The sequence below is a fragment of the Rattus norvegicus genome, chromosome 19, assembly GCF_036323735.1.
Source record: "Rattus norvegicus strain BN/NHsdMcwi chromosome 19, GRCr8, whole genome shotgun sequence".
NCBI lineage: Eukaryota > Metazoa > Chordata > Mammalia > Rodentia > Muridae > Rattus > Rattus norvegicus.
The window spans coordinates 32,815,574-32,959,752 of record NC_086037.1 but is presented as its reverse complement, the minus strand read 5'-3'; the positions used below and the strand labels follow the sequence as shown (position 1 = coordinate 32,959,752).

Below are 144,179 nucleotides of genomic sequence, written 5' to 3'. Positions count from 1 at the left end.
GTCTAGTTCACTGGGGGTTCAGTCTTAGCAGGACCCAGGGCTTCTCCTTCCACTGGTGCTCTTACTAGGATATTAATTGCTACCTATGAGGTCAGAGTCCAGGGTCAGTCCATGTATAGTCTTTAGGTAGTGGCTTAGTCCCTGGAAGCTCTGGTTGCTTAGCATTGTTGTACATATGGGGTCTCGAGCCCCTTCAAGATCTTCCAGTTCTTTCTCTGATTCCTTCAACGGGGGTCCTATTCTCAGTTCAGTGGTTTGCTGCTGGCATTCGCCTCTGTATTTGCTGTATTCTGGCTGTGTCTCTCAGGAGCGATCTATATCTGGCTCCTGTCGGCCTGCACTTCTTTGCTTCATCCATCTTGTCTAATTGGGTGGCTGTATATGTATGGGCCACATGTGGGGCAGGCTCTGAATGGGAGTTCCTTCAGTCTCTGTTGTAATCTTTGCCTCTCTCTTCCCTGCCCAGGGTATTCTTGTTCCCCTTTTAAAGAAGGAGTGAAGCATTCACATTTTGATCATCCGTCTTGATTTTCATTTGTTCTAGGCATCTAGGGTAATTCAAGCATTTGGGCTAATAGCCACTTATCAATGAGTGCATACCATGTATGTCTTTCTGTGATTGGGTTAGCTCACTCAGGATGATATTTTCCAGTTCCAACCATTTGCCTACGAATTTCATAAAGTCGTTGTTTTTGATAGCTGAGTAATATTCCATTGTGTAGATGTACCACATTTTCTGTATCCATTCCTCTGTTGAAGGGCATCTGGGTTCTTTCCAGCTTCTGGCTATTATAAATAAGGCTGCAATGAACATAGTGGAGCACGTGTCTTTTTTATATGTTGGGGCATCTTTTGGGTATATGCCCAAAAGAGGTATAGCTGGATCCTCAGGCAGTTCAATGTCCAATTTTCTGAGGATCCTCCAGACTGATTTCCAGAATGGTTGTACCAGTTTGCAATCCCACCAACAATGGAGGAGTGTTCCTCTTTCTCCACATCCTCGCCAGCATCCGTTGTCCCCTGAGTTTTTGATCATAGCCATTCTCACTGGTGTGAGGTGAAATCTCAGGGTTGTTTTGATTTGCATTTCCCTTATGACTAAAGATGTTGAACATTTCTTTAGGTGTTTCTCAGCCATTTGGCATTCCTCAGCTGTGAATTCTTTGTTTAGCTCTGAACCCCATTTTTTAATAGGGTTATTTGTTTCCCTGCGGTCTAACTTCTTGAGTTCTTTGTATATTTTGGATATAAGGCCTCTATCTGTTGTAGGATTGGTAAAGATCTTTTCCCAATCTGTTGGTTGCCGTTTTGTCCTAACCACAGTGTCCTTTGCCTTACAGAAGCTTTGCAGTTTTATGAGATCCCATTTGTCGATTCTTGATCTTAGAGCGTAAGCCATTGGTGTTTTGTTTAGGAAATTTTTTCCAGTGCCCATGTGTTCCAGATGCTTCCCTAGTTTTTCTTCTATTAGTTTGAGTGTGTCTGGTTTGATGTGGAGGTCCTTGATCCACTTGGACTTAAGCTTTGTACAGGGTGATAAGCATGGATCGATCTGCATTCTTCTACATGTTGACCTCCAGTTGAACCAGCACCATTTGCTGAAAATGCTATCTTTTTTCCATTTGATGGTTTTGGCTCCTTTGTCAAAAATCAAGTGACCATAGGTGTGTGGGTTCATTTCTGGGTCTTCAATTCTATTCCATTGGTCTATCTGTCTGTCTCTGTACCAATACCATGCAGTTTTTATCACTATTGCTCTGTAATACTGCTTGAGTTCAGGGATAGTGACTCCCCCTGAAGTCCTTTTATTGTTGAGGATAGCTTTAGCTATCCTGGGTTTTTTGTTATTCCAGATGAATTTGCAAATTGTTCTGTCTAACTCTTTGAAGAATTGGATTGGTATTTTGATGGGGATTGCATTGAATCTGTAGATCGCTTTTGGTAAAATGGCCATTTTTACTATATTAATCCTGCCAATCCATGAGCATGGGAGATCTTTCCATCTTCTGAGGTCTTCTTCAATTTCCTTCTTCAGTGTCTTGAAGTTCTTATTGTACAGATCTTTTACTTGCTTTGTTAAAGTCACACCGAGGTACTTTACATTATTTGGGTCTATTATGAAGGGTGTCGTTTCCCTAATTTCTTTCTCGGCTTGTTTCTCTTTTGTATAGAGGAAGGCAACTGATTTATTTGAGTTAATTTTATACCCAGCCACTTTGCTGAAGTTGTTTATCAGCTTTAGTAGTTCTCTGGTGGAACTTTTGGGATCACTTAAATATACTATCATATCATCTGCAAATAGTGATATTTTGACTTCTTCTTTTCTGATCTGTATTCCCTTGACCTCCTTTTGTTGTCTGATTGCTTTGGTTAGAACTTCAAGAACTATATTGAATAAGTAGGGAGAGAGTGGGCAGCCTTGTCTAGTCCCTGATTTTAGTGGGATTGCTTCAAGTTTCTCTCCATTTAGTTTAATGTTAGCAACTGGTTTCTGTATATGGCTTTTACTATGTTCAGGTATGGGCCTTGAATTCCTATTCTTTCCAGGACTTTTACCATGAAGGGGTGTTGAATTTTGTCAAATGCTTTCTCACCGTCTAATGAAATGATCATGTGGTTTTGTTCTTTCAGTTTGTTTATATAATGGATCATGTTGATGGTTTTCCGTATATTAAACCATCCCTGCATGCCTGGGATGAAGCCTACTTGGTCATGGTGGATGATTGTTTTGATGTGCTCTTGGATTTGGTTTGCCAGAATTTTGTTGAGTATTTTTGCATCGATATTCATAAGGGAAATTGGTCTGAAGTTCTCTTTCTTTGTTGTGTCTTTGTGTGGTTTAGGTTTAAGAGTAATTGTGGCTTCGTAGAAGGTATTCGGTAGTGATCTATCTGTTTCAATTTTGTGGAATAGTTTGGATAATATTGGTATGAGGTCTTCTATGAAGGTTTGATAGAATTCTGCACTAAACCCGTCTGGACCTGGGCTCTTTTTGGTTGGGAGACCTTTAATGACTGCTTCTATTTCCTTAGGAGTTATGGGGTTGTTTAACTGGTTTATCTGTTCCTGATTTAACTTTGGTACCTGGTATCTGTCTAGGAAATTGTCCATTTCCAAGATTTTCAAGTTTTGTTGAATATAGGTTTTTATAGTAAGATCTGATGATTTTTTGAATTTCCTCTGGATCTGTTGTTATGTCTCCCTTTTCATTCCTGATTTTGTTAATTAGGACGCACTCTCTGTGTCCTCTCGTTAGTCTGGCTAAGGGTTTATCTATCTTGTTGATTTTCTCAAAGAACCAACTTTTGGTTCTGTTGATTCTTTCTATGGTCCTTTTTGTTTCTACTTGGTTGATTTCAGCTCTGAGTTTGATTATTTCCTGCCTTCTACTCCTCCTGGGTGTATTTGCTTCTTTTTGTTCTAGAGCTTTTAGGTGTGCTGTCAAGCTGCTGCCGTATGCTCTTTCCTGTTTCTTTCTGCAGGCACTCAGCGCTATGAGTTTTCCTCTTAGCACAGCTTTCATTGTGTCCCATAAGTTTGGGTATGTTGTACCTTTATTTTCATTAAATTCTAAAAAGTTTTTAATTTCTTTCTTTATTTCTTCCTTGACCAGGTTATCATTGAGTAGAGCATTGTTCAATTTCCAAGTATATGTGGGCATTCTTCCTTGATTGTTATTGAAGACCAGTTTTAGGCCGTGGTGGTCCGATAGCACGCATGGGATTATTTCTATCTTTCTGTACCTGTTGAGGCCCGTTTTTTGACCAATTATATGGTCAATTTTGGAGAAAGTACCATGAGGAGCTGAGAAGAAGGTATATCCTTTTGCTTTAGGATAGAATGTTCTATAAATATCCATTAAGTCCATTTGGCTCATGACTTCTCTTAGTCTGTCTACATCTCTGTTTAATTTCTGTTACCATGATCTGTCCATTGATGAGAGTGGGGTGTTGAAATCTCCCACTATTATTGTGTGAGGTGCAATGTGTGTTTTGAGCTTTAGTAAGGTTTCTTTTACATATGTAGGTGCCCTTGTATTTGGGGCATAGATATTTAGGATTGAGAGTTCATCTTGATGGATTTTTCCTTTGATGAATATGAAGTGTCCTTCCTTATCTTTTTTGATGACTTTTAGTTGAAAATTGATTTTATTTGATATTAGAATGGCTACTCCAGCTTGCTTCTTCTGACCATTTGCTTGGAAAATTGTTTTCCAGCCTTTCACTCTGAGGTAATGTCTGTCTTCGTCTCTGAGGTGTGTTTCCTGTAGGCAGCAGAATGCAGGGTCCTCGTTGCGTATCCAGTTTGTTAATCTATGTCTTTTTATTGGGGAGTTGAGGCCATTGATGTTGAGAGATATTAAGGAATAGTGATTATTGCTTCCCGTTATATTCATATTTGGATGTGAGGTTATGTTTGTGTGCTTTCATTCTCTTTGTTTTGTTGCCAAGACAATTAGTTTCTTGCTTCTTCTAGGGTATAGCTTGCCTCCTTATGTTGGGCTTTACCATTTATTAGCCTTTGTAGTGCTGGATTTGTAGAAAGATATTGTGTAAATTTGGTTTTGTCATGGAATATCTTGGTTTCTCCATCTATGTTAATTGAGAGTTTTGCAGGATACAGTAACCTGGGCTGGCATTTGTGTTCTCTTAGGGTCTGTATGACATCAGTCCAGGATCTTCTGGCCTTCATAGTTTCTGGCGAGAAGTCTGGTGTGATTCTGATAGGTCTGCCTTTATATGTTACTTGACCTTTTTCCCTTACTGCTTTTAATATTCTTTCTTTATTTTGTGCGTTTGGTGTTTTGACTATTATGTGACGGGATGTGTTTCTTTTCTGGTCCAATCTATTTGGAGTTCTGTAGGCTTCTTGTATGCCTATGGGTATCTCTTTTTTTAGGTTAGGGAAATTTTCTTCTATGATTTTGTTGAAGATATTTACTGGTCCTTTGAGCTGGGAGTCTTTACTCTCTTCTATACCTATTATCCTTAGGTTTGATCTTCTCATTGAGTCCTGGATTTCCTGTATGTTTTGGACCAGTAGCTTTTTCCGCTTTACATTATCTTTGACAGTTGAGTCAATGATTTCTATGGAATCTTCTGCTCCTGAGATTCTCTCTTCCATCTCCTGTATTCTGTTGGTGAAGCTTGTATCTCCAGCTCCTTGTCTCTTCTTTTGGTTTTCTATATCCAGGGTTGTTTCCATGTGTTCTTTCTTGATTGCTTCTATTTCCATTTTTAATTCCTTCAACTGTTTGATTGTGTTTTCCTGGAATTCTTTCAGGGATTTTTGCGATTCCTCTCTGTAGGCTTCTACTTGTTCTCTAAGGGAGTTCTTCACGTCTTTCTTGAAGTCCTCCAGCATCATGATCAAATATGATTTTGAAACTAGATCTTGCTTTTCTGGTGTGTTTGGATATTCCATGTTTGTTTTGGTGGGAGAATTGGGCTCCTATGATGCCATGTAGTCTTGGTTTCTGTTGCTTGGGTTCCTGCGCTTGCCTCTCGCCATCAGCTTATCTCTAGTGTTACTTTGTTCTGCTATTTCTGACAGTGGCTAGACTGTCCTATAAGCCTGTGTGTCAGGAGTGCTGTAAACCTGTTTTCCTCTCTTTCAGTCAGTTATGGGAACAGAGTGTTCTGCTTTCGGGCGTGTAGTTTTTCCTCTCTACAGGTCTTCAGCTGTTCCTGTGGGCCTGTGTCTTGAGTTCAACAGGCAGCTTTCTTGCAGCAGACAAGTTGGTCTTACCTGTGGTCCCGAGGCTCAAGTTTGCTCGCGGGGTGCTGCCCACGGGCTCTCTGCGGCGGCAGCAACCAGGAAGACCTGTGCCGCCCCTTCTGGGTGCTTCAGTGCACCAGGGTTCCAGATGGCCTTTGGTGTTTTCCTCTGGCGTCCGAGATGTATGTACAGAGAGCAGTCTCTTCTGGTTTCCCAGGCTTGTCTGCCTCTCTGAAGGTTCAGCTCTCCCTCCCACGGGATTTGGGTGCAGAGAACTGTTTATCCGGTCTGTTTCCCTCAGGTTCTGGCGGTGTCTCAGGCAGGGGTCCTGCCGCTCCTGGGCCCTCCCCCACGGGAGCCCAGAGGCCTTATACAGTTTCCTCTTGGGCCAGGGATGTGGGCAGGGGTGGGCAGTGTTGGTGGTCTCTTCCGCTCTGCAGCCTCAGGAGTGCCCACCTGACCAGGCGGTGAGGCCTCTTTCCCAAGGGGTCTGGGAGCAGAGAGCTGCTGCAGGCCGGGATCCGCGGGCGTGGGACCTCCAGCAAACACAGGACGTGCCCGGTCCTAGATGAACTCTGCCTCTGTGTCGAGAATCATTTCATGTCGGGCGTTCTGAGCTCCTCTCACAGCACCCTGAAGAGTGACTCAGAAAGTACCACACGGAAGCACTCAGAGAGGCTGATTTCCCCCAGACCCTAAATCTTAACCAACTTCTATACACACATAGTTAAGAAACAAGATGAAGGCCAAAATAGTACTCATTAAAGTAATGAAAGCCAGGATAGAAGTTCCATTGGGATTATACTCATGTGTACCTACAAGCACAGCCTCAAACTAGGAAAACTTAACTGTCTAGCCTTGGCCAAGCTGTACCACAGAGGCTTTCTCTGAGGAGTAAAGGGCAAATGCATATGAATTTAGTTCACTTCCAAGAGGAATGTAGACAGAACTACACTGAATAGCTTCCCCTCTTATTTGGTCAAACATTGTTACCCTACTTTCTCAATCAATAGACAGAGATGGGAAGATTTTAAGCAACACCACTGAATAATTCCCTCTGCCTCAATGGAAACAGCTGAGGCTTTTGGGATGAAGCCTCAGACACACTCCGAGCCCCTCACTTCAGTCACGTCTTAGAAACCTGTTACTTCTTCAAGTCCTAGCAATAAAAAGGTTCCCAGAAATCCTGTGGACCTGGTCTAAGTTTGGGTGATACTGTCCAAGAGAAACGGACATGTGGCTGTTTCACAGGATACATTTCTGCCATTATTTCAGTCTTAGCCTTTTCTCCTCCAAAGTTTTCTTTCCAGAGCTTTCATTTTGTATATTTTGGGGACTATGCTGAAGTGGGATTTTATGCTTCAAGAAGAGAGAGTTGATGAATCATGGAAAGTGTAATTGATAAAGAATTGGCATATTTTTCACTTTTCTTTTTTTTTCTGCATCAACTGAATAAGATTAGTGTCTTACATGGATTATTTTTTCTATAAGAGAGAAGGCTGTGTTGGCAACAAAAATTGCAAAACAGCAGCATCATAAGCTTACCTAACCATCCAGTGGAAGGGAATTTTCAACTTGAGAAACACTCTTGGTTCAGCAAAGCAAAGACCAAAGTAACAATTACAACCAAAATCATTAAACACCCACATTTTCTCCTATGGAGAAATTGGATCCTCTAGGGTTCTTAGAGGGAAAAGGCAGAAGCATTAGAGGAGACCTCACATAATAACCTTTCTGTAAAGCTTGGATGGTACAAATGATTTTTGAAGACATTCAAGTCACATGTCATTAATCAGAAATGACAGTCTTTATTCACATATATTTGACTGAGCTGCATAATTTTAGACTCCACTAGGTCTAGATAAATGACCCTAAGTATTGTACTTTTTCAAATTGACAATGATTGATGATAGAGTAAAAAAAAAAAAAACGAATGCTGAAAAGGAGCCTGAGGTAAACACCGAAAATCAGTTTGCACAGTTTTGGGGGAGGGAGTTAGCAGACTTTTATCTTTGATGCATCTCCATCTTCACATTTCTGATTCCCGAATTTGCTGTTTTATCAATTATTCATTTCCAAACCCTTTATATTATAATTCACATTTTATTTAAAAAAAACTAAGGTATCTTTAGCTATGTTTCTTCAAAAAACAAGAAGAGCTGTCTGCCAATCTAGGTGATCTTAGTGCAATCCCTGGGACATGGCAGATATTCCCATCCCCCTCGTCATAAATATATGATAGATAGATAGATGAGATTAACTATCTGGGGATTATCACAAGAAGAAATGTGATATAAATGTCTCATTTATGGCGAGCACTCTACAGAGATTTCATCTCTACACTATGACCAGTTGTGAGAGTGTGTATCAACTGTTATTTACTGCAAAAAGACACTTCTCTGATGAGGACTGAGGGCAGAACTAATCTATGGTATAGAGGTACATACTTAGAAGGCAACTGGATACCAGGTCCATTTAGCAAACTAGTAATAGCAGGCTCTCTTCTAGAGCCCATGAGCTTTTCAGCTATGGGCCTTGACCAGATTTATAGTGTTAGGCCTGAGTTTCTTCCTGTGGAGCAAGCCTTAGATCCAATTTTAAAGAGGTTGGTTACATCTTTAACCTTTCATGCCACTATTGTACTCATAGGCATAGTTTGCAAAGCTGGTCATCATTGCAGCTAGCAGGATTCACAGCTGGGTAAGATGACTTCCTTCCATAATAGCCTCCTTGGCACTTTCTAGTATTAGGGAAGCTAGCCAGTAGATCGGAATTGTTCAAATCAGTATAAGCTTATTTTCTCCATGTCCTCTGATCAGAGTATATGGTATCTTTATAGACAGGGTCTTAACAAATTTCTGGGCAACCCAAAGCACTAGCAATAGGATGATCTGTTTTCAGGCTCTCTGGGACAAACAACTCAAAGAAAAATGTCCTGTTCCTGGCCCTGAGGTTTTGTTTGATTCCATTTAAATTCTTTACATGTATTCATATTTTCAGAACGCTCCTAAAATAATAGGTTTCCATCCATATAAATGTTTGAAACAGCCTTAGAGTTTGTCACCACTCCTATGTCCTGCCATCCCACCCCCTTCTCATTTAAACCTCCTCCCATTATTCTCTTTTCTCCTTTTTCACAAACTTATGTTCTTCCATCCTCTTTCTATAATCTCCCCCATGACCAATGCCCTTTATCAGCTTTCTGGCTTTCCCTAGGACTTTAAGTCAAACACAAATGTAAAGGCTTTTGCTGTAGGTGACTTTTACATTTCTGTGATGAGGCCATGATCAAGTCAACTTACAAAACGAAGAGTTTATTGGGGCTTCATTTCATGAGTTTATGACCATCACGGTAGGAAACATTTCAGGGGGGCAAATGGACATGATAGTTGAGCAGTAGCTGAGAATTTACATCCCTGCCCAGAAGTAATGGGCAGAAAGAACTGTCTGGTAAATAACGTGGGCATTTGAGACCTCAAAGCTCATCCTTAGTAACACATCTCCTCCAACAAGGCCATATTTCCTATTCTTCCCCAAACAGTTCTAATAACTGGGGACCAAGAATTCAAATATATGAGCCTCTCTGAAGACCATTCCATTCATACCAGCATAACTTCTATCATCCCTTTTCTCCCCAGAGCTTAAGGAATCTCACAGGACTAGCAGCTGGATGATTGTAAGAGCCAGAGATGGGAGCAGGTTGCTTCAAGCCAGTGCCTTTTTAGCATGACAGGGCTATGGTACTCGTGACCTCACAGCAGCTGAGTTTGGCTGCAGAAAACCTAAAGAAGATCTGCCCAGTCAATGTTCCAGCAGCAACGTAGGGAAGAGCTTCCCAACCATAGCTGAGGACTATTGGAAATTGATGCCTGTGATAGGAAGATAGGTCATAGCCAAGTAAGTGAATAATCATCGAAAGAGTGCACACACACAGACACACACACACACACACACGCACGCACGCACACACACACACGTACACGCACACACACACGTACACACACATGTGCACACACACATGCACACACACATACACATGTGCACACACACACATGCACACACACAAAATCAGGCATATTAATAAAAAATGATGGGGAGTAAATTTTACTTGAGAAGTCAAGGAAGGCCCAAACCTGATGGGCAGTAAACTATTTGGAACAGAGAGAGCAAACATCCCGGATTCCACATCAGAACGTTGATACTTGTCATTGACCCAAGCCTGCTGTAACAAACTGTGGAGATGATTACCTGAAAAATTGTTGAATTTCCTGAACTGAAAATTTCCAATTTTCACAAAATGTGACAATTTGCAGTAATATTTTTAATCAGTTTTCTGCAAATATTTTCCCTGCTCCTTCTGTTCTTCTGGAATGTTACTAGCTCATATACTGAGGATTTGTTTACTTCGGTTTTCAGTATTTTATAGTCTGTGTTTAAGTTTAGTCCTATTGGGCTGTCTTCAAGACCACTGGATATTTTTCTTCCATCAGTTACCTATTAGTTATTACTTCCAATTATATTAGTCACCTTTCTTATTGCTGGGATAAAATAGCACTAGACCTTTACTGAGTTGACAATATAAGCCATCACTCTAGTATTGTATTTCTTTCTCATGAACATTCATTTTTTATTCCTGATTTTTTTCTCATTGCATGCATGTTTTAGTGAACATTTTTGGCTATATTTAATAGCTGCATAAAAAAATAGTGTCTGTCAGTGCTACCAATGCTGTCAATTCTGAGCCTGTTTATGTTGATTGATTTCCCCTTTATACAGGTCCCTTTACCTTTTAAGTCATGTCTGTCTCTTAAAAGTTAGATTTGTTTGGACATCATAAATGCTACAATGAGTTAAAATAATGAGTTTTAACTGGTCACCCACATACCACCAAGGCAACCAAAATATTGGCACATGCTCCCATGACAACTCTGTAACAGGGAGCTACTGGATTTTGACAACAGCAACAGAATTTTTAAATCCAGATATAGGAATTAATCATAGGCAAGAAGTGAAATGTCTGGTTGGGTAAGTCCTACAACTCCTAGTAGAGTGAACTATTTCAAATGGAATTTTCTGTGAGCCCCTGAAGAATTTATTCAAAGCAGAAGATAAATGCTATCGACGAGCGCACATAGGTCTAGGGGTGTGGCTCCATAGCAGAGTTTGTGCCAACCTTGCATGTGTGTGGTCCATGTATCAAAGTAAATGGATAAAGTACAAACTATGTGGATAATGTAAACTGTACTGACCGTCTTTGAAGCATTATGGGACATAAAGGAAAAACGAGATAGGTTCTGCTCCCCCAGGCTTAAAGACTTTGTTTTCTACACGTTTCTTTCAAGATATTTGTTGGTTTGTTTTGTTTTTACATCCTTGAGACAGAGTCTCTCAGTCCAGCTTAGGCTGGACCTGAGTTTTTCATCCTTCTTCCTCAGCCTCTCCTGGGCTGAGGTTATAGACTTAAAGTCTTTCAAGTGTATCCCACTTGCTACTGACCACCCCCATGCACCCTGGGATATCTATGAACATTGTCCAATACAAAATTAGGAGAATTCCGATGATTCTCCTATCCTATCAATCATGTGACTCTTGAGCAGGAACTTTGTAGTGACAACAGTGTGTCACACTGCTGAAAGTTTAGATGGGTCTGTTGCTGCTTTATTACCAGGACTTGTAGTGAAGGAAAAATAAATACTGTGGACCTTCATTGCAAAATGCTGACTTCCTTTCCTTTGAGAGAGAAGTTTAGTAGCACCTATGGGTTTCCAGGAAAGTTGTATCACATTAGCCAGTGACTACTTACCAACCCCTTTGGGCTTAGGTGGCTCTGTGCCATATCTTTCTCTCCAGTGACTTAGAACCCCATCCTCTGCAAGGAAGTGAATCTCAGTATTGAGGAGTCAACTCCCAAGTATATTGTCAGTTCCCATTATCCCTTGTTATCCAGTCCCCTGAAACAGGCTAATAGTCTTTTTTTATTTGTTTATTTTTTGAAACACAGTTTCCTACAGTACAGTCCTTGTTGGCCTTGAATGTACTATGTAATCAAGGATGACCTTGAACTCCTGCTCCTTCTGACTCAGCTTCCCAAGTGCTGGGATTATAGGGGTATGCTGTCACACCCAGCTTCACGATCATTTTCGAGTTTCTAAATGGCTTCAGACCCTCAACTGGCTCTGACTGATGCTCATATCATTGAACATGGCCTCGCCCCTGTTCTACCTGGAGCATCATGTAGTTTGTGCTGCAGCAGGGCTCTGAGGATCACCAGCTCAGTGTTAATTAAGATTTCCCAAAGGATCCTTTGACTACAAGCTGGTAACTTTTTCATATCTGAATGCATGTTATGAAAGTACACCGATATTCTACTCTCCCACTTAGGAAATGCTTTGAAGACACATGGGCAATTCCACTCTTCCTTAAGAAGGCGGAAGTGCTCATCGCCTCCAAAAGCATCCAAACAATCCAGGACAGTTTAAAAACATGTGTAGCATCCAAGACACAGATCTGCCAGGAAGCTTATGAATGGAAATGTGAGTGTGGAAAAACTGCAGCAGAGACGTTTAAGAAGAAGAATAACATTACCTGTTACTAGAGGAAGTTTGGGGAGATACTTCTGGGAGCAGAGGCCCATATCTTCACTCTTAGATGGTGAGAAATGAGCAAAATGGAGCAGGACAGAAAGGGAGGGAGGGAGGGAGGGGAGGAGGGAGGGAGGGAGGGAGGGAGGGAGGGAGGGAAGGATGTAGGGGTGCCGGTCAGAGCCACTGTCTACAAGTGGTAAAAATTCCAACCAAATGGGTTTAGTGACATGCGATTTGTTGACTTGAATAATAGAGAACTATGAGTCCTTCTTTCGGGGACCTACATCGAGCCACTACATCCGGGCTCTTCTGTCTACCACTTGACTTAATTTTCTTCATTTAATGTTGTTTCAACTCCCAAGATGTAAGGGGAAAAATGTGGGGGAAGGAAGTAGGTTTTCCTTTTTTAAGGAGAAGGACTAAAACCTCTAGAGTTCACTTCCACAGACTGAGTCACGTGCCCTTTTCTGACTCTTACCCTGTGTTCTGTCAGATTTGATGTTCTTGCTCACCTGTCTATCCACAGGCCAAAGCAGAGTCAGGAAGAACTATCACATACCCAAGGTGAGGAAACAGCAGGAAGAGTTAATAAAAACGGACTACAGATGCCTAAGTGTTCCACTAAGCTTACATATTAAAGGTTTGGCACTGGTCATAAGAATTGGTGAAACCTATGAGAACTGGGAGACATAGAGGGAGGTACTTAAGTCCTTGGGAACAAGCCTCGTCTCTCTCATTCTTCACTTTCTGACTCATAACATATGTGATCTCCTCTACAATGCACTTTCTGCCATTGCTGTCTGGTACTCTTATTAGAAGCCCAAAGCAAGTGGCCTTGAAGGCTAGGACCCGACACATCAGAACCATGAGCCAAAATCAGCTTTGTCCCTCTCTAAGTTAATTTCTAGATGCATTTTCTTAATAGTGAGGGAACTCAAAGGGTAAAACAAAAACTAAGGACTCTACTCCACTGGCAATATAAAAATTGGAGTTCTAATTTTTCAAAACTGAGCCTGATGCTAAGGCTCATAATCGCAACCACTCAGGTAAGCTTCATTCAAAGGGGAAGCCTTTATGCAGCATGCAAAACACAGAAAAGCCTTGGTTTGTTAGCTCTCACCCATATACATCAACCATGTCCAGTTGGAACCTTTGCTACAGGGGTAGAAGCGTCAGGAGGGTTTGACATTTCCACAGTTCTCAGGGACACTAGAGCATTTGTGTGTGTTAGCAGCACAGTCGTGTAACGTCTGCAACTCAGAGGCTGAGTCAGGAAGATCACAAAGTCAAGGTTGACCTGAGCTATAGAGATAGCTCAAGGGCACCTTAGGCAATTTAATGAGACCTGTGCTAGGTTAAGAGGACTGAGGATACAGCTCAAGGATAGAGCGTTTGTCTGCTAAGCAGAGGCTCTGGGATTAATCGTCAGTATTCAAGACAAATCATAGGCAGAAATGCTCTCTGGCATTTTGTGGGCAAGTCGATGACACTTTTACAAGGAAAAATTTTGCTACCAAGACGGCAATGCTTCCTGACAGTGGCTCCACATGGCTAGAATTGGTATGGAGACTTAGTGGGGAAATGACACTGAACTTGGCCCCACTGGAAATCTTCCTCAATTCCACATTCCTTGGGAGAATTAGTATGAAGCTGACAACATACAGCTGCCTTGATGCTGGTAAGCCCTGGTGAGGAAGTGCTAACAAGATGTGAGCATGCCTAATAAAAAGGGCCACCCTTGCTGATTTATAGCCAGCTAATTACCTGACAAATATCCAGGCTCGTTCACTCTGCTGGGTAGCAGTATGTCAATATGAGGGGGGACAAAACGTAATGCCTGGATGAAGGATTAAAGAGAAAGTCTGATACCTTCCAGTGGCCACTGGTACTCTGATTCAGATCATCTTGAACTGCCTGGAGTCATGCTGTCAGTAAAGCCAAAGGGCTATCTGTAAGGAAATCTGAAGTAACTCAGAATCTCATTCACATTCCAAATGTTGGGAACTTGGGAACAGAGCAGAGAGAAGGCATATCAGAGCTGCAGAAACCCTAGGATGAGACAACTCTCTACCCATAGCCTCTACTCTGGGAGCTCTAAAGCATCCTCTGTCGGGTTTCTTATCAATTTGGACACCAGCAAGTGGTAAAGCTTTAAGATACTCAACACTGAGGTCCACTGAACATCTTGAGGTGATTTAGGACCATCCAGTGGCAGGATTACTAGAGTCTTGCCATTCACTAGAGCATTTGTATGTGTTAAGAAGACTTGCTTCACTGAACTAGGCAGAAGCTATCAACTAGGGGCTGTGCATTAAGAGATTGAATAAAAACAGGTCAACTTTCTATGCTCAAGGGAAAAAAAATCTGTGACCTGCTGGATTTTCTTGACTCAGTTGTCAAATAGGGAAGCATGATGCTTCTCCCGTTGATAGCCGTGTTGCCCCTAAAAATCAGCCTTACAACCCAAGATTGACATTTACACAAAAGGGATACTGAGCAAAACATCCCAGGGCATCAGCTAAGCTCAGAAAATAGAATGGTAGAAAGCAAGGGACACCAGACATATGACAAGTCACAGAAATCTGCAAAAGTAATGGCTCCTGTTGGTTAACTTTTGTGAAGGGTCACAGCCCCACAGCGAAGCCACCCTTCTCCCTCATGCAAATGACTGTAAGACTTCTTCTCAGCCAGCTAGCGGCCTCCATTCATTTACCTCATCTAGGCCTCGAATACTCATAAAAGGCTTCTTTGTCTCTGATTTCAATGTGCAAGACTTTGGCTAGAGACTCAAAGGTGATTTTAAAGTAAGTCCTTTATTGGAAGCAACAGAAACAACTCTAGTATGCTTATGGAAGCAACTTTCCTTCCTTGTCCAGGGGGACCTCGCTGATGAACATCTGGTCTAAAGACTCACTGGTTTCCAAATGGTCAGAAATGTGACAAGCAAAGGCTTTCAAAATGGGGGTTTTGTGTGTGTGCTCTTGTGCTCATGCCTGTTTTAGAGCCCCAGAGTAGAGGGTATGGGCAAAGAAAGTAAGGTTTGTTTGTTTTCTTTTGTTTTCAGTTCTGGGACTAGAACTCAGGCCCTTTCAGATGCTACATAAGTGCTCTATCATTGAGCAATGAGCCACATGCACTCCTAGCCAACTCCAGTAAATTCTCAAAGGAATTCAGTAGGCAAATATGGAAGGAAGAATTGTCCACCATAATGGACTTGAGAAGGAAGAACTAAGCCCGCTACTAAGATGCTACAACTTGAAATTGCCAGACCATCTCTAATGAGTGTTCTCAACAATGAACATGGCGGCAGGGTCACCTAGGGATGCCTGTTAAAACACAACCTCCCGACCCAACCCACACCCCATGAACCTGAATTTAGGAGAAGAAACCTGGAATTTGTATACATAACTGGAAAGATCAGAACCACTAACAGGCAGTAATGACATTAATTTCGTTCCACTGGCAGGCAGTCTCTGCTCCAACTGGCAAACTCCAGGGTGGGCCAAACTGACTGGCTCATTTGGGACAGGTGCCTGTTTTGAGCTGGAAGAGTTACATTGAAGGATACAGTCCATGCATCAGTAGTAGAGAGAGAAAAATCGCCAAGAGCAGAAGCCCACTGCTATGTACTAATAATAAAACAAGCCAAAAACTATATAGATTCCATTGTCCAGCCCTTCAAACTCATGTGAAGCTCAGAAGTACTATATCAACATCTTTAAAAATGAGGAAACTTGGCTTTTCTGAAAAACTGGAGGAAGTTCTCTAGAGACAGATCCAACCTGGCTCTGACGTTTTGCATAGAATAAGTGTGATGTAGCCCACTGCCTCCCAGAGGCATGCTGCATGCATTCCACAGCTGCCAAGAGTTATCCCCCCCATTACCTCCCAACCCCCACTCCCCAACCTCCCACCCCCACCACAGACTGAACCCTGGAATGTCCCAAGCTTACACTATGCCCACCTCCCAACTCCCTATGCTCTTTGGAAAGCCTCAAATCACAAGCCTGGGGAAGCCCCAGCATCCACCCCTCCAGGCTAGCCTTTGGGGGATGGTTACCTTCTATGTGCTCTGCTATCCCCCCCAGGAAGCCCCAGGAGGATTGATTTTTGCCAAACGATGGCAGCTTAACAGATAGTCTTCTTTGTCCACAAGGTCTTAGTCACAGTGAACATTCAATAGATGGGTTTGCTGCAGGCGTATTTTCAAATGCCAGGAATGCATCTGACAGTGTTGGATGTTTGGAGGGCTATTGTTAGGAAGATTAAATGCTGTCCTGCGTTCATTCATTTATTGAACAGCCACACAGGGAAGCTAACGAGAGGAGGCAAGTGCAGCGGGGGCATTTGGTGCGTTTTGTAGAGAAGAATTTATCTCCTTATTTTATGCATAAAACCAAAGACAGGAACCTGAACACCAGGCAGGTCATAAAGCCTCACTGGACTCGTGGATGGACTATGGGAGTTGCCTGCAGACATCATGAAAGGCAGGTTGAGAATAAGGGAGAATGCATTGCCAAAGCCATTAAACTAATTATTTTGGCATACATCTAAAACAAGTTTCTCCTTTCCCAGGTTCCTATTAGTTACTTTGTATGAGCCATTAGTTCGAGAAGGATTTCTGTGGAAAATGGGTCACATGTATGGTTACCGCTATACTGTCGCCTTCTGACAACAATATTTCACTTTTCCCTAGAGAACAAGTTCCCAGTGAACTTCATCTACGGACCTATGTGGTCTTGAGTCAATCGTCAATCCTAGGGATGAACAGGTGATTTGAGTCTATGAGTCTATGCAATCGCACCGGTATGCTACACTAGCCAACAGGCTGACTTCTGCTTGGCACAAGACCTCATCAAAATTTAAAGTGGTGGGTTTATCGCTAAGATGGTGAAATCTTTTATGCCAGGAGTGTTAGCAAAAAAGAACACTGTGAGCTGGCCTTCTAGGAGGCATTGAATGGAACCCAAGGACGAAAATAACATTGTGGAAGTCAGAGCAAAGACAGAAATAGAGAATGAGTCCTGATGGCTTGTTTGTGCTCTTGGCACAGCTGTGCTTGAAGCTAGCCCCGTCCCTGGACTTTTCAGTTATACAAGCAAATAAATTCCCTTATTTCCCCTAAGCCAATTTGATTTGGGTTTTATCTCTGGCAATTGAGAGTCCTAATTAAAACAGGAATGGACAGAATAATGTGTTTTGCTAATTTTGTTTTCTTTTTTTAAAAAAGCATCTATTGAGTACCTGCTGTGGCTGTTAAAGAATTAGAAGATGTTGTCCTTGCAAATCGCTCAAGACAGACGAGCAGCAAAGTACAAAACCACTTCGACTTAGAGCAGAAACAGGCATTTCGATTCTCACATGACATTCTAAAGGGGCTGAAATGACACACAGAGAAAGTGGGAGGAAGGGTTTCTTCTCCCTTTAGTTAGATGAATCAGTGTGTAAGTTCAACACATCCTTGAGAGTCTTGGCCAATACTGTGATCATTTCAGGGGCCATTGGGAAACAGGAAATCTAAGCCATTCAGCTCCCCATTCTCATCCCCTTTTCATCTGGTTGGGTTTAAGGGCTGACTGGATACTTCTGAGGTTAGGTTAGACCAGTTACACTCACTTGGTTTTCCCCTAAAAGGCTGTTAAGGAATGCTTTGCTCTGAGGCTACTTGTTGCATTACTGACGTCATGTAAAAAAGGAAAGTCCATGAATCTTAAAACATCCCACGCATCCATGGTGGACCCAATGTGAGTTAAAGGGACACAAATATGGGAACTTGATTTTGTATCCCATGGATCTGTGTGTGCTTTCCACCCTATCTGTGACTAATGCAATAAATTAGATTAGATCATCTAACTTGATGGCCATTTAATGGTGCTTAATTGTGAATCCATAGAAAAACAATGACTGGCTCAAGAAGAGAGAAGATCAGGGTATATAAACCCTAAAAGCTGTTTGCATCCTTAACATTGGGTTAGCCTGAGGCCAAATGGAAGGTCAACCACCTATAGAGTTGTGGATTGAAGAAGATTTACTGAAGAAGGTATCTGGGAATGACAGTGGGAGATATAGCTCAGGAGGATGGGGAAGGCTCTTTATATTTGTAAGATTTGATCATCTGGGAGAAATGCTAGAATTATCTTTGGAAACTGGAATGTGATTAGATGGTCTAGATTTCCATAGTCTTCCAAATAGTCACAAGACATTGAAAAATGAGATGCTAAGTTTTTGTATATTACACAAAAGAATTTTTTTTCCTAACTTTCTCAGCCTTGCCTTCCTGTAGAACTCAGAAATTGGGACAGCAAGACAACTCAGCAGGCAAAAGCATTTGCCAAATGTCTTAGTTACCTTTCTATTATTAGGCTAAAACATCATGACCAAGGCAAATTACTAAAGAATGTGTTTAATTTCAATTTTGCTTGCACTTATGGTTTCCGCGAGTTAGAGTCCATAATGGCAGAGCAAAGGAAAAATTGAGAGCTCATCTTTTGATCTACAAGCATGAGGCAGAGAGAGAGTGTGTGAACAGTGTGGATTAGATGAGGTTTTTGAATCCCCAAAGCCTGTATCCAGTGAAATACCTCTTCCAACAAAGCCATACTTCCTAATTCTTCTGAAACAGTCTAAGGACAAGGTATTATGGGTACCATTCTCCTTCAAACAACCGCACATGATGACCTGAGTTTGATCTCCAGAGCTCATAATAGAAGAAAAGAACCCACTCCTGAAAGTTGTTCTCTGACTGTCACATTTGTGTGCACATGTGCACCCCCATCCAAACCCATCCCACACAGAAGACCATGAAACAAAGCAAAGCAAAACAAAACAATAACAAACACAAAAAACCAAATTGGTCATCTTTAAAAAATCAGAAATCGAGAGCTGGAGAGATGGCTCAGAGGTTAAGAGCATTGGTTTGGCTCTTCCAGAGGTCCTGAGTTGAATTCTTAGCAACCACATGGTGGCTCATAACCATCTATAATGAGATCTGGTGCCCTCTTCTGGCCTGCAGCCAGACATGCAAGCAGGACACTGTATAGATAATAAATAAATTTTTAAAAAAATCAGAAATCAAAGTAAAGACTGAGTAACTAACTATACTACTCATCCTGTTGAGTGATGGGAAGAAAAGATTTTAATGTGATTTCTCATGCTGTAGGGGATTTTCGGGGTAATATCATACTGTCACTCAAAGACCTGACTTTTAACCCTGCAGTACCAGAGCATATTTTAGAATGTCCTTCTTTACTCAGTCAGTGGCTCAGGGTGCGTATGGGCAGCCAGCCTTTCTGTGTTCAGTTCCTTTTGCAAATGTCAGGCTATATTTTAAGATGCTCTTATCTGTCATTTGCTGATTTGGCTTCAGTTGCATATGGTCTGCCATATACCCAGCATCCAAAATTATCTTTTTCAAGGCCAGGTCATGTGTCAGACCCTAGCATTCCAATGGTCACCATTTTCCCAGTGATTCTATTTCTCACCGGAGTATAATCTTATGTCCTAACGGCAGGCTATCGGAGTCTGTACAGAAAGTCTCATAGGATTGGGATTTATAGAGACTCATAAAAGTCATGCCTAAGCTGCACTCAAAACCAATCGCATCTATTCTTGGAGCTGTTACATCTTCTTAAGGCTCCTGGTCATTTATTTCTATGGTATGATCATGGAGAATTGTGAACATACACAAGCAGGATAAAATGTAATATTGTCACACAACTCCACATCTCTCAGTCATAGCCCATCCTCTTCTCCTAAAGACTATCTTCACCATGTTGTATCATTAGACAGCACATTCCGTATACAGCCCCACTCCACCCATAAAGGTTGAAGGATGGAAAGTGTAAATTAAATTAAAATTAAATTAAAAACATAAACTGAACCTGGGAGAGATAGGTGACACACACTCACAGAAACATGTGTGCACACACAAAAAGTTGAGGACTCGCTTTTAAGCTACATTTTAACAAGCACGTTCCTTTCACCCTCTCACCTGGAGCTCATACTTTTGATTCCACCACCCTCCTCCATCCACCCTGGCTGCCTTGCACAGTCTTTAGCACTGGACCCCAGGAAGGCCTATCCTCAGTTCTCATTGCCTGAGGTGTTCTACTCCAGCACACAGCGAACTTGCTCATTCTCCAACACCACCTTTTGAGTGAACCCTTCATTGATTACCCTATTCAAATTTGCCCTTGACTCTATACTCCCTATATCTCTACTTATTCCTATTGATAACATTTCACTGAGTTCTCAAATATGGAATTAATGAAACAGCATGCCCCATCAGAATATAACACTGTAAGAAAGGAAGCCATGCAAATATTTGCTGAGTGGATGGAGGAGTGAATGACTCAATTGGGTAATATTATACCTATCTATGAGCCAATGGGATGCTGGGATAAAGGGGAAGAAGTCAGCTAAATAATCTATTTCATAGAGCTTTCATAGAGGACACTCTATTTAAAGAAGTACAGAAAGATGAGAATATTAATAGCTAATGCATTCACAGTGGACTAATGGCGGAAGCTGCAGTGTTTGAAAGAAATCCCTAAATACTAAAGTTACATAAGAGGGACAACTGTTTCTTTTATTAGCAGTCTCTTGGCTGCTCATAACTACAGAATGAAGACAGGTTGGTAAAGCAGAGGGACCGCACAGTCGTAATCAAATAGTAACAATACATAGGCCAGACACAGCAGTTCCTAAATACATATGCATATGATTATGTGTGCTAGCAAGGAAAAAAAAGTCAAGAGTATCAGAGTAAAGCCTAATTGGGCAAAACCCCAAGCATCCCTACTCACTAAGTCCTTGCTCACTCCTCCTCAGGGGAAGCTGGTTCCCAAGTTCTGTACATGTTGCTCTTCTCTTTGAATTGGGAGCAATGTTGGCCCTTTACCAAGCACAGGAAATTGTGAGACAGCTGAGAATCTCAAAAAGGCCAGAGCCACACAGTCAGGCATAAAGGTACTAAAGCCATGCATCCCCACCCTCCTCCTACTGAGCCAGAAAGCCATGTGGAAACACCCCCTCTGGGAAGTCTATCTAAAACAGGTTGTTTCCTTCTGGGCTTGGGACATTAAGCACTGGTCTCCAACATAAGAAGGAAACGTACCCTCACTCTCTCACATCTAAGGCACAAGGTGTCCTGCCTTTTGAGGCCTGGCAGAGAAATATCCAAGGGTACTGTCACCTAGGAGATGAACTGGGACCAGTAATGTTCTCCAGGTTCTTGCAGTCCTCTGCTTCAGACATCATAGAAACAAGAACAATGTTTACCTATATAAACACACTTATAGCATAAATACACTTAACACCGCACAGACCTAAGAGTGAAAATCGGAATGTCAGTCACAATGTTTGCCTCTAGTTATCAAAGTCTACCAATGGTCCTAGGTCCCAAGCAAAGAGTTCAACTGAGGAAGAGGGACCAAGAGGTAGCAAGGATTCTTGTGCCCCATTTATGTGACTTTAGAGTAAAAGGCTAGGCACTGGAACGATGGCTCAGTGGTGAAGAAAATGCTTCTTGAGCAAACATGAAGACCTGTGTTTGGTTGCCCAGCACCCAGTGAGAAGGCTAAGTGTGGTAACTGTTCCTGGACAGAGACTCTCCGTGGCAAGGCGGAGCTAGGAGGTTTTAAGCGCCAGGATCAGAGACCTTGTCTCAAGAAGAAAAAGAAATAGGTGTAGATGTGACTGAGAAAGACACTTGACTTGCACCTCTGATCTACACAAGCACATCATGCCCATGTGTGGGCATTTGCGCACATACTACAAACAAATTCAAAAGGCTACCACTGAAGCCATTCTTTCCCATGTGCTGCTGTCCCCAGAACATAGGTTCAGGGACAAAGAACTGCTTATAAACACAATTAAAAGGAACTTTTACTTAACATGTAATAAGTGAGTTTCCTTTTGAGTTGTTCTGAAGCCTGGTGGGACTTGAGAAACACACCTCACCACATACTCCTATTAGAAGGTACCAGATCTTCTAAACTCACCATCTCTACCCAGAAAGATTAATGTAAGGACATGCTGATGTGACTGACATCTGTCCCAATTTAGGCCAGTCTGAGTTCCCTTTTCCAATTTGGAGCAACTAAGCACTCTCCACACAGAGTGGCCTGTAATTTTTATCTCTTATAAATGTTAAGATATTGCTATCCACATCTACCCATTCATGTGGGCAGCCTGATGAGGCCAGCTTCTGAGGTCTCACACGTGACCACAAACAGGGCTTCCTACCAAACCTGAAGGGAACTGGCTTTTGCCAGTTGAAGAAAGAGAGCCCAGACAAGGTTTGTAATTCTGCCAAACCTTAAGTAAGTTTGTAAACATCATCATAGAATATGCTACGATGTTTACATCACATCTTTTATTATTAAGGGCTACTGTGGAAGTAAGAGCAGAGCCTACTCCTTAAAATATTTTTATATAATAGCTATGGCATTCAATTATACAATACTAATTGTGCTAACTGTACCAAATCCCAGTCTGTTTTACGACTGCTTCTCACGCTGAGCTCGCAAACTCTACATAAACACCATCTGTATCAAACATAAAACTCTCAGCTACCCTAAGAACACAGGCTTACCCAATGTAGCTTATTAATTCTGTGGCTAGCCAGTTTCATGGCTGATGTTTGAGTTCTTACCAGCTACCTCACGCAGATGACCTCCCAGTACTGTGAGCTCTCTGTCGTTGACTTACCGGCTGGGTGTCAGGGTACCAAGGTTCATTGCAAGCACCATGACCCAGGTGCCCAGAATGCTGGCCCAGATTTGCACAATTCATTTTGCATTGAATGCATTTTGTTCTGCAGAGTTTGCTAATTTCCTGCTTTTCGAGAGGGAGAGAGGGAGGCAGGGAGAATTTGGGGAGATAAACTAGCCAACAGTGGTACATCCTCAGTGCCCCTTTGTGGAGTGCTGGCAAGGTTGAATCTCCAGACCTCAGATGGAGCTTGTTCCTTGCCATAAAAATTATTTTAAAAAAGGGTGGCTCCGGCGGGGGTTGGGGGAGGTGTAGCTGCTTAAAACAAAATTCCGAAGTGCTTGTCCAAAACAAGGAGAAACTTTACTGAAGAAGCGGAACCAGAGAGTATCAGCAAAATGCTTGCTTTTTCTGTCTTTTTGTTTATGTGTTTGGTCCAACAGACAACCAGTCGTCCCTGGCAGCATAGGAATGTAGACACAATCTACAAATGAACAGAAACATCTTAGCAGGAAGAAAGTCAGTTGAATCCACCAAAGATCCTCTGTACATGTTCTCCAATGCACTGTGTTGGGATTGGCTGTTTGTGTCTAGCAGTTGATGAAGCTCGGGGAACTATTTCTGGGCTTCTGATGAGCTAGACACCAATATGATCACCAAAACTTTAGCCTATTTAAATCTTGTAATGTTTCACTGACAGAAGTCCTGATCTCCCTGCCAATCAAGATCTTAGGAGCTAAGCTACTTTGGGGAGGGTGCTGGTGGCATGGTGGGAAGGGCTGGAGAGACTATAGAGCAGAGGCATGAAGTCAGGTTCTGCTGTGGAAATAACTGTGGCTGGGCTTGTGTTTATTGGCCAGACGATTTTGAACATCATTAACAAGTTGCCAGTTAGGTGTGCCAGCGCTTGGGCATGGTTTATAAAAATGTTATTATGGACAAAACAGTGCCTTTTCTTCCAGGTAACTGTCCCGACAGGCAAAGATGGATGTCTCAATTTGGCATCCAAAAGCACACAAGAGGTCAGACTGTATGTAGGTAATTTCCTCAGATGCTCTTGTTTGTCCCCAGGGCCTCCATGTGCTCAATACCAATTACAGAGGAGGATTAAGAACAGGCAGAAAGGGTTGAGGAGTAGCTCAGCAGGCCTGAGTAATTTGGACTAAGATCTTGTGTCAAATTTGCAAATTACCAATTAAGGCAGGTTTAGGACATGGCATCATTTTCGCTCCCTGTGACAAAGGGAAAATTAAGACTCTCTCTGCACTTTAGAGGGATGACAGCAGTGACATATAACAAGAAATGTTATCAAAACGCATCGTTCTTGGTAACAATATCCTTGGATGCAAGGCAAATGGATTGGAAAGAAAATGTAGGGCAGAAATCTGAAAATAAACCCAAGACCCAGATCTCAAAATAACCACTCTGGTATTGAGTCTAGATAAGTCACTCAAAGAGCCGGCAAGTAAAGTCCCGGATATTTGCTCACAAAATGCTCGTGGCCAGCCTTCCATCTAGGCCTGTTTAGAATTCTAGTCTACCCAGTCTTGGCAAGTGGCCAGTTACAAGGTACTTTTAGTCTTCTTTCTAAAATCAAGACAATAATAAAATTTGTTGACAAGGGACACAGATTGCATTTGACAAGTAGCTGAGTCGAATCCCCCATACCCAACAAGGGCATGTATTTCTCAGAGATGGAGTCATCAAGGGTGGTGCAGGATGCCTGCTACACCTTTGCCAGGGACACATACTCCCTCTACCCTCCCACATTAAGCAGATCAATTCTCTGGGCTCCTTAAATCATGCACAACAATGCACTTGGCTCTCACCCTATACCATCTTCCTCAAAACTTCCTCTTTCTTATACGTGTGAAGCAATATATACTCTGCCTTCCCATTAGCATGGCACCCAGCGTCCTAATACTTGAACACAAGTCAAAGCTATTTGCCAGAATACAAAATAATGACAGAAAGACATTATGGTAGCGAAAACAATCAGACTGGAAAGTATTCACACCAAAATAAAGTGCCATGTGGCACTGTGCCCCATTGAGAGAACATGGGTTAGGTGGCACTGCTCTGGCTTGCTGCTTGCCTAGCCATGAGGAAAACATGGATTAATTACTCTGTTTAGTGTTGTGATGGATTTCTGTCACCCATCTACACCCACGAGCATCTATTACACGTCCTACACACTGATACATAAACACACATACAAATGCCATGGCCATTCAAGCACTTGAAAGTGAATAAAATTAACAGGGCACTAGAGTGAATTCCCACCGTCCTTGTGCCTGTGCCTCTTGTAAATAATTAGGGGTAAAAGCCACAGCGTCTTTCCGTGCCTCGGTTTCCTTGTCTGTTAGGTGTTAACTCCCACCTCCCCTGGCTGACAAACGGAAGAAGTTATTCATGGTAAAAGGCTTTGTTTGGGAAGTGCAGCGCACTCTATCATGTTGGAGATAATGAGGCATTCTACAAAAGGGCATCATTCATTTGCTAAGAGGTGTTCGTCCACACGCCATCCTCTGTCTGTGAAGCTTCTTCTTTGAAACTGAATTGAGACTATAACCAACACCTCATGCAAACCCCAGGTGCTGCCTGAGGTTTGACTCAGCAAACAAAGCCAGGCTTCTTTTCATCCTGTCCTGTTGAAGTTCAAGCTCTCAGAGGGACTTTTATTTTTTTAACCAGCAGTGAAAATAGCTTTTTTCTACTTTTTTATAGCAGACGTGAAAAATAATCTCTCTTGATGCTAACGTAAGAATAAGGCCAGTCTATTATGACCACCGAGGAAAAGGAAAAGGCCTTGAGGGTGGGAGCATGGAACAACGTGGAAACCCAAATAGCGAAGAATGCACTCAAATGGGTATTTTTTCCTTCAGGTTTACATGTCAACTGGGCCACGCCCTTTTTTTTAGTCAGCCTTGCCTTTTACATATGAGCACCTTCAAAGCCCAAATCAAAGAGTTCCTCAGCAGATCATCATCAAAGTCCCTTTCCTGGACTTTCTTTCGCTCACCTCTGCATGAACAATGCGTGTCCTCATCTTTTAGCTCCTCTTCTGTTGCCTTCGATTGCCAACTTGAGTCGTCTCTTCGGCCCTCCCTTGGGCTGGAGACACCTGCTCTTCTAGGTCAAGATTTCCATCTTGGCTTCTGACAACCTCCCAGCCCCTAAGGCAGCTCCTAAACGTCGCTAATTTCACTCAGCTTTCTCTGCTACCCCTAACCTATTGCAATCTCTCCCTTCCCTAATGAGAATTTTCATTCTCTCAGATTAAAAAGGAAATCACGCACATTTGTTTCCTGTCTCCTGTTGGCACACCTCATCATTCTATGTGGTGGGACCATCCCTGCCCCAAGGGGGAGAAAGAGAAACTCTGATGAAGGATGGCCTGTTATGATTTTTTTTAAATCTTTATTAGGAAAAATTTCAAACATATACAACATAAACAGAAGGTGCTATTTATCTCTGCCTCTCCTTTGGGACCCATCACAGGGTTCTGCATGCTGCAGAAGTAAATTTAAGTAATTAGGGCCTAAGGCAAATGGAGCCGTCTGCCTGCATATCTGATTCTACATCTCCCAGGTGGCTTAGCGGCTCTTCAGTAACATACACAAGCAAACACCTGTAGGCTTGCCTTCTACACAGATGAAGCTCGGTCACCAGCTTTAGCAGTCAGGGGACACATGTATTCTTGAGGGTGAGTTTGAAGGATATAGACAAAAACTTACGTGGTTAAGAATATTTTCTAAGAGATTCGAGTCTGGTTGAGTAGAACTTGTGCAGCATTTGCAGGACAACCGATACTTCTGAGAGGTTCTCTTGGATCAGAAATGTGGGTTTCTTCTTCATTACGTATTACTGCTGACAAGAAGTCACGTTTCGACTACATTCTAGTCGCTTCCCCCACAACCTCAGACTCTTATGCCTATTATTTTAGAATATTCTTTTAACCTTGAGCCTACTTACTCATTAATTTTCATGTTTCCATTGTGTGTGTTAAAGAGCAATGAATTCCTTAAAGAGTGTGTGTGAGTGTGTGTGAGAGTGTGTGTGTGTGAGAGAGAGTTTGTGTGCAAGTGTGTGTGTGTGTGTGAGAATGTGTTTTTGAGTGTGTGTGTGAATGTGAGAGTGAGTGTGTCTGAGTGTGTATGTGTGTGTATGTATGTGTGAGTGTGTGTGTTTGTGAGAGTATGTGTGTGAGAGAGAGTGTGTTTGTGTGCAAGTGTGTGTGTGTGAGTGAGTGTGTGTGTGAGAGTGTTTGTGTGCAAGTGTGTGTGAGTGTGTGAGAATGTGTTTTTGAGTGTGTGTGTGAATGTGAGAGTGAGTGTGTCTGAGTATGTATGTGAGTGTTTGTGTGTGTTTGTGTGTGAGTGTGTGTGTGTATAAATGTTTATGTGTGAGTGTGTTAGTGTGTGAATGTGTGAGTGTTTGTGTGTGTGAGTGTGTGTATGTGAGTGTGTGTGTGCGAGTGTGTGTGTGTGTGTGTGTGTGTGTGTGTGTAGCAATGAAAGCCTTAAAGCGAACAAGAATTCCAGAGTGATGGTCTACACGTCCATGCTGTGTCATATGCCATTAACTCAAATGAACTGTACAGTCCATTATTCTGTTAGTGCATGGAAGATCAATAAGTATGGGGAAAACCCCACCCCAGCTCTCTACTTTCCCATCCGATTCTACTAGGGCTGAGCCGGATCATGCTACTGTGGTGTGTACGGCACGGCGAAGGCAGGCAGGTGGTGCATAGACACCATTCAAGCTTGGCCTATTCAGTCCCAGCTCCTCCAAGGCTCCATTCATGCATAGCAAAACACCATCTGGTCCTATTTTGCCTCCAGCAATCACAGCTGACCAAAAACGATAATAACAGCTGTTGCAAAACAAAAGCCAAACAAAGAGGGTGGGTGAGGGGGAGGAAAGGTTAGATTGAAGTCCAGAGCTGAAAATGCTCTGTGAAGTGAGGGGCCGGGAAGAGACCATTCAGACGTCAGGAGCCCGCTGAGTGGACAGCAGAGGACTCCTACTTAAACTTGAGATATTAATCCATCTGTCTCGAAAGCCTTCAGACCGCCGTCAGGTGGTAATATATTGCAGAAATTATGCTGCATGAAGGTATTTAAGCTTCTGTTCTTTGAGTCAGGAGCTAATGATCCCATGTCAGCTGAAAATGAAAAAGTCCTTATGCTTTTTCATCAGACGGCCATACAGGTGAAGGCAGAAAGAGAGCTGGGTTAGCCTGAGTAGTAAAATATCATCCCCACAGCAGGGAAGAGACAAGGTGTGTGGGGTGGAGACAGGACGCTGGCAGAGGGAGAGCCTCAATATCTGTGGAACAATTTAGGGGCCTAACTCAAGTCAGGTACCATGTTTCTCACGCAGGTTTTTCTCACCCAGATTTATTTCTGCCCTACTAAAGAAAGAGTACGGAAAACCTTACTTAAATTCAGAGATGGAAACCAGTCACTCACGTAAACGGAGGCAGGCATTTTGTGACTCCTGATTAAAACAACTGGGTGGCAAGAGTATGGTCTTCATTACAGAATTCAAATCTTTTGATGGTTTAAATATACGGTTTTTTTCCTGGGGATTAATTTTTTTTTAATTGTAGAAATTAAACTATCTCATTCTTCCCCTGGAGTTGATCAGAGGTAGCTTTATATAATTTGATGAAATGTGATTTAAAACAAAATCTAAGATTTAAAAACAAGACAAAACAAAACCCCTTCCGTAATGGCTCAGACAGCACCAGTCTGTAACTGCAAACAGTGGCAAACAGACTTCACTTGCAATTAGGGCTCATCACTAGTGACATTTTTTTCCCCAGCAATACTTCATGGGTTTTCAAAATGACAATTATAGAACTAAGACACAATTACTGTCACATGTAGTTTAGCAATTAATGTTGAAGACATTTGTCTAAAGGTCCCACAACAGAATATCAAATGGTTCTTATTGCTATGTAATGCTGGTTCCCATTCACAAAGACCCTTTGAGCGCTGGCTCTGCTCCTGACGGGTCTGCTGCAGGCCGACCACTGCTTTGGGGAGCACAATTGGCTCCTTGTAGATGTGGTTAGGCATCTTTCTAAGGCTGTTTGAACACTGATACCTGTCAACTAATACATCTTATGAAAAGCTTCAATTTAGACATAAATTTTTCTACAGCAAGAAACCTATAAATTTATAATTAGAATCTCTCGCTGTTCAATATTTGTACATAATACAGAGTATGAGAGGATTATGAAATATTGAAAGCAAAATTCATTATTCATAACCCACAACATACAGTAAATATTCTTTGAAGTACAACAACTTTTGAAGGATCCATATTCTATTACTTTTTGGACATCTTGCACACAGTAGCAATGGCCGCCGCCATGCTCGCCCGCATTCTTTCCAGATTAGGATTCTAGTCAGGCTTGACACTTGCTGTTTTTAATTTTCATTTTATCATAAGCAGTTTAAGACTGTTGCCAGTGGTAATTTGCAATTTTTATCAAGACCTCTTCATTACAGCTTCTGACAGGACAGATGCTGTAATTAATCATGCAAGACAACTGGGGATCATGGTCACGCAGCTCTCAAAGAGAAGCCACCACAGAGCAGACCAGAAGGGGGAAAGTGGGCACCAAAATTCTGATTTTGGCCTCAAAATCAGGATCCACCATTTATTTTAATAAATGAACAGGAGACAACTGTTTCTTTGCCTTATATAAATATATCTGTAGCTTATCTGCATTTTATTTGTAAATTATCTGCATCGAATTTATATCTTAACAAAAAGATAATTACAAAAGTTTTCCCATCTTTTTTTCGGGGCCCTGGAGTTTGAGTTGTAAAATCCAAATTCTTGGCCATGAATACTGTGCTTTGGATGATAATGGAGGAGAAGGATCAGCCAGGCAGGGCTGGTCAGTGCCATGTTCCCCGACTTAACGTATTCAAGGGACCAAAAGTAAAATTTGACATTCCATTTTATTTGCAAAGTGAACAATGTCCTTGCTGTAGCATCAAAATACAGTCCACGGATTTTACTGAAATGTGTTTATTCTATAGCAAGATAAAAGCATTTTTGTTTTAGTTAAGCAAAATACAAACAACTTAATTGCTGCTATCATAACTCATAAAAAAGTATAAAACAGCATAAAAACACAATGAACAAGGTAGCAATGAATGGTTCATGTCACCAGTGTTTACGTTAAAGCCTCGTTTAGGAAAACTTTACAACACATGATAGGAAAACTTACAACTTGGAAAGAAAATATTTACATTGATTATTTCAGATGTAGTGTGCCTTTTAAATATTCAATATTCTACCGGTATTACATCATAATAAAAACTCTCGCTTTTTCTTTTTTAAATCTTAACTTTTGTAATAACTGCTTTCATTTAAGTGCATTTTTCCCTTTTAAAAATACAGTGTTTTTAATTTTCCCCAAACTCATCACTCAAAACACGTAATATAGTATTCACATTTCTTCTAATCGGAATGGACATGAAGGGCTAACGGTGGCTATAGATATTGTCACAACGTATGCCGTGGTTTGATTCAGAGAAGTCATGGATACAAAGTAGAAGTATGTAAATAAATCAATCATTGAATCTAATCGCTTGCAATTTTTTTTCTGGACAGATTTAGGAAAAAAAATAAGAGCTTTGGCAAAAGTCTGTGATTTACATTATTTTTCTTCATGACAAAAAAATGCCATCAACTATTCCCATCATACAAACGTTTGTATGAAACTGGATCTGCAGATTTCAGGTAGTTATGACTGTGCTTTGTACTTATTTATCTTAGGGCTTCGGAAGTTCAAATAGCCTGGAAGTGTGGGTCGCTCACTTCTGGAGAAATAAGGCCATCTTTTTTGTTTTGTTTTTTTTTTCTATGACTCGGAAAGGCCAGTCTACAGTCATCGGTGTGTCCCAGGAGTCATTAAACAGGTTGATTCACATATTGTAGGTATAGCCTGAATAAATAAAAAAGGCAGCACATGACAGAGCGCAGCTTTCTCGTTTAAAAACAAAGTGATGGACAGTTGGCTAAAGACGCTTCCCAGCTACACTGCAGTTCTTATTGCCTATCTAATAGACACTTGAGAGGATCTTTTGATCTGTTACGCATTCCTGCATAACCAGAGTCAACTGACAACTTCCGGTCCGTATACCTTCCCTCCTGCGCCTCACTCAGATCCGCATGCCTCGTGCACCTTAAAAAATACTGACCTGCGGTAACACTTGAGTCTGTGTCTGCGACTGGATTTGAGGCTGGTGCTGCTGAGAGGCTGGCTGGGGGCTGCCAATGGCGGGGATGGGGGACGTGATCTGTGAGGTGACGGGCGAGTGCTGCCGGGGAGAAGGCTGAGACTGGTGCTGCATGTGCTGCAGCTGCTGCTGCAGCTGGAGATGCTGCTGCAGCTGCTGCTGCAGCTGCTGTTGGCTGATCTGCTGCTGGAGGTGCTGCTGTTGCTGCTGCTGCAGGTGCTGTTGCATGTGGTGCTGGAAATGCTGTTGCTGCATCTGCTGCTGAATCTGCTGATGCATCTGGTGCTGCTGCAGCTGCTGCTGTTGCATCTGCTGCATCTGCTGCTGCTGCTGCTGTTGTTGCTGCTGCTGCTGCAGCTGCAGCTGATGTTGCTGGGTTTGTACCGAAGGGCTCACCTGCGTGGAGGATACTGAGCCAACCATGGTCGTTCCCATGGAGCTGATAAGTGGAGCCCCAATGTTCGAGGGCATGTTGGCTGCAATGGTGACTGATGTGACAATCTGGCTCATGGGTAGTCTCATGGTTAAGGGTTTGGGGGCAATCGACCTAGGGAGTGACTGCGGGAGAGTCTGAGGTGAAGCCGGGACTGTCCCATGTTGAGACAGTGACGTGTTCAGAAGGAGAGAGGATGTCAGGTTGGTTGATGCCAGAGTCTGCTGGACAGAGCGGATAGTCTGGGCTTCTGCGGACTCAGCAGCAGCCTGCATGTGGAGGAATCAAGTTGCAGAATGTTACGCTCTACAAACATAAACTGACTTTAAACTGACTCAAAACCAGCCACCGCCATCCATATCCCCCCATCTCCAAGGCCTTGGCCATGAGTCTGTCTATGCACGTTCTAGAGGCAGCAGAGTCAAATCAAATCCGCTCTACTCCACTGTGAGTCTGGCCGTTCCCAGTGATACCTTCGCTTGTTCACGGGGATGGGACGACAGCGAAGCTGTCCCAAGTCCATGCTGATGTCCTCAGTGATGGCCCACCACCCTTCCACTCACGCCCTCTCTATCTAGAGCTGTCACACAGCCAACTGCAAGCATGCAGCTCCTTCAATCGGACAGAAGAGCAGGGCTCCATCGGCAGGGCTCTCTGAGATACAGCTCGCCTTTGTATGTCTCTGGGGTTTACAGTTGGTTGTTACACAGCATTAACCGGGATCAACCACAGCTGATATACATTTTAAGAGTAACAAGTTTTCACTCTCACCACTCCAACCTCCCCTGTGAAGCAACACATACTGAAAGACAATGGCTTACAGCTCTACCAATGCACATCTCCAGACCTTTGAGAATGTCTACTCGTTCACGTCTTCTGGTCTAGACCACGGCACGATGCGGTACTGAGCTTGTAGAGAGGCTATGGTATGAAGATCCATCCGGGCACTGTGCATTCACTCTGTCTCTGGTTCTTGGGGAGTACTTTGGAACTAACAAAGAGATTCCACCAGAAGCCCGAGCCACTAGAAACTGTCCAAAAACTCCATCTGCATGACTCCCTCAGTGACCACTCAAATGGTAGAAAACCCTAACCGCATTCTTCAGACACCAAATGGAAGCAACTGAGGACTTGAGAAGTTGCAGGTTTAACAACCATTTCCGAAGGCCCCTAGACTTTACCGTTGCAGTCACAGATGAAGAGAGACCATTAAAACACCATACAGTGTGATAACTCATTAAACGCTGTTGATAGATCTATTCCATTCTCTGCCCAGAACACACAATTCTGCAAAAATAATTTCTTTTACACATGCTAAAGTGGTTGGAATGTTTCACCTTAATGAAACTTTCACCCTTTATTATTCATAAAGTCATTTTTTTTTCTACTTTGTTTGCTTCGACTGTTTTTGGTGGTGCCCGTGGAACCCAGGGTCTCCCGCATGCTAGACGAGTAAACTGCCTGCTATTAAACTATCTTCCCGTCCTTTGGGATTCTTCTTTGCGTTGGGGGGCGGGATGTCACAATCAAAATCTTGAGAGATCGTTAGTGATTTTAAAATTACTTCTGGATTTTTTTGTGACTCGGATTTATAAAATTCTGCTACTCCAGGGAAACTGAAAACGGCTTCATGTAGAGTCACCCAGTGAAGCTGGTGGCTCTGTTTAGACACACCGTTGTTAAGCACCATTCTTGTAGGGAAACCCTCTCTTGTATAAAAACCCAGTGTGACTGAATGTTACTGGAGGGCCCTATTCTAAAGGTAGACAATACTGTAAGTATTAGAAATGGTTAGAGAACTCATAAAATAGAATACACACCATTTCATAATAACTTCTTATACTCTAATTTTTTTTTAATCACCAGGCTAGTTTTAAGGTGGAAACTATAATGGAAACTGTTGGCACTGGCCAATAGTACCAGGGAGCTTTAAGGTGGCATTTCAGAGGTAAACTAAGCTAAGCTGGGTTAGTGACTATGGAGGCACCTGCCAGATATACTCCCTGAAAATCTAACTGTAAGACTCTGTTAACTTCTCTGAAGATTTAAACTCAGAGGACAGTAGAGTTACAGCTTGTGGTGGGAGTTCTGAGCTCTGCACACAAAGGTGTGTATTATTGGGACTACGATGCAGATCCACTCTCTTCTCTTTCACTGTGGCCCACACAGTAGAAGACTAAGATCTCCTGCCTCCGAAGACTCATTGACCCGATTTTTTTTTAAATGACTCTACCAGGTTTTGGTTTTCATTCACCCTCATCATGAAGGTAAGTCTGGGAATCTTCGATTATCATCTTTTTAACTTGTGGCCTCACAAGCAGAGCCGTTCTTCAGAAGAATGGAAAGTAGCCACCCTGTGCCATTGGATGCTGTCCCCTGGGAGCTCTAGGTCCCGGTTGAAATTCTTCTGAATATGTGTCTCAAGCATGACTTTAGTTCCTTCCAACTATCTAAAAATAAACCCAAGTGCATAAAGTACATTTGGAAATAGGTTGGGATCCTGACTGTAGTCACAATATTGAAAATGATCCCTTCTAAGTCAAACGCAGACGAGAAGGTCCTAGTTGTGGCTGTTTTTTCCCTTTGAGATAGTGGTTCTTGGTTTAAATTCATAGGCGGTCAATTGCTGACATCGTCATGCAGAGGTCACTGTGATTGCCTCTGGGTGAACCACAGCAACCTGGTCCACCTGAGAAGTACACACTACTGTCTACCTACTGGTGCCAAGCTACTGATCAACTACACCTCTAGGTGGTTCTATGCACCGCAATGGCCATCGTCCACACAACCTGCTTTCCAGCCACTGAGCATGAGTTCAGACTCAGTGTACTTTTCAATATACATCTTCCAGAATTTCATAAAAGGGGTTTTGTTATTGACCAGATGTATTTTTTCTCTTTCTCTCTAATGAGGTAGGAAGTGTCCTAAGAACTGTCAACAAAGGCAGGAGGCCCTCTTGATCTGATGTAGTGCGGCTGCCTGTGGTGACTCATCGTACGAAGAAGAAACAGCTCAGGTGAGCAAGAGAAGAAAGGGAGGAAGGCCTTTCAACGGGGCTTTGAGGCATTATGGACTGGAGATAATGATGATAAAATAGACTTGACTCCTCAGAAAAGGTAAGTCCAGGACAAAAAAACTGCTAGTCCAAACCATTTGTCCCAAAGCCAGTCCAAATTGTAGAAAAGCAAAACCCCTCAGTAACTAAAGGTTAAAACGACAGTGTAAGACTGTACGTCTGGTGGTGGAACTCAGGGAGAGAGTGCTTGCTTAGTATGTGTGGGGCTTGGTTTAATCCCTAGGACTGCCAGTAGACAGACAGACAGACAGACAGTCAGACAGGCAGGCAGGCAGGGTCTACATTCCTTTTGGGTGGATGGAATAATGACCAAGAGCAGAGCTTCTCTGAGATATAAATGCCTTTTAGAGCACGTCACTGTATATTCTATGTATAATGCACATACTTTGTGTCTTAGTGCTTGGAACACGATTTTATTTTAAATAATCATGAGGCTTATTTATTTATACGATGTGAAACAACTGGTCAAAATGCACCACTGTCCATCACAATAAACGTAACTCCCAGAGAACGCACAGCATGTTCAAAGGAGCACCTCCAGTTTCAAACTGCAGACATTAACCCAGATCCAACTCCCCACCCAGGGAAAGAACAACAGGCTATTTAAAATTATCTCTATGGCTACAACCACAGATGGAGAGAACAGCAAGTCCCTTAGCAGTGATTCAGCGGCTTACAGGAGCCCCTCGTGTTCACATGGTCAGGTGGGTAGGGTCTTAGGAAAGCTCTCAGGAAGCCACACTGAAGGTTCCCATGCACAAGGACAACTCAGCACTCTTACCTTAGAAACGAGGCTGGCCCGGTAGGCAGCCAGGGCCTTCAAATATTCTTTCTTGGCAGCTTCTGTTTTCCTTTTATATACCTATTAAAATAAGACCACAATTAGCACCATCCGCAGGCTATAAATTCTTAGTTATAAACCTGCTGCATAAATTAGGTCACGTAAACAGAGCTCACCTCAAAGCTTCAGCTCCCACCTTTGATTTTTCACACACACACACACACACACACACACACACACACACACACAAACACTCCCTGTCTACCTACACCCAAGCCCAGTTTTGATGATATTTGATGATCAAAAGGGAGAATGATCTCAGGTTGTCACCGAGGGACTCTTGCTAGACAGCCAACAAGCACTGAGTACCAGTTTTCTGCAAATGGCTTACGAGGTTTCTCCATCAGTGTCAACTTTCCCTCACATGACCTCTTATACTGCACCAAATCAGAACTTTAATGCCAAACTCGAGGGGCTAAGGAGATGATGGTTTAGCAGGTAAAGGCGTTAGCCACTGTGCCTGAATACCAGAGTCCCTCGAGCCCACATGCTGGACCTGACTCCTGAAAGTTGGCCTCTGACCACCACATACATGATGTGGACCACACCCATGGTGGCCCCAGAATACAAAACCAACAAATAAAAAAAAAACGTGTTTTTTAATTAGACAAAAGAGAAAAGATGTAGGCCTCTCAATCTTGGGCTTCTCTTGGAGAAAAAGAAGAACGAGAAATCATAAATAATGCAAGATGGGAGAGCGCCATACTGAGATCAAGGACTTATGTAAGGACTGGTGCGTTACATAAGATTGGGGCTTCATTTTTCTTAAAGAGTCTGACGGCTGGCGGTTAGAACAAAGTTAAGATCTCCGGAATCTGTTAACTTTGTGGCAGTAATTTCCTAGCTCCTTAGAATTCCATTTGGGGACAGGCATCAGTGTAAGGTGTATGGGAATTAGCTCGTTGCAAGCAAACAGGCACATTCAATAGCTGTGCCATTCCACTGAACAAACCGAGGGAATGGGTTCTTGACGTACATTTCTCCACACCCCCTTCTGAAGCCATCATCCTGTTTCATCACGGATAGGGGTCTGTTCTCCCATTGATATATAAAACTCCTGTTAAAGGTAATTGGAGTTTTATGCAAGCAGAGAGGACAAACCCCAAAGCACCCCCATTCTTCCCTTCATTTGTGCTGAGTAGTTAAAGAGGGAGCAGGCCCCCGAGGAAATAGCTCCCACCAGCATAGCCAATCTCTGAATACCTCTCACACTACCTAGCTTTCAAATGAACTTGGAATAAAATTTCAAATGCCCGGTGACAATAATGAGACACACAGAGGCAGCTTCAAAGTTTGGAAACGCACCAGGATAGCGCAAGAGTTCAGAAAGATGATCAAGGGGAAAGCAAGCAGGACGGACCTAATCCCTTTGTAGGGTCCTTTCTGAACAAAGGGGGAGAATTCCACATTATTTAAAATGAAAAGATTATCATCAAAAGTTTATGCTTGCAGGCTGCTCGCCGGGTTTCTCCCGAGTCTCCTGTGAATGGATTCTGAACATAGACCCTTAAGTTGACTAAAATCAATACAAGGTGAGTTGTCTGGATTTATTTGTGTGTGTTTTCATTCCGTAGCTTAGACAGGCTTTCTTAATCATGTTAGACGCAAAGAATATTCTGGTAGCTTTTAAAGTCCATGCCCATGGCAGATGCTTGTCTTACCTGCTTTTGCTCCTCTCCAAGGCTGTCCCACATAGATGCTACAATTTTTGAGACTTCTCCAAAGGTCGCATTGGGGTTTTGACCTTTAATTGCAGCCTGTGTATCTCTGAAAAACAGGGCGTATGCTGACACTGGCTTCTGAGGCTCGTTGGGATCTTTCTTTTTCTTTTTCTTTGGAGTCTTGGGCTTCTTGCCAGAATCTGGGGCTGTTCTTTTCTCTCCAACGGCCTGCAAAGCAGGAAGAGAATCCGCTGCTTAGAATAAACTTGCAGCAAATGCAGCAAGACCTACTCCAGGCCACAGTTGCTCTTTGAAGGTTTTGTTAAGCATCTTCAACAGATGAATTACCGCCAAAAGCGGGGGAGGGGCACGCTTGCTTAGAGTTAACTGGACAGCAGAGATTAGCATTTAGAACACTGATTAATGAGACCAGGAAGTAGCTTCAGTATATTTGCAACATATGCTTTCCATGGCAATTATGAGTAATGAAAGCCCGAACACTCTGTACCAGGCCACGCTATCTATGTACAATGCTACACACACACACACACACCACACACACACACACACACACACACACAGAGGAGAGCAAGACAATTCACAGTGAGATGGTTTAAATGAAAACCTAATAACATTTTGGATGTGGATCATATTAGCATATTTTAAACAAGGCCCCTGACATAGTTACACGCCATCTGTATGACTGGTCGGAATTGATTTTTTTTTGTATGGCTGATTTTTCCCCCCCTTTACAAGGAGGTTGCCGTGCTAATGAGCCTCTGGAAGTGCAAACAGAAATTAGCTGTAATCACTACACTTGCACAATAAAGGAAAGGTCATCTTTATTTTCTAAAATAATAACTTTATAAAGGACACAATAACAAGAAATATAAAAATGTCAATGCCACTTTAACTAGAGTTAGGAAAGAAATGAATACTCGTCGTAACATTAACAGCCTGGGAAAGAACACAAGTTGATGCTTAAAACCACCGAGGCTAACAGGAAAGCCACGCGAAAGCTCTCTGTTGTACAAGGTAAGTCACCCCGAATGCACAGCACCGCACAGAGACACATTCATGGTGTGGACTCTCAGGTCAGAGCCCTACATACGTAACGGGTAGAGATCCCAATCTACACACAGCCAAGCTTCCTATTCACGTTCCGCTGTCACCTGCTATTTACTTACTGGTATGTTTATTTTTATTATTTTATGCGAATGTATATTTTGCCTGCATGGGTGTTAATATGCCACATACATGCACTGCACATGGAAGTCAGAGAGCGTTGGGTCCTTTGGAACTGCAGTTACAGAAGGTTGCGCATGGCCATGTGGGTGCTGGGAACCAAACCAGTCCTCTGCAGGAATAGCAAGTGCTCTTGATCGCTGGACTATCCTGTGAAGACACTATTACCTGCTTTTCACTAATCATATGATAAGGATAACCATCCAGGAAGGAAGGTAAATGACTCCCCCACCTCCGCTCTCTCTGACCTAGGTTACAGTTAAAGTACATTGAAGCTGGTTTTGCCTGTGGTAATCTTCATCAAGAATCCCCAAATGTTTGAGAATATCTTCTGAAGAGCCAGACTCAGGCCTGATGAACAATAATTGATTCAAATTTGGATCAATTTGGATTTTTATGAATGTGAATCTTGATGCAAATATTATGAGTTTTAAAACTTTCTAAATGAGGGGCATTTGGGCTTTAATCCAATTGCTAAGGGTTCTTAGGGAGGAGCTTAAGCAGTAAGCTTTCCTGCAGAAGGCTACGTTTCAGTCTTTGACGACCACCGTCTGCCTTCTAGTTCATACTGTTTGTGGAGTGACAGCCACATCTACAAAGCTTACAAATGGACATCACTTCCCTTCATTCTAAAAGACCAGTCTTTGGAACTTACACGGTTAATTTGATAAGTCCATAGGCCCTGTTGCCTTCTCTTTTTTCTCTAAATTTTCAGAGTAAGCATGACTTGTTTAATTCTACCCAATGCCTGAAACCTGGATGGGGAAGCAGACCCCTTTCAGGTAGATACTTAACAGAAGCCAGGTTTTCTTTCTGTACAGCTACAGTCACGTGTCCCTAAGTTCTGAGGCCTCTCTTGGCAAAACACAATTTGTCCTAACCACCATTATTTTTTAAGACTTAACTAGAAATGAAGAGTCTTGGAATTATACAACAGATCGGAATACATTCTGTGAAACAAATAAACAGCTAGAATAAAATGCTAGAAAAATGCCTTTGCTGAAAAGAGGTATATGATGATCATTTTAATCCTCTTTTATTGGATAATTGGTACTAAAGGTAACAAATCGGTCTTCACATAAACCTAAACCCTAGGTTAAAATGGAGTAAGGCAGGGTGGAGTCATCTGGACAGTTTCTGTTTGACAGGGGACCTGAGTGCATGAGAGTGGAGGGAAAGACTGCAGCTGGTTACAAAAGGCTGGCTACGCAGCCACGACCCATGCCTCCTTTTCTTCACCCAGTCAAGCCTCTGTGGAAAAGGATATTACTCACTGTGCATCAGTCAGCTCAGAGCCCAGCCCAGTGCTCCTTGGACACTGCGGGCCCAAACCTTAAATCCCCTCCTTCTGCTACCTCGTTTCTAGCAACCTCCTCTTCTTCCCTTTGCTGGTTACCATAACAGTGCTCAGAGTTCTGGCCATATTGGCTTACTCCTAGCATTTCTTACGCTTGGTTTCCAACCCTGAAGTTTTATCTCTGAAGTACTGAGCTCCAGTCTCAAAAGTAAGCACCTTAAAACTCGCCACCACAGGCCAACCCCATCCACACTGGCCATCAAACCGAAGTCCGGTTTATCTCTTCCACTCTATCATCGAATCTGAGTGATCCACCCTCTTTGTGAACATTGGCTAACCTGGTACTCTACAGCTAGCTGTTCCTTCTGAGGATGAAAACAAAGGAGCGAGCATAAAGCTTTCCTCTAGGCAACCTCTTTTTCTCTTGAGCCTCCCTGTGCACTGTTGTCTGCAGACACCCAGAGTGGTTCTTCTAAAGCATCCATCCAATCATGCCATCCCTGAATACACATGACCACCCTCACTTATCACTGGAAGATGCCACCTCACACCCATGTTGTTTCTTCCACCCCATACCCCCCCCCACTGTATCAAACTTCACAGCATTCATAAAGGGACACACGGTTCCCATTGCTATTCATTTTTTCCCTGAACTTGAATGTTAACCTCGCCACACAGACATTTATGCGTCCTCGCAGACTACAAAGACAACCTTCTCAGTGATGTCTTCCTCAACTCACAAGTCAAAGTGGCATCAATTATGCCACAAATCACGTCTGGAACTAGTTTTAACTAGTTCAGAAACAATGAAGAATTCCTTTGGCTCTCTCTCTCTCTCTCTCTCTCTCTCTCTCTCTCTCTCTCTCTCTGTTCCCTTCCAGTGGTGCTGGGGATTGAATTAAAGCCATTGCACATGAAGAAATGCTCCCTACCACTTAGCAACATGCCAGCTTCTTAGAAGCCTTTACACCAAGAAAACTGACAAGCACAGAACAGGTCCAAACCGCACCATCAGTAGAAACAAAATGAGTAATTGTGCACCGCCATAATGTTCATTTTCATCAAAGCTATTCACTTTGCCATTTAGGAAGGTCACATCTGCCATCTATGTACATTCCAAAGTATATTCTGCATGAGAAAAGCAAAGCGCAGAATAATTCAAATCTACCGAGTGGCCATCATTGAGATACAGCCCTACTGAAGGGTGGTCACCCAACAAGACGGGTGAAACTTGCTCATATCAAGAACAGAATGAGAGCCTTTAGAATTTCTCAAGAGTCTAGAATATTTAGAAACAGAGTATAGGCCCTTCCATTGGCAGAGTGGGATGGTTAAGTCAAAACAGACTTAATGGGTGTGCCTAAGGTCTTCCAGCTCATAGAGACCTGGTTTCTGACCCTAGTCTTCTGTTTCTTTACCCTTTCACCAAAAACTGTGAAGAAAAGTAATAAAAATTTAAAATCACCATCAACTGAAAGGTGTGTCCAAACCCATGAAGAAAAGAAGCTGATTCCTGCCAGTGCAAACTCTAGCATGAACGGGACAGGCCCAGCCATCATCTCGGCTCCATACCGAACCATCAATAACTTACAGTCAGCTCGGCTCCACACTAAACCGTCAATAACTTACTCTGTTTGTTTCATCAGCATCCTCTTCGTTGATAGAGCTGGAAGGGGAGGGAGTGGCTGATTTGCTTGCTGGAGGTGAAGGAGACGTGTGGGGCACACTGGCTCCTCCCAGATTCAAGCCCAACTGTGCACTGAGCTGAGACTGGTTGATGGTGGTCAGTTGGGCAGGAGGCATGATCCCAGAGCGAGCAGCATCTGTCATGTGGACAATTGACCTCATGACCAAAGAAGGATCCTGGCGGTACTGCGACACTTGTGTGTGGCTCTGATCCTACAAAAATAAGAATAAGGGAGAAAGGAATTGAGTTTTCCGAATACCGACAAACTTGCGAGGTCAGCAACCCTGTAGATGGGTCAGACCCATCTGCAGCTTTGCCAAGACATTTAGATGCAAGCCACCAAGATGGGAGGCCAGAGCACAAAATGAAAAGGTGCCACCCTGCCCAAAGGCAATTGTCCAGAACCCTTTGGGGGTTCAGCAATGAGGCTGTGTCCTTCTCACACTCGCTCCATGACCCACTGTGTGAGGGAGGGCCAACCTCTGCTGAACCCTTATGGAAAGGCGCATTTTCATCAGAGAGTGGTCAGAGAGACACGGGCCTGTGGTTCCACAGAGGAGAATCTGTTTGCATTAGAGAATCTTCTCCAGGTAGTCCAGTGTTAGGCAGGGTCATCATAATTCTGAACTACATTCCCAAGGGTATCTAGAAGTCACTCAATGTCTTGGCTCCCACACCAGGGCTTTCAATTAAACCCACTTTGTTTTTGTTTTCTTTGGCTGAGCCCACCATGATTTAATGTTATCATACTTCTACAAATATTCCAGAATAGCAGGTGGGGATTTCCCCATCAGCATTATTTTTCTGTGAAAATTATTTCCCTGACTTGAGAAGTAGCCTTGCCTGTTGGGGGAAGTCACATGAAGCCACCGGAAGCCATTGCTGCTTCTTTCTCTTTGCTTCCCTTTTAAATACCAAAGAGGGCAAGATAAAGGCATGCCTTTCCCGCCACTTCTTGCAGACTTGTCTTTTGGAGTGTGATTTTTACTAAAAATCTAATTCTTTTGACCCCCCAGTGACCTAGAATCTCATTTTATATACAAAGTTAAGGATTTTTTACTGTTGCTCTCTGGAGTCTTTCTGGTAAGGTTCCCCTCCCCCCCTTTAAAAACAAGTAGAAGTTTGTCAATAACGACATTGAACATTTGGTTTCTCGATTAAATATTCTCCCTATTATTCAACAAAATAAGAAGCTACATGTCAAAGAACAGTAGCTGCGTAAATGGTGACCCCAGCAGACTACAAAGTGTTAGCAAGCTTTTAAGAGCATCGAGGTAGATTGGTGTGTACTGATCTATGGCTGGGTTTCTCAATCTTAGCTCAACAAACAGCTAGACCAGGTAAGTGGAGGTGTGGACTGGGTCCTCTGGGTTCTGTGGTATTTTCGCAGCATTCTCGGCTGCTACCCGCTATCTTCTCTCCCTTCTAGAAATGGTTTCAGGGGACAAAATCACTTCCACATGGTGACTGCTAAGTTGGATGGGAAAAGGTAGACTGGACTGTAACTGCAGAACAAAGTCTGTTTTTATCTTTTAAAAAGTGACTCCACTGTTAGTAATGGTCACATTATCAGAAATGGGATTAGAACAATGAGAAGGTTCCAACCTTCTTCAAAGAAATAGAAAATAAATATATAGCTATAAGACGTAACAGACAAACAGAACAATTGAGAACTAAAACAGGACCCAGGAATAAAACAGAACAGAAGATAATACAAAATGGTTAAATTAAAGTAACCACTGAATTTAATTTGTTTGTTTTGTTTTGTTTGAAACTAGGCCTCCTGTAGCCCAGGCTGGCCTTACATTCACGACATAGTCAAGACTGACCCTGAACTCTTGATTTTGTTTGAGTCTCATTTAGTCAAGGCTCCCCTCAAAAATCACTATGTCACCAAGGCTAGTCTTGAACTCCTAATCTTTTTTAACTCAGTCTTCAAAGTGTTGGGGTGACAGGACATCTCTCCCCTTTATAAGGCCTGAGGTACTGTCCAGTCTTTCATGTTCTCCTGAGGTGCCGGCATTATTCACTTACTTGCATTTCCAAGGGTAAATGCCCTGCACATACATCTTTCTGGGATGTTTTCCAAATCTTTTCCAACTTGCCTCTGGAAGTTTTAAAGTTGTTCTCAAGCAACTTTGGGAGTACAGTTCAATACCATGAATTCCAATTGAGGACTAATGTCTTAGTTAACTGGTATAGCCATGTGAGCTAACATTAACTAAGTCTAGCTTTATCCTCCACTGAGGAGATACTTGATTCTCATTGTTCCAATGCCTGTGAAAATCAGCCCAGATATATTTTCAATAGCTTCTCATCAGCAAAGTGATGGCTAAGAACCAAGCCCTCCTGGCAGAGGTCACCCACCACTCACAGCTTTATCATGGAGCTGGCTGCTGGGGGGCTGAAAAGGAATCTTCCCTGGGTGTTTTCTGGGTACCAGGATCTGAGCTAAACTCAGCATGTGTTTCCTAACTTAACCCTTAGGACTACTGGTTATTGGTACTGTTGTATTATTGGTACGATTACTGTATCAACCCTTAGAACAGACATGAGTAAGTCCCTGACTCTTGCTTAATAGCAAAATGGTGCCCAAGGGATATATGGTACCAGCAGAAAGAGAAAAGAATGGGCCCTGGGCTCTTCACCCCCTCCATTCATTTTAACAAGATCATCTTCATGCCCATTTGTTTTCTAAACTGAGTTCTCTTATTATATTTCATTTAAAAAGACAGTGTTCTTTTGCAATTGTGGAATTATGTGAAGAATATTGGTGGAAAGGCCAAGTTTTTGCCAAAATGTTAATAACCCAAGAGGTTATTGGCCCATTTTTTAATTTCACATAGGACAAGATACCACGAACTCCCTAGGAATATATTCAAAGACATTCCAAATCACATTACCTACTCATTAGGATGTGTCAACATTCTTCATGGCCTAGAGTCATATACCACAGCTTCCTACATTGGAGAACTATTATATAAAAAGATTAATGGTCAGAGTAACTATAAATTCTATATTATACAGTCTAGAGTACATACTGCACATACTATACAGTCTAGAGTATATACTGCAATACTATATGATCTAGAGTACATACTGCACGTACTATACAGGCTAGAATATAAAGTGCACATACTATACAGTTGACAGTATATACTGCAATACTATACAGGCTAGAGTATATAGTGCACATACTATACAGTCTAGAGTATATACTGCACATACTATACAGTCTAGAGTACATATTGCACATACTATACAGTCTAGAGTATACTATACAGTCTAGAGTATATACTGCAATACTATATGGTCTAGAATATATACTGCACATACTATACAGTCTAGAGTATATACTGCACATACTATACAGTCGACAGTATATACTGCACATACTATACCGTCTAGAGTATACTACACAGTCTAGAGTATATACTGCAATATTATACAGTCTAGAGTATTACTGTACATACTATACAGTCTAGAGTATATACTGCATGTACTATACAGTCTAGAGTATATACTGCAATACTATACAGGCTAGAGTATATAGTGCACATACTATACAGTTGACAGTATATACTGCACATACTATACAGTCTAGAGTATATACTGCACATACTATACAGTTGACAGTATATACTGCAATACTATACAGGCTAGAGTATATAGTGCACATACTATACAGTCTAGAGTATATACTGCACATACTATACAGTCTAGAGTACATATTGCACATACTATACAGTCTAGAGTATACTACACAGTCAAGAGTATATACTGCAATACTATACAGTCTAGAGTATACTGTACATACTATACAGTCTAGAGTATATACTGCACATACTATACAGTCTAGAGTATATACTGCAATACTATACAGGCTAGAGTATATAGTGCACACACTATACAGTTGACAGTATATACTGCACATACTATACAGTCTAGAGTATATACTGCACATACTATACAGTCGACAGTATATACTGCACATACTATACAGTCTAGAGTATACTACACAGTCTAGAGTATATACTGCAATACTACACAGTCTAGAGTATATAGTGCACATACTATACAGTCTAGAGTATATACTGCACTTACTATACAGTCTAGAGTATACTATACATTCTAGAGTTTATACTGCAATACTACATGGTCTAGAGTTTATACTGCAATTCTATACAGGCTAGATTATATACTGCAATACTATACAGGCTAGATTATATACTGCACATACTATACAGTCTAGAGTATATACTGCACATACTATACAGTCTAGAGTATATACTGCACATACTATACAGTCTAGAGTATACTATACAGTCTAGAGTATATACTACAATACTATACAGTCTAGAGTATATACTGCACTTACTATACAGTCTAGAGTATATACTGCACATACTATACAGTCTAGAGTATACTATACAGTCTAGAGTATATACTACAATACTATACAGTCTAGAGTATATACTGCACTTACTATACAGTCTAGAGTATACTATACATTCTAGAGATTATACTGCAATACTACATGGTCTAGAGTTTATACTGCAATTCTATACAGGCTAGATTATATACTGCAATACTACACAGGCTAGATTATATACTGCAGATACTATACAGTCTAGAGTATATACTGCATGTACTATACAGTCTAGAGTATATACTGCACATACTGTACAGTCTAGAGTATACTATACAGGCTAGAGTATATACTGCAATACTATACAGGCTAGAGTATATAGTGCACATACTATACAGTTGACAGTATATACTGCATGTACTATACAGTCTAGATTATATACTGCAATACTATACAGTCTAGAGTATAGAGGTTTACGTTTCAATAGGGACACCAATTATTAACAGCTCCTCAGCAATACCTGAGCCCCAATACGTCCAGTCATTCTCTATTTAAAAAGTAATCTTTAAAAGATGTCCAAGCTGGGATGTAGCTCAGTACTAGAGTGCTTGTCTACCACAGGATGGGTACTGTTTCCAATCCCTGGTACCACAAAACAAATTGATCTTAGGACTTCCTTTTTTAATGTTAATTCTTGAGCATTTAATTCTCAATATTTTAAGATGTAGTCTTTGGAAACGAGAAAATCTTTCAGATATTTAACAGAAATAAGGTTGGTTCTTCACATCTACCGCAACAGAGCACAGGTCAGAAGAATTTCTATGTTCTTCTTCAAAACAGCTCATAGTTCTTCCCACTAGGAATGAGATAACTCCAAACAAAGCCCAAGGAAATCTAACATGTTTTTATAAACCAATTCTCTCCTATAAAATTAGGTCTTAAAAGACTTGTCAGTGATCAACTTATACAGACAAAATTAGTACTGCTTTCTAAGAGACTGCTATAAGCAATGCGATTTGAATGCCAGTAACCTTTGCAACATTATTTGTTTATATATTTGTCTGCTTAATTTTATCTTGTGGTTCTGACTTCCAACCTAGGAGCTCACTCACACTAGATAAAAGTCCCACCAGCAAACCACAGGTAATATTCATTTATCACCAGAGGAAAAAGTCATGCTTCAGGACAAGAGACCTGCATGCACAAGCTGAGGGAGACAGCACAGAGTATGCTCGCAGGTAGTCAGGGCAGGGTTAGGAGACATAGACGGGAGTGGACAGATGGCAATGGGTCAGAGTGGACAAGGTCGGGAGATGGCAAGACACTTCCCTGACAAAGCGCCCCCCAGAGCTAAGGTACAAAAGGAGGCAGAAATCAATAGCCAGGGAAAGGAGCAGCACACACCGAAAAGAGGTGACCTCTTTTGGAGGTACAAGGAACAGAGCAGGACATAGCACTACACGGCAGACTGGATGTTGCCAACACAGGGCAGAGCACCAGGATCCCTGGGCTGCAAGACAGATAATGGCTAGAAAATGATGGATCTGACGGACTTGTCTGGGACATCTGGATGACAGCATACAAGGATGCTTCTGATTGTTCAATGGATGTCCCATAGTGTGTCTTCTGCCTCCTGGATCATTCATTCTAACTAAATAGAACTGACCATTCCTCCTAGGCAGTCAATTCAAGCGATTCCGTATACATGTCTAGGTGACTACCTCGATCTGTGGTTGGAGACAACTCAAGGACTAATACTCAACTGTAGAAAGTCTTCAGGGATGGACAGACTGCTCTTAGAGGGAAGTATGGTTGGCTACCTGCTGGCCTGGACGTACCACGATATCTGCATGCCTCCCAACAAAAGGGTCACTGCTCTGAGGATTGCTTCTCCCCGTACCTGGTCAAGGGGCCTCTTCACTTTTCCAACTGGAGTCTAGGCAATGACTATTCCTGGCAGTAGTTCTGTGCTTTCTTAAATCATCTGAAACCCTGCCTATTGTTAAATATTAATCATGTAAGTGAACAGTATTTAAGACTTATTTTTATTATTTAAATCGTGGTGTGTGTGTGTGTGTGTGTGTGTGTGTGTGTGTGTGTGTGTGTGTGTATGTGTTTAAATATGCACACATGAGTGCAGGTACCTGGGAGAAGCCAGAAGAGGGAACTGGGTCCCAGGGAGCTGGAATTACAGGCTTCTGTGAGTCATCCAGTATGGGTATGGAGATCCAAACTCTAGTCCTCTATAAGAGTAGTAGACTGAGCTGTCTCTCCTGACTCTAAATCAAACTGGTAAAATGTGGATAATTTATATTAGTAGGAAGAAGAATTATTATGAGAAGTAATTAATAGAAGAAATGACTCTTTACTAAAATAAGGAAGGACTAAGCCCACTGTTTGGTGCTGACCCAAACACCGGATAACTACCAAAAGGAAGAAGTTGCAATGTGGTTCTATGAACCCTGGAACCTTCCTAAATTAATAGCACAATGTCTGCTTTCCCTTGTTACAGGCAAAAGAAAGGTATAATAGAAACATTATCCCCCAACAAAAGGTTCTCCTTGACTTACCAACTCCAAAAGACAACTGAGCAAACCTTCCTGGCTATGTAAGTCCCCATTACAGAACCATGACTGCAAATCTCACATAGAACTAAGGTGGGCTTGTGTGTGGGGAGGGGTAGGGTGGGGTGGGGATGCGGGTGGATTGATACAGTGAGCTTTCATTTCCCAAGCAAGGAAAACTGAACTCACATTCATATTTAAATCTTTTCCACACATTCATTAAAGCATTGAGCAGCAACTTACCTTGGTATAAAAAAGAAATATCTCCCCTAATGTTTTCCCCAAATGTTAGCTATATGCTTTTGAATTTTTTAACCTGAAATATTACATATTATTTTTCCATTTTAAATGCATACATTCATTAAATGGTTCTTCCTTCCATCTCCGTTGATCTCATTGTAAAAGGCGTTTTAAATTTCATATGCAAATGCATTTCTGTGCCTTCTATCTGCACTGTCGGGTCAATATTCTCTCAACAACCCAGCATCAGGTTTTCACACTGGAGGACAGCATCCAATTAAGAAGCAAATAACCCAGATATGAGACAGTGTAACTAAATAGATTTCCACTGAGCCAGTGTTTAATCAATATTTCCCGAGAAACTGGAATAATTAAACAATTGCTTGTAATAAATATTATGTTGTATTAAAAAAAATACCAGAGTAACTACAAATACAAAATTTAGGCCAGCAATTTTATGCTCAATTACTTAGTCCTATAGCAATGCTAAAATTTTATTTATAAATTAACAACAATCGAGCGAACTGTAATGCTTAGCCAGTAATGTCTCTAACTCCGTAGTCTGTGAAGCAACTGCCTTAAATAAGCAAACCAATGAGAACCACACTCCTGTCCTACGAATTTGTTTTTAAAATTTTCCCTATGTTCAATTGCAAGTCTGTGTGTGGTACAGGGTACAGGCACCTGAGTGTAGGTGTCTTATGGAGACCAGAGGCAGCCAATTCCCTGAAGTTGGCAAACTTGGAGCTTCTGCAAGAGAAGGCTAAGCTCCTGTCAGGTGCAGCATCTTTCAAGCCGCCATTCCAACTCACCATTCATCATAATGTCTACACTGTTCAGTTTTACTCGATCACCACGCTCAGCCTCATGATCACACAAGACTCAGGTTTATGACTTGCCCACACTTGAGTTTTATGCACAACAATCTAATTTTAATGGCTTCTTAGCAAAATAAAATAAAACAATGTCAACAGTTTCTTATCCAACACTGCAGGGTAGACCACTCACTCTCCTAATGGTGAAGCTACGCTGTCTTCGAAGAGTCAGGGCCATTCTTTTATTTTCCTCCATCTTTATTAAATTGGGTATTTCTTATTTACATTTCAATTGTTATTACCCTTCCCGGTTTCCAGGCAAACATCTCCCTAACCCTTCCCCCTCCCCTTCTCTATGGGTGTTCCCTTCCCCATCCTCCCCCTATTACCGCCCTCCCCCCGTTCACTGGGGGTTCAGTCTTGGCAGGACCAAGGGCTTCCCCTTCCACTGGTGTTTTTACTAGACTATTCATTGCTACCTATGAGGTTGGAGCCCAGGGTAGCCCTAGGTCAGTCCATGTATAGTCTTTGGATAGTGGTTTAGTCCCTGGAAGCTCTGGTTGGTTGGCATTGTTGTTTATATGGGGTCTCAAGCCAGTCAGGGCCATTCTTATTCCCTTCAATCCTATATTAAGTTTTTCAAGAGGAATTCCAGCTTCCCGCCTGTTTATAGGTAAATTTCCTTCCCTTTCATTCAGTGTTGCGGTCAAGAACGCCTTGTAATGAATGAGCGCTCTTCCACTGTCCTTCCGTTCACTCACGTATTGGAGAGATGAAATCGCTCTAGCCCCAAGGTCTGTCCACAGAGGCCAACAAGCAGCAGCAGTGAGGTTGCTGCCCTCCTAGAGATTCTACTCTGGAGGGTGTCAGGTAGGGCGGTACTAATACACAAAGGGCACCCCCACCAAGATGGCGGCAGGTAACAGTAAGGATCTAGGATAACCGCACAGAGTGGCTTTTGCCTCTAACACATACTATGCCATCCTGTCAAGTTGTATTCAGAAATCTGAGCATGGTAAAATGGTGCCCCCATAGTCCCCCATCGCTGCTGAGGTCTGGCAACATTCAACCACAGATGATAGATACCAGCTACCAAGAAGAGACGTGAAAAATAAACTGGCCATGTTGAAGAGTAGTGACCCTTGCAATCTGACAAACCAAGCGAGCTACCATGGACAGCACCGCCCAACAGCTAACTGTGTTTATTGGTTCCTAGCGTACGCCTGCTTCTATAGACCACACTGCCTCTGACCTTAAAGATGGTGCCTCGCCCATGGCATGAGGGCCAGTGGTATTTACAGGCCAAGCAGAGAGAATATTTTAAGCACTGGATGGTTCGAGGCTCTCTGGACCTGGCATATTTGGCAGCCGGTCCAGCACAGAGCAAGAGCTTTTATGAAAGGTGTCTTCTGTAACGGACAGCTTTAAGCCCTCAGACTGTGAGAGTTGAGATTCCATGGAGGAGTCACTTGGTTATCAAAAACAAAAAAACAAAACAGCAATAACAAAACACCACATTATAAGCAGTATGATTCAGGTAATTAATAGTCTTGAAGCGCTTAGTAGGTGCTCTGGGAGATTTTGCAAGCGGTTAGTGGGCTTCAGCGTCATAATTTGGATTTTGTACTGTTGAGGCCTTGTCTACTAAAAGTGAGGCGTTTGCTCCTTTCTCATTGTTAACTAACAATGAAAATGGATTTTGACAGCAACTCAACTTAAAATACACAGGCACGGCCATCATTCAATCTGTATGAGGACTCGCCAGTCCCCAATGGCTCAGTGGTAACCATCCTACGAACTTCAGCTGTACAGCCTCTGTTGACAAGGGGAATGAACATGTTTATAATAATAATAAGGGCTTGTTTTAATAGAACGTTCCACACATTAAACACATTAATGACCCATGAAATAACTGTTTTATCTGTAAGACATTAAGCGACATTACTAAAAACAATGTATTAATTGGTAGTGGGCTATTTCTTTGAAAGTAAGGTTTTTGGTTGGCTGTTTTTTTTTTAAGATAGTGAGAAAAATCATTTCATGACTTAGTCAAAATTAGAACCATGCCAATTGTGTGTGGAAAAAAAAGGACCTTGTAAAATATGCTTGGTAATTTTAGACATGTCATTCTGATAAACTCCCACTTTTCTGATCACAAGTGATACCTACCAGCACTGCGAGTTAGGCATGTTATTAGCATGTGAAACAAACGCTTCTACTCTGCTGCCTGAGTCCCTTCACAGCCTTGGCTCTCTCACCTGAGCAGATTTAGACACTTCACACTCAAATGCTCTCCCACCACCTCCTCTCTTTTCAATTTTCAACCACTCCCTTTGATGTGCTACGGTATCCACCAGCATTTTCCACACACACAAGTTATCACAATTAAATCCAATGCAACATCAAACAGGACGCGCGGGCCCTCCACACAGGAACATAATGTAGGCAGAAAATGTACGTGAATTATCAGTGTGTTTTATAAATTCTCGATTGGGGGGGGCATACAAAAATATCAAACTAGAGACAATTACTTCACTGTCCGTTTCTTCGATATCAAAGAGAATTTTGAAACTCATCAAAGCTAACCTCCTGTTATGTACAACAGGCTGAGCTGAAAAGAACGTTAACAAGTTCAATTTTCATTCAATCAGCAGCCCTGCTCTCTGAAATGTTTCATTGCGGCAAAGAAATAAAAATAATCTATATGGTAATTATGAGAATGAATCCCCCAGTAACTTTCAGCTACATGAAAGGTCAGTTCTATTCAAGATATTTTATCAGTCCCCTGCACATACTCCTGTCCTGTCATTTTAAATCTGAACAGCATTTTATTTTCCCATTTGCAGCTACCTGCAGAATTAAGTACTTAAGCCAAATAAGAAAAAAAAAAGAAAGAAAAAAAAAAGAAAGAAATGTTGAATGCTGGCAAAGGCTATAATAGCATGGAGATAAATCGTTCATCTGCTCTCGCTCAAGCCTCTGGGGCTGCAGATTTTTCTTCTCCTGGTGCACTGTGGGTATTCAAAACTTGTTCAACATGATTTCATTTCATTTCAGGCACTGCCTGAGAAAACTAAATTACAGAATCAATCATACAGAAGGTCAGAGTGAGACTTCATTACAAGTATTGCATGCTTGCATGAATATCTTTCATTTATGACTGACCCAATATGTCACAATAGCTGTCTAGTAAAAATAATCCACTTTCTGAAATTGATGTACTACTGATGTCGGTGCTACTCAGCAGGCTGGGCAGATTATAGAGAGGTGTTAAAAAAAAAAGAAAGAAAAGAAACCTTTGGAGCTCACATCATCGGTTCTCAGAATCGCAATCTCCTGTAGATTAAAATAATTTCTAGATGATCGGCTAACTGACAATAATGCTTAGAGGTAACAAATTTTTAAGTAAAAATCTCCTGTTGATTTCGACCTGACAACCACATCTTGTTTTAAAACCTCTGTGCCCACCCCCAGCAAATCGAGGTTGCTCTTTGAAGATGCAAACGCACAGAACCTTGGATTTTTTCGGCAGTTCCCTGGAACACCAGAGGGGTATTTGCATTTTCTGAAATGTGAATGCTAATCACTGGGCTCTTTTTAACCTCTCCCCTTTTGCTTCTGCATTCTGGTTTTTTAAAAATATAACAGCATAAATTTAAGAAAGATAAACACACTGTGCTCGTTGCCTATCATAAGGCGGCTAATCAGTCCTCTGACGAACTGTCAGTCTTGCTAAAGCAACGCTGACAGAGCTCTGAGGAAAAGCTGGTCCGCTATGACATAAACAAACTGGCTTTTCTTCTTAGATGATAGGCTTAATTCACCACAGCAATCCCTCACAGCCAGCCATGTTCATTTGGATAATAAAACTTGTTACTTGCATTAAGGTATGGACCCATGGGCCCTAGGACGCTGCATGCATGACGTACACAGTATTATTTATTTTTCTGTGTCGACCTTCCTATAGGAAATCTCAGAGGAGGCTTCTGCTGAGTATTATGATGTAGCCGCCACCTTGGTACCCACAGGGAGATAGAGAGGAGCCTTGACATAACCCATTTTTAACCATGCCTCTGGCAATTCTGAATTCAAGTTTACAGGTGAGCATGTCAGGAGTCCTCAGAACAAAGCCAACGACACACTGTATTCATCATAATTCTGCCCTGGTCCATTTTATTTTTCTCAACATTTGTGATTTAAAACCCCATGACATTTTTCAAGGTGAAATTCGACTAGAATTTCCAACAAGATTAGTTTGCTTCAAGCGCAAATAAATAGCTTTCGGGTGGAGCAGAACTTCAAACCAGGAGCCATAAACCAGGATGCGGCCCACGTAAACACAAGAGCCGGCACTTAAAGTACTTATACTTTAAAAAAAAATCAATGGAATAATTGAACTGCTTTACTGATTAGCCATACATTACAAAAGAAGCATTAAAAATTGAGTCCTTGCTTCCAACGGCAGCCCGGGAAAGCATCGTCTTTAAGTGTATGTGAATATCATAATTATTTTATGATTCCATCTTTAGCTCTTTCCAATATAGTAAATTCAATTGACCATGAAATGAAATTTCATAGTCAAAATGCCTCCTTTACACTTTTTTATAGCAGCAATAACAGTTTTATAGCTTTGAGGCAAGGTAATTCATCAGATGTTTAATTTAAAGGCAGATTCTTATATTACTAATAAATATTTACCAATTTAATAAAGTACACATTTTAGCATATATTATATGGTCTTTTAAGTATTTCTGCAACTTGAATGAGCCTTGCTGAGCATCCATAAATATGGCCGGCCCTAGTAAACTCCCTTGGTGACTAAACACCCTTTTTATCTTTATTATTTTCCAAGTATATTACAAGCTAGACTGCAGAGGAAGATGGAACTCCCCTTTCCAGTGTCAAAGGAAGAAAACTGTAAGAAAGTCCACAGGAAACAATTATTTGTGATGTCAGGGAACATTTATGAATACTTAATGACTACTTCCTGCTTGCTCACTGCATTTGCCTCTGACCAAAAAAAAAAAAAAAAAAAAAAAAAAAAAGGAAAAATGAAAACCCTTATGTTCAGCTCAAACACAAAAGATCACAGGCGGAGAAAATTATGTTGCTGCAATCCTATTTGGGAAAGTAATCTTACATTTCAGAAAGCACACTGAATCTTTGCACTGTTAATCCACTACATATTTTGCAACTGTGCGTTGTTATCTGGGGAATTAAAAATAAAACCAACAAACACCACTGGCAGGGTCCTCATGCACAGGGAAATATGTAAACAAGCAATAGGATTTGTTTTCGTTCTACCCACACATCTGTCTCGCTTTATCAGGGTTTAAAGAAGAGAGAGCCCTATAAATGATTAATCTCATTTTAAGATGCCTGGTTAGTGCTTCACCTCCGCAGACACAAGTACATTGTATACTGTGCTAGAAGGAAAAGACACAATCCCGGCAGAAGAGTTGAAAATACTTAAAACAGATTTACTCGAGTGATTGCTGACCATAATTGCACACTAAGAAAAATAGAAATAGAAATATCTCATTAGTAATCTTTGCTCTCTAGAGTGCCTTATTCAATGTTTTGACAATAAATAATGCAATTGGGTGTATTTCACACAATAACACAGGCCATGTTTTCCACTGCTGGTTATAAGCGGAGCCCCCACCCCCACCCCATTCTTCTCTATCAGTTTGATATTTGTTCGGAGATAAGAATCAACCATGTACCATACACAATGGTTATAAGAAGAGCTACCCACCCACCCCCATTCTTCTGTATCAGTTTGATTTTTGGTTGGAGATGAGAACCAACCATGTACCATACACATTATGCTCTAATTCAACAAGTTCAAAAGACTTGGACACCTAAGACGGGCTTCCATGTTCAAAGGCTCGCCTGAGTAGGCTCTCACTTCAAGCACAACTCCACACTAAAACAAAGGCCAGGAAGACACGCCTCTTTCAAAGCAGTAAGCAAGCAGCCTTCCTAAAGTTCATTTCATATTTGGAAGACTCTGGTTGGCCATCCTCTGTGACCATCAATCACCCAATACCACATATCAGTCTAGTTTGACCTACGGTTAGGGGGCGGCCATCGGAGCATTATCTAAGTGGCCACCAGTCCACGGACACGGTTATCTCTGAACAGAGCTTCGCAGATGCTTCCCCTGAAGACGAATGGCAAAGCGTAGTCCCAGGTAATGAACGGAGTGCTTACCATATGCAGCCCGTTGCTATGAAGCACACCATCTTGTTCCACCAGATTCCTTGAGATTGTGATGGAAGGAAGATCCAGGCTCTGAGGGGGAAACTGGGGTGTGAACTCATTTCCCTGGGAAGGCAACGGATCGCTGAGTGTCTGAAAGGGTAGCAGTACATCGGGCATGCCCAGGGTGGGGTCTGACTCTGGAGGAGGCGTGATCGGCGGAATTTCAAACTCTTCATCCCCAAGGCTTGGCGTGTGGAATGTCTGCTGAAAGGGAACAGAATACAGATACCCTTCCAGTCAGTTCCTGTCTTTTATCCCTCCTTGGAGGAAACAAGAAAGACTATGTATCTAGGCCAAATATTTATTTCTCAACAGGAAAACATCTTAAACACAGATTTCCATATATAAAGTTTTGCTGATCATTCTGATTAAAGATTTAAGTCTCATTATCATATGGTTTTAATGGAGTATCAGTATTAACAGTGTTTTAATGCGTACTTAATTAGCAACATCTGTCTTTGTTGTTAGTTGAGCATCGGCAACATTAAATTTGGCTATATAACAAATTGCCACTTTATTGATATGTTAGTGAAACAGCTCAAATCGCTTACACGAGCCACATGCTTCATAAAACGCTGACATTTTGGGGACACACACACACACACACACACACACAACATTAACCCTGAAGTGAACATTACAGGTGTTTACTTTCTGGCATAACAAGTAATATTAAATTTGGGTTTCGGTTTCTCCTTTATTGGCATATTCCCAAGTATAATAAATGCATCTATGGAAACTCTTACTGTGCCGGGCAACATTTTCTGTAAGACTTACTGTTGCTCCTACTAAAAGATGCCAGTGCTTTTATTGGAACTGTTAAGGAAGATTGTTTTCTTTTACGTGAGCATTTCCATATGCATTTCTCAAAACAACATCTAGCAGGTTTCTAAAGACTACCCAGAGAGCTCAAAGTCATGTTGACATAGCTTCCCTAAGCACAGGGACATCACCTAATCACCTTATTAGACAAATGTCCTGTCTTAAAACCTAAGCAAATCTTAGTGCATTGTTATCTGTGTTATCTGTGAATGCTTCTGATGCTCTTCAGGCTGGGTTTTAAAGTAGGGTCTTTGAAGAATATCAAGGCTGCCTTCTATTTTACCATGCGAGCTATGTGGGGAGAGAGAAGACACCAAGATCCAAGGTGACGAAGAAGATGATGATTATTCTATATACACATGTGCACCTACATTTTGGTGAGGCACGGGATCTGGGGGCCACCCATATTTATCTTTTATTCTTAGCTAAGAGGGTCACAGATGTAGTTCATTTATTATTAATAGTATCTGAAAGAGGGAACTGGCATGGGGTAATCGGAGCCTGTTATTATTGATAGAGAGACCTAATTAAGAATTGAAAATCATCATCTCTCAATTTTGAGGCTATATAATAACCACCTGAAAGGAAAGAGAAACAAACTCTATGGAAGCTGGGGAGGGGGCGTTCAACACAAAAACAGTTCTTGCACAGAGAACCTGACAACTGTTACTTGCAGCTCACCAGAAAGAACGAACTCGAGAACTCTGGGAATCTGTGGCAGGGTGAGTGGTGCCACCTTGAGCACCTTGGTAGACTCAATAAAAAAAACTTTTAAACCTAATAAAGCTTTTTGAGAGCCAGAGTGAAGCATCTGATACTCTGACGTGGGCGGACCTGCAAGGGTGCCCTCCTTCCGTGCCAGGTTCTTTCTGTGGTACCCTGAGTTCCTAGCAACAAAGGGATAAATTGGCCACAAACACGGGTTGGCTAATGAACATAACCCTATGGCTGCGTTCGCTGTTATCTTGGCACTAATGTGGTCCTAGTAACAGATGTAACTGTAATTTGTGAGTCATTTGCTACCCCATTACTGCTTAATGAAATCTAACATATCACATTAACAATACGGATAAACACTCATTCTTGATATGTGGCATTTGGCTGTTTTCATTACCACTGTAATTAACACTTGAAATATTATTTCAATAAATATTTAAAGGGCTTTAAAAACGGTCAGGGTAATCATGACACAGAGAGAAAACATGAAGACGACGTGTGAATTCCAAACTTAGGAGTACCCCGGTCCCTAGTGTTGTCTGCAGGACATTGTCCATTGGAAAGGAAACTGATCTCAGGCAAGATGCGGGCTTTGCCGCATGCCAACCTAAAGTCTTCCTGAATTAGTTTGCACTCATTAAGATGTTAAAGAAAAAAAGATAAATTTACTTTTAATGCCGTGATTGGGAAATTAGGCGAGAACCATAATGTGGCACGTTTGCATTCACCCTGGCTTTATTTTTGATCTTGGGAAAGACACGCAGTGAAGCTATTATGTAAGATTTTAAACTCCGGTATAAAGCACACCTCAGGCCAGGCAGTCAAAATTAAAGACGTTTTCAATTTTTATTTTTGTTAAGGAATATAGAGAGGGCAATGTTATATATAATCTGTCCCTGCGGCATAATTTTTTTAAAGACACATTAATTTTAACTTAGAAGCAATATCTGTCTGCACTGGCCTAATAAAACAGCACAATGAACTAACATTGGAATATGTAACCAAGGAGATGCTAAAACCTTAACTACCTTTAAGGAGAGGTAAAATATCACATGCGAGGCCTTCCAGGGAGGAAAGAGGTAAAATATCAAATATAATATTAAGCACCTCTGATCCAAAACATCGTTTTCTGAGAGGATAAAAAACGCCACAAATCCCATCGGCCATGAATTGGGGGGGTGCAGGCTTTGGGTCAGATTAACCATTTGGGGTTGATGTGATCAATTCTTACAGATACTGACTCCTCAGTGTTTACCTTGAACATGCTACAGTAGTGTGTACACGGCTAAATACCATCTGTGCAGAAATGTTCGAAACATTTGTTCCTTTTGATAAGAATGCAAATCTGGAGAGTTCTGTTGTACCAACACAGAGCAGCCGACGTCTGACACGGTGAATTATCACAGCTGGAATTAAATTGTTTCTGAGCAGCTGCTGGCAGTACCAGCTTTCATCAACGTTTGATTCAAATGTAGAGGAGAAAAAAAACCCCACAGAATGAAACATCATGTTGTCCTTACAGATGGGGTTTGCACTCATTATCCCAAACGGCCCAGCAGCCAGTGCCAAAGCAGTATTCCTACGTCTACCCTGTCTTCCGGTTGGAGGCATGATGCTCGCTGGAAAATGATTAATCTACAAAGACCCTCACTTCCAGTCTGAGCTTACGCTAATAATTTTTAGACATTAATTTCTTTCGTATCACTTGCTCGCCCGGACCGAGATCATTTGCAAAGCCATTATTATTTTCAATCTCTGGGGTCAAGTTAGTTCACTCTCCTATAGCTGAATGTATTTGGAAAATGAAAGAGACTTTTTTTTTTATTGCTCGAGACACAGAGGAACTGCTCCATTTGGACTGATTTCATTCTTCTGTTTGTTCTTGTTTGAAAATGTTAAATCTCGCACGATCTGTCCTTTTAGGAAAACGTTTGATTGAGCTAATCAAGTATCTTGAGGGTTTTTTTTTTTTTCAGGAGGCATGCCAATAAGACCAGACCAAGGTGGGAAGTCATATGTAAGAAATACAGTACAAACAGCAGGAATGCTTATCCCGTGTAGACCTGCAAACCAGCTAGAAGCAAGAGTTAGCGTGGCACTGCGTGCAGAGCCCCTCACCCAGAATTCCTCGCTACAATCATATCATGTACCAAGCCTATTCATTGACTCAGACACTCAATAATTTCTTATTGGATCTCTGCTACTTTGGGCATTGTGCTAGGTGGTGGGGTTCTACGAACAAAGCACTTACTGCGTGTCACTCTAGAAACCGTAACACGCTTGGCCATAGTTGCCTAAGCTTTGATGCTCAAGGAGGTTAACCGTGGAGAGCTAGGAAGCGAAACGCTTTCTATCAACATTTCCAAAATACCCAGCTATCTGCTTAGAAATTCAGATCCAGCAGAGAGAGAGAGAGAAAGATAGGTAGAGAGATAGGAGGGAGGGAGGGAGGGGGGGGGAGAGTGAGAGAGAGAGAGAGAGAGAGGTAGAGAGAGAGAGAGAGAGAGAGAGAGCACGCGCTTTGTATTGCACATTTATAATTGCTTGCGTATGTACTTTTTTTCCATCAAGAGATTCACTTCTAAGCTTTGAAATGTTAACAACAGCCTGTGGACAGTGATAAAGTCTTGTCAGGTTAGTTTCTTTTCCAGTAGGCTTTTCCCATTTTCCTCCAAAGTTGTTACCTCGTGTCACAGGAGAGAAAGAGAGAGAAATCCAATATCTTGTTTTTCCCTTCAAGCCCACTACATTATCCATACAACACAAGAAACGCGAACAGACACCCACCTCACTGGCAGCAAAGAAGGCGTTGTTTGCCTCAGCCATGTTCATGTAGTTATTATTTCCCAACTGGAAAAAAAAACATTGATTTATGTTAATGGGAGGCAGAGTAAAACCTGGAGTTGTTTAGTTAATACTCAGGAGCGACTGGGAAAGGGGGCAAGTGTAATGGGCTGCATGGGCTAACCTGGGAATGGGAAACTGTAACCTTAGTCAGCCTTCTGCAGGTACAGTAGGGAGTTACACTGTCAATAATTCTGGAATACAGTTCTGTTTCTTCCCGGCCTGGCAGTGGAAGGAGACAATCACAACCATTTGGTCACCTGGTCACTAGCGTGCTATAAACTGGCCTTTGTCAGAGGCTGGAAGGAAAAGGAGTTCCTGGAAAGCCACCTGGAAATGCTCTAAAGCATGCTGGGATTTCATACTCTACTCCTCCAGAACAGGGGTCACACGTGTGGGTGGGTTAAAAATGTGAATTAAAGATGATACAATTCAATTTCCAAGACTCCAATTCTGTTTTCTGGTGAATGGGGCGTGGCACGAATAAGTAAGACTGAGGAATATTTCTAAAATCTCCCCACAGAGCTTACAGCCATATCTGCTCCATCGGGGCTGCTGAGGGCTGTGCTATTCAATCTCTCCATGTAACATTAAGTGGAAAGAGGTTTAAAAACTAAGCAGGATCCCATGAAACGGCGATTTTTATTTTATTCCCTAACACAATGGCCCATTCATAGCATCGCAAATAAGACTGGATCAGCATTTCAGATGTAAGCTCTTTCCTTCCAGGGACCTGTTATCAAAATGGAAGACTTGGATTTGGGCAGAAATGTATTTTCAGGTTCAGACGGTCCGGTCGGCACATTCCCTCGCTTTCAGCATTCGGCTATCAGACTGGCAATAAGGGAAGCCTCTGTGGGCATAATTATCTGGGGCTGTGTTATTTCCATGGTGGTTAAATGGTAAGGGATGTCCTTGTGTAAAGCATTCTATTCATCTCCTTTGGCGCATCAAAAGCGGCACAGGTGTGGTCTCTAAGGGCTGGAATGCATATAGGTATTTTCTAATGTATATTAAAGCCAGCAATTACATTAAAGTAAAAGGTGTAATTTTTCCCAAGAGATAAATTGCTAGATCAATGACTGGGTGGATGAAGGGGTGGCTGGGTGGGTGAACAGATGGACAGTATTAGAAACAGGTACACAGATACTCAGACATGTACGTAGACTGATACCACCAATAGGGAGAAAGTACATGCACAGATATGAAAATGCAACATAATCCTCCCTTCAATATCACTGATTTCTGGGGTAGGGGTGGGGTGTCTTGGTCCAACTCTCAACCTGTAGGAAGCAGGACTGACATGTTCAATTTTTTATCATGTCACGGATCCAAGAGCTAAGGAAGATTTACAGGAAAACACTCTAATGGCTCCAGAGTGCAGTAAGTCTACAGAGGTAACATCCACACATGGCACTTCAACACACACACACACACGCAACACGCACACATGCACCCACATATATACACATACATACACACACATACACACACATACACATACATACACATACATACATACACATACACACACATACATAAACATACACACACATACACACACATATACACACATACACACACATATACACACATACACATACATACACACACATACGCACACACATACATACACACGCACACATAACACACATATGCATACACACAAACATACACACAATACACACATACACACACAGACACACAATACACACATACACACATACACACACATACACACAAACATACACACATACACATACATACACACACAAACATACACACACACATACACACAAACACATACACACAAACTCTGTCTACAGAGGTAACATCCACCACCACATGGCACTTCAACACACACACACACACACACACACAATCAGACACGCTCTCCCCCAGCACTTTGATTCATTTGGGTGAATATTTCTCTACCTGGAAGGTGTACTCATGCGCCCTTAAAGAAGACCTTTATCTGGCTTGACTGAAGGCATGTAGTTTCAAAAACATACGCCCAAGACCACAAGTACAGATACATACATGCACTCACACACAAGTCTCCATTCTTCTACAGTGTTAAAAGTATGTCAGAACAGAACCCCTATAGGCCTCTCTCTTGCTTTTTTTCCCATGTAATGTTCAAGCCTATAATCAAATGTGACCCATATTTGAATCTATATATTCCATGCTTCAATCCACTCCCCCTACACACACACACACACACACACACACACACACACACACACACACACACACACACAGCTGCCTGACAGTCAGTATCACAACTTTAACATTATTTAAATGTCGGCTTTGTTGGGGAATTAGAAATCCATTTAAGGCAAAGAGCTCATTATCAGAGAGTATTTTTTTTTAAGATTAAACTCACTTATTATCTAATAGCACCTAGAACAACAAAGGAAAATAAAATGGCCATTAAACCAAAGGCCTAAACAATTCAAAAAGAAAAAAAATTAGGCTCAGAGTGAAGTAAGAACTGGGTTAGAAATCCTCTTCAGAACAGTTAGTATGCGAATGTAATTACTGAAGAAACTACAGCTAATCAGCTGTGAATTGTATCCATTAATTAGTATTTGCCCTGGAGAAATGAGAAAAATCAGTAACGACGCTGGCACCACCACAGCGCTGATGAGCTGCGAGCCGGGGCCGAGCTGCATTTAGTCAAGCAGGTGGCTCCAGCGGTCCACATAATTTGAAAAGCTCTCACCTGGAGGGGGGGAGCTGGAGCGGACAGAACACTCTGTGCATATCTCTTGTATCTGCGTAAGGCCTTAATTAATGGCTTTTAATTTGGAGGCACTTGGTGATCGGGAGGGAGCAGTTATAAATCATTTCAAGTAGAAGCAAGGGTTTCCCCGTCTACCTGAGGTAGAAGATACCCTGTTAAAAGGTGCCTTCAGATACTGGCGGGTGGCAGGAGATTTGTTTTCCTTCTGCACATAGGGCTGTGGGGACCTAGTTACAGTAACAACATAACCAGTTCTTTAGTTGAAACCCACATTGCGTTGGATTCTGTGTAGCCCTTACCTGCTGAACCCAGCCAATCTCGTTGCCAGAGGAAAGGGGTGGCATTTAGTATTTGGTTACTTTCTCTCCCCCAATGCTTGCTTTGTTTTTCTTTTTACATTTTGTTTTTCTTTGCTTAAGACACAGTCTTGCTGTGGAGCCCAGGCTCCCCTCAGAACACATTCCTAATCCTCCTAACTCAGCTTCTTGAGTGCTCTGCCTCCAGGAGTGTGCAGCCACGTCCCCTTCTTTATTCCAGCTACAGTGTAGCCTGTGAGTGCTGCTTCACTTGTTGGCTGCTTAAGAACAGACAGGATTCTGAGAGGGAAAGTACTCCTTAGGGGTAGACTGCTAATAGAAGGACCAAAGAACAATTAACTGAGTTGTGTACAATTAAATCTAGTTTACGTTATAGAAGGCAGTGACATTGGTAAAAGCATTATATTACGCACACCCTCCGGGTCCAGGAGGAAAGGACCTTAACTGGGCTTCCCACTGCCATTCCCTGGACTAACCATGACTGGCATTTGTTGAAAGGATGACAAGCTGACTCCACTCAAACTTAGGTGACCCAGAATCACCCCTGCTACCCAAGGTCATCTGTCAAATATCTGAGTGGTGATTAATTATGAGTGATCCTCACAGAAGCCTTCTATAAATACTTCGTCATTTCATCTCCTCTCCCAAACTGGGACTAAATGCAATCCATTTTTTCCCAACAGCCAACAAGAAAGAATTATTATCCTACTCATTTGTTCTGGTCAGCAGACTGAGGGTTCCAGGAGTCACGCTGCCTGCCCTAGAGGATTTGAGCGCACATGGGTGCCATCCTCCAGCCTCACTCTGCCTCCCTTACATGCTGGGACCCACATACAATCTACTCTTTCACTTAGTGATCAGTTCAAATTTTAAACTTTATTGTCAACTCTGTTATTCCAAACTGGAGGGTATTCTAAAGGTCCCAAGTCTATTATGCTGTCCCTGGAGGAAAGGGAGGTTCCGTGGTCCAGTGTAACTGGGAAAGGATTTTGTGATGACCCTCAATGCCTTCTATGGATCTACAGGTTCTGCGATCTCGCAGTATATTCGATCTACAAATAACTAAATGCCACCTGTTTAAGGCACTGGGTTAGGCCTGGAGACATGGTAGTGACAGAAATCGGGTTCCTGTGAACTGGTGTTTGAATGGAGGCCATAGATACCTTCCCTACCCTCCAGCCCACACCACTGAAAAGGGTTCAGGGGAGCCTGTGGATCTTCCTTCTGTTTACCTCACAATAACTGAATTCTTTGGGAGGCTTTATTGGAAAAAAGCATGGGCTCCCCCCAACTTCTTCCTTCCTGTTCTCCTCCCCCCACTTCTTTATTCCTGTTCTCCTCCCCCCACTTCTTCCTTCTTTTCCTGAATCATTCACATCAAAACTAATCCTAATTTTGCACTGCAGCAAAACCTACACATTTTTTTTAAATTGGCTATTTTTTCCTAACTTTTCCATTCTATGTCACTGCCCAGCTCCAATTTTCTGAGCTGATAGCATTCAGTGACATTTTTCCAAAACAAGACCCTACTCAGTCATGTCTTCATGCATTCTCAAGACTCAAAGCAAAATACTCTGAAGGAATAAGTTGAATGAGAGAAGACACTTAATTACTGTGATGGACACATGAAGACATCATCCAAGAAAACATCTCATTCCCAAAGTCTTAAGGAGCACACGCGTGGGACTTTCAACCTTCCCAAGGAGCATGGTGGCAAGAGGAATTTACCCAGGTTGGCAAATTCTGACATATATCATTCTCAAAAATACCGTTGTAAAGGAGAACCAAATCGCCCTGCAGATGGAGCCTTAGCAGGCCATAAGAGAGCATCTCCACCGTACCACAGGCAGACCTGCTCCTGCTGTATGGTGAGGAATTATGACTTCGGCAAACATAATTTAAGGACAACAATTAAAAGGGAGAAGAGTGGGATCCCATAGAAACGCAGCCAAGAACATCATGCCCATGGTCCATGTGACTGTGTGAAATGCCTCAGTAAAGTAATGAAGATGGGAAACTCTGGCTCAACTAGCAACAGCCTTGGGACGAAGTAGAAAAGCAAAGACGAAACCCCATCTGTAAGCAAAGGCAGTTACTGGGCCTCGCTCAGCCCACAGCATCGCCTCCACTGAAACTATTTTGACACCCATGTGAAGAGTTGTATAGACTTCTAACAAAGCAACATTTACAATAGGATCTCAAACGGCTAAATGGTACAAATGTAATCACTAAAAAAAGATATTCCTTCAAAGTCTTCTCCTCCCCATTACATTTGTTAGCAGACACCATCTGATTTGATGCCTCACCCAGCTGTCTGTCGTCACTTCCATCGGCAAACTATGCCATTATAAACCTCTTGTGCCAAGCTTGGTCATGTGATAGAGAAGGCAGCAGGTAGAGTCCACTTGCTCTTGATGGCTCTGTTAAGTAGGCCCTGGGAAATGACTGATGGGTATCAAGCCGCAATTTCACTGAAGATCAGAAGCCCACGGGGAAACAAGACTGGCATGACAAACAGTGGGACTACCTTACCAAGAAACAAAGGTGGACAGGGGCACAACACTGTCACCAAAGGTTAGTGGCCCAACAGGAATCTGGAAGAAGAAAAGCTACAGGGGTTGGCCCCGCGGTGATCTGACTTGAACACAGCGTAAAAGTGGTATGAACTGCATAGACACTCCATACCCCTAGGGTTCTGAATTTTGATCCCAGGCCAGTGAAAGACAATAGGATACACTCTACTGAGCTAGACAGGGCACTAACAGCAGGTTATAGTTCCCTGTCAGCCCTGTGAGCATGATGGGACGGAAAGGAAGCCCACAGAATGCTTCCCTTTCAGTGCATTATGGGATATTACTACATTTTCTCTTCACCGGGTCTACAAAGTGTCCAGCTATGTATGCACATCAATCCCCCCATTGTCCTGTGGGCTCTGTGTGGGGGATTATTCCCAAGTGTCAATAAGGTAGATCTGTAAGCTTTCTTGCCCCTGTGACTAAAGTACCTGAAGAATAACTTGAGGAGAGATTTATTTTGACTCCTAGTTTCAGACCAGGAAGGGAAGATGTGGAGGAGCCAAGCAGATCAGCTTATCATGACCCAGAAACACAGACAGAGGCGCCTCAGGAAGCAGCTATGGACAAGGGTCTGTCCCCAGTGTCCTGCTTCCTCCTACTAAGTACTAAGTACTAAGTAGACCACACCTACTAAGTACCCAGGCCCTTCAAAGTAAACCGTCCACAGTGGGAACCAAGCATGTAAAATGTGAGCCTATTATACTCATGTATATACTCATGTATATATTCATGTATATATCATGTATATACTCATGTAATATATAATATTTAAAGAATATTACAATAATTCCTATTAAAGCATAAAACCATTTGCAATATGCTGGCTAAGTTGGGATGTTTGGTGGACTTAGTGTCTTATTACCTTTTCAACTCAGGATACTTAAGTTGTGATATTTTTTGCTTATGGTATTTTCAACACAAGGTTTATCAGTAAAGAGCATCTAAATACATGTGTGCATACACACACACACACACACACACACACATATATATATACATATACACACATAATGCTGCTAATTAAGCATACACAAGTATATGTACATATATGCAGAGAATCACACACACATATGAATTATTAAACACACACATATACATGTCCCTTTTGACAAGCTAAAATCGCTCAGATGTCTTCTACTGAACACCCAAAGGGCTCACACACTCCACACTCGAACTTGGATATTAGCAGGCATTCCAACAAATGTCCAGTGCTGAACCCCGTTTGCTCCCGCAAGCCTGCTCTATGCAGTCTTTCCCATTACCTTCAATGGGGACCTGCCTTAGACCAAGCCATTTTTGAGTCTGTGCTTTTTCTCCTTTCTCACATTAAGTTAGTCAAAGAAGATCCCGCTGGCTCACCCTTCTAGTTAATCAAGCAGATCACCTGTGTCCGCATCCTATGCTCGCCTTCACAGGACTCGGCCCTGCCTAAGCCCATTGCCTTTGGCTGCAGGAGCCTCCTAGCAGGTTACCACTACTCTTCCAAGTTTTCACCAGACTCATTAACACTGCCACAGAGGCCTTTGTCACCAACTATCCAGTGGCTTCCTGTTGGCTCAGGAAAGGGGACATATGCTTGCAATGGCCCTTGCTTCCTTCCTGACATCATGGCAACATTTTCATTGCTGATACTACTACATCCTGATGGTCTCCTTGCTGTCCCAACAACACCCAAGACCCACGCTTACCGCAGGGCCTTTGCACTAGCTGGTCCTTCCCTCCGAATGCCCCCATGTCTTGTACATCCCTCCCTTCTGAGTCTTCCCTGGATGCCACATCCAGTGACGATTACATTTCTGTACAGCCCCCATCTCCAACACTCTTGATCCTTCTTCTCCTAGTCCACTTTTTCCACTCACACTGTCAATACCACATAGGACAGTCATCATCTTTATCCTGTAACTAGAATATAAATTCAGCGAGGGGAAACCCTGTGTCTACTTGCTACACAGAAGCCCTGCTGACAAGAAGACTGGGAAAATGGTGGACGCTCAAAAGCTTTGTTCTGAAGGGACCAATGAACCAGAAGTGAAAAGCCAAATCATTCTCCAAGACCCTTGGACAACAGCATTGGCTCCTGAAATCCAAAGGACAAGAAAAAGACCCGCTCCCACTGTTGTCCCCACACAACATCTACGACATAAAAAAGCAGAAAGAGGAAAACACACATTCCAAGAAGGAACACTCAGAGACACCCACTGGCCAAGCATTGTTCCGAAAGAGCGCTACAGACTGATCTGCAGCCCAGGAGAGTCACCATGCTTAGCAACAACCGCATTTCCAAGAGGCAGCTAGCAAGGAGTATTCCAGAACATTCCCGGTGAAAAGCGCTGATGCACAACGTTAACACAGAGGTGAGATCAGAGTTATCCCTGACCCGACACACACACATGGTGTCACAAGGTGCTCATGTGTATGGACAGTTACCAAGTCCACTATAAACAAAAGATCCATATGAGAGATTCAGAGGGTTAGAAGGGTAGGGTGGGCTGTTGGGAATGGAACTATTGGTAGCAAAATACATATTGGTATTTTGGATGCACTGGCGGGCAGAATGCTGGGAGAAGAAAACCAACCATGCGGTGTCAAAGGGGAAAGGCTCAGGTATTCCATTTGATGGCTGATTTTTTTTTCCAATTTAAAATACTTTAAAGAAATGTTCTTTAGTCTGAACCAGTGCTATTCAAAGTGTATGACCAAGGACCAGAGACTAATCCAATACTTGTTCAAATATGCAAATTACCTGACCCTACCATGACTGACAGTTTCAGATCTTAAGGTTGTGGGGCTCTAGTTTAATGTTTAGTATTTTATCAGGGACTGTACATGTCAATATTTGTCTAGTTCATTTTAGACTAACATCTTGAATATTTAAAAAAGAACCCCCATTTCTATTCCTCCCCACATTTTTTTTTGTTTTGAGATAGGATGCTGATATGTAGCAGAGGCTGGCCCCAAATTGGCCAATTTCCTGCCTTAGATTCCAGAAGTGCACACAGAGGCATGCCTCACCATGCTGGCTTTAAATGAATTTTCTGAGCCTCTAGAATGAGTTAAAGGAAACACTTGGGTCCCATATTATTCTGTCGCTGTTGAGAGCAATACAGGCATCACAGAGGTTTGTTATCGCTCTCCTTTCACACCTACAGGAAAAGGGCAGTCTGTGAAGAGGCTACTCACCTAACTCTCTCACTCTCACTATCAGGATGGTCAGAAATATCCACAGCTCTATCAAGAAGGGAATACTCATTTTGCTATCAGAGTTTCAGGAAGTGATGTGGCCACACAAGTAACAACAAAACTTAAACATATGGACGGACACTCCTCAAACACAAAGGCCTTTGGATTCTCATGATCTGGATGCATTTGAGTCTGTGAATCATACAACTAGCTGGACAAGTTACTAGTGACAGAGGAAAAAAGACACGTGTTTAATATAAAACAACACACACACACACACACACACACACACACACACACACACGTGAGTAAAAAGATGAAGGAGTTTTGAGCCAAAGTGGAGTAATCATTGGCCGACACACCTTCACCAGTATTTCCAGAGCAGAAAATGGGAGACTAGTGTCCTTAAACACATGTCAACACATGTCGACAGTCACATGACACTGTGTGTGCAGCCTTTCCATAGCACATCTATGTGTCCCCCCTTCCTCTCCCAGTGCTGTTAGTAGGACTGGATGCCAGTTAGTAGGACTTCCTTAGGGGCTGTCTTACCTCTCTGAGCATGTTGCTTTTACAGGGATAAACAGTGTGGCTGAGATGATGTGCAATAATAATAATAATAATAATAATAATAATAATAATAATAATAATAGAGGCATCAATGTAAGGACCAAGTCAGGCAGCAAATAGTCACCAAAGTAAGGAAGAAAGTCAGAAAGAAACGGCCACTTCAGAAAACAAGTCCTGAACCCAGGAAGTGGGCAAGGTAGCGCAATGCAGGGGTAGGTAGGGTTGGAAAAACTGTGGAACTAACCATGCACAGGGCTTGTTTAAAGATCTAAATAGGGAAGTGAGCAGAGAGAGAGAAAGCAGGCAGGGGCCATGAAGGCCAGCCTTGGTGCTCTTAATGGGAAGTCTAAGTAAGATTCTACTGAGATCCACGCACACACACACACACACACACACACACATACACACACACACACACACACACACACACACCAATGATCTGAGGCACACAAAAGTGATAATGAAAGACACCACACACAGTGGGAACATGGCTGGACAGGAAGCATCTTCCTACCAAATGCAAAGGCCTAGATTCCATTCCTAGCACTACAAAGAAAGACAAAAGGACAACAGGAGATCTCCGAGGATGGCCCAAGGGTGCACACATGTCTACAGTGAGAGTGAAAGTGAAAACACTTTCCCAGAGCACTGTCTAGACCCTGTTTGGGCCACCAAACTAGCTAAGGGATGAAGTCCAAGACCCTAGATGAGCTGTTTTCTGTCTCAAGGCTCTGGGTACCACTCCCTCCCGTGTGTGTGTGTGTGTGTGTGTGTGTGTGTGTGTGTGTGTGTCCCAGTTCCTTCCCTGAACCAGTGTACCAGCTGCTCCTCGCCCCATCCATTCTCCCCTTTATGTAAGTTTCTGACCTCTCTTCATTCCTCAGATCAAATACTGAAGTCACCGTCACCCTGCACACCCACCTTCACTACCCTTCCCATGGCTCCGCCTTCTGTTTTGTTGGGGTCAAAGTCACTCATCACAGAGCGACTTTCTTGCACTAATGTTTGTTACCCTCTCACACTCTCATGCCAATGGAGAGTCTGTAAAAGGGTTTCCTCTGACTCTGCGATGTTTCTTTTCACCCTAGGATGATGTCTGGTCCACAATAGGTACTCCGTGTATGTACAGAGTGGATGAACAAATTGATGCACTAGAGAGATTCCAGTTCAAATCCCAACTCTGCTATATCAAGCTGGGCCTCATCAGTTGAGTCCTGTCCTGTCACCTTTATGATCTCCTCATTTCTAGAGAAGAGATGACAGAAGTCTGTGGAAATAGACCACAGACTAAGGGTAAGCAGACCAGTGCCAAACCACCAACCAAGGATCCCATGCAGAAAGAGCCATCCAGGGGAGAAACACGAGGACCAAGAAACTCAATAACGTGAGTAAAAATGAGGTCTCATTGAGGTACTTTATGTAATATTAGCAGCCCGTTATATAAGAAGCAATAGGCACTGTGCTAAAAATAAGTTCTGATTTCTGCCCAAGACTCCACTAATGGGAAAGCCAAATACAACTTTCTGTGGTGGGAACAAGAGTGGATATGTGTGAAAGATTTCTCCCTGGAAAGCCAGGGGGTTAGTGAAGTCTTGAGAGGCTTGTCAGAACTCTTCTGGGACGGAAGAGCATCCTAGGAGAGAAAGCTTACTGAGCTGAGGCCTGATGTCACGGTAGGTGGGGCATGTGAAGAGACGTGAACACGGCATTCCTGATAGAAGAAATGCTGGCACAGGAGCCTTCATACATGCACTAGTGTGGAAGGCTGAGCCTCAACATGAATGGCTAACAGGAGACACGTGTGCTTCTATAGGTGGGAAAAGCCTGAACATAGAGAGAAAGTTCCACCTGCAACAGAGAAGGAAAGACGGACTTCTGTTTCCAGATGATAGGAATTGTGCCCGATGAAGCTGAACTGTAACCTCGACTTTCAGGAGGCTAAGACTAGAGGAATTGCTAGTTCAAACCCAGCCTGGGCTATGTAGCAAGATCCTATCTCAAACGACAACAATGACAAGGACAGAATTCATAATGCATCTTCCATGGTGTTTGGCAAATAAAAAGCCATCACATGGTGACAGCAAAGGACAGACAAAACATGTCTGATCGGATTTGGGTTTTGTTAGGACCACTGAAATAACAGCAAGCATGCCATTAGTACTGAAGGGAAAGGGGGCTACTTGGTCCCAGGTTGCTTCAAGAACTAGGAAGATTCCCCCACCAGTTTGTCCAAGAGATGTGAAGTTTACACCCAAACTTCTAACAACATCGGAAACCTTGGGTTGAGAAAGCTATAACCTATGAAAACTATGGCATCACTGTGAGGAACACCTTAGCTGCCATCTGACATGTGCACTTTAGTATAAATTTGCTTTCAGTGAATGGTTCATTGATGTAGACTGCATCATCACTGAGGATGCTCAGAAAACAAGTCCTATCGTGATACCCTCCCACTCTGAGTTAGACCGGATCCTCCTCCAAGCTCCAAGGCAACCTGTGCTTCACTCTACACTGTTAAAGCAATCTGTTGCAGTGCCAGTCTATCTGTTGGAATCTTTTCGGGCAGAGGCCAAGCAGAGAAGTCCTCAACTGATAATGTCCCAGCGTTGGAGTGGTTGGGGATGTACTATTAAACTACTTCCTATTTTCCCTTTTCATCAAATGACAATGATGAGTCGGTCTGCATCAAAGTCAGATGGACCACCGCTATTATGACTGAACAAAGCCTTAAAACAAGGTACAAATGACAAGTCACAGAAGATAAAAATCCAAGTTATTTCCCTTGTACTGTCAAAGTTTGCATTTTTTCCTACCGTCAAATGATTAAGAACCCCAAAGAGTTTCTAAAATGAAATGGAGTTCTCTCAAGGCATATTTACATCAAGGGCCTTTAGCAAGTGTCTCAGACATTACTTCCTGTAGGATATGAAGTTTCAAATTAGGAAAAGAAATAACAAACTAAGTCAAAGGAACCCCTGTGTTTTTAAATGAACAGCTTTTGGCTGGTTACAAAATGTCTTTGGTTTAGTAACTCAACTCTACTAACCAATGGGAAAAGCATCTGTTCTCTCTAGTCTCAATCAATCTTTCTAATTATGATTGAGGATGAGTGCCAGACAGTCATCAATGGCTTCCTGTAAGGTCTCCTGTCTTTGCTCTCTAACGTTGACGATTTGATGTGCTGTAACCATCACCTCTTCAGCTACTTGAACCATAACCACATAGATACATAGATGTACAGACAAAATCATGCATACGAGTACAGATTAGTGACCCTCCACCAGAGGTAATTATGTTCTGCAGAGAGAGTGATCGTGTCTGCTGTTTTCACCAGTTGAAGAGCAGGCACACTACAGAACGACCTCAGTAGAGCCATTGTGTCCAGAACAAGAATGACCCCAACCCACCCCACCCCCAGCAAGCAAGAACAAAAGATGAAAAGTAAAATATTAAAAAGGTAAATACTGCAGAACTATTGTATCTACACCATCTGAACACCAATGTTCTTTTAAGAATGGGTATCAGGCTGACTTTGAATATCTTTATTCATAAGATTATTGAACACCATAGAGGTAAATGCGCTTCAAACATGTAGCAATAAGTGGGTTGTCAGCTATGAGCTTTATGTATATAAATACCCACTTGTTCTTATTTTCTTTCTGATGAGAATAAGTCAAATAACTAGAAATAGTTAACATGTTCTTTTAAGGCTAACATTTCCGAGAAGATCAATAAGCCCATAAATCCTTCATGAAATATTTTAAGTGACTCCATGTTTTTCTTCTCGAGCCTTAATCACATCTGATAAACCAAAGACCTGAGACTTCCTTAACTGAGAAAACATCAATGACAAGCTCCCAAGGTTATATAATATGGAATTATACATAACCATTGACTCCCAGCAGGATTATACCAGGTCCAGGAACGTCTGTAACTCACAGCCATGAATTCTGAGAGTGAGGCTTACGCACTCACTCAGACGTTTTCAGATGCTGAGAAAGTCCAGGTACCACTCTTTCCAGAGAGAGAGCAGGCCAGGGTTTCACTGCATACCTGAAAAGGCCCTTTGTAATCACAGCAAGAAGACCTCAGCCCCACACATCATCCTATGTTTTATGGTGACTTAAATCCTGGAAGTACAACTTTGGACCAGATGGCTGATGGCACAACCCTTCTTATCACTTCTCGATATTTGACCAGTGATGTGTGTTTGTCTAAAACCTTTTAGTGGGGAGGGCTCACGTGAGACAATAAATCCATTTCTGATGTGGTCTTAGGGTAGATGAGGGCAATCGCATTCCCCTCAACCAACCAGTCTCAAATCTTATATTTATTTTTGAAAGGCGGGCATTTTGAAAAGTACTTTGGAGTAGGAAGCTAATCATTTCTTAAACATAACTATAAAAATAAAAATCTCTTCAAAGCAGGGCCACTGCCTTTCATCTTGAAGACAAACAACGAAATTCAGCCAAGCTGTCCAATGTTAGTCTGGTACACAGCTCAAATTTATTTCAGCATTTTGTATAAACAACCATGAAATTAAGTATGACATAAAAGGCATTTTCTTCTTAGGGTCATGGGCATGGCAGCCTAATACATTCAAGATTACCTTCACATTTCCTTATAGGAGTCCAAAAGATGTGACTACCCAGGAGGTTGGAAATAGTTCTTTCTATGTCACCTACCTGATTTTCTCCCTTCAGCAAAAACTCAGTCCTATTCCAGAGTGACTTGGGTGGACAGGGGCAACCTGAAGAGGTGAGTTATGGGTGCCAAAGTGACCGAAAGAAAAAAAAAGAGCAGAAAAGAAAGCATACACCAACTATAGAAGGCTATGGGGAAATGCTACGTCTGAGCTCAAGACTATGAAGACCACCTTAAAATATTATCTCTATCCTGTTACGGCTTCACTGAAACATACTTGGGAGAAAATTCCTGATTGGTCAAAAGCAAGCTCCTGGGTTCTTAAATGAAAGCTTAGTTCTTGTTTACTGTGACTCCTCTCTAAAGTGTGTATGTTCCACTTACTCCAAACAAAGTTATTTCTCTTCTTGTGACTAGTGGGGGAAGGGAAGGAGGGAGGGAGGGTGGAGGAGAGAGAGGAAGGGGGTGGGGAGAGCGAGCTCACATAAGAAAAATTATTGCAATACTCTATGGTGCTGGTTAATAAAGTCATCTATAAAACCACACTATAAAATTCTTGGCCATAATAAAAACAAGTTGGAGGCATGATATTTTTAAGAACAGCAGCTGCCTTCCTATCAAGATTAATATTGAAAGTAAACCCCATCTAATCGGGCCTCTGGGATTGCTAACGGATTCCATGAGGGGTGTCTGTCTGGCCCTGGTCATAAGCTGCCTCCTTCTAGTCTACCACACACTCCACTCCAAAACTACACCCTTGCCGATGCCATGTCCTGGGGCGATGCTGACTGTCCACAACACTCCACTTGTATGTTTTAATGACTGAATCAAGGTTGAGGCTGAGTATCAAAACACACGACTGAAAAGCTACATCAAACAGGCATGCAACAGGGAAGCTCTTAACAAACGGCTTCAGGGTTCTCCACGGATGATGACCCCTCCTGAGGTAAGAGGGCAGACCTAAGAAGTCAAAGTTCTTCAACAGACTGTGAAGAAAGCCCTGAGAGTTGAGGTGGCCCCCCTCCAGCTCCACTGTCACTTCCTTACAGGTGCTTTTGGAAACAAGTAATAATGAAACTTCCATTTCAGTGGATGTACTCGTAGGCAAGATGTTAACTGGTGTTAAAAAATCAGACATAGGTGGGTTTTGTTTTGTCTGAAGAATTTTTTTATTTGTGTGTGTGTGTGCGTGTGTGTGGGGCGGTGTGGGGGTGTACACACTCATGTGCAAGGGAAGGTATTGGATCCAGGGGAAATAAAATGGCAGGGGGCAGTGAGCTGCCTGAAGTGGGTGCTGGAAATCAAACTTTGGTCCTCTGGAAGGACAGCAAGGCTCTTAGCTGCTGAGCCATCTCTAGCCTATGAGCTATTTTTTTTTTATAAATACAGACTGTTTTGTTTCATCAAAGAGATAGGATCTAGTTCTTAGTCCAGGATCCTAAAGCTAGCATTTTATGTGTCACATGGAACCTATCTACAGTGTGGCTCTGTGACAAAACTCAAGCAAGAATCCTCAAACTAGCCTCAAGAAAGGTGATGCAAAGTCCAGTGATAACATGGAGTTTCAGAAAGCAGCCACAGTTATCGAAGCAGAAAACTGCTTTTGACACTAAACCAAAGGTAACGTATTTTCAAATAAAACCTCAGGTTCCTGAAGCTTTGCAGACTCCAATCCTGGAAGAAGTCTCTCTTAGAGGAACTCTCACCCAAGAGTTCTCTTCCATCAGAGTTAAGCAAGCACTCTTAAGCTATCTTCGGTGTGCTAATGATATTCTGACAGAGTTTGAATGGCAGAAGGAAATGGTCGTGATGTAAGAGCCAAGACTCAAAGCCATTGACGATAATGTTTCATCCCTCCTTTGCTTTTCTGTTCTATGCCTTCTAAAATTAACACCTACCAGCTCCATCACCAGAAAAATATGCGTCTACAGTGGATGTTTCCAGAAAGGATATCCTTAATCTCCACCAGCAGGAAACAGGTACACAAACACCACTCCTGAAGACAAAAGCGACAAGCAGATTTTACTGTCCCTCTGTTTCCGCATTCTTACATCGCATATATTCTAAGGAGCTTGTTCCAGGGACAATACAATGGGAGCCAAGGAAGAGCACTGCTGACTTCCAAGAGAGGTAACCCAGTCAGTACAGAGAAATCAGACGGCAATGCATGCAGAACTCCACCTGTGAAGAGTACTATGATGAAGAGGGGAGCAGATTGGCCAAGAATACAGGAACAGAAGACTGCATGATAAAGCCTGAGTTTGGGGGGAGCAGGTAATGGGGTGCAGGGTGAAATGAGGGTAGATCAGAGATTTCTTAGAGGATCACTTTTGCCTGGGACTTCAAGGATTGGGGCTCTAAAACTTGTGTGTCAAAGCCATTCAATCAAATAGGAATGGGAACTGAGACACCCTTTGGGGAGTGGGCAAAAAGACAGGTGTACTTTAAACTCGTTAGAACTGAGGTGCTGGGAGATGTTTGCAGTTCACGGGAGAGTTTTAGATTCACTTTTTGACGTGAGACTTTTCGCAAGACTCATGGGGTCTTCAATGAAGCCTCAGACATAAATGGGGTTGAGCACTGGGATTTCCCAGAAGCTCCAGCAGATCCTTTGTGAACTCCAGTTAGTTCATGGCCTCAATGTTGAGGAGCTGAGGGAAGAGTGACTAGAGGTGTGGAACATAGCCTAAGAAGGTGGTATTCCTGCCGCCAAGAGAGACATAAGGAAGGATCAGTCGCGCTAAATGCTGCTCCAAAGAACATGGAGACTGGCATACACCTGTCACCTGCCAGACACCAGGATGTGAGGGCACTGTCAAGTCTCAGACTCAAGGAGCTGAAACATGGGGAAGCAGCTGTGATCACTGCCTTCTGGAAACTGTGAGGACAAGACAGACATACACACAAAACCAGACACACAGGAACTACACAAATACTCGACTCTAGCTTTGTTGGGACAGCAAGAGGGTCCCTTGTAGCAAAAGATGTTAAGAAAAATACGGGGGTTGGGGATTTAGCTCAGTGGTAGAGCGCTTGCCTAGCAAGCGCAAGGCCCTGGGTTCGGTCCCCGGCTCCAAAAAAAAAAAAAAAAAAGAAAAGAAAAATACGAACTTCTACCACAGAGCCCTGAGTTTGATAAGGAAAAAGATTATGAACATTATATCCCTAGGCTCTACACTATGCTCCAGGAGATAAAAACAAGCCAAAATTTTACAAAGGAAAATCCCTAAGACCAAATGTGCTACAGCAGAAAATCTATCATCTGGGATCAATGAGAGGGCTTGCTCACCAGTGATACGTGATATGGTATGGCATGACGTGACAATGTTGGTTTCTGAGAGCCAAATGCAGAGTGCAGCTCTGATTCTGCTCCTCTGTTCTATGTCTTTCCCCTCACCAACAGCTCAGAGGCCACCAGAGCAGCTGACTCACACGTGACAAAGAAAGGATGTCTACTGCATCGTGGCGTGGGCAGCACAAGCTCCCAGGTATGCCTTCAAAGCTAGGAAACGCAATGTGCTCCTAAGGGCAGTGAGGATCCATGTCCCCTCACGTAAGTTCAAAATTAAAAGTATGTCTATTTAGCAAGACACACAGCAGGTTCCTACTTTTATACATGTGCGCCCTTCAAGTACAGAGTCTTAAGTATGTATTCATAAGAAAAGGACGCTGCCTGACATGGATGGAATTGAAGGACTCCTTCAGTCACCAGGACACGGCTGTGAAAGCCAGAGACTAACACCCTCCTACAGTTCAGTATCGCTCTGAAAACAGAGAGGAAAGGGGAGAGTTTAAAATGAAAGTCAATATAAAATGTTAACTGGAAAGCTGAGGATACTCCAATAACGTGTAGAAGCATTTCTTACAAAGCAGTGGGTTTTGATGAGTGATTTCTGGCCACCATTGAATGACCAGTTTTGTCTGTGGAACAATGAGAACTCCTACAAGCCTGTGATGTTTGGAATCAAAGAGTGAACGATGACTAGTGAATGTCTTTCTCCATCCTGAAGAGTAGAGGGAGCAAATCACCCGTGTCTAATCTTATCCCCCTAGTTCTGGGAGGAAGAGAGTAAAGCATCTAGGACACAAGCTCCAAAAGTAACTCACTGTGGTCCTGTCTGTGTGTGGACTCCTCTGCATCCGTATACTTTACGCCAGCTCTGGAACACATCTCACATCTCCTCAACTTCAGCCATGTCCTCCACCTCTTCCTCTTCCCGCATCCCCACACACTTCTTCTTTCCCACCAGTGGCCTCCTCTGGAGGGCCAAGCAACCATCTTAGTTCTGTGCTAGCCAAGTCTTCCATCAGCTCAGACAGGCAATCATTCCACCTTCCTTTAGAATCTTCAAATCTCTCCTCCTCTCTCTTTTATCATACCAGACCATGTGACTAGGTAACTTCCCCCATGCCTATATCCCCTCATTATTACATCCCTTTAGAAGTTAACAGCAAGGAGTATCACAGCCCCACAGACCCTCTGCTCAATTGACAGCATATAGTGGCTTTAACTGTGGAGACAGTGTAAACGTCTGGATTTCATGTTTCATTCTTCCCTGGACTTGGGAAAACAAATTGACTGGGAAAGGAAACGACATCTCTAGGGAGAGAAAAAGGGTTCCAGAAAGAAATGAAAATCAAATGGTTTCATATCTACCACTGGCTGTATTATTCAGCAAACATGAACTGGACCTTCATGAGATAGTACACATGTAAACACACATCCATCACCACCTCCCCACATACACACTGACTAATCTCCTTGGAGATATAAGCACCCAAACCATGCATCCCCCCTCCTGAAGACTTGGTTTCCTCATCATAAGGGTTCTGGTCTCCTCAGTGCTTCTTCAGCACCCAGAATCCCCTTGTAGCTGGTCCATTTGTTCAGTCTCCAATGGTCTCCTCTATTCTTCACACAGGCTCTTGACTCTAGTTCCTACCTAAACAATTACCCAAAACAGACTCTCACAAAGACATGGAAGTCTTCTACTGTCAGCCTAACTACTTCAATTGTCTTTCTTTCCTTCACAAGAGGAAACACTGCCTTCTGCCTGGACTCACTCTACTAGGTCTACAGTCAGCCCCGCCAACTCACCTACCACTTAATTCCAGCTCTGATCTATCAAAACATTCTTATCCCACTCAACCTTAACTTACAGAAGGTATGCAGCATGGGAGCTTACATCTACAATCCCAGCACTCAGGAGGCTGAGGCAAGAGGATTCCTCTGAGTTCAAATCCAGCTTAGGCTTCACAGAAAATTTCAAACCAGCCTGGGCTGGTGTAAGAGCCAGTCTCAAAACAAAAGAAAGTTGTAGGAAAATAAAGACAGCTGAGTCTCTCTCCAGTTCATCTCACAATCCTCTTCTACCAGCCATCTCTACAATGTGACTTTCCTTCCTGCCTCACGGTTCTCCTACTTATGTTCCTCTGTGCAACAATGTGTTATCAGGGAGTTCATCATGAGTTGCTCCTTAGAAATCCCATGGGCACCTTCCCCTTGGTTTCTGTCTCAAACAATGACCGATCCTCTTCTGATCCTTCCAATTATTTATGTGTTGAAGAAATGTTTCCATTTGGAGATAGTCACTCGGAGTTCCTAAAAGGATCCCCACACTCCTTTGACTCATCCCACTGTGCCTTGTCTGTCAGCCACACTTGGCCAGTCTAAGTACCTTTCAATACACCAGGCTGGAAACCTTTGACACCTCATATCCACTACAGCCACAGACAGCTTGTTTCTTCCAGTTTTTGACATGCTTCTCTCAAGCAACCTGTCACTACCTTTTAAATAAGTCATGACTTCTCTCTGTCATCCTGCACATAAAGTCATTCCATTTTGCCACTGGCCCAAATAGGCTCTAGTCCTGGGGTTGGTTGGTGAGATAGGTCTCACTCTATAACCTAAGCTGCCCTTGAATTCCTAACTCTCTTGCCCCAGTCTCCTGGGGGCTGAGATTATGAACGTGATCCACACCCATGAGTCCTTTATTCCTCTCTAGTGAACCTGCCGATCCTAACTTACCTCCAGATTCTTGTTTCTCTTTTCCTGCTCCACTGCAAGTGGAACAGACCTTCCAGTTATCAATGAAATATCATTTTATATACACTAAGAAATGGATACTACTGAAAAGCTAAGGAGCAAAACTCAAATGTAACCACTCAATATTTTGACATTAACCTTCCCATCTGTGTGCCCCCCTTCTTGTCCCATTGGCTCCCCCATCTCTATGAGGTAGACAATCTTAAAGATGTTTATAATCTCAAAACCTATAATGTTTATACTTTCAGAGCAAACCTGGGAATGAAAGTAGAAAGCCAGTGTAAAGTTGTCCACTACTGTCCTCCTCAGCACAGTCTTCTAGACAGCCAGTTGCCATGACATGGCTGTGGAATAACATACTTAGTCTGCCTTTTGTAGGGTTAGCCTTTGTGGTGGCTTGTATGTCCTTGGCCCAGGAAGTGGAACAATATTAGGAGGTGTGGCCTTGTTGGAGGAAGTGTATCACTGTGGCAGTGAGCTTTGAGAGCCTCCTCCTAGCTGCCTAGAAGAGTCTTCTCCTAACTGCCTTTGAATCAAGATATAGAACTCTTAGCTCCTTCTCCAGCACTAGATGATGCCATGTTCCTGCCTTTATGATAATGGGCTGAACCTCTCAACCTATAAACCAGCCCCAATTAAATGTTGTCTATAAGACTTACTTTGGTCATGGTGTCTCTTCACAGCCTGTAAGACAACCTACAAAACTGGGTATCTGATCATCCCCATCCCTGACATCGTAACGCATGATCTATTGATCACAAACTCCCTTTCTCGTTGGGACAAATGTCTATTCACAGAGGACACCATGACAGCTTCCTGTCCCCAATTCTTCTCATTTATTATCAACCTTGTCACCTCTGCTCCCAGGGTCCCCCCACTGCTTGGTCCTGTGCCGTCCTTCCTTCTGACTGTGTAATACTCAGCTCTCTTTCCCACACTCCAGGATTCTCCTCCAGTGATTGGCTTTTTTTTTTTTTAATATCTATGTTAGGTGGACTAAGTGGCTCCCTGCACGGGTAAACTCATAACATGCTCTCAATTTTGTGTTATAAAAAATGAGAATTTGTTTTTAGATATGCAGTCCGAAAAGGACTTAATATGTGCTATTTTCCAACAAGTGCTTGCCTTTATGGAGAGCTGACTCTCCGAGATTACGACCTTGCTTACTATCTCCAGAGTTAGGACTTGTATGGATTTGTGGAATTTTAGCCCCGCCCACCAATTATAAAGGATGAATATCGCCAAGGAGTTGGATCTCTTTTTGTTGCCTTTTGACTTCAGTATGACACACAATGCACATGGTATGGAGTTGCTAAGTGTGTCCCTCATAAAGGAAAGCTGACCCTGTGAGTTACTAGCAGTGTCACGCCCATCCTTGGGAAAGGGAAACAGAACGTAACTACTTTGACTGGGGTTTCACATCAAAGCAGCACCTGACAAGTTTCAGTACCCCACCGTAATTTGTTCTGAAGGTTTCTCACTTGTCAGAAAAGAAGGCGCTCAAGACTATGCACCAAGCAGTGTTCAGAGCTACACACCATGCAACCAGGAGCAGAGACAAGCAGCCGGCCCGTGAGGACTCCAATCAGAAGGGCTGGTCCTTGAAGCCTGACTCAGTCAGTTCTTCCCGACCTAATAAATCATCTCTCAAAAGGAATGAGCACAATGAATTTCAAGATCAAATTACCGGGTAGCGTTTGGGGGACTTCTTGATGGTGCTGTTGTGACTTTTGAAACTACAGATTCAAAAGTATTCCTTAAAATTTGTTTTCATAGAGAACCCACATTTTATATTTATTCTAGAGCCTGTGGGCCAACAGACAATCAAAAGGAAGCCACTCCACTCCCCTTCCCAGTTCAGGCAATCTGGGCTCCACCTAGGCAGATAACAAAAGGCCTTACCTTGATTTTTTTTTTTTTTTTTGATTCGAGAGATGAGGAAAGCATCTTTATTTTTTTGCCCCTGAACACAAGTTCCTCTCAACCTCCAATTTCTTTTCATGAATCATAAGATAGACTTGGGGGGAGAGAAGAACAACAAAAAAGAGCATCCGGCTTATTTTCTGTGAACACTCAGATCAAAGGAATATTTCTGAAGGCGAAACAGGTGGGTTTCCCTCTTGATGGCCACAGGTCGAGTCCCCCCTTATATTCGCCAGTGGAGGCAGTAGAACACCCGGAAAGGGGACAGACCCCAGCCACCCTCACACACGTGGCCCACTCCAGTAGGTGTCTGAAGCCAATGACTTAAAACTGGGACAAAGATACCTGGGAACGGAAACCGTAGGAAAAAGTTGTATACGCTCATGGTGGCTAGAGGATTGTGAGTTCTAAGTCAGCCTGAGTCACATAGTGAGATTGTGTCTCAAGGCAATGAAACAACAGTTGGTGCAGAAATCGACAGAAGACAATGTACCTGTGCCCCCTCACGCACATGCATGCAGAGCCATATCCCATTCGTGCTCTCTCTCTCTCTCTCTCTCTCTCTCTCTCTCTCTCTCTCTCTCTCACACACACACACACACACACACACACACAAATACAAATGACTTCCACACTTGCACCCACCAGCTTCCTTTCCAAACTGTCACTCTATTGGGGAAAAGCTATAATTTTTACTCAAATTCCACATATCCATACATTCAACTATAAAATGAAAGTAGTTCCTAGGATAGTTTTAAAAATAAGTAAATGGGTAAAGAAATAAATTGCTGATGAGAAGCAAAAGAGCACATTTTAAGTCAAGTATCACCTGAGGAGAATTACCTACTGGCAAGGATAGAGAGACAATTGGTTATAAATATTTGACAAGCCTAAACACTTTTGTCTGACCTCCCTAAACCCTCTTCTCACAAGAAAAGGTCCTTGGTGTCACATCTTCCCGAAACCCATAGTATTTCAGAGAACAGGCCTTCTTATCCAGGCTGCCTTTGTCTCCACCTCCTGAAACCATACCTTTCCTGCCAAGTTTACTGTCTCTGGGAGAAATGAAGTGAAGGGATTCTCTCCCAACCCCTGGTCAGCATAAGCACACAGTTAGCCAGGTGGCTTCTCAGTCCCTGCCACACCCTTGATCTCAGTACTTCCCTCTTCTCTCTTCTCTCTTCTCTCTTCTCTTCTCTTCTCTTCTCTTCTCTTCTCTCTCTCTCTCTCTCTCTCTCTCTCTCTCTCTCTCTCTCTCTTCCCCTCTCCTCTCTTCCCCACTCTCTTCCTTCTCGGAGGGAAGGGAAGGAAGAAGAGGGAGACACTTTCTCGCTGGTTTTAATTCTCCACGTGAACATCAGCTGGTTAAAATTCACTTCACCGAAGACTATTTCAGGTATTAGAAGAACCCGTTTTTCTGACTAGTAATCCCACCCAACTAAACTCCATTAATCCACGACTGTAAGAATCATTTTGACTTTGCTTCTTCCATTTTCCCAAAGAAATCTTTAATTTTGACAAAGCAACAAGCTTGTTTACTTGTGGCAGGAATAGTTAATCATTTCCTGGAGGGTCACTCCTCTTGCTATGGTGCAGTGTCTGTCCCTGATGCCACCTTTTTAGCTTCTGGGCCAGACAAGCCATGCAATTAGTTCTTGCAGAATGTAAAGTGAATGGTTTGGCCCCCAGAGACTCATGTGTTTAAATGCTTGGCCCACAGGGAGTGGCACTATTAGAAGGTGTGGTCTTGTTGGAGGAACTTTGTCACTGTATAGGTGGGCTTTGAGGTCTCAAACGCTCAAGCTCTGCCCAGTGTGGAACTAAAGCCTCTTCCTGGCTGCTTGTGGAAGATAGTCTCTTTCTGACTGCCTTCAGTTCAAGATGTAGAAGTCTCAGGTCCTTCTCCAGCTCCTTGTCTGCATGGATGCTGCCGTGCTTCCTGCCATGACGATAATGGACTGAACCTCTGAAACTGTAAGCCAGCCCCAATAAAATGCTTTCTTTTATAAGACTTGCCCTGGTCATGGTGTCTCTTCACAGCAATGAAACCCTAAGACAGGGCCCAAGAAGCTGAGAAGCGGGTGCGTTCTCTCGGACTTCCAATTCCCCTTCCACTCAAGCTGGGTATAGACACCTAACAAATGATTACAGATTTAAGGCCACCACTCAGGATGCAGGGGACAGGGATAAGCAGATTTCTCTAACTTTGAGGCTAGCTGGATCCACGTGAGTTCTAGGGCCATATAGTTCGAACCTATCTTTAAGTGTAACCCTCATTCTTCATTGAGGAAACTTCTCTCTGCAACAGATGAAGACCATTTTAGAAAGTCAGGGCCCATCAAAATGCAGAACTGAAGAGCCCATCCCAACCGATACATCTACAGTAGAACTCCTGTACATAAGGCTCGGGGATCGTTGTGGAAGAGGGGTTAGGGAATTCTAAGAGCCAAAAGAACAGGGCGTTTACTCTGAGATTTTTCTCTCCTAGAAATATCAGAAGCAATATCATGATGTCTCATTGATATGACTGCTTAGCCATGACTTTAACAAGGGTGAAGACATGCTAGCATGGGGTGGGGATATCATAGGCCCTCAGAAAAAGTCTTTCCTAGGAAAGAGGGTAGCAATTGGTTAACCAATACCCAATGGCCAACCCATGAAAACATTTATATACAAATGGCGTTATGTAAACTGAGCAAGTTGTACACACACAGAGAGAGAGAGAAAGAGAGAGAGAGAGAGAGAGAGAGAGAGAGAGAGAGAGAGAGAGAGAGAGATTAAAGGAAAGAAGAAGAAATAAATTTGAAAGAAATCTCAAGTTTGGGGCAAATTGGGGGTTGGAGGGAGGAATGCAAAGAAGAAACCACGATTGTATTATAATCTAAAAGAATAAAGAAGGCAGAGTAACACTAGTCTGTGTAACACATAGCCAGAGGGATAAGCATGGCTCTAAGCAGACAACACCTACACTTGTATTACATTTCATTGCTTACACACTGTAGCTTTACTCCTCACCAGGGGTTAACCTGAACCATTGTCTCCTGCTTCTTCTTTTCCACCTCTACTTTTGCAGCCATCTCGGGAGTTTTATACATCTGAAGTCATTCAGTCTCTGCCCTTCGAATTTCCCATCAAGTCCATTTCTCTAATGAAACACCCCTCTGCAGGTCCTCCTCCTCAACTCTGCATTCGGTGCACAAGAAGCCTTATTTGTTTGCGTCTGGTTACATCACTCACCCATCTCCACCAATCCGTATTTACTCAGGGCAGTTTTCACCAGCCCGAATGGGGGACTGTGGAGGATAGTGGTTTTCACTTGGCATGTTATCCTGTAGCAAGCCAGCCACCTCAGACCTGTGCTAGTGGGGAGAAGTAAACTAGCTTCGTGGATCGAGTCACTCATCTCTTCCCCTGTTCTCAGCACCCTCCTGGAAGAGGAACTAACAGGTCTTCTGTGAAGACGTTATTCTCGTAAGTGAACAAGAAATAGACCTCTAATGCATTTCTACTGCCCCTTGGGTTCAAATCAAGCATAAGAGTTCAAATCCTGCCTAGCAGCTTCTTTTTCCCTCAAGGTGTAATGCCCTGATGCCTTATTTTTCTTCAAATTCCTTTCCTTCAAGGGTTTAAGAATGGCAATGTGATATCCCAACCACGGCCACCTAGCAGTTTGGCAGTGAACAAAAGAAAGAGAAAGAAAAGGAAAAAGAAAGCAGCTAAGTGATGTCTCTAGACCCCTGTTCCAGGTCTCAGTAGCCCTAGAGCTGGAAAGGCAATGCCACAGCAACAGCAGCCCAGAAGGACCACGCAGTTCATCTCACCTCCATGGGGACGCTAGAGGGAAAGCGTTGCCTTCCCCCTGTGTACAGGTGCAGCTTCTAAGAGAGGCCGGGTACCATCTTGTTCAAAACTCACCTAGCACGTGAACCTGTGGTAGGCCCAGGATTTGAAGCCAGTGTGTGTGGTAACAGATGGTGAGCTCATAACATCCCACTGCCTGAGCGTGTGCCCTTGCCCTTCCAGAGGACAGCTAACACACAGGTATGCTCCAAATGCTTGCAGCAGGGTACTTGATCCTGAACCAAAATTCATCTAGAAATTATCCAGTTTCAGTCATGGGGGAGCAGGCAGAAGATTGCCTTCAACCTCCATCCAGTGCACAGAAACTCGGATGCTATGTTTTCTTTCATTTACTCATTAGCGTTTTAGTAGAAGCGATTGCGAGCCATCCCTCATCAATGTTCACACGACAGCACCCCGAGGAGAGCCCCTACCCATTTCCACTGAAAGATGCTCAGGGGGGATCGGATTCTACCTATCGATTTCACTCGGTCCTCCTCTGACTAAAGACTTCTTTAAAAGCCTACATAAAATAGTAACGGGGAGCTTAAGAAACATGTGAAATACCATATAATCAAGATTGTTTAAATGTATAAAACTGTCAAGCAGATCTTCCCTTGTGCAATTCAATGAGCCTTTGGGAGACAGAATTAACTGAGGGCAAACAAGAGCTTAGCTCTAAAAGACGAAGAGTTGGTTTCTGTCAAGTTGACACTTCCAGCTAAGACACTGCATTACACCAGGTTACGCTCGCATTAATAATTTTTGATTGGCATATCATTTGCTACTAACTACTGAGCACAGGCAGCATACTATAAACTGTTATGAAAGATGTCTTTGTATTGTTCAATATTTACAGAATATGTTATTTTATAAGTGCTCCAGTTGGCGGTGGTAAAAAGAAAAAAATAAAGCGCCCCCCCCAAGCCAAAATAACGATAACAAAGGCATTAAAATATCTCAGCTTTAAACGATCCCTTTGCCTTAAAAAAAAAAAAAAGCGCTTTCATAAGACAGGTGACAGTTCTGTTCAGAAAATTTCACACCCCGACTCAGTAAATGCTCAGTGGTGAAAACAGAATTGCTTTGTTCAGTTGCACACACAGATTTCTCCATCGCCTGTTTGTGTGTCCCTGAATATACTCTTTCAGACCCCACTCTCATGGAACGCAAAATCAATTTTCTGTTGGACCCGAAAGAAAAAAAAAGTGAGATCTGGTCTAATGATTTTAATCTTTTAAATAAACATGAACTGAACTTGGAGTGCCAGCTCTTCTCTTAAGAAAAGATCTTTGTTCGGAAAGGTCTCTTTCACCATGTGAACAGCTCAGGCCAGGGACACAATCCAACCTGGAAAACACGGTTAAATACACATCTACACGGATATCCCTTTAAGAGAAACAGCTAATGCTTAAACACTCACACGCACACATGCAAAACCACAACCAAATGGTCTCGCCCCAAAAGCAGACTGATGTTTAGTTTAATTTTTGAAGCAAATTAGGTTCTCCCAATTCAATTTTAAACAAATAGAAAATGAGAAACAGAAAACTATAACATAAAACTTTTATAGCTACTTTGCTTTTAAAAAAATAAATAAAAGCCGCACACTCGTGTTTATGAAGTAGAAGTCTCTTAGCCTCAAAAGGAGAATCATTCTAAAAAATCACAATCCTTCAGGATCCTCACAAATGCCTCCCCAGCACGGCCCTTGCAGCCGGTTTCAGTTCTCCTAATAGTTATTGTTTGTAGCACTGTAACTAAGTACATTACCAACCAGTTGTTCAATCTATATAAATTTAAGAAACACACATTGCCAAGGAGTGACTCATACATCAGTCTATTATATGGTACAGGGCTGACTGTATTAAACAAATCACTCTGCCTACAGCTGACGAATGGGAGCTATATACAGAGCAGAGGTTATTGTCTAATTTAAATCTTGGCTCGCTTCCCAGTGCTGTACAAGATTCCAATTTGTGGAAATGTTGCACTTTGCTACTGCCAGAAAGGCTGCAGAAAACGGCACTGGGAGCCTTCCAGAAACATGTCTGCAAAATGCCAATCAACAAGTCGCTGAAGATTAACAGTATGACTGTACCAAATTAATTTAAATTATAGAAACATATGGCTAAGATGTTTGCGTTGCACTTAAGACAACACCTACCTCACAAAGAACTAGGTTGGTTCCAGGGTGGAAAATAATACTCTTAACATTCAGATCACTGCAAAATGTGAACATCGGCTGATAAATGGGGAGCCAGCTGCTCTCACAAAGGCTATCTTTTTCAATATTTAGTGTCTTATCTTTCATATATTCTAAACAGAGGAGGAAACGCTTTTTGTAAGAAGGTATTCGTTCCAACCAAGATACAGAGAAAATAATCAACGTGATCCAGCTACTGAAAACAATTTGCTCTCTCTCGAAAATTTTAGCTTTCTTGAGATTCAGTATAGAGCCCAGAGGATGAAGCAATCCACTATGCATTGCTCCCGTTCTTAAATATGATATTAGACCAAGAATTAAATATACAGCCAAGAGAATTTCACCAATTATATGACCAAATCATGAAATTCAAAAGACAACAGAATTTATACGCTGCCAGCTGCTCTCAATGTGTACTATATTCATGCTGCTCCCATTATTCCCCTAAGAGTCTTTAATATACACAACCACGTCATCAGCCAAGGGGGCGGGAATCAACGGCACTCCAGGCCGTAGTCACACACTAGTGTGTGCTGTATTTCAACCAAATAGGAAGGGAACTGTTTCCTGTCTCTCTCCACTGCTTTTCTATTATTGCCTAGCTAATGGAAATACATCAAACAAATGTTCTACATGAGCAATAAATATTAAAGTTGACCTATCCATCTGGGAGAGATGAGAACAATACTGCTCACTTTTAGCCCAAATATGACACTGATAAATGAAGCGACGAGATTCCATCACACTTCCAACAACCTGGGCTGGGAGCCCCGCGTGATCCTGGTCCCGGCAATTTTCTTCATTCATCTTCATTAGGCAGTCACTTGACCTGCCTCCCAATATCCCTGTCAACTCAGACCTGTGGGGGTTGTGGTAGTCTCTAATGATGTAGCCTAAATATGCTCTTCATGATTTGACAGAGAGAGAGAGAGAGAGAGAGAGAGAGAGAGAGAGAGAGAGAGAGAGCGTAACAACAAAACAAAGTAGTTGAAGGCCTTGATGAGTAAGGCAGAGGGCACGGTTTCTCTGCAAGCAAAGAGACATCAAGTGTTCCTCATCATTAAAAGAGAAACCACAGCACAAAAACCTGTCCACACAGCAACCCTGTTGCCAGCTCATTGGCCACCAGGGCAGGGAAGTCCTCCAGGTGTGCCTATGAGTACCCAGAGCCATCAAAAGACAATTACGTATTCAAACGAAGGATGTTCGCAGGGCCTTATCACAGATGTAGCAATGCCTTCCATTTCCTTCCTCAATCACAGTTTCAAGTGAGCTGGAACAAGAAAGGAGGACATTCTTCCCCTAACACAATGAGCGAGTTTCATCACATTAGCAGTTTTCATTACAGTCCCATTATTTTCTATTTCAACGGCATAATAAGAGAGGTGCTGATTTGATTATTCCATAATAGTGAAAATGAATACCAGTGCAATATAAAATTGCTATTATAACACGGAGCTACTAATAGGATTCACAGGACCCTTTGGAAATTAGGTTTTACAACTATGATCACAGGGGTAGAATTAGAAAGCCAGTAAGCAACAGAAGGGAATTAGGTGTTCCACACGAGGGTCCCGGCGATTCAGACAGCTGCTCGCATGAAGCCAGGCAGCATTTACTTTAAAATGACCTGCAAAATGCAGACTTTGTGTATTCCTAGAGAGGCATCCCTTCAAGATAAGTCTCCAGGTACCCACAATGTTAAGTAAAGCTTTGTGGAAGTGCAGCAAAAACACAGGATTTACTGATTGCAAAACAAAACCATAAATGATCTGACGGGAGAGAGAGAGTACGAAGAGGTTGATTGTTAAGGAGCAGACGGAGTCAACAGATCAACAGCAAACAAGATGTTAAGTCCTCTGAGGACTTCAGAGGAAAGAACCTCACCTCTTATTCCTCATCTCACATAACAGGGATACTAAGTCTCTGTGTGGTTATTTGTGACCCCCACCCCCAGTAGTCCACAGGAAGGACCCATGACCCATTGCAGGACATCCCCAACTAGCAGAACAGTTCATACCTGGACTCTGTATGAAAACATGGCTTCCCCCACAACTTTAACACATCTCTCTCCTAACAGGTAGAGTGTGAGTGGAGATGTTGTTAAAGCCATTGCCACCTCGAGTACTGGCAAAGACACACTGCCTTTTCCAAAGGCTCTTTCCAAGGCTAGGCTCCATCTGGGTCTGACAGTGACCAATCCAAGAGAAGCTAGACACCAGGAAAAGCAGCATGTCTAGCCTTGAGCGTATAAGCCACTGGCAGAAAGTGATGGCTGACCATGCTTGCCTTTTCCGTACAAAAGAGATTATGCCAAATTTTACAAAAATTCAAATATAAATGTGTTAGTGTTTACTTGGCAAAAGAAGTTAGACAATGTCACACTGAACTTTACATATATACCTTCTGTTTTTGCATGTGAGCATTTTCATTCTCAGAAGGCGAGAAACTGTACGCTAAACAGAAATGACAGGTGTGTCTTGTACACATCACCTCCACACAGATGTTGACTCCTGGCACAGACTTACAATAACCAGTACTCCACTGAGTGACAGTTCCTGGAACCATATCATCAGCGCCCCATCATTTAAACCAATAGCACCATACAGTGATGCTTTGCAAAGATGTTTGCAGTGCTCCAAAATGCTTCTCTGCTTTTCAAACTGGATACCACAGAGGTTCTTCTGAGAGCCAAGAGTACTGAGGTCTGAAATCGTAGTTATGTCAGGGCTGGTCTTCAAAAGTCTCCAACCACTGCTGTGTTTTGCCTTCTTCCTTCCCTTTCAGAACAATGCAAAGGCCAATATAATAAATAATAATTAATAATAATAATAAATGTTAGCTTAATATTTATTTAGTAGTTTCTAGGTAGTAGGTATTGTACTAATCATGTCCCATTAATCACCCATTTTTTCCTTGAGAAGAATCTTATGATGTTGAAACGATGGTATTTCATAAAACCTATGACCCTGTGGATCATACGATAGAATTCAACTGCAGACATGTTAAAATATAAAATCCATGCGTGGAATATACTACAGTTTACCAGCCCCATCTACACCTATGGCATCCATGCCCAGGCTGCTGAAGTAAGTAATAGTCCACAGTGACAAACAAGAAAGTCTGCACTCAAATTAAGAACTGGGCGACTCCGACATCTGAAATGTAACTGAATTGTCCTCAGTAATTTTCATGCCTCTGATCTAAAAGTTTTCATATATGCAGTGGGGAATTAACATCTGCATGTTTCCATGTGCCAACAAAGTTCAAAGAGTTTTCTGTATTCACTAATGGCCTCACAAAAGCCAGGGCACCCACTATACCCATTTTACAGAGAGAGAAAGCAAGGACTTTGGCCAAGGCCACTTGATGATGCTGACCAACAGGCTCTTTGGTCCACTTTGAGCTATTGCATTGTCTTTGGAGAACTAGGAGTCTCCATCTCCATAATACAACAGCTTTGTTTAAGGATAAGTGATATACACAATCCATACCACTCTGTTATACATCTGTCAAAACACACCAAAACACACCAAAACACACCAAAAAGAATTACAGAAACATCGAGTCATTGACATACTCTGCTCCAATCCTGATGTAAACTTCTTGAGCTGTGTGGACCAAACTGAGGGAAGTCTTACCTCTTACATTGCCTCAACCCACCAAGTTGAACAGGCTCCTTTTAACAACATGCCATACTAAGACGACCTTTGCAGGGCAACTTGATAACCAACTAAGGCTGCCAGTGACACCCTTCCTAAGGAAGCCCATGTGACACTTACTACTGGTCACTACCTGAGATAAAGGGACAAGAGAGAAGATTAAGAGGCCATCAGAGCTTCCTGTCATCCAATGAAGCAACAACCTGGACTTATGTCAATTCGGGAGAAAAAGAACCCGCATGATACTGAATGGCTTGGTGACACTGCTTCTCACACACCGCAAGTCTGTTTCTTATTAAAAGATCCTTCCAAGCCCACCAGACACATGAGTGTCTTCTGAGTACCTAGTATTGACCATGAGCAGAAAACAAGAAAACCGAAGTCATCCAGGACCCGGATTTTAACGAAAAACAGTGTCCTGGTTACTTGTTTGTCAACCTGAAACAAACCGGGGTCATCTGGGAGGAAAGAACATCAATTAAGAAATTGCCTCCCTTAGACTGAATGGTGCTGCCCCTGGGCAGGTGGTCATAGATTGTACATCACAGCCGACTGATCAAGCCATGGCGAGCAAGCCGGTAACAGCACTCCTATACGGGCTCTGCTTCAATTCCTACCTCCAAGTTCCTGCCTTAAGTTCCTGCCCTGACTTCCCTCTGCGATGGCCTGTGAACTGAAACAAACATTCTCGCGGTATTTGTTCATGGTGTTTATCACAGCAACAGAACCCTGACTAGAACAAATAGGAAAACAGTCTAAGCTGGTTGGGAGACGTCCACGCTTCACCTCCATTTCTAAAGGCCTCTCTCCTTTCATGTGGCCAGAAATTCCGCTTTAGCAAGACAACCAGCAACTTGAACAATACGGATCACACCTCCCCGAAAACAGGGTCTTCAAGAAAAGAACAAACCACTGTCAAAGTGTAAAAGCCTATGTTCACCAAATGCACAGATTGAAAAACAATTATCTCAAGAGCAAAAGAAAATTGGCCCTTGGTTGATCTGGCACAGTATATAATAAAAAGCAGAAAAGGTTTTTTCAGAAAGTCTTTACATTGATTTTCAACCATATTAATTTGTCAGAAAAAAAAAACTAAATGTAAAGTATTTTTAAATGTTATAATTTTTTTTTTACAACAAACATCAATTTGATACTATGCAGATAAGGACTGAACCTAAGAACTCATCATCTGGAAAGTGGTTTTTGGTGTAATCTCTGCACTCAGGAAGTCAAGGCAGGAGAATTACTGTGAGTTTGAGGCCGCTTTAGTAAATACCAGACTAACCTGGGCTAAGAGTAAAGCCCTGTCTCAAGACAGTGAAAAGATCATCAGTGTCTGGCAAACTTTTTACACACTATCAACTCACCCTGCCCCCAACCTCTACTATTAACTCTTTGTAATAAATATAATTTTGGCTTACTGATACAATGTCTCTAGTAGCCCAGGCTGGCCTCAAACTCTTGATCTTCCTGCCTCAGCCTCTGAAATGTTGGGATTATAAGAGTGCCCCATCATGCCTGGCTCTCAAGTACCACTTTAAACCAGAGCTTAATAAACTTGGTCTTAAAGGGCCAAAGAATGCAGGTTCCAGGGACCATCTGGTCTCTCTGTGGCAACTACTGGGCCTTATGTGAAAGCAACATAGAAGACAGACAATGAATAACTGAGTGGAGCTGTGTTCTAATAAAACTTTATTTACAAAACCAAGGAACCATCACTGAGCTTGTTTTCTAGTGTTGATTTAAAATATCTATTTTTCTAAAGATGTTACCGATTATGGTCTCTAATGACAATTACATGTGTTCATTAAAGAAAACTGACAAGCATAAAAAAATGCAGAATGAAGAAAGCGAGGCCATGAAGAACATGAGAACAGTGGGTGATCTTCAGTGTCAGTTTCTCTGCTGATAAAACCAAGATGTGATGGTGCTAACCCACAGGGTCTCAACAGTCAGGGCTGTGCTCATGAATACGCATAGACTAATTAACATAGTCACATGTAACCCCTACCACTCAGCCCCACCCCAACTTCTACTATTAACGTTGGGCTTATAACCAGAGGTATTGTACAATACCCAGCACAACATTGGCCCGAGCTGAGCCCATACTCACTTTGAGTAAATGAGTGAGGGAGATAGCAAAATGTGGCTTAGTTTCCAATTCAAGAACAATGATTTATAAAAATAAAGGCCAACAGAAAGACAATTAGTATTTAATTGGTACTCTCAGGTTTTCTGGAGAAAAGCCTATATAGCCTCCACTCTGAAACTCTCAAGGAATAAGAAACAAGACATGAATAAAAAGAGCTATTTCATGAGGGGTGCGAGCCACTCTGATGTGCGGCCTAAGAGTAAGTATTGAGAATGCAGACAAAGACCATTACAGAGCTCACGCTGGTCAGAACGCAGAGAGCACCTGATCACAGCGTGAACATCCCCAGTGGATACACATAAACCACAACTCCTGCGCTAAAATCTCGCGAGGCATCATAGAAGGCGAGAGACTGTGAGAGCCAGAAGACCAAGAAGTCAGAGTAAGATTGGCTCTCCTGGAACTGACAGAGAAGCAATGCTCATGATACTTCAACAATTTAGTGGCCTAAATTACTTGTCTAAATAAGACCTGAACAAGGACAATACGAATTGATGTGCTGATGTGGAAGTGGACATTCTCTCAGGGCCCCCACCCTTAGAGAACTGCTGGCTACTAACGGCAGTGGAAAGGGAGACAATTAGTCATCCACAGGAATGAGCTCTTTATTAGTTATCTAATACCAAGTTATTGTGTGTGTGTGTGTGTGTGTGTGTGTGTGTGTGTGTGTGTGTGTGTAAAACAAAAATAAATAAATAAAAAGAGGCCGTGAATTTGAGAGGGAGCAAGGGAGAGAAAGTTATGGGAGGAAGGAAGAAAGGAAAAGAGAAATATAATTGTAGTTTCATTTAAAAACATTTTTAAAAGGTTTAAAAGAGCTATTAACATTATTTGAAGGAATGAAAAAGAAAAAAAAGGGCTACAGCAGCAACACACTATAAATAAATTAGCCAGCTCTGATATTGTAATGCAATACTCCAAGAACAAGCATGTCATTGAATTCAAATAAGTCCACATGGCAGGTAATAACAGATACATCACATAATATAGCCGTCACTTTGGGGTCTGCTTTTCTGTTGTTACTCAAATCAAGGAGTCCTATTCTGGTATCTGTTCTCCTACAGACCCATCACCTCCATATTCATTATAGTATGAGATATTTAATAAGTAATGGGTCATGACAATGCAAACACCATGCAGCTTCTTTTAGGGAAACTGAACATGAGGGCAACGTATGTCGGCTATTCCCGGTTGTGCAACACTGTTTGCTGCTTGGAGAAAGTGAGGATGCTTCCGTTAATTCCTCTTAGAAGCTCCCTCTTGGAAATGAGCAGAAGAGGGAAATGGTCACGTGCACGGAGCACACGGACACACACACTGCCAGCTGAGCGCGAGGCCATCTCTACACTCGCTGTGCTCACGTGACATGTCAACAACAAGATGAGCTCTGAAGGTGACAACAAACCTTTGTTTCACATCGACAATGACTGTGGATTCAGGAGGCTCTTAAAGACCAAGGGGATGAACAAGGCAAAGAGGGGTGGATGGGCAGGCAAACAAATGGACCCAGGGAAGCGGCTTGAAGTGATTCTAACAGAATCATGCCTAAAATGCACCCAAAGACCAACAGCTTTTAAAGAAGCAAGGCAAGACCAACTAAGGGAGAACCAAGTGGGTAAGGCGGACATGACCTGGGAGCACTTCTGCTCCCCATTTCCCTGTCGCCCTCAGTGGCAATACAGCTAAGAACCGAATCGACCCAATGGAATAAAGCACCAAGTGACTGATTGGTCACACTGCCAGTGAAAATGCCCCTGCTGGCCCCATCCCGGGACGGGTCACTTGTTTACTTGTTTGCTTCTTCAACTACAATAACCTGTCGATGGCAGACTCGAACAAGCATTAAACAAAGTCAATCTTAGAGCATAAAAGTAGTTGACGTTAGGAGAGACCACATAGTCATATATCTGAAGGCTACGCTTTGCCACCATAAGTAAATAAATAAATACTAACTGCTTTGGTTCCCATCCAATGAACTCAAGTGTACTGTGGAGATTACAGAACAATCACAACTGCATCAAATCAGCTAATAATTTTATATACAGTTCGGAACTCAAAAGCCCTAGGATCATCCCAACCTTTCTCTTAGCCTATCTGTAAGCTGGTGAGGAATTTTAACTTAAACTTGATGTTCCAGAATTCCAGTCACTCAGTCACCACCAGAGAAGAGCTTCCATTGTTAGGCTCTGAAGCTCCTTTACATACAACCGAAACTTTGGGGAGAAGCAATTAAAACCGTTTTATTTTTCCTCGAAATGGAACAATGTTCAAAGCTCCTCTCAGTATCAAGTCTCGGTCCTATCATGCCGGAAATACATTATCCCTGATCTGTTGCCTGGGCATATGAATGTCTAGCTACCAGTGAGTGGTAATTCTGACTGACAATTTGATTAGATTAATAGCTGTGTGGGAGATTAGTGGATCCCACCTCTGGGTGTATCTATGAGGTTTCCAGGAACAATGAGATCATGAAAGTTATAATGATCAGTAGATTAAGCCCTTGAAGGGCGGTGGTGTTAAGGCTGGAGGCGGGGCCTGGAAGAAGTAGGTCAATGGGGAAATATCCTTGGGGCTGCATCTCACCCTTTCTCGTTCCTGTATGGACTTTCCTTCTGCTTCCTCTCCAGCATCAGGGAAACATTTTCACCTGGCACACATTCCTGCACCACAATGCCTCGCTCAAGCAGCCATGTCCTGAACCCTCTGATTTTTGGGTAAATTAAAATAAATTCTCCATCCTTTAAGTTGATTCTGTCCAATCCCATGTCATGGAAACAAGCAACGTTAACTAATACAATGCTAAGAGATAAGAAACACAGGGCAGAGAAAACGTGTAGTCCCAAGGAGTAGGACAGTTCAAGGTGGCGAAAGAGAAAGGAATAAAAAGCTAAACGCCCATCAGGTGTAGAGGGTCATACCGGCTATCTCACTCTCTACAGGTTAAAGGAGAAGATTGTCTCAAGCCCGGGGCTAGCCTGGGGTACAGTGTGAGACACTGGCTCAAAAATCCAAAACTCAACAAGACTCATAGGCGAGAAGCAAAACATATATGCAAACATGTATGCAACGATTTGCAGTCTGCCAGAGTCTTCATCTTCACCCCCATGGCAAGTGATGGGGTGGGTTGGACTTGGGTTGCTCTGGATGCATTTGAAAGGACTAGCAAAGGCCTCAGAGATGAAGGGCATTTCTTTTAATAACTTCCAACTTTCCAAACAGTGATGTATTCACAGAACCAGAGGATTCATCACCACATACATATTAGTCATGGAAGTGGATGGGTCTAAGTAGATGGAAACCTTGGTTAGAGGTTAGACATGTGAGTTCTAATCCAAGAGCCCAAACCTTCCAACAGAGAAGCTATCAACTGAAGAAACTACTCAGTTTATATTTAGTTAACAGTAAAATGTATGATAGCCCCTTGTTTGACACTGAAATACACATATCTATGTCTTATATGGAAAATTTAAAAAATTTTTCCAAAATTACAGAATTAACTTGATAGCTTTCTGGCTTATGCATTCACTCCAGGAAAGAAAGGAAAAGAGGAGAGGAGAGAGAGACCTCAACGCCTGGTCAGGTGGGCACTCCTGAGGCTGCAGAGCGGAGGAGACCACCAACACTGCCCACCCCTGCCCACATCCCTGGCTCAAGAGGCAACTAACTGTATAAGGCCTCTGGGTTCCCGTAGGGGAGGGCCCAGGAGCGGCGGGACCCCTGCGCCTGAGACACCACCGGAACCTGAAGGAAACAGACCCGATAAACAGTTCTCTGCACCCAAATCCCGTGGGAGGGAGAGCTAAACCTTCAGAGAGGCAGACACACCTGGGAAACCAGAAGAGACTGCACTCTGCGCACATCCAGACGCCAGAGGAAAACTCCAAACGCCATCTGGAACCCTGGTGCACTGAAGCTCCCGGAAAGAGCGGCGCAGATCTTCCCGGTTGCTGCCACCGCGGAGAGGACTTAGGCAGTAACCCACGAGCAAACTTGAGCCTTGGAACCACAGGTAGGACCAACTTTTCCCCTGCAAGAGACCTGCCTGGTGAACTCAAGACACAGGCCCACAGGAACAGCTGAAGACCTGTAGATAGGAAAAACTACATGCCCGAAAGCAGAACACTCTGTCCCCATAACTGGCTGAAAGAAAACAGGAAAACAGGTCTACAGCACTCCTGACACACAGGCTTATAGGACAGTCTAGCCACTGTCAGAAATAGCAGAACAAAGTAACACTAGAGATAATCTGATGACGAAGGGCAAGCACAGGAACCCAAGCAACAGAAACCAAGACTATATGGCATCATCAGAGCCCAATTCTCCCACCAAAATAAACATGGAATATCCAAACACACCAGAAAAGCAAGATCTAGTTTCAAAATCATATTTGATCATGATGCTGGAGGACTTCAAGAAAGACGTGAAGAACTCCCTTAGAGAACAAGTAGAAGCCTACAGAGAGGAATCGCAAAAATGCCTGAAAGAATTCCAGGAAAACATAAATAAACAAGAAGAAACCCATAGAGAGGAGACACAAAAATCCCTGAAAGAATTCCAGGAAAACACAAACAGTTGAAGGAATTAAAAACGGAAATAGAAGCAATCAAGAAAGAACACATGGAAACAACCCTAGATATAGAAAATCAAAAGAAGAGACAAGGAGATGTAGATACAAGCTTCACCAACAGAATACAGGAGATGGAAGAGAGAATCTCAGGAGCAGAAGATTCCATAGAAATCATTGACTCAACTGTCAAAGATAATGTAAAGCGGAAAAAGCTACTGGTCCAAAACATACAGGAAATCCAGGAATCAATGAGAAGATCAAACCTAAGGATAATAGGTATAAAAGAGAGTGAAGACTCCCAGCTCAAAGGACCAGTAAATATCTTCAGCAAAATCATAGAAGAAAACTTCCCTAACCTAAAAAAAGAGATACCCATAGGCATACAAGAAGCCTACAGAACTCCAAATAGATTGGACCAGAAAAGAAACACATCCCATCACATAATAGTCAAAACACCAAACGCACAAAATAAAGAAAGAATATTAAAAGCAGTCAGGGAAAAAGGTCAAGTAACATATAAAGGCAGACCTATCAGAATCACACCAGACTTTTCGCCAGAAACTATGAAGGCCAGAAGATCCTGGACAGATGTCATGCAGACCCTAAGAGAGCACAAATGCCAGCCCAGGTTACTGTATCCTGCAAAACTCTCAATTAACATAGATGGAGAAACCAAGATATTCCATGATAAAACCAAATTTACACAATATCTTTCTACAAATCCAGCACTACAAAGAATAATAAAGGGTAAAGCCCAACATAAGGAGGCAAGCTATACCCTAGAAGAAGCAAGAAACTAATCGTCTTGGCAACAAAACAAAGAGAAGAAAAGCACACAAACATAACCTCACATCCAAATATGAATATAACAGGAAGCAATAATCACTATTCCTTAATATCTCTCAACATCAATGGCCTCAACTCCCCAATAAAAAGACATAGATTAACAAACTGGATACGCAACGAGGACCCTGCATTCTGCTGCCTACAGGAAACACACCTCAGAGACAAAGACAGACACACCTCAGAGTGAAAGGCTGGAAAACAACTTTCCAAGCAAATGGTCAGAAGAAGCAAGCTAGAGTAGCCATTCTAATATCAAATAAAATCAATTTTCAATTAAAAGTCATCAAAAAAGATAAGGAAGGACACTTCATATTCATCAAAGGAAAAATCCACCAAGATGAACTCTCAATCCTAAATATCTATGCCCCAAATACAAGGGCACCTACATACGTAAAAGAAACCTTACTAAAGCTCAAAACACACATTGCACCTCACACAATAATAGTGGGAGATTTCAACACCCCACTCTCATCAATGGACAGATCATGGAAACAGAAATTACACAGAGACGTAGACAGACTAAGAGAAGTCATGAGCCAAATGGACTTAACAGATTTTTATAGAACATTCTATCCTAAAGCAAAAGGATATACCTTCTTCTCAGCTCCTCATGGTACTTTCTCCAAAATTGCCCATATAGTTGGTCAAAAAACGGGCCTCAACAGGTACAGAAAGATAGAAATAATCCCATGCGTACTATCAGACCACCACGGCCTAAAACTGGTCTTCAATAACAATAAGGGAAGAATGCCCACATGTACGTGGAAATTGAACAATGCTCTACTCAATGATAACCTAGTCAAGGAAGAAATAAAGAAAGAAATTAAAAACTTTTTAGAATTTAATGAAAATGAAGGTACAACATACCCAAACTTAAGGGACACAATGAAAGCTGTGCTAAGAGGAAAACTCATAGCGCTGAGTGCCTGCAGAAAGAAACAGGAAAGAGCATATGTCAGCAGCTTGACAGCACACCTAAAAGCTCTAGAACAAAAAGAAGCAAATACACCCAGGAGGAGTAGAAGGCAGGAAATAATCAAACTCAGAGCTGAAAGCAACCAAGTAGAAACAAAAAGGACCATAGAAAGAATCAACAGAACCAAAAGTTGGTTCTTTGAGAAAATCAACAAGATAGATAAACCCTTAGCCAGACTAACGAGAGGACACAGAGAGTGCGTCCAAATTAACAAAATCAGAAATGAAAAGGGAGACATAACTACAGATTCAGAGGAAATTCAAAAAATCATCAGATCTTACTATAAAAGCCTATATTCAACAAAACTTGAAAATCTACAGGAAATGGACAATTTCCTAGACACATACCAGGTACCGAAGTTAAATCAGGAACAGATAAACCAGTTAAACAACCCCATAACTCCTAAGGAAATAGAAGCAGTCATTAAAGGTCTCCCAACCAAAAAGAGCCCAGGTCCAGACGGGTTTAGTGCAGAATTCTATCAAACCTTCATAGAAGACCTCATACCAATATTATCCAAACTATTCCACAAAATTGAAACAGATGGATCACTCCCGAATTCCTTCTATGAAGCCACAATTACTCTTATACCTAAACCACACAAAGACCCAACAAAGAAAGAGAACTTCAGACCAATTTCCTTATGAATATCGACGCAAAAATACTTAATAAAATTCTGGCAAACCGAATCCAAGAGCACATGAAAACAATCATCCACCATGATCAAGTAGGCTTCATCCCAGGCATGCAGGGATGGTTTAATATACGGAAAACCATCAACGTGATCCATTATATAAACAAACTGAAAGAACAAAACCACATGATCATTTCATTAGATGCTGAGAAAGCATTTGACAAAATTCAACACCCCTTCATGATAAAAGTCCTGGAAAGAATAGGAATTCAAGGCCCATATCTAAACATAGTAAAAGCCATATACAGCAAACCAGTTGCTAACATTAAACTAAATGGAGAGAAACTTGAAGCAATCCCACTAAAATCAGGGACTAGACAAGGCTGCCCACTCTCTCCCTATTTATTCAATATAGTTCTTGAAGTTCTAGCCAGAGCAATCAGACAACAAAAGGAGGTCAAGGGGATACAGATTGGAAAAGAAGAAGTCAAAATATCACTATTTGCAGATGGTATGATAGTTTATTTAAGTGATCCCAAAAGTTCCACAAGAGAACTTCTAAAGCTGATAAACAACTTCAGCAAAGTGGCTGGGTATAAAATTAACTCAAATAAATCAGTAGCCTTCCTCTACACAAAAGAGAAACAAGCCGAGAAAGAAATTAGGGAAATGACACCCTTCATAATAGACCCAAATAATATAAAGTACCTCGGTGTGACTTTTAACCAAGCAAGTAAAAGATCTGTACAATAAGAACTTCAAGACACTGAAGAAAGAAATTGAAGAAGACCTCAGAAGATGGAAAGATCTCCCATGCTCATGGATTGGCAGGATTAATATAGTAAAAATGGCCATTTTACCAAAAGCGATCGACAGATTCAATGCAATCCCCATCAAAATACCAATCCAATTCTTCAAAGAGTTAGACAGAACAATTTGCAAATTCATCTGGAATAACAAAAAACCCAGGATAGCTAAAACTATCCTCAACAATAAAAGGACTTCAGGGGGAATCACTATCCCTGAACTCAAGCAGTATTACAGAGCAATAGTGATAAAAACTGCATGGTATTGGTACAGAGACCGACAGATAGACCAATGGAATAGAATTGAAGACCCAGAAGTGAACCCACATACCTATGGTCACTTGATTTTTGACAAAGGAGCCAAAACCATCCAATGGAAAAAAGATAGCATTTTCAGCAAATGGTGCTGGTTCAACTGGAGGTCAACATGTAGAAGAATGCAGATTGATCCATGCTTATCACCCTGAACAAAGCTTAAGTCCAAGTGGATCAAGGACCTCCACATCAAACCTGATACACTCAAACTAATAGAAGAAAAACTAGGGAAGCATCTGGAACACATGGGCACTGGAAAAAATTTCCTGAACAAAACACCAATGGCTTATGCTCTAAGATCAAGAATGGACAAATGGGATCTCATAAAACTGCAAAGCTTCTGTAAGGCAAAGGACACTGTGGTTAGGACAAAACGGCAACCAACAGATTGGGAAAAGATCTTTACCAATCCTACAACAGATAGAGGCCTTATATCCAAAATATACAAAGAGCTCAAGCAGTTAGACCACAGGGAGACAAATAACCCTATTAAAAAATGGGGTTCAGAGCTAAACAAAGAATTCACAGCTGAGGAATGCCGAATGGCTGAGAAACACCTAAAGAAATGTTCAACATCTTTAGTCATAAAGGAAATGCAAATCAAAACAACCCTGAGATTTCACCTCACACCAGTGAGAATGGCTAAGATCAAAAACTCAGGTGACAGCAGATGCTGGCGAGGATGCAGAGAAAGAGGAACACTCCTCCATTTTTGGTGGGATTGCAGACTGGTACAACCATTCTGGAAATCAGTCTGGAGGTTCCTCAGAAAATTGGACATTGAACTGCCTGAGGATCCAGCTATACCTCTCTTGGGAATATACCCAAAAGATGCCCCAACATATAAAAAAGACATGCTCCACTATGTTCATCGCAGCCTTATTTATAATAGCCAGAAGCTGGAAAGAACCCAGATGCCCTTCAACAGAGGAATGGATACAGAAAATGTGGTACATCTACACAATGGAATATTATTCAGCTATCAAAAACAATGACTTCATGAAATTCATAGGCAAATGGATGGAACTGGAAAATATCATCCTGAGTGAGGTAACCCAATCACAGAAAGACATACATGGTATGCACTCACTGATAAGTGGCTATTAGCCCAAATGCTCGAATTACCCTAGTTGCACAGAACACAAGAAACTCAAGAAGGAAGACCACAAAGCAGATGCTTCACTCCTTCTTTAAAAGGGGAGAATACACTTGGGAGGGAATGGGGAGGCAAAGCTTAGAACAGAGGCAGTGGGAACACCCATTCAGAGCCTGCCCCACATGTGGCCCATACATATACAGCCACCCAATTAGACAAGATGGATGAAGCAAAGAAGTGCAGGCCGACAGGAACCAGATATAGATCTCTCCTGAGAGACACAGCCAGAATACAGCAAATACAGAGGCAAAGGCCAGCAGCAAACCACTGAACTGAGAACGGGACCCCCGTTGAAGGAATCAGAGAAAGAACTGGAAGAGCTTGAAGGGGCTCGAGACCCCGTATGTACAACAATGCCAAGCAACCAGAGCTTCCAGGAACTAAGCCACTACCCAAAGACTGGGCTACATGGACTGACCCTGGGCTCCAACCGCATAGGTAGCAATGAATAGCCTAGTAAGAGCACCAGTGGAAGGGGAAGCCCTTGGTCCTGCCAAGGCTGGACCCCCAGTGAATGGGATTCTTGGGGGAGGGTGGAAATGGGGGGAGGATGGGATAGGGAACACCCATATAGTAGGAGAGGGAGAGAGCTTAGGGGCATGTTGACATGGAAACTGGGAAAGTGAATAACATTTGAAATGTAAATAAGAAATACCCAATTTAATAAAGATGAAAAAGAAAAGAAAAGAGGAGAGGAAAGGAGAGAAGAGGAGGGGAGGGGAGGGGAGGGGAGGGGAGGGGAGGGGAGGACCTGCCCTGTCTTTCACAGCAAACACGGAGCCATGGACATCCCTAACTTGTTAATGCACTCACTGCACATTTTAATAAACAAAATAAGTCACTCAAGAGATGTGACTTGGGAAGTGAAATGAGAGACTGGAAGATCTGGCCAGTGCATGAGTAAAACACTGAGAATAAAGGGTGTCATAGAATTTTTACTTATGTCCATGATCTTAACTCCATTTTAGTAAGACTAATACTTTTATATTTTTCTTTTTTGCTACCTCTAGTTTAGATGATTTGAAAGTAAATGTTTTCCAGTCTTGTTCAATGGCAAAAGGAGGCTCAGGAAACATGAGAATAAATCTGTTGGCTGAACTACCTTACAAGTAAACTGTGACATCAACTAAACATTAGAATAGACTTAGTTTACTAATGACCTGCTTAGTTCTTGCTCAAGACCACTGAGAACAGACACTTTTGCCTAAGCACTGTAAGCACAGATGATGTAATCACAGGATCCCTGTAAGATTTCATTGTATTTTTCCAGTGACTTATTTTGAGTTGATTAATCATCTAAATATCTGAAGACACGAACACGAAACCCAACTTGGAGGAAAATGTATAAAACAGAAAGACTCCATTCAGAACTATAGATCAGTATAACCATATTCCTGAATAGACTGCTTCCTCCAACTCTCACAGGTCAACCCCCAAGTAAAGAGAAAAAGAGAAAAATCCTAACAAGGACATTTGCAAAGCTAGCATGTGGGACAGCAAAACAGTACTGGATTAAACCCAAAGTCCCCTGACAGAAGTGGTCAGGAGAACGTAACCCAGCTGGCTGTGGTGGCTCACACCTTGGATCCCAATGCTTGGGAGGCAGAGGCAGGAGGATCTCTATGAGTTCCAGGCCAGCAGGAACTACACTGTTACAAAAAGCCAGCCACAGGGGCTGAGGTGGGGATGAGAATGTATTACCCAGTAATAAAAACAAGAGGTTTAGGCATGAGGTCAGGCTTAGACATGAGTAAGGCAGAAATGATGCTCTAGGAGGAAACAGAACAAAAGAAGACAGACACAGAGCTCTACTCCAACAGAGATCAGATCCATCAAAAAAAAAAAAGGAGGGGGAGGAGGAGGAGCAGAAGAAGGAGAAGGAGGAGAAAGAGGAGAAGGATGAGGAGGAGAAGAAGGAGGAGAAGGACAATAAAGAGAAGGAGGAGGAGGAAGAGGAAGAAGGGAGGAGGAGGAAGGAGGGAGGAGGAAGAGGAGGAAGGAGGGAGGAGGAAGAGGAAGAAGGAGGAAGGAGGAGGAAGGAGGGAGGAGGAAGAGGAAGAGGAGGGAGGAGGAGGAAGGAGGAAGAGGAGGGAGGAGGGAGGAGGAGGAAAAGGAGGAAGGAGGGAGGAGGAAGAAGAGGAGGGAGGAGGAGGAGGAGGAAGAGGAGGAAGGAGGGAGGAGGAGGAGGAAAGTTAGTTGAGGAATGAACACATACAAGGTCAAATGATTAGGAGAACAAGTCAAGAAACTGATCCATTTTGGGGGAGGGAAGACTCAAGGTATAAGTGAAAAGGGCACAGACAGGGACTCCCAACTAGTGACGACTTTCACTGAAGCCATGTGGTGGGCAAATGGGTGATTCTTTGTACTGTTCTTTAAACAGCCTCGATAACCTCATAGCTGTGTCTTATAAATGACATTCACGTTACCATAGCTGGGATCCTTAATGTCACCCACAGGTTCATGTGCTAAAAGGCTTGGTCCCCAGTCTGTGGTACTATTGGGAGGTGATGGAATCTTTCTGAGGAGGTTGGGCCAACAGCAAGGAAGTTAGGTCATAGGCAGTGTGCCTTTGAGGGGATATTGGGATTGCAGTCCCTTCCCTTTCTCTCTGTCTCCCAGCTTCCAGGGAGAGCGGGCAGGTATCCTCTCTCATATGCTTCATCAAAGCAACAGGCCAAAACAACTGTGGACTGAACTCTGAAGTGGTGAGCTGAATGAGACTTTCTGCTTAAGTTTACATGCACACATGCACGCACGTACGCACGCACGTACGCAGGTACACAACCACGCACGCACGTACGTACACAGGTACACAACCACATGCACACACTGGGCTGAAGTACAGAAAATAGTAAGAGGATACATAAGACCGACTCATCACCAAAAATGACTTATCAATCAGGTATTTCAAAAACGAATATTGGAGGGTTTCCAAAAGTCTGGATAGTTGTGGTTCTCTTTCGACCCAATGTAAACTTTACTCCATGTGTGTTTCGTCTCAGCTTCAAATACACATAACATTCCCGTGAACTGTCTCTGTGGCCATGCTGGAAGGGGAGGCTACAAGTCAAGCTATTTATATGCCTTCATCACTGGTGTGAGAGCTCATCACTGCAGCTTCATTACAAAGAACAGCTAAAAGACTTTTTTTTTCAAGCTAAGAAAAAACAGGGCTATAATAAGGTATCTTCCATTCGTGGGTAAAAATACTCCTTCTAGAGAACATAATATAATTAGTTTCTATTCCAAGTCTGTCAGTGTGCACTGTTAACCTCTGACAACCATACACGAACCTTCTAATTAGCATGTTATCTTTAGTGCAATTAATAACTCGTACCTCATGTTATAGGCAAATTAAAGTTTCCCCACTAAAACGAAATTCTTCAGCGTAATTCTAAGTGTTTTGCCATTTAAATGAAATTTTAACATTCAGACCTCTTGTTCCAGTGTTTCCAAGGCGAGACAGCTTTTTGCCATCAACGTTCTTTCAAATATTTTACCTAAGACAGAAAATCTCATACTAAATTCAATTTCACACTTGCCAATCACACACGCCCACACACAGTTCCTCCAGATGATGTGGCCTAATGTGGATGCATATGTATGTGTGAGTGTGCACACACAATGCTTAAATACATATAATCACATTAGCTGCAGGGCAATGGTTAGAACAAACTTTCAACACACCAACTTAAATCTATTAAACCTAATGACTAATACTCAGATCTACTCATGCAATTAGCTGCGAATCTAAGATCCCCAGCAATGTCTCCAAGATAGTACAATAATGGCCATCACCATGGTACTCAAGAGATGAGTCTAAAAGCCCTTGGCACTAACCCTCCCACAAGCCAGAGATAGTTCTACGTGTAATGGTGAAAGGGGTTTTCTAAATCCAAGATCTCCATATTCTTTCCCAGGAGACCTGACCCTTTCCTTGATCCTCAAAAGACATGGCTGCATTACTAAGGAAGATGAAAGCTATATTAAGCTTTGGAATGAGTGATGCTACTCAGATTATTAAAAGTCAAAGTGTTTCGTTTTGCTTCTCCCTCCTACAACAAGCATGGATAACCTCAAAATATTTACACCAATGAAGTGATTACGGTAAAGGAATAGAGCAGAGATGGGTAATGTAGAGGTTTAAAAAAGGAAACAACATAATGTTTGTGGTCTTTAGAAGCCAGAGTTCATGAAGAAATACATACATATGTATTATAACAAAATAAACACAGATTTGGGGTTGCTGGACTTAAATGTGAAATAGCTCTTTGAATTCATGATCGAGTATCAAGATAAGCCTAGTGGTACATATATTCCTTTTCTAATTCTTCACCTGAAATGGCTTCACAGAAAGTCATTTCTTTCATCCAGAAGTCTTTGAAATAGGACTCCTAGCAGTAAATTGTTTTGTTCTGTTTGACTTCAATTCTGTTCTCTAGCAAAAGGAATTGGAACACCAAAGGAATTGGAGAATTGCTGATTCTGTGTGTAGAGAGGGGAAGAAAAGGAAAACAAAAGACAAGATCTACAGGAAAGTCTGTGGATCTCAGAAAACAAACACACTGGAAGGAATGGCTGGAGAAAGACCCTGAGAACACTAAAGTAAGTGACTCAGGATCTGCACACACTGTCTGTACTGCGACCAATAAGAGTGTCCCCAGAAGACCATCATTATAATACACATGAACAAGACAGGGGACCCAACACAAAGACAGAAACCATACAGTATACTTTCTACAAAGGCATCCACAACACAAAGAGGGGGTGTAAAGGAAAATACTCAAAGGCATGTGTGCTTGTGAGTAGGCACACACACACACACACACACCACCACCACCACCACCACCACCACCACCACCACCACCACCACCACCACCACCATCATTATCATCATCATCATCATCATCATCATCATCATCATCATAGCTAAGGCATAGACTTGCGGTTCCTGCTCTCTCCTGCTTCTTTATGAAAAATGACCGTGCATTTTTTTTGTTGTTATAGGAAGAATAAACACAGGGAACTTTAATCCAAATAAGCAAAGTAACAGGATGTGAAGTGTAACCCTTAAGGCTTCGGGAAGTTTGGTGATTCTAATCATTTAAATTTAAGTGTGTGTTTAAAAACAAAACTACTTCTGGGTTAAAGTATTCCCGCCCTAATACTTTTAGAGAATTATAAATTCACACCAGAAGAAATGACAGGTGACTGACAGGTGACAGGGTGGATGAGGAATTCCTGAGAGGGTGAGTCCACTTCTCACACCACACTGCCTAGTCCTTGGTCTTGAAAACAACATTGCCAGTCATCTCGTCACCCCAGCATAGCATGAGCAATGGTCTGTGGCTTGTATTTGTTTGGCTGTGCTTGGCAATTCATATTTGACCTCTAAAAGAGTACTCTGACCACCAAAAGTGCCAGAAACTCCTTAGAACCACACTCCAGACATTCTAAGGACACATAAAACACTCAAGTTGATTTTGTTCAATCGAAAGAATAAAAAAATTGCCCCAGAAACAGTTGCAAAGCTGACAGGATGCTTCATTATGGGAGAGTAGGAAGTTGGTGCCCTCAGTGGTCACTCGCCAGGCTTACGAGGATGGCAACCCAAATGCAGAACTTCAGAGGCCCCAGCCTCTGTCTTCAACATCCCACATGTACCCTTGGTGTGTAACGCGTCCATTGACAACACACATAACAGCTACATAACTGCATTCCAGCTACTGTATGAGTCCATAAGCACCCGACAGCCTCAACCCATGCCTGGATGAGTGAAGACCGTTGTAGGGAGAGCCTAGGACTTCATGTAAAGAAAGGAAGACTGTGTGACTAAAGGTGACTATGCTGTCTTGGTTAGAAAGTGTGAGGGTGAGGAGTTAGGTGGAGGGAGGGGAGAAAAGAAGGATGCAAGCAAGCAAGTTAAGATGGCACCTCCAAGATGACTACCAGAAAATGTTTAAGAAGTTTGCTGAAGGGACTGAAGAACAAGGTATGGACAGGGTGAGCCCCTTTCACACTTGTCATTGGCCAGCCATTGCTAAGAATTGTCATTGCTCGGAATGTCGCCATTCTCCAAGCAATGGCTGATGATGAACTAATGATTAATAATTCTCTATGTTATACAAACTTTTTGTTAGGACACTGGGAGCTGCATGGTTCATCACAGTGAGTGTTTTTGTATATTCAAACGTACATTCAATGTACATGGCCTGCCCCATACTTCCCAAACGTTCAAACAGCTAACATTTTTGCAAGGGTGGTGGCATGTGTTAATACATGTACAAAAACGCAGATGAAACGAGAGCTGAAACGTGCATGGAAAAGTACACTCACTGTGGGATAATGCGCAAAAGGCTCCCGGCCCAGAACGTGCTTGCCCTCCAGGAAGGTTAGGTCCCATAGGAAACATGAAATGGCATTTGGGAACTGTTCTGAAACTACAATTTCCTTCTTGCCATGGTTAGATGACAGAACTTAAGCATCTAGAATCCACAGTTTAAGCATCCAGAACACAGACTTTTAAGATACGAGAAGGTTCGTGACTTCTTTGACTTCTTACGAAATTTAGGCAATTATAAAAACTCTTCAAGCTTCACATTCCTAAGTTGTAGTGTTATTTGTTCATCCCTCCGCGAGAAAATACAATAAAAAGACCACTTTAGAGCATTTGCCCACACATTTCTGGAAAGAAATCCACTGATGATGGCACACTGAGAACCAGACAATCTAAGCATCTGAAGGAGAAACAAAGACCTGGCTCAGTAAATAAAATTTACCATTATAGAGGGGGAAAAAGAATTTACACATATTTTCAGGTGTTCTCCACCCATTAACTTTACCAAAGACTTGAGGCTGGTATTGCTACCTCCTTCTCCTGCTGAGAACATCCTGTTTAGAGATATTAAATAATGTAATCGATGAACACTAATAAAATGGTGATTTTGGATAATCTGGGGTTATTGGTCTCAAAAGTCGACATTTTCTTGCTATATCAGATCCCTTGCCAACTCACAGTTTTTAAACAAATTCTAAATTACTAGGGTCTGAGTGGGCGCCTTCTTAATTCAACACTGCACATCCTCTCCTACAGCTTAGGTACAGGTTTAATCCCAGGCACAGCCGATGTGTATATATTTAATCCAATACATGCAGCAAGACCCCAACTGATACTTGACCACTACTTCAGTCGCATAATACACACTTCGCATGTAATTGGTGGGGGAGCTCGGTACGCATCAAGACGTAACCAGAAGAAACGGCTAGCTGTCCCAAAGGTTCCGAGGGGATACATGGAAGCATACTAGATGTATGTCTGCTCCACTCTGCACGATTAACTATTTGATAGTTAATGTGACTGGATGAATAAAGCAGCCACACAGCTGGAAAGTACAGCAGGCTTGGTAAATCCAAGCGAGAACCCTGCCACGCCTTGTCCTTGGTCCTGAAGAGTTGAATTTGGTTAGCTATGACTCAGAGGCCCACGTTCCGTGAGCTTTTCTTGATTTTCGGTTTTCCATCCTTACACGTTGCTTTGATTATCTCTTGTGGTTTTGCTAACACAGAACAGAGCATCCCGTGAGTTCTTTTCTGAGGCAGGTGGCTAACTGCATGGACTTTTCAATGACTTCTTTTAATCATGCTTGGCACAAATGTTTCTCACCCTCTCTCCAGGAATTAGGCATTTGGTATTCCTTGTTCTCCATGGTGAGACGTTTTGGTTTGAAGATAACAGTCATTAATACTGAATGATTCAGTGGCCGAGACTCAGTTGCAGGAGAATTTTCTGACAATATGATGAGATCTATGATGCTATGAGATTCTGCTCCTCAGTCTGAAAGAGGAAGGCCAGAAGAATCTAAGACAGGTTTTTTCCCATCACCCTTCTGAGTTCCCTTCTGCTGGTACTGAGGGTACCTATAGCAATGTACACTGGCTTTTGTTCTGTTTCCCTTGGTTTGGAGCAACAGCAATACTGTTTATAAATTATCCATATCTTTCTTAAGGCTGCAGTCAAACGTCTCGACCAATGATTAACTTCTAATAGCAGGGTCACTGGCGGGGGACAGGGAGGGTATCATTTGCCTTACACTTTAAAATCTGCATTGAAAAGCTTGCATGGTTATTTACATGCACACGCCCACATTACACTTAATTCAAACACACACACACATACACATACACACACACACACACACACACACACACACACACACACACACTTAAAGGAATTTCAGTTTGCAGAAAAGATGAGTTTGTCCAGTCTTGGTATTTCAGTGGGCTTCAAAGGTCAGATTATTCGAGTTTCACAAGGATGAAAGTCAGGCAGCCAAAGATTAACATTAAAGCCCTTCAGACTTTAAAAACTTTCCTAGTTTCAATCAACTGTCGGGTTTGAAGAGCTAGGTTCGTATACTACTATAGCTCTTCGTATAGTTCGTATACATGGATCGGGTCCCCATCACTGTAGAGCTAGCTAGCTATGTGGAAGACAAATTGTAGGCTTTCCTTCCACCACAATCAGACACAAAGGCAAACCTTTAATTAACTACAAGCGAAAGAAAGTGGATTCATGAATTCAACGTACTTAGGAAGACCTTGCTCTTGCGATGAGAACCTCGAAGGAGAGAAACTGCCAACAGACGAATCTTTTCTCACCGCAAATAATATAAAGCCTTGTTCAACCCAAATCCTTGACACTTCCTTCTCTTGCCAGTAACGGTACCAAAATACAGTAAGATGTTTGAAAGCAAACCGTGCATGCTACCCACCGAAGGCTTAAGAGTCCGCATAAGCACTTGCATAGAAGCGCTGATAGACTAATGCATTCAGTTTAATTGACTTAGGAGAGAAACATCTTAGAGGCGGAGGAAGGACAGCAGAGGGACAGAAGGAAACAGTGATGATGGACACGACTTACCAAGCTGTGTGCCCCAAACTGGCAGAGTGCACTGTAGGTAAATTATCGCTAATGCACCAGGCTCCTCGTCCCACCATGTAATTCTGTGCGCTAACTCCTCGAAGCCTTTGCCATGGAGTACCTACTGAGGTCATGAACTCCCAGCTAGCATCAAAAGCCAGCATACTGCCAACTATTCACAAAGTCATATTCCTCACAACCACACAGCATGGGGCTGGAGAGATGGCTCAGCACTTAAGGGCACTGGCTGCTCTGTCCTGGCTCTGCTCCCCGCTCTTGCACGGCAGCTAAGAACTATGTGTAACTGCGGCGCCAGGGGGTTCGATGCCCTCTGCTGTCCTCTGCAGGCAAAGGGCACATACATGTTACACAAACGCTCATGCACATAAAATTAAAAACTAAATCTTTAAAAAGGAAACCACATACCACAGAATGTTAGGGAAAAATAAGTACAGTGCTTTAGTCTGGCTGCAGAGGTGGCTCAGCGGTTAAAAGCATTGATTGCTCTCCCAGAGGTCCTGGATTCTATTCCCAGCAGCCACATGACAATTCAAAACCGTCTATACCTACAGGTACAGGGAACCCAATGCCTTCTCCCAGCCTTCTTGGGCACGAAGCATGCACGTGGTCCATACCATCCATACACATAGTAGTAATTTTCAAAAAAATTCAGTCTGACACCACTATACAAGACAGCAAACAGATTTGCCATCCCACCACACTATCACTTGCCAATTCTCTGCCTGACTCAGACGGGTACTGGGGGACTTCCGGGCCTATCTTAACTCACCCCCTCTAGCTACCACCACCCAAACATGCCCTTGGTTCCCAGACACCTCAGCTCTGTGTGTGTGTGTGTGTGTGTGTGTGTGTGTGTAGAACCCCATGCCTCCATCTCAACCACAGAAATGGGCAGTCGGGGAGGCCAGTGGCTGGAGAGGAGTGCACTGGAGAGCAGGGTGTGTTATATCAAAATATTTTCCTCCTGCCATAAGCCCTTCTTAATGAGGGCCAGCCTACCCTCATCCATAAACAGAGCAAGGAAAATGACTCCTTCTGACTCCTGTTAGCAAAAGTTTTAAATTATGAAAGAGAAATTGTCAATGTTGAACACACTCCAAAGGAATAGATGGCATGCCTCTTTTGATAATTTCATTATTTGTGTGTAATGTACATATACAAATATATATTATTTATGTTATTTGTATAAATAATATATACAATAATATATATTATTTATATATGTTTACTTCTATATATACAGAAATAATAAAAATATGAAACACACACATATATACATATATACATACATGTATACATATATACATACATATATACATACATGTATACATATATACATACATATATACATACATGTATAAATATATACATATATACATATATATGTGTGTACATATATATATGTATGTATATATATGGCTCTGTGAGCTTATGCATGCCACGAGTGTGCAGGATTGACTGTCCCATCAAATCATATAACAATCTGAAACCACTGTGACCCGATCACACTCAGCACACCAAGGCCACTGTGAAAGGATGGAGGAAAAACTCAAGAGGAAGAACAACATAGTGTTTTAAAAACATGAAGGTGTTTAAAAGTATCCAAAAAACATTCCTATTTAGGCCACCTACAGTCCTTCTTTCCATCACTAACCAAAACAAACATGGATTCCGGGGTGGGGGGGAACGCTTCCACACAGAAGAATACACGTGCTTTCAATTCGGTGTAATAGAAAGTAGGGCGAAGTAGAAAAGCAGGTGCGCGTGCAGACGGAGTATGCTAAACACATGTAACACTTCTGATAATGTTGAACCACCCCCTTTTCGGAATTTCAAACATCGCTTAAAACCTGCATTTTCAAACACAGCTAAATATTTGGAGTCTAAAAACATGACATTTATTACTTTTCGCAGTAACACATCTTCAAACATTCCAGGCTAGTTTTTGAAGAACTGCAATTGATATCTTTTCCATATATACTTAACCTCCTACAGATTTATTTGATTCTCCATAATTACTGCTCTCTGGTAAAAAGGCATATGTTATTACAGTACGCTGCGCTCCCACAAGCTGTCCATTCAGTGTATTTTAATAAATCTCTGCCAGAGCTGTATAAATTTGATCCTGTTTAAATTTAATAAGGATCAGAATATATCAAAGCGCAAATACCCATGGGAGAAATAGATATTTTGCATAGTTATTGAATGGCCTATTCAGGGTTACAATATGTAAGACCCAGACCGTCAACCTTGAATTAAAAAGAGAGATTAATGTGTTCAAAGCCAGCTACTTGTTAAATAACATATAAAATTAGTATTTAATAAAACATTTTCTCTATATTGCTGCATCTGTCCTAACAAAGCCACAAAATCAGCATTCTCATACAGAATTCCAATATTTACTAGAACTGTCAGCAACATGTCTTAACTGTCTACATTATCTCTGGTAAAATGCAGTTCTACCTGGAAGAAAGACGAGAAAACACCTCAGAGTAATTCTGCAGTGTGTGTGTATGTGTGTGTGTGTGTGTGTGTGTGTGTGTGTGTGTGTGTGTGTGTGTGTGTGTGTGAAGGGGGTGGTTAATAACTGTTTGAACACGACAAATATCAAGACTAAACAACCACTTTGCTTGATTTATGTCCTCCACAACAACGAGCTGCTCCCTCCAAACGTTCTCTCTGACAAGATGACATATCTGATTTGAATGTGACTTCAATGATCATTAATGGTCTACAGTTGGGCAAACCCTCTCTATTTTTTTTTTCCTTCTAGAATCTACACTTGAGTGGGAACATCAAGGACAATGACTAATTAGCCTGGATTTGGAGGCTGGAGGAAAGTACAGAAGGGCATGATGTCAGTCACCAGGAAGTCATTCCTCATAGGGAGGAAGAAGAGCATGATGTCAGTCACCAGGAAGTCCTTCCTCATAGAGAGGATGAGTGATGGGGCAGCTATCACACCAGGAAGATCAGAGGGGCGGGGCTTGTCTCAGCCAAAGCAAGTAAAAACAATGAGCAGATAGAAGGATGAAACTGTCTCCTCTTATCTGCAAATATTTGGAGACCTCGAGTTATCCAAAGCCTGTCAGACCTACACTAGTCTGCCGTGTCACATTCAAATCTACAACTGGTTTTCTCTTAACCATTTCCATCCTATTTAAACCAGAGCTCCAACGGCTAGTCCATTCATCAAACTGATAAATAAAAGACACTGTCAGGTGTCTAACCAGCTTACCAGACGATTGAGTCCTACCATCAGATAGGGGGCTAATCTGGTGATGGGGACTCTCACCAGTGTGCTTGGCTCCCGGAGTTAGGCGGACCCCAATCGCACCTCACTGTATGGTCTCCGCATATGTGTCTTTTCGGACTCTTCCTCCCTCTGCTGGATGGAGCTGAAAGAGGTAAATTCTAGCTCCACAGAAGAGAACGGTTGGGCAACCATTCGTTTCTCAAGATAATGATCGGGCAACCATTCGTTTCTCACGTCGAGAAGATAGGCTTAAAAATGGACGCCGGCTCTTCCGGGAGTGGCAGAGAGGTGCGCGGAAGCAAAGTGCATCTGCAGCCCAGGTGAAACACAGCATATGCAATGGGTCCAGTTCTGTGAAAGACTGGTAAGCAAAACTCTGATGGGCAAAACCCAAACCTGGAATGCAGAACCAGGAGAGCGATTGGTGCAATGGACATTTGGGATTTGATCAAGAAACGTACTTGTAGCCAACTAGTTCTTGACCGAATTCCTTTGATTTTTTTTCCATGAAATCGTGAGCTTTATTAGGTTGTCACTGTTCTTAGAAACGTTTTAAAGATAGTCGGTGGCATCAGGGTTGCGCCTTCCCTTCTGCGGGACACAGATGTTGCCTCTGAAACAGTGGCGCGCCCACTAGCGGCTGTTGACAGTAAGCAAGAGCAGAGAATTGTGGTTTCCAGTCATGTCGGTTCTGTTCACATTAATATGCAGCTCCTCCTTCCTCAGATCAGTGCCTGTCGGCCTCAGTGATTGATAGACTGCCTGCAAGGATTTGATCACTGGAAGCAGGTCCAGATTCCTCTTTAAACACAAGCTTGAGCCACATATATTTTGCCCTTGAGAGATTCTAAGATTGGGAGGCTGGATAGCCAAGTATGAACCAATCTTACATAATTCCTCTAGTCAATGCTTTTGAAGAAAAACATCTAAATGCTCACCCACAAAAGAGACAAAAAAAAATAGTATCGCAGGCTGGCACAGATGGCTCAATGGGTAAAGAATTCGACACACAAGCTTGACGATTTGAGTTCGATTCCCTGGGTGCATGTAAAGGTAGCCAGAGAGAACAGACTTCTCAAGGCTGTCTTCTGATCTCTACATACACATCATGACATAAGCACTCCACCCACCCACAGGTCATATACATCCTGATCATGATAGGCACAACTGATTATTAAAAAAAAAAAAAAAAACACCTCATGTCAGTGGGGGTCAGATTTTACTGCAAAAGAAGAACTTTTTTCTTCAAAGCATTTATAATGTTAAATTACAGATAAATTTGTGAGGGCCTTGATTGCTTTTTAATTCATCCATATGGATAAAAATGTATATTTTTTTATTCAGAAAAGGAAAGTTCACATTGTCAATGGAAAACTGATACAGCAAAGACAAAGTCATCCATTTAATTCTAACACAGCACCAGCTGCAGCCGTGACTGTAGCTGAGACCTGCATGTGCTCCCCACACCCCTCTGTAGCACAACCGCTCTGTTAGAAAGCAAGATTAACAAGTGGGAGGTGTTAAAGACATGTTAGCACCCAACAGATCTTCTTGCTGGTGTAGTCGGAGGCTGAAAGAGAAATGAAAAGTTGTCTATGTGACTCAGTGTAGTTTAACAACAATGCATTTAAAAACCAAGCCAGGTCCTACTAATAGGAACTCTGCACTACTTCTTGTCCCCTAGTTCTACACTACTTCACCCAGCCCCACCTTCTCGGCTACATGTTTGGAAGCACAGATGTCATCACTGTTCAGCTGGAGGGGTAAAAGGATCAACTGTATAAGAAGACAAAGCTCCAGGACATGCTTAATTTTAGACATAGTCTGTTGCAAGGTTTGGCTGTAGTTAGTCCCCTCTGAACGTACATTAAATTATGAATGTCAGAGTAAAGGTGTTGGTAGGAAAGGCCATTGAAAGGTGATCAGGTCCTAGGGGTTCTAAGCCCTTGAGTGGTTTAATGTTCTCTCCAAACTGGATTCCTTCTGGCAGAAGTCTTTAGTTCCTCCAAGAGAGAGTTCTTATTCAACAAGCTACCTCCTCTCCTCCTAATTACACAGGATTACTGCTTAGTACCTCACACATCCACGTCCCCACCACATCCATGTCCCCTCCATCCCCTGATGTGGGCTGAGACAAACATGTAGCCTTCACTAGGAGCCTGTTCAACCTTTGCTCAATCTAGCAACTGACGTGAGCCATTATTTAGGAACTTGTCAGAAATGTCAACTCTCAGAACCCACCCAGATCTACTGAATTAGAAACTCCATGGGACCTAGCTTCCGCCATCTTGGTTCGACAAACCCAGAGAGCCTCAGGAAGGTACTAAGAAAAGCCTGGGGTAAGAGATACATAAAGGGCACATAAGAGACACAACCGGTGGCCTGATGGCTTTTAAGCCCTGACCTATCCCTACCTAGTCTATGGTTTGGCTGTTCTCATATAACCACAGTCAACTGTTAATTGGAACATCTGTAGTTGTTGAAGATTAAGTTTATTAATATATACAAACATTTATGAGTTGCTAAATACATTCTAACTAAAGCCTTTACCTTTTACATTCATTAATATGAGCCTCATAGACCTTTTCTTCTAATGAGTTAGAACCTGGGTCTACTTCAGCTAGTGTGGGCAAATGAGCCACAAGTCATATGCAGTCCTTACAGTTTCCAATTAAAGCTAACAATTGCTTAAATGTTATCTGGGCATAGTAATGTACACCTGTAATCCAAGTATGTGGTGAGATGGAAGGAGGAGGAGCAGGAGCTAGAGCCAGAATCTTCTACACAGTGGGGTCAAAGCCAGCCTGGGCTACATGAGAACTTGTCTCAAAAACCAAAAGAGAAAGTAAAATTGAATGAGAGAAATACAATAAAAATCATACCGAGAAGCTCATTATCTTGGGAAGTAAACAACTTAAAGGCTTCAGGAAGTCCCTGAAACTTACCAAATTCACCAGACCTCTCATTCTCCAAGTGTACATAAGCAATAAGAACTTCTGAGAAACATTCTTAGACAAGCTGAGCTGCCTAGAAAAGGCTCAGACCAGGCTATGCCATCAACAAGAAGCAGAGATCTGCTGAGCTATCTGGAAGAGGCTTAAGTGGACTGAGCCACCTGGGAAGGAGAATACAGACTGTTCAGTTGCCTGTTGTACAGTGCACTTGAGGTCTCCAGCTTTCACTAAACACCACCCATGGTGAGGTTGGCTTTTAATGATGCAGCTGTCTTTGAATTATTGTTCTCCTATAAGTGACCCCTCACCCATATTCCTATAAGTAACCCAATAAAACTAATTGGTTCACCACATTGAACTTTAGTGGTAAAAGATAATCCTCGGCTCTGGGGATAATCTATGGACCAAAGGAGACCAGACTCTCTCCCTGAGTTTACTTTCAGCCTTGAAGAGTCAAACAAAAATAACAAAGAAATCAATATAGTACCCAGAAAAAAGTGAAGCAGGAAAATGGTTGAAATGCACCAAGCAAAAGGGAATGGATTCTGCCTGAGATAGGCTGGTCCCTGGGGAAAAGGACACTGAAGGACAGTTCTAAAGATCTGGAACATTGTGGTAGGGTCAGAGGACTATAAGCCAAAGGCATGGGGGTGGGGGGTAAAACATTGCCAGGTGACGGGAAGAAAATAAATATGTGGCCAAAGCCAGAGAAGGCCCAGGTCTCAGACACTAAATTAAGGCCACACAGGACTTTCAGGGAGTTGCAGAAGAGCCCTGAGCAAGAGGGAGTACGCCTGGTTCCTATATGTGTAGAGATTGGATGCCTACGCCAACCTGTCTCACTTCTGTTCAAGTAGGAAAATGCAGGGCAACCAGAGTCCCCTCCTCCATAATACCAGGCCCATTGCAAGACGTCGTGGACAGCTAAGACAGACACTGAATCAAAGCATGAAAGAAAGACTTACCTCAGTCTATCTACAGGAATTTATGTACTGCAGGCTAATATTCTATTTCACTAGAATATTTGTGTTTATGAAGACATTGTAATAAATGATACTTTTTTTTCAGTTCATGAAATTTTCAACATGAAAGAACTCTGAATTCCTATTTTGAAACCCATTGTGCCATTTTTATTCTGCCTGTATTTTAATATAGCATCAATATTTAACTACTCATTAAATGAAGTGTGACTTTTATAGTGAAAATGTCAGTCTTTGCAGTTCATTAAATTCATTTAAAGTATAGCTGTTTGATTTTTTTTTTCCTGGAAGAATAAAAAGACTATGCTCTGAAGGCATAAACTTTAAATTTAAGCATGTGTTTTCTTTAAAATTAACATTCAGGATCTGTGACATTATTCATAAGACTGAGGGACTGTTTGCATTTTCCTGCATTTACTTAGTGACTGTCGTCTTTTATAGAGTACAGAGCTGTTTATCACAGTTAGATATGGCCAGTGGAATGTCACCACGGACATTAAGATGTCATAAGCGATTATGAATCTCTGGAAATTCTGCATGTAGTATTAAAAAAACATTATCTTGAACTACGGGCATCAGAAAAAAATAAACCCTGGAAGATATGAAATTTAATAACTTGCGGAATCCAATAGGGCCTAAAAATGGTCTATTTCAGTTTTAAAAAATAATTCTGATAGGACATTCGACTGCCTGAAAGAAATGGATATATGAAAATGGTATTTGAGAAATGCATTCAAATGAATTTTTTAGATGTTTGCAATTCTTTCTTCCTAAAATTACTGTGATTTACATGGGTGAAGCGGTAAATGCAAATGATTTCCAATCACCACGAGTACGTGTGCGTGGTGATGCAGTCTCTTAATGAGGATGGAGAAGATTCTGGCACTCACTAAACAAGACTTCAGGCAATGCACACTTGCATGCCCTCTTTCTCCATGGAAAGCAAGACAGGGACACGGCCACTCCTCTCCCTTGAACTAGCTGTCTCTCACACCAACCCCAGCTTTCTAAAGAGAAACCGGAGCAGAATCACAAGGGGTTTTGTCTTGTTTTAAAAGATAAAGCCTTACCCTGGTCACATGCCTGTAATCCCAAGTACAAGAGAGACCGAGGCAGGAGAGCTGGGCATCAGAGGGAGTAAAAACAAAAGCAAAAACAAAACAAACAAAAACAGGAGAGAGGAAGAGGAGAAGGGAGGGCTGATCTCTGTACCAAGATGTGACCTCTCAACATCACTGCCACCTTCTCTAGTTCTCCTGAGTCTTTTTGACTGGAGCCTTTGGACTGGAGCATGATGCTATGGTCTCCCCTTGGCATACTCACCCCATTTTATCCCCATGCCATGTTAAAAAAAATCTCCCCAAAAATCTCCAGAGCTGGAATAATAATCACAAAAAGAAAACAAGATAAGTGTATAGATCTTGATGCTGCCACGTTGCAGGACCTACCACATTGGTTTCAGTTAGATACAGTAGAGGGTATGAACCCTTCCAATGGATGCAAAAGCTGCTGGCTGCTTTGGAGGGTGGCTGTCCACATAGGCTCTTGGTGTAAAGAGACAGTTTGGTGGGACATGGGGAGGGGCTGTTTTCTTCTTTCTTTTTTTAATTCTCTTTTTTTCTGAAATCTGTCTGCTGTCAAGAAAATAGAAAACATATCTGAAGTGTAAAGCACCTACCAAAAGGACGGAGGTCAAAGAGGAGAGACAGAATAATATCACATTCTACTCCAGGCACCTGAACTCTTGCCCAAAGAGTATGTTTCAGCTTCAGTAACTTCACCAGGTACACACAAAGAGAAATACCAACTTCTATCAATGGCTACTGTCAAGCGTTTATGAATTGATCTCTTTGCTGTCGGAGATGGTGAGGGCATGCGCTATGAAAGCAACAAGGGGCTTTTCTAATGCTTCTGCTGCTCTGTAGGCCCTGGACGTACCACACGCCCTATGTGTCCTGTGTAAGCATTCATGTTCTTTCAGCCTTTTCTAATATTTCATGTTCTTGCTTCAATCTCTGTATCTTGTAATATTGTGGGACTATTTATACTGTCCTAAAGTGGTGACTTTTCAATAAGAATTTCCCACCGCTTGTAGGTCATTCTGTAACGTTCTCACTGGCTTAAGTGGTCTCATATTTTTTTTTCTACCTAAGCCCGTAGTTTCCCAAGTTTAATTACCCCAGAACAATCTGGTTCACAACAACCAACTAAAAGAGGAGGACACTCCCCTCCCCATAAATCTATTCATCAAGACTCCACCAAGCCTGGAATGTCTAGGGAAAGCTTCAATAATCAGGGGAAAATGAGCTACAGAAACTCAAATAGAACGGAATAGCCAGGGCAGATTAGGAAGCCAGGAGATGAGGGCACACGGAATTAAACATTCTTAAGCAGACTTACATACATAATGAATTGGTCAGTTCTGTCCCATGTTTCTGAGAGAGATTACCCTTCCAACAAGCCAAATGAGTGTTCGAGGATGGTATCTCTGATGGATTCCTGAATAAAATAAGTGTTAATCACTTTATCTACCCCAATCTTCTTCCTTTTTTTTTTCTGTGAAGAAGAGCAACTTTTCATTTCCATAAAGCCTTGAAATCATCCTCTGGCGGGGGCTGGGATTTGGGGCTGAGGGCTGGTTAGAGGATGCTGACAAAGAAGTCTGTGAAAGGGGGATTTCCTGACAATAAACCCAGATCAGAGCCAGAGAGGGGACATTGTTGTCTTCTGCACTCCCCTTTCCTCTGTGAATTCCAGGCACAGTAGAGCAGAGAGGGTCACAGAGACTGGGTTAGGCAAGGCTCTAACAGGTAGGCTAGGCAACTAACTTCTTGGGAGATGCTGGATCACAACACTGCTTCTTGTAATCTGTTCTTCTAGATGCCTTGCTTTCAGACTTGCTTAAGATATCCTGTCAACTGTCCCCAAGGGTGTACAAGGAGCTAATGAAATGGAAGTAAAGAGCCTTAAATTACTAGTGTAAAGTTTTACACCTAGCTATGGACTGAGATTGTCCTGCATGGGGACACAGTGCACCAAGCAGAAAACAAAGTACGCATGGTCGTTGCTCCTGAAAATTCGCAGGTCAAAGGGGGCTGCACTGCCTCCCAAATTTCAGTGCTCTCCATGCCAAATACCATTCCATAAATTTCTGAAGTATAATCTGTGCACAGACTCTTCCTCCAAAACAGCTTTATGACTTAGTTTAACCGTCTTAAGACAGAGGTGGGCCCTAACTGAGCCAATCCCGGTTGGTCGGTAGGAAAATTGCAGCTTCTTGAGTGGACGCAGGCTTTCTCTTTCTTGGTCCACTCAATTTGCACAGCTTTACAAACCCAGGAGATACTTTTATTAACCCAGAGAGATTCCCAGAGAGAAAGAAGAAGAAAAAGGAAACATTTGGCAATTCCCAGACAAATGCAGATCATTTTAGCAGATCCAGTAGCTTCTTTCCTTGGCAAGCATCTCGGTCCAAAAGAGCAGTGGCCTTCTTAGCTATTCTGGAAAACTTAAGAGTGATAGGCTTCCTTTTCTCCTTTACATCCTAAAAGGATACCTGCCCTCTGTGTGGATAAACTCCCTTTTTAACAAAAGAGTAACTCATCCCAGTCAGGGCTTTCTAAATGACAATACCAGAAAGCTCCCACCCCACCACACACAAAAAAATCTTAATAACAAAGCAGAACTGAGCAGTAGTTCCCACCCAGAAAACTTATGCCAGGGCCTAAGGACATTCTTGTTGTCACAACAAAAGAGAGGCCTGGCCTCCATTGGGTAAAGGCCATGGATGCTACTGAACACTTCAGAATACTCAAAGAACTGTCTGCCCCTAATACCAAAACTGATCAAGATGAGAAATCTTGCCCAAGTGAAACATTAAACAAGACCACAGAGTCCTATGTCAAAACTCATGATTAAAATCCTCCCAACATTTCCAAAAATACCTTGGGATATTGTGAGGCAAGGGCCTACAACAGTGTGTGCTAGCTTCGATTTGCATGTGAAACACCAAGCAGGAGTTAACGTGAGGATAATGTCTTGGAATAATATGATGACAGGAGTTAACTTCAATGAAGTGCTCTGTAAGAGTTACAGTTGATATTCCAATGATCTTAGGTTTGTCAACACACGGTGATGCATGTTCCTAGGAAGTTAAGTGCTGAGGGACAGGACAGGATCTGTTTTGCTCACCACTGTCCAGATCCACAAAGTCAAATCTCAGAGAGGCTCAGGAACATGCTAGAATTACCAGTAGGTGGTTGAACCCTGGCTCCAGCTGGCAGCTTCTCTGCTTCTCCAACCAACCTCCCACCCTGCCAACATCCCATCCCATTCTGTCTATCTGAAGTCACGGAAACCCATTAGAGTTCTCAGGTCTCTGATAAGCAGCACCAACAACAAGAGGGAGTCTAGCAGACTTCCAAAATTATAAAGGTCAAGTTTTCCAATTTTCCAGAAAGCTGATTAAAGGAAACAGTGACAGGACCCCACCACCACCACCACCACCACCACCACCAAAGAATGGTCAAGTACATTTGCATTACCATGAGTCACTTGAAAACCAATCTAAGAGGGTAAGGGCTGCAGAATAGGTTAGCTCTTTCTCTTCAATTAACACCTGGCACCAGGTTGGATACCTGAAGCCCAGAGCAGCCCTTCCACAAAGGGAACTCTTTCTTTGGACCCTTGAGAGCCCATTCTTGGATCATGGGATGCCTGTGTGGATCTGTCAATACTTAGTAAGAGAACCTCAATGCCAAACCCATCTTAGCATAGAACTTAGGTAGAATTTAAATACCAATTATACAGTGACTGCTACTCTCAGGGGGATTAATACCTCCTGGGTGACATGAAGGTTCAGATATTAAAAACTCAGTAAAGGCACACCAATTTCTGCATGTTATTGTGCCAGTAAAGGCTAGAATTCTGAAGGAAAAAGCCAATAAGAAACTTCTGAGAAATGTCACACACTGAGGATTGTATCATATTAATAAAGACACCAAAAGTGGGATGGACGGAGTGTGTTATATCGTTGTTGTTGTTTGTTTTGTTTTGTTTTGTTTTGTTGTTTTTGTTTTGTGTTGTTTTACAACACTGAAACGGGAGACTTAAGTCCCTTTTCTGACGGGGAAATTTGACTTTGGAAGGATGTAAGTTTCCCTGACATTAAATAATCGTGTATCCAGTGCACTTGTTGGCACTTCAACAATTTACCTGCATGTTTGATTTTTGAAAGAGGGGTAGGACTTTTTAAGAATCAAAGCAAAGCAAAGTAAAATTAGGAATCTAATAGAAAGCACTGGAGGGATGGTTCCATGACAAGGACTCTTGCTCTTACCGTGAGAACAAGAGTCTGTTTGGTTCCCATCACACACATGGTGGCTTACAACCATACGTAACTCCAGTACCAGGGGGTCTGAGTCCACCTTCTGGCCCCTGATGGCACCAGATACATACATGGTGCACATATATAACATTTGGGCAAAACACTTGTATACACAGAAAACAAATTAAATTTTAAAAAAGAAACTCATAAAGACTAGACAGTTGGCCAGTAGGAAGCTGTTTCCTAACATTCTGAACAGCTACTATGTAGGTTCCCTGTTTGATTCCAACTGCTTGGCAGCCAATGTAAAGCCGGAAAATGAAACCGTTAAGGACAATACACCCATAAGATAAAGCACAGTGGAGCTTTCTTCCCATCCTCCTGAGAAAGTCTTCTAAGAGTTGCCTGTGTTGAATCATCCTGAGGACTCACTGAGATTCAGTGAGCCACAGTATAAACCAAGCAGTGAGGGTTGTTTGAGAGCCCAGTACACACAAGCTCCCTCAAGGCTGAAGTGAGCCCTAACCAGTGTGCACGATACCAAAGGATTCTGGTGCACAAGCCACCATTGGTATCAGACAGTTCTGGAGTCTGGCAGAAGCTCCTCACTGGAATTACTTATCTGGACACATGGATATGAAGTACCTTCTTCACAGTACCACTGTTTCTTAAAACAGATTTTAAAAATGTGGTCCGAGCAGGCAGAGATGTCAAGATGACCACTTCTGATAAGAAACTGAAGGACACAGATTCTGTGGCAATAATTACATGAGGACAAAATTTATCAACAGAATAAAAGGTTCTCAAAACATTGAATTCTAGTGGATTGGAAATTGTGGTTGGTGGCTATAATCAACCATTGAAATCTCATTTGCCATCGAATGTACTTAGCAATGCTGTGCTAATCTCATTTTAATAGACAAAGCCTTCCAAGTTTCCTCTCAACACCTAGCTGTCATTCTGTCGTCATTACCATCAGTCTCTTCCTTTCTGTCTCCTTGTTTTCTCATTAGCCCAACAGATTCCCTTCATCTTCACTTGAGGTCCCTCTGCTTTGTTCCTGCCTTGGACTTCCCCAAGCTCCACCCTCACAGGCCTGCAGGCTTGAGCACAGGTAGCATGGGGAATGTTGGCTGCTTGCTGCCTTGCACTTCCCCAAAGCTCTAACATTTTCACAGTACCTGAAGGAGAGAAGCCAGATGTCCAAAGCAGTGTTGTCATGGTCACAGTGTTGTTTACAAATGTATGGTTGATAAGCCACTCCGGGTACATGATTTGTCCCCACTGACAATCAAAAACTTAAAGCCAAGAATGGAAGAAAAAAACCTTTTGAAAAGCCATTAGCGCAGACAGAGCAAGAATATTTACCACCAAGAAAGTTACTTTCTGTAAACAGCTGGGTTTGCAGGCATCAGGAAAGCAGCAATTTCAAATTAATACTTTCATAAAGCAATCAGCATGTCTGAGCAAGGTGGAAAATTAGAAAGACAGGTAATCCTGGCTTTTGGTGCTGAAATTGCATCAACTGTGACTAGGCCCCATCCTTCTTATATATTCCATGCTCTCTCAGGAAGCTAACGGGAGCCCAAACCATCACATTTCAGTATGGGAGAGCATGTTGGAAAAAGGAGGTCTAAGAAAATTTACCAGCTACTTGCTAAGGAATCGGAAACTGGTTGATTATAATAGGTAACAAACATGAACCATCTTTAATGCCAAGTTGAAGGCACAACAGTTTACTCTCTGTTGGCCAGTGTTCCCTGTAGCTATGTACGCATACTGGATTAACAAAAGCATGACATAAGTCCTTAAAACCATGGGAGTTATAAGTGCACTAAATAACTGTCACTCACCACAGTCAAGTAGGGTTGCCATATGCAACAGGGTGCAAAGAAAGTCATGTGGAAAGATGTTCATTGAATAAATACTACCACTGATAGGGGAGTCTGGGGGTGGCAGGTTCGAGGAAGCCTTGCTACGAACAACCACAGCACTAGAAGTGTTTCTAGAACATTGATCACCTAGACTGTCCTTGTGAGGTTAGAAAACTAGTAGAACACAATCCTCATTGGAGGGAGGGAGGGAGGGAGGGAGGGAGGGAGGGAGGGAGGGAGGGAGGGAGGGAGGGAAGGAGGTTAGAGAGACAGAGAGGAATGTGGGGCTACTTCAGAGATCTAGAGCTGAGGCCTGAGGTAGACTGCAGAAGGGTCACAGCTCTGCACATCTCTATAGCCATTCCCTCGCATCGGATAGTTTTGTTTCTCTGTCAATCATAAACAGAAACTACTTTCTCTCCTCTGGAATCTGGGCTAGCCCAGTGACTCACCCTGGCTCATAAAATATGACAGAAGGCGATATGTGACATTTCTCAGCCAGGGCCCCATCCATCTTATATATTCCATGCTCTCTCAGGAAGCTAACGGGAGCCCAAACCATCACAGTGCAGTATGGGAGAGCACGCTGGAAAAAGAAGGTCTCTAAGCTGACAACCAGATGCCGTCCAGAAGCAAAGTATCCTAGCAATCCTATAATGACAATCTGAGAAGCCTGAAGGAAAAGAAAACCTGTCCTGCTGAGATCACTGACCAGCAGAGTTGTAAGCCAGAGTATGCTGAGAAACAGTTTGTTACGCAGCCATAGATAACTGATATAAATGCCTGAATGGGGTCAACGAAAGGCACTGTGATGGTCTGTACATGCTTGGCCCAGGGCATGGCACCATGAGGAGGTGTGGCCTTGTTGGAGTACGTGTGTCACTGTGGGTGTGGACTTTACGACCCTTGACCTAACTGTTGTGAGTTGGTCTTCTCCTAGCTGCCTCAGATGAAGATGGAGAACTCTAAGCAGCTCCTTCCTGCCTGGATGCTGCCATGTTCTCGCCTTGATAATGGACTGAACCCTTGAACCTGTAAGCCAGCCCCAACTAAATGTTGTCCTTATAAGAGTTGCCTTGGTCATGGTGTCTGTTCACAGCAGTAAAACCCTAACTAAGACAGGCACAAAGTAAGATCCCTACAAAAAGTTAAAAAAAAAAACAAAACAAAATCAAGCAAGCAATCAAACAAACAAAAACCACAAAGTGAAAGAAAACAAAGCCAAGCTTGAGAGGAACTGTCAGAGTCTTGGGGAAGATGAGGAAAATCAGTAGTCAGGTGACAGAGAGGCAGCCTTCAGAAGCACCCAGGTAGATGAAAGCAGGGTCCAGGACTGTTGGAAGAAGGGGAAACGCAGAGGGACATGGGTAGACACAGGAGGGTCCAAGCTACCATGAAGTAGAACTCTGGACTTAGAACAGTACGTTCCCTGAAAGTGGCATTCCATATTCTTTCAAGGAAGTTTGACATAGTACTGAGAACTCACAGAAGGAGATGCTCCCAGTAACTTACAGAGGGAGAGAAGTGGTCCATGCTGGCAACACAGGGGTAGGGGTGGAGGATGGGGGGCTATGGAGGGTCTGCAGGGGACCCTAGGTAAAGATTACTTGTCTGAATAATGATTCAGAGAAAATACATTCAAGAGGGATCCAGCAGGGGTAGCTAGATCAGATTAAAGACTTAAGGGGAAAGGAAAGGACACGTGGGTTAAAAGAGGGACAGGGACATTCAAGTCTGTGAGTTTCTGAGGAAAGGGGTGTTTGGTAGATATGCAAATACAGGAGTCAGCTGCAAACTGAGTTTGATCAAAATTTTTTAGAAATTCTGATCGGGCTTCAAAACTGTTGAGCAAAGGAGGATTACAGCTCAAAGCTTTGTCACCTATGCTGGGATTTGAGGAACAGCACTATAAAAGCTTGAAGATTGATTCTGAAAAAAACAAACAAAAAAGAAATGTGGGCCTGAAATATATGTAATCAATTAAAATGAGGACATAACGATTTGCAGTTTCTGCAAAGAAAAACAGAAATCAGTGGGTATTTTAAGCAGGCCCAAACTAAAATACCCAAAAGTGGAGAACACTCAAGGGCCATCTATCCGGGCACCAAAGGCTTTCCAAGAAGCAAAAGAGAAGGATGTGTAGAAAACTGGACCACTGAAAGCAATCTCGACTTGGAAAGGTGTAAGGAGTGGGTTTAAGACCTCACCAGGAGCTCACTCCCACATACCTGCCAATCCTGTCTTCTCTTCCACTTACTCCTCCCACAGTGATGGGGTGCTTAGCTTGCCCAACAGAAATCCAGACCATATGTCCTAGGAATCTAAGAGACATCTGACTCAGTCTAGCTAGTGAGTTATAAGCAAAGGATTTGTACAGCAGCTTCTAGAACCTTCCTTCACCTTTGGCCTCCTCCGTCCTGTTGGCCTGACCACTGGAAACTCAACCTTGAACTAGGAATTCAAGACTCACATTAGGTAGAGCACCCTGGTCCCCAAGTGTGCAAGAAGCCTCGGAGAATCCCTGGGCTACTTCCTCTGAGAGTTGATGAAGAGGAAGAGAAGTAAATGCTTACCTCGCTTAATCTATCCTGTAAGCTGAATCCTGACTATACTCCCCACAGGGCCTCACTGAGGATGCCCTTTCCTTGGCCACCCCTTGGCCAACCTGGATTAAGATCACTTCCTCATATGCCTGTTCTCTCGTTGCTATCCCAGCAAGATCCACTATCAAGCCAACTTCATGCCTATTCATCTGGTCCTGCCACAAACACATAAAATAGGTTTGTGACATGCAAAATTAGAAATAAGCGTTGAAGAAAACCATTACAAATGCAGGCCACCTCCTTAAACACAGGGCAGGTGTGTCTTCTCTTCTATAGTTCCATTGCCTAGAAGTGTCTAACATGTGGTGGGTCAAGTACATGGATAGTCAAAGATCAAACTATAACCAGTATCTGTTCAACAAATACTTTTTCATGCCGTACCACATTTTCTTTAACATGCAAGCACTGTTCACAGACCCCAACCTTAAGGAGGTCAAATTCCAATGGGCAGTAGACCAGAATAAACAATAATGTAAGCAACTGAGTTATACATTAGGGATAAAATTATATGGAATCACTGGGGCCCCAGCTGAAAGGGTGAGGACAAGGTGTTTTTAGATACTGGGGTCTTTTCAGGTGTTAGGCCATACTGGAAGGTGATAGTTGGGCATCAAGCGGTCAGTGAAGATCTGTGGGAAAGTGGTTCCAGACGCAGTAAGCTGGGATGCATGGTGGTGTGATAGGGACTCACAGAGCAAGTGGGAGAGTAAGGGGAAGAAGTGAAGCAACCAGGCAACAACACATCCTGGGCTTGCCAATCAGTGTTCACACCACGTCAGCATCCACCATCCATTCCTCTGTCTGTCTTTGGGTATCTACTCCTCCTTCCCTATCATCTTTTCTACTCAATGTTTATATCCGCTTTATAAATGTGGCCATCCGTCTTCTCTTCTCAATGCTTAGCAGACCTTCATGTAAGCCTGAGCCCACTTTTGGCCCTTTACGCTAACCACTGCCCGTCACTCAACAGCACTCTTCGGGGTCACACTTTCTCCCATCTTTCCTCAGACATCCTCAGATGCTGCCTTGAGATCTTCTCACTAGTGCCCCCTTCAGGCATCATCCCCTGCCTACGTGCTTATCTATAAACACGTGTGCATATACACGTGTAAATGTTCGCGAACACGCGCACGCATACCTACTTTGCTCTATCAGTACCTGATAAATAAAAGGTTGGACCTTTCACCAGACATCCTAATGCCTCCAGCCTGCTCTTAACAAACTATATCTCTGACTTCTGGAGGATAAGACTTCATCTCCATATTCATCCTGTGTCGCCAACCTGTGCGAGCTCCTCAAAGGACTTTTGCCTGTGTTTATATTCACACAACAAATCCTACCTGAAATTCTCACTCTCTCATCTTCTCTAAAATCACATTTTACTCACACACATATGTGTGTGTGCATGTGTGTGTGTGCGTGTGTGCGTGTGTGTGTGTGTCCATATATAGGATGGATGGATAGATAGATAGATAGATAGATAGATAGATAGATAGATAGATAGACAGACACATGTGTGTAGGCATGTATTAAATAAGCACCAGGCTCACTCTGGTTTCTAGAAAAAATAATCATTACCACGGTAGTGCACATCCTCAGTTCTCAACTGCATCAAGCACCACATGAGTTGGCATCCACACACATTTATTTCCACCGTACACCAGATTCCAGCCTTGTGATACCAACGCTTTGATTTTTCTCACTGGAATCAAGAACGCTCTCCAGCCTTCAACCATGCGGGTTACCATACGGTCTCAAGGCCAACGATGATATGTGAATCCCCTCCTGCGATGGCACATGACTTGGGGTCTAGGGTCAGAGTTTATCCAAGGAGACCTGATCTTATCAGGAGTCACCAATGGATAGCATCACAATAGCTACAAGCAGACTAACTAACTAATTGAAAAACCAACGAGGTGAAGACACGTGGGATAAGAAAGTCCTTTCGGTATCCTGGATCTACCCAGGCCTGAAACCTTGCTGACATCCCAACTGTCTTGACTTAGTTGGCTGACATTTTCTCACTTACAACCCGAAGCATTTTTAAAGAATAAAATTCTTTGACCCATGTCTCCATTCAACATTTTTACTAGATATTTTTTAAAAACAAGCCAAACCAAAAACTGCAAGCCGTTCATTAAAGAAGCAGCCAGGAAGGGGAGCTAGCAGAGATCTGCTGGGCACACTCCTTAATGGGTCAATATTTCTAAATTGATTCCCATCCTTTTCCTTCAGCAAAACAACGTCTAACAAAACACATGTATTGTAAAGGTTGACAAGGCGGCCCAGCATTTGGACTTCTGTTATAATTCCTCTAAGAGTTTTAAAGAAACTGTAGGGTCTTTATCATTCTAGAGCAAGTCCTTTGCCCACTGCAAATCAGCTGCAGGAATCAGCAAGGAAGTTTCACATTCTAATATAGTTACTTATTCTAAATCTCTTTTCAATCAGTTTGAAAAATCACCTCCATCATCTTTAGTACAATTCTTCTATTAAAAACAACTGAGTTCAGAAAGAATAGGCCACATTCAAATGATCACATTTGGAATTGAGGGGCCCTGTTGAAGATCTAGCACCCCTCGAAGCATATAACCACATCATTCAAGTATGTGAAATCTCAGTGTGTCTTGGTATTGGTCTATCTGTCTAATTTCTGGATTATCAGAACATTCAAATCATTCTTTAGCAAGCGAAGCAAAAATAAAATGAAGATTAAGGAACACTTTCCAGTAGCTGACATGACTTGCGTAATCACGGAGTACACTTTAAGAGACCATGGTCTCCCTGAGGAAGAGATTAAAGACAAATAGAGGAAACAAAGAAAACAAAATGGTCTACCATCCCAGGAGAAGATAAGAAAAAAATCAGAAGCTCAGGGACACCTTGAATAAACGCCGCTACTGCTGATTTTTAAACATAATGTTTGTTCCTTTTCTAAACAATCCTAATATACCTCCAATACATATTTGAATTTATAAGTACTTGGCAAAACTTGTCTCTTTAATCACCACTTTGAAAGAGATTCTAAGACACTTAAAAAAACGCCACTATATCTCATTGATCCAATATAAAAGTACATCTCTTACTCACAAGAAAATGAAATGTTTTCCTTCACAAATGGCTGGTAGTATTTTAAGTTACTGCAAACTTTACATCATTCCCAATGAACACTAACTATTTATAGGTGTTTTCTTCCAAAAGAACTATCGAAAGTATAAGGATGTGTCGTCACACGGACAAGATACTGGAACTACCCTATTTTACCCACAGTTATTTATTCTAATAAAGAATTGGCCCGGCAGGCAAAGGTGCTTGTCACACAAGCCTGATGACCTAAGTTCCTTACTTGAGACTCACATGGTCGAGGGAGGGTCAACTCCTACAAGTTGTTCTCTGAACTTCCATGGGATAGCATAAACACACACACACACACACACACACACACACACACACACACACACACACATTTTTTTTTAATCATGAATTTGGTAGGGTTGCCCAATGAGTATACATCCATACAGAACTTTCTAAATGGCAGCCTCACTGAATGGGATATGGATTTTTGTTTTGTTTTGTTGTTTTATTTTGTTTTGTTTTGTTTTGTTAATATTTTACCACCCCTGCCTGGGCTAAGGCCTATCCTCTACCACTTCACTTCAGAAGAAATCAAATCCACTTCCTCACTCTGAACTCTTTCTGGAATCCCAGTATGAGTATTGGTGGGAATATTCCACCAGAATACCCTAAGTCAGCTTTATCTTTCCTTCAGATGTAAAACCGATGAGTCAGAGTCTCTCTTCCTAACAGACTCCCCTGGTGTTCTTGTGTGGAAAGATTGAGGAACACTACTCCATAAAATGGTCAACGACCACCTCAGCCCCACCCCCCCACACACACCCCTTCTACCATGTCCTCTGCCACCTGAGAAACCAAGCCATCTACTTGCTCTGTTCTTTCTCCAGTGACAGCAGCCTTGTTTCCTTTGGTTTCTGCATGATGGCCTTGCTTGCTTAAGAGGATCTCCTTGGAAAGAAGCCCTTCAAACTCCAAACCCCTGAACAAGCTGAACAGGAGATAGAGAAGCTTGCAAACTGTGGTTGACCCATGTGCCCCTCAGACGTGCTTGTAGAAGATGCCAGGCCACAGACTTAACGTTACCAAATTTGTAACTACTAAAAGAAAAAAAGAAAAGAGGAAGAAACTGGAAGCTATGTTTATACGCAAAGATTTTTAAAAACAGTCAACTAATTGAGGCTGTTTTGTTTCTTTATTTTTTAAAATACTGTGGTGATTAAATAAAGTAACTCTTCAAGTGGCTTCTGCTTCCAGCTGAGTTTGTGCCCTGAAGGAGGACGGCAGAGAAATACTTTGAACACCATGACCATGTAAATCCATTGGCTTAATCTAAAATCCTTCAGATTAATTTTCTTTGCTTAACTATGTGCCTGTCCCTATTGAGCACAGGGGTCAGTTGGGCATTCCACTGTTTGGGATGCCGAATGGAGAGAGTGTAGGCCTCTAGTCTGTGACCAGTGGGCTACTTTACTCCTTAGTCACTATGGGTCAGACGGCTTGGGCGGTCTGGCCTATTTTCTCAATGGTCTATAAAAATGTTTAAAGCTGTGAATGTGTGTATGGGCGGGGGAGCAATAAAATTAAAACTAACAACTATATAATTAAATGTCACATATATAGTAATATGATATATATATATATATATATATATATATACTGATCAACATCAACCCAGCTGCACTGTCAAACAACATGAAATTCAGGGCTAGTATCAACATCTGATATATGTAGACTTCCCAGACCATGTACACACTCACGTTCATTCTGTCCAAAGTCAACTTCACAGCTATCCCAATACTCAGGTTTTTACCCATGTCCACTCTACTGCTACACAGACCACAGCGTTCCACAGAGGAGTTAACTCTCCCATATAATTGAGCATTATGCCTACAGCAAATGATTTCCCCCCAAAACCGTCCTTGAGTCCTATTCCATTTGCAAACCTAAGGCCCAAGTTGCACAGCAACACAAACGTAGATTTTAATGGTCCCGTGCAATTATTTTAATTATTCAATCCACTGTCTGCTTTTAAGACTAGGGATATTCCACATAAAGTCCGGATTATCATCCTCTTCAAAGGAGAAGTGAAATAAGTGAATGTAGAGGGCCAAAGTGTTGTCATGGTGATAGAACACTCGCCAATACTGGGCAAGTCTACGTCTTTAAATGGGTGGTGCTTTCTATTGGCCACAAAGCCTGTCCTCATGTGGATTCATTACTTGTCCCTACGAACTTGAGTTCATGACCTCTGCTAGGAACTCTTTAAAAAAAAACAAAAAACCTATTTCTCTCCAATAATATGACTTCCATATCTCATTTGAAGACCTGCCATGGTCTTAAACATGGAAATATCTCAGTGTGGTTTCAAAATTCAACAGCCTCATACTAGAAATGGAGCAACTAACTTCATGCCAAGGTAAGATACTGATCTAGGAAAAGACCCACCATACGTCCCCCACCCCCATATCTCTTCAACTTGAAAACATGGTCCCCAAGAAGAGAGTCAAGGAACAAATCAGCCTTCAGTCTCTCTGATCCTCTGAGCTAGCCAAGACGGAGCCCCAGTAGGATGGAAATCAAAGGAGAAACTATAATGCACCTTAATACAATAAGAATGATCAACAAAAACACACAAAACATACATTTAAGTGAGAGAATAAAAGGCTCATGGCCGAGGCCTCAATCTGCCAAGTATAAAAAGCCAATAGCCATATTTTGAAAAGGCAACAAAAAGCCAAAAGTGTGAAGCAAGTCAACTTCTGAGGGATTCTACCTCACACCCATGTTAGTTGGATGATCTTATTTTGGAACACCAGACTTACAACATCTTCACTCTAATTGATATTTCATGCATTATTTTCTTGCTGGTAAAAATAAAATTACCGGAACCCAAGGAAAGTGACCCCTCCCCCTTCTTAAAATAGAGATTTTTAGTTGAATTTTCCAGTCACATCATAATAAAAGAAATTTTCAAACAGTGGATTGAAATTAAAATGGAAATTAGCTCTTGGAAAATAGACATGGCTTTAAGTTTATACAACAGTGGCCAATCCATGAATTCCTAACTGATTTTAATGACCCTGGCCATATTTTATTTGAAGTTATTCCCTGACTTGCAATGACTTCTGAACCCTCCAAACTCTTTCATCCATTTTCCACAGACAGCGTGGTTTCCTGAGTGCTGACATTTAGCAAAGGGCCCACATACTCACGGAATGTAAAGATAATACACTCACATGTAATTTATACAAAGGGCGCCGGCCATTTGTTAAAAAGGGAAATGAATGGAGCCCTATTATTCACGGTTTGTAAATAAATGTAAAGATAAGCGCTAGAATTTGGCTCGTGAAGGCCTGGCCCTGGAGCTCCGGGGTCTTCTGAAGTTTCCCAGATGGTCATTAAAACAAGAAAAAGGCAGAAACATACTTTTTGGTTATCTGTCAAGTCTCCTTCGAAGAGATAATGCAAGTCTTCGAAAGTCAAGCCTTAAGAAAGATTAATAATCCCAGGTACTTTCAACGCGGGTCTTTGTATGCTGGTTTATGCCTTCAATCAATCTACCGTGAGCGGCAAGCAAGCGCCACTTGAGGTGCAACTTATCTGGGAAGCTAAGGCTGTAACCCTTTAATTAGCTCTTGCTGTTCTATACTCATAAAGTTAATTCTTCCTCTTCTGTTACCTTCTCTGTACAAAGATAAATTACGGGGGAATAAAACTGTCCTTTTTTTTTTCTTCACTCCAGAAATTAAGAATTTAGAAATCCTATTTTTTTGTGCTGTGGCTCTCAGCCTAAATGTACTTCCATTTTTTAACCTGTAAACGAGGAAAGCCAAACACACCTTAGAACCAGCACGATTTGACCCCTCCCAATGCTAAGGGCTGACTCCAACTTTGATAAGTTGGGTCCCCACAGCCCTTCCTACCATCAGACTGCTGAATTATTAAAGCAAGTTATTTCAGGGCCAGCACAGGATTCAGAAGGGGGACGCCCAATGAACTTGCTTCTCCCCACTGCCCAAGTTGACCCGGCTTTTAGGCGAACTGTCTGATTTCAGGCTTGATATACCTTCCCTGAAATAAGTTTCTGAGTTTAAATCGACTCAAAAATAACCCTTCTCAGAAAATGAAAGGAGATACACACACACACACACACACACACACACACACACACACCACTCACAATTTCCTCAGTTCCTTGAAACCCTTGGGGATCCCAGTGAACAGAGATCTGCCATGCATGGCAGTGAGTGGCTTAATACAATAGGTTTCTATTTGGATGCCATTCGAGTGTTGCTGATCTTAAATCAGAGAAAGAAGTAGTTACATTAGACAAGGTAATGGTTTCCAAAAATAAGAGCATGCCCAGTTTACAGAAGGACCGAATAAGCAGGCTGAGCTCTAAGGAGTTAAGTAATACCCCACTGGAACAATTAGGCGGATCCTCAGAAACACTACATACTTAATTAGGCTGCCCAAGTCCCTGACTGAGCATACATGGGGGACTTTTTAAAGCATTTAATAACCTGAGTAAATCCTAAAGCAGACGACAGAAACAGATCCTTTACTCCGGCTACAGCCTTCGGCCTTTTCTGGCCTTGCTTTCTCCGATGCTTAAGGCATTCCTCTCAGAGTTTGGAAGAAAACGAATGGTCACTACCACCACTTAGACTTAAAACACTGAGTAAAGCCCCTCCATCCTATCTATAGTTACTGGGAGGGTCTGGGGTGCCTGGCTCATGGCTGCCCATACGGAAGCGAGCCAGGGAGACTGCAATGATCTTTGCAAACTTTAGCTCTGGAGTTGGGAAGGGAGTATAAACAATAAAGAACAGACCTCCATCAGCCAGGGGCACAGCCAACTATCCCGACTCTAGATACAATCCCTCCGCTTCCTGCTATTTATTTATTCATTAGTTTTGTATTGCACCTCTCTTTCAGCTGCCTCCGTATTTCCTCCTCTGTTATCCAAGCAATCATAAACAAACTAGGATTTGAAAGAAAAGTCGGAGAGGAGGGAGGAGCAGGGGGAAGGGGAAAGAAAAAAACACATTCAAAAGGCGCCAGGCTCTTTCTCTGAATCTCGCCCTAGGGGTTATGTCTCAAAGCCCTGTGGTGGGGAAGCAGGCAAGGTAGACAACCCAGTCCGGGAAGCCCACTGGTTGTGTCCGAAGTCCACCTATGGCCACCTAATCTCTCGCTTCTGTAAGTTGGTGTGGCAAGAGGTGAGGAAGATGGGGTGATACGGAGGCATGCTATGGAGCTGCAACTCTGATCTCCATGAGAGAAAAGAACAAAATCCGCCTCCCGAAAAAATTAAAATAAATATGAGAAGCCACTTGGCGTTAACTCGGAAGAGGTGAGCACCTTCGTCTGGTAGACCAAAGCGCCCTAGAGACAGGGAAGTAAGAGGCACCTGCTGGGATACTGCAACTTCAGGCTTCCCAGACCCAGACCCGGCCACACTATAAAGTTTGTTCATCTTCTCCAAGCTCCCGGGACCAGCTCCTGACTGGGTGGGTGAGGAGAGATCGGTTGCGAAGGTACAGGATCTCCGGCCCACAAGATCCGGGATCCCCTACGTAGCGTACCCCCTACCCCCGTGCACACATAGTAGGGGCGTTGCAATCGTGTTTACTAATAACATCAACAAAGAATCACATGCCAGTCTCTGCTCAGTCCCGGGACTGCGCTTCACACAGCTTTTGGGGGAGCGGGGGAGGGGACCAGAAGGGCAGAGGGAGCGCCAGCAGAGGGACAAAAAGGTGGGTAGGAAGGGGACGTAAAGAGAGGACCAAGAGAGTTGGTCAGAGACTAAGGCGCACCGAGAAACCAGCGGGTGGGAAGGAAAGATCGGAAAGAAAGTGCAGCAGGCTAGGCGGGACGAGGGACGCGCCCGGGATGGAGAGGTGGCCCCCGCCCCCGGCCCGGTCACCTTGCTGTAGCCGTAGTACCCCAGGCACTGCGCGAAGTCCAGGCCGGCGGGATCCCCGGCCGCCGCGGGGTAGAACCTCACATCCATGCCGGGGCCGGGGCCGGGGGCTAGGGGCCGGGGTTGGAGCTCGCCTGGGCAGCTACCCGTCTTGCGGCCGCACGATCCACCGTCGAGGACGCCCGGCCGGGGGCGCCCAGGGACAGCGCACTGGCCGTGGGGCTTGAGGGGCGTCGCGCGGGGGCAGCCGACGAGCCCGGGAGCTGCGGCCGCGGCACACAAAGGCGCGGCCACGCGAGCCGCGGGAGAGCGGGAGGCGGCCCGGGGGACGCGCCCCACCGGGACACTGAAGCTGCCTGCGCGCGGGCCGGGCGCCCGGGGCGCGGGGCGCGGGGCGCAGCGCGTGGGCCCGGGGCGGCCGGCGAGCTCAGGTGCGCGGCGAAGCTGGGACGGCGGCGGCGGCTGGCCCCGCTCCTCCTCCCCGGGCGGACTGAGCCGAGGAGCCGCGGAGACAAGGGGCCCGGCCCCTCCCCTGCCGCTCCCCCTCCTGCCGCCGCCGGTCCCCTCCCCGCGCCGCCGCCGCTCCGCCCCTCCCACCGCGGGCAGCTGGCGCGCCGCCCGCCCCGCCGGTGCGCTCGGCCGCCGACCGCCTCCGGGCTCGCGCCCCGCCCCGCGCCCCGTGCACCCCGGGCCACCGCGCGCTCCTCTCCGGGCCCCTCTCTGTCCCACCCCTTCCCTCCCCGGTCCTCTTTGTCCCCGCGGCCTCACTGCTCTCCCAGCTCCCCGGCCTCCCTCGGCCGCCCGCTGCTGCCAGCACGGTCCCTCCTCGAGTCCGGCTCTCCTCCAGTGCGACCCTCGCTTCCCCTGGCCCCAGCATCGCAAAGCGGTCCACTTCCCACCCAGCCCTCTCTTCTCTTCCGACTACCTCGTCCGGGTTCTTGCTGGTGGGGACCTGTCTCCCAACCCCTATCCCAACTCCTCTACTCTACCGACCCTTCTGCTTGGATATCCCTGGTGTAGACTAAGCCCAGAAACTAACCTGTGTAAGTGGCTCCTGGCAGCCAGGACCGAGCCCCCCATGTACACCTGTGTTATTTTCCAGATGGGTGTTAGGGTCTGACCTTTCACAAGTAGGCAGACTCGAAGCTTCCCAGGTTAAGCCTTAAGTTGGGTCTCTTTGTATTTTCTTTACTCTTGTTTGTTTTCGAAAGGCATTTGAGTAACTGGATCTAGGCGGATCACTCGTTGTTCTCCTAGAGAAAATGCTCCTCTTTTCCTAAAAGGTTCTGGGTGATTAACTTCCCCACGCTGCACCCACCCACCCTCTTATTTCTTTCTTTCTTTAATCTACGTTTCTCTCTCTCCCCCACCCCCACCGTCACCACCACCCTTGGCTTTATTGCTCTGAGTTAATTTGAAAGTTTGGCCTTCAGCCTTGGCTGTAGAAAACGTTGGCTGAGCTGTGAGATCTCCCTTTCCCGGTTCAGTTATCTGCGCACTACTTTGAACTAGAAGGGAAATGTGTTGAACTATTTCGACTGACAGTCTCTGACGGTGTGGGCCCTGGATCACTTCGCTGGCCCCAGGAACTGAACTTTTCCAGATATACACGGGGTTTCTGAATGTTCTCCAGCTTGCAACACCTGTGTCTGTACCTTCACTCAATGCTATACTTCATGAACCAAGCAGGAAAAATAAACTTCAATTAGGCGGAAGTGTGTGTGTGTGTGTGTGTGTGTGTGTGTGTGTGTGTGTGTGTGTGTGTGTTTTCTTAGCAGAAACTTGTCAGAGGACTGCCTGAGAGAGCCCTGTGTATTTAGAGAAGGAACAACTCCCCACATTGTCACTGGTTTGACTCTCTGATTCCCCGCTCCTGAAAAGGCTTTGGTCCCCTCTCCTGAGTCTCCATTTAATGTTGACAACCCAGCGGAGCTCCCTAATGGCCCAGCGGGTTGCACAAATTGGCAGTGTGGTGAGATGTTATCAGGACAACACCCCATTGAGTAAGTTCTTGAAACGATGAAGTGGAGGCCCTTTCTCTGGGCCACTGGGCGCCTGTGGCCTTTCCACCAATCAGAGCTAGAGGTTGCAGTGGCCACCTGTTGTCCCGAAAGAGAACATCTTTTAAGTTTCACTATGGGTATCTAACAATGGCGGCAAAGTGCAGGGTCTGACCAAGGGAGAGAAGCAACTGCTGACCCAGGGTACCAGAAAAGAATTTTCCTACCACAGAACTGTTAAAGGGAACCAGCATCAAAGGCCAGCAAGACGAGCCTTTCTCTCTGCACACTCCTATCTCTCCCTCACCTTATGGTCTCTCTGTCTTGCATCTGGAGCAATCTGAGCTTGATTACAGATGATGAAGTAAAGTATAAACAAAGTTGCCGAGAGAGAACCTGGAGTTGTAATCAGACCTCCGGGATCAGGCACAGAAATACTCTGAAGCAGAAATCCCACTAGCTGCAGGAGCTGGAATTACAGGAGCTGCTGGGCTGCACTCACTCACTGACACTCTGAGAACCTTGCCCCTAGAGACTCTGGGATTTAGGAATGCCTGCTCACACCGCATACCACTCTTGGCCACTCTTTTAGATTTTTGTTTGTTTGCTGTTTGTTTGTTTCCCAATGAAGCCTCTGCCTGTCATGTAGAAGCCTTTGAGGGGAGACTATACTCACAAGCCTGCACTTTAGGGTGAGATGTAAGCAAAAGTGTGAGGATTGAGGGAGGGGTGAATGGGACTGTGAGACCTTGGAGCATCAGTCACTGGTCATTCGGGAAGTCTGTGCAAGTGATCTTTCCTGTCTGTCGCCATGCATTCAACAGTTGTCATCGAGCACCCAATATATGCCAGCCACAGTTTATATACTTGTGCATAAGAAAGGAAACCCCAACATGAGTCATGAAAGTTCTTAGAAGGGACTGTGTGTTGTACTGCAAAAACACACCACACACACACACAGAGACACATACACACACATACACACACATACACACACAGACACACATACACACACATACATACGTACACATAGACACACACACATACATACACACATATGCACACACATACACACATATACACAGAACATACATACATACACATACACACACAGACACATACACACATACACACACATACATACACACATATGCAAACACATACACACACATACATACTCACATATGCACACATATACACACATATATACACAGAACATACATACACATACACACAGACACATACACACAGACACACATACATACACACAGACACAGACACACACATACATACACACATATAGACACACATACACACATATATACACAGAACATATATACACATACACACACAGACACATACACACAAACACACATACACACAGACACATGCATACACATACACAGACACACAGACACATACACACAGACACACACAGACACACACATACACATACATACACACACATACACATAGAACATATATACATATGCACACACAGACACAGACACATACAGACATACACACATACACACACACAGAGACATACACACACACACACACACACACACACACACACACACACACACACACAGGTCCTGTCTCATCCAACCACCCGGAAGTCCTGTCATGTCACATCTACTGCAATTATTGAGTTGCAGAATTTTTTCAAAGGTGACTTGGTGGTTGGCGCACCTAGCGCTGAGCTTGGTGTCTCAAGAGCAGCAGACCTTGTGTGGTGCATCCTTTGCGGTGGATAAGAGGAACTTCTGAAGGAAGCTGGGAAAGATAAGGGAGGGAAAGAAGAGTAAACACTTTCATGTTGGAATATTCCTGGCAGGCAATCTGTATGGGGTAGGAAGACTCTGGCTACACAGGACCTCTGACTCAAATAATGTCCCTGGAGGACTGTGTCTTAGGCATCTTGATGCCTTGGGGATTTTGTGTGGGTGAGCAGGAAAGTTATACTGTTTCATTCACAACTCCATTGTGTTGGTAGTGGTGCCTCATTTTAGAATTCCAGAGGATGTAAGTAAGGCCCAAGCCCAAACCCCTTTACAGTGGACTCTCAAGTATTGAGGACAACTGTGATGTGATGTCATCTTAGAGGGTGTCCCCTTTTTCAGTCTGTCAGAAATTTCCTTTGCGAATCCCATACCAAAGGCTTCCTACTACTAGGCAAGCCTTGAACCGGAAAAAGCATCTTCAAAAATTCATCTCAGATGCCATTTGCATTTATGCTTATAGTGCTAACGTTTATTAAGGAGAGCAGCTGAGAGCTGGAGTGGGGGATGGTTCAGTTGACAAAGCACTTACCTGGCAAGCAGGAGGAGCTGAGCTCAGTCCTCAGAGCCCACATACAAAAGTTGGGAAAGCCTGTAATCCCAGGGCTGGGAAGGCAGAGGCAATGTCTTGAGGCTTACTGGCCAGCCAGTCTAACCTAACTGGTGCTTGCCTCAGTCCAGTGAGAGACCCTGCCCCAGAAAAGGCAGATGGCCCTTCTGAGAGACCCAAGGTTTAACTTTCACACAGATGCATACATGAAAATACACATTCATGAACAAACATTCATACTTTTTAAAAAGTAACCATAAAATTCCTTGTAAGGCCAAAATATAAATTCTGAGCATAAAGAAAGGCCTTGGGGAGTTTTTATTGTTGTTTGTTTTTTGTTTGTGTGTGTGTGTGTGTGTGTGTGTGTGTGTGTGTGTGTGTGTGGTTTGGGTCACTACTATTAATTGTCTTATCTTGGTGTCTCTATTCATCCATGCATGTTTTTCATGAGAAAAAAAATAAGTAAAAGTTACAAAGTATGAAAGCTGCTTTAAATCTTAACAGAATTCTGATTTTTTTTCCCCTACTTTCTGTGGCCTCAGATTCAGCAAGGACCAGAGAGGAGTGTATTAAACCAAACCCTGTTGGATATGGTAACCAGAAATCTGACTTTTAGGAGTTTCTGAAAGTCATGTAAGCCAAATGAGACAGATACTATTAAATATTATATATGGCTTGGTTCTCTTGCGTTTGGGTGATGAAAAGTCCTATCCAAATATTATGATCCTTGTTTGCAGTACGTAATGTAGCCAAATTAACAGCAGCTCCAAATGGAAATTAACAAGGCCAGAGCTTCTCAAGTTTCTCCTCTATTCCCATAGTAACAGCTAATACATTATAAGGGCAAATGTTTGGTGGTTGGTTTTGTATCTGAACTTGGCTTCACGTCATAAAGCAGTGTCTCTAGCCAGCCTGGATTCTTAGTATGTTGCCACATAGTTTAAATTTCCTGTCAGAGGATCAGCATTTCACATTCATAGTTGGAATCACATGCAAATAAAATCAGACCAGCCAACGTTCTCACGATGGCTAACGTGGGGGTTGGGGTGAGGGGACATCCAAGTGACCAGTCATTAGCACAACACCCAAGTAAAAGTAGTGAACAGGCAAGAGTTCCACCAGGAAATACAGGACAATACTGCCTGAGAGAAACCTCTAGGCCAGGGGAATTTTAGTTTCAGTTTTTACTAAATCAAAACTTCTAGTCTAGAAATGCAAATTATTATTATATTTTTACCCCAGTTAAAGATATAGAAACATGGGCAGATGGGGAAAAAAGTAAACTTCCCTCCATTATATATATATTAATATATAATATATATTATATATAAGATATATTATATATTATACTAATATATATTTTATATATAAAATATATTATATATTAATATATTATATATTCAGTTTTGTCCATGAGGTTACTTCCTGCATTGCTAAGACAGATTTTGTTCATGTTGATCTCTGTTCAGAAGCTACAGAAGGAGGACAGCAAAACTAACCACCTCTCCAATTCACTGCTACCTTTCCTAAGAACAGATTCACTGCTAGGTTCTGACAGACTGTAATTATGGACCAGCAACCT

The 144,179-nt window shown here is 42.8% G+C and overlaps 1 protein-coding gene across 2 annotated transcripts; it reads right to left on the bottom strand.

Annotated features, from left to right (window-relative positions):
* Positions 1-29,976: 29,976 nt before the first annotated feature.
* Positions 29,977-138,796, bottom strand: Tox3 (TOX high mobility group box family member 3). Of its 2 annotated transcripts, none has more exons than XM_006255189.4 (7): positions 138,267-138,796; positions 60,104-60,166; positions 55,727-55,978; positions 41,465-41,734; positions 37,294-37,521; positions 35,573-35,653; positions 29,977-31,984 (listed from the first exon to the last, which is right to left on the bottom strand). In XM_006255189.4, exons 1-7 carry the CDS (start codon positions 138,351-138,353, stop codon positions 31,229-31,231), a joined length of 1,737 nt encoding a protein of 578 aa, XP_006255251.1. In that variant the 5' UTR covers positions 138,354-138,796; the 3' UTR covers positions 29,977-31,228. The 2 variants fall into 2 exon arrangements, with proteins under 2 accessions (XP_006255251.1, NP_001386129.1); NM_001399200.1 differs by having other exon boundaries at positions 55,727-55,981; positions 138,267-138,776.
* Between the last annotated feature and the right edge of the window lie 5,383 nt (positions 138,797-144,179).

Coding starts and splice junctions, on each gene's coding strand:
- Tox3 (NM_001399200.1), bottom strand. CDS start 138,353: ATGGATGTGAGGTTCTACCCCGCGGCGGCCGGGGATCCCGCCGGCCTG. Junction 60,167..138,266: donor GGTACTACGGCTACAGCAAG/GTGACCGGGCCG, acceptor TTTTTTTTCCAG/TTGGGAAATAATAACTACAT. Junction 35,654..37,293: donor TTGGAGAGGAGCAAAAGCAG/GTAAGACAAGCA, acceptor TTATTTTAATAG/GTATATAAAAGGAAAACAGA.